Source organism: Arachis hypogaea, chromosome 15, assembly GCF_003086295.3.
Source record: "Arachis hypogaea cultivar Tifrunner chromosome 15, arahy.Tifrunner.gnm2.J5K5, whole genome shotgun sequence".
Taxonomy (NCBI): domain Eukaryota; kingdom Viridiplantae; phylum Streptophyta; class Magnoliopsida; order Fabales; family Fabaceae; genus Arachis; species Arachis hypogaea.
In genome coordinates, this window is record NC_092050.1 from 582,225 (window position 1) to 726,403 (window position 144,179).

General features: G+C 31.0%; 14 protein-coding genes, 3 long non-coding RNA genes and 1 other non-coding gene across 22 annotated transcripts; 10 read left to right on the top strand and 8 right to left on the bottom strand.

The window, feature by feature from the left end:
• Window positions 1–4,240: 4,240 nt before the first annotated feature.
• LOC112746837 (lectin 9-like) lies at window positions 4,241–5,396 on the bottom strand. Its single transcript, XM_025794972.3, has one exon. The coding sequence runs from the start codon at window positions 5,273–5,275 to the stop codon at window positions 4,412–4,414; it is 864 nt and encodes a 287-aa protein (XP_025650757.1). The 5' UTR covers window positions 5,276–5,396; the 3' UTR covers window positions 4,241–4,411.
• Window positions 5,397–6,246: 850 nt separating this feature from the next.
• LOC112747362 (lectin 5-like) lies at window positions 6,247–7,738 on the top strand. Its single transcript, XM_072218450.1, has 2 exons — window positions 6,247–6,447; window positions 6,958–7,738. Exons 1-2 carry the CDS (start codon window positions 6,294–6,296, stop codon window positions 7,608–7,610), a joined length of 807 nt encoding a protein of 268 aa, XP_072074551.1. The 5' UTR covers window positions 6,247–6,293; the 3' UTR covers window positions 7,611–7,738.
• A 1,002-nt stretch (window positions 7,739–8,740) lies between these two features.
• Window positions 8,741–10,841, bottom strand: LOC112746863 (L-type lectin-domain containing receptor kinase IX.1-like). Its single transcript, XM_025794989.3, has one exon. The coding sequence runs from the start codon at window positions 10,802–10,804 to the stop codon at window positions 8,840–8,842; it is 1,965 nt and encodes a 654-aa protein (XP_025650774.1). The 5' UTR covers window positions 10,805–10,841; the 3' UTR covers window positions 8,741–8,839.
• Window positions 10,842–16,907: 6,066 nt separating this feature from the next.
• LOC112747361 (L-type lectin-domain containing receptor kinase IX.1-like) lies at window positions 16,908–19,293 on the top strand. The gene has a single exon (XM_072218449.1). The coding sequence runs from the start codon at window positions 17,284–17,286 to the stop codon at window positions 19,237–19,239; it is 1,956 nt and encodes a 651-aa protein (XP_072074550.1). The 5' UTR covers window positions 16,908–17,283; the 3' UTR covers window positions 19,240–19,293.
• A 7,164-nt stretch (window positions 19,294–26,457) lies between these two features.
• On the top strand, window positions 26,458–35,166 carry LOC112747364 (MADS-box transcription factor 23-like). 4 transcript variants are annotated; one of them, XM_025795342.3, is made up of 8 exons: window positions 26,458–26,613; window positions 26,731–26,929; window positions 32,786–32,864; window positions 33,986–34,047; window positions 34,206–34,305; window positions 34,385–34,426; window positions 34,519–34,602; window positions 34,789–35,166. In XM_025795342.3, exons 2-8 carry the CDS (start codon window positions 26,748–26,750, stop codon window positions 34,951–34,953), a joined length of 714 nt encoding a protein of 237 aa, XP_025651127.1. In that variant the 5' UTR covers window positions 26,458–26,613; window positions 26,731–26,747; the 3' UTR covers window positions 34,954–35,166. The 4 variants fall into 4 exon arrangements, with proteins under 4 accessions (XP_025651127.1, XP_025651128.1, XP_025651129.1 ...); XM_025795343.3 differs by having other exon boundaries at window positions 34,792–35,166; XM_025795344.3 differs by having other exon boundaries at window positions 32,786–32,858.
• An 11,093-nt stretch (window positions 35,167–46,259) lies between these two features.
• TRNAN-GUU (transfer RNA asparagine (anticodon GUU)) lies at window positions 46,260–46,333 on the top strand. Its single transcript has one exon. It is a non-coding gene; the product is annotated as a tRNA-Asn (tRNA).
• Window positions 46,334–47,957: 1,624 nt separating this feature from the next.
• On the bottom strand, window positions 47,958–51,794 carry LOC112747367 (uncharacterized). Its single transcript, XR_011872643.1, has 2 exons — window positions 51,623–51,794; window positions 47,958–49,645 (listed from the first exon to the last, which is right to left on the bottom strand). It is a non-coding gene; the product is annotated as an uncharacterized lncRNA (long non-coding RNA).
• Window positions 48,092–52,543, top strand: LOC112747366 (serine hydroxymethyltransferase, mitochondrial-like). Its single transcript, XM_025795347.2, has 15 exons — window positions 48,092–48,297; window positions 48,447–48,497; window positions 48,621–48,707; window positions 48,975–49,096; window positions 49,183–49,259; window positions 49,493–49,617; window positions 49,885–49,977; window positions 50,166–50,258; window positions 50,375–50,572; window positions 50,736–50,840; window positions 51,250–51,315; window positions 51,416–51,493; window positions 51,669–51,780; window positions 52,018–52,128; window positions 52,227–52,543. Exons 1-15 carry the CDS (start codon window positions 48,202–48,204, stop codon window positions 52,373–52,375), a joined length of 1,563 nt encoding a protein of 520 aa, XP_025651132.1. The 5' UTR covers window positions 48,092–48,201; the 3' UTR covers window positions 52,376–52,543.
• A 518-nt stretch (window positions 52,544–53,061) lies between these two features.
• On the top strand, window positions 53,062–60,339 carry LOC112747370 (probable cytosolic oligopeptidase A). The gene is made up of 17 exons (XM_025795350.3): window positions 53,062–53,640; window positions 53,747–53,914; window positions 54,583–54,706; window positions 55,124–55,200; window positions 55,511–55,654; window positions 55,743–55,973; window positions 56,043–56,133; window positions 56,404–56,525; window positions 57,110–57,217; window positions 57,304–57,549; window positions 58,024–58,169; window positions 58,550–58,667; window positions 58,921–59,080; window positions 59,265–59,296; window positions 59,486–59,551; window positions 59,808–59,879; window positions 60,128–60,339. The coding sequence occupies exons 1-17, from the start codon at window positions 53,227–53,229 to the stop codon at window positions 60,209–60,211; spliced, it is 2,403 nt and encodes an 800-aa protein (XP_025651135.1). The 5' UTR covers window positions 53,062–53,226; the 3' UTR covers window positions 60,212–60,339.
• Window positions 60,340–61,721: 1,382 nt separating this feature from the next.
• Window positions 61,722–62,568, top strand: LOC112747371 (protein BRICK 1). Its single transcript, XM_025795351.3, has 2 exons — window positions 61,722–62,007; window positions 62,207–62,568. The coding sequence occupies exons 1-2, from the start codon at window positions 61,875–61,877 to the stop codon at window positions 62,329–62,331; spliced, it is 258 nt and encodes an 85-aa protein (XP_025651136.1). The 5' UTR covers window positions 61,722–61,874; the 3' UTR covers window positions 62,332–62,568.
• A 669-nt stretch (window positions 62,569–63,237) lies between these two features.
• LOC112747368 (nodulation receptor kinase-like) lies at window positions 63,238–69,960 on the bottom strand. The gene is made up of 15 exons (XM_072217404.1): window positions 69,452–69,960; window positions 68,506–69,010; window positions 67,834–68,312; window positions 67,320–67,470; window positions 67,090–67,161; window positions 66,918–66,989; window positions 66,627–66,698; window positions 66,443–66,514; window positions 66,174–66,349; window positions 65,387–65,613; window positions 65,130–65,256; window positions 64,990–65,058; window positions 64,556–64,745; window positions 64,063–64,195; window positions 63,238–63,777 (listed from the first exon to the last, which is right to left on the bottom strand). The coding sequence occupies exons 1-15, from the start codon at window positions 69,546–69,548 to the stop codon at window positions 63,439–63,441; spliced, it is 2,781 nt and encodes a 926-aa protein (XP_072073505.1). The 5' UTR covers window positions 69,549–69,960; the 3' UTR covers window positions 63,238–63,438.
• A 7,036-nt stretch (window positions 69,961–76,996) lies between these two features.
• Window positions 76,997–80,489, bottom strand: LOC112747372 (ABC transporter G family member STR2-like). Its single transcript, XM_025795353.3, has 3 exons — window positions 79,670–80,489; window positions 78,739–79,457; window positions 76,997–78,149 (listed from the first exon to the last, which is right to left on the bottom strand). Exons 1-3 carry the CDS (start codon window positions 80,162–80,164, stop codon window positions 77,168–77,170), a joined length of 2,196 nt encoding a protein of 731 aa, XP_025651138.1. The 5' UTR covers window positions 80,165–80,489; the 3' UTR covers window positions 76,997–77,167.
• Window positions 78,016–79,675, top strand: LOC140179570 (uncharacterized). Its single transcript, XR_011873091.1, has 2 exons — window positions 78,016–78,135; window positions 78,746–79,675. It is a non-coding gene; the product is annotated as an uncharacterized lncRNA (long non-coding RNA).
• A 5,547-nt stretch (window positions 80,490–86,036) lies between the features above and the next one.
• LOC112747374 (polyadenylation and cleavage factor homolog 4-like) lies at window positions 86,037–92,850 on the bottom strand. 2 transcript variants are annotated; one of them, XM_025795354.3, is made up of 8 exons: window positions 92,693–92,850; window positions 92,335–92,592; window positions 90,118–90,395; window positions 88,605–88,706; window positions 88,248–88,511; window positions 87,053–87,997; window positions 86,435–86,973; window positions 86,037–86,341 (listed from the first exon to the last, which is right to left on the bottom strand). In XM_025795354.3, exons 2-8 carry the CDS (start codon window positions 92,363–92,365, stop codon window positions 86,257–86,259), a joined length of 2,244 nt encoding a protein of 747 aa, XP_025651139.1. In that variant the 5' UTR covers window positions 92,366–92,592; window positions 92,693–92,850; the 3' UTR covers window positions 86,037–86,256. The 2 variants fall into 2 exon arrangements, with proteins under 2 accessions (XP_025651139.1, XP_072073506.1); XM_072217405.1 differs by lacking the exons at window positions 90,118–90,395; window positions 92,693–92,850.
• LOC112747375 (uncharacterized protein At4g37920-like) lies at window positions 92,836–97,078 on the top strand. Its single transcript, XM_025795356.2, has 6 exons — window positions 92,836–93,814; window positions 94,794–95,071; window positions 95,381–95,546; window positions 95,668–95,912; window positions 96,339–96,526; window positions 96,665–97,078. Exons 1-6 carry the CDS (start codon window positions 93,601–93,603, stop codon window positions 96,879–96,881), a joined length of 1,308 nt encoding a protein of 435 aa, XP_025651141.1. The 5' UTR covers window positions 92,836–93,600; the 3' UTR covers window positions 96,882–97,078.
• Window positions 97,079–97,995: 917 nt separating this feature from the next.
• On the top strand, window positions 97,996–104,587 carry LOC112747376 (glycine-rich domain-containing protein 1-like). Its single transcript, XM_025795357.3, has 9 exons — window positions 97,996–98,213; window positions 98,651–98,822; window positions 98,977–99,094; window positions 99,185–99,439; window positions 99,790–100,245; window positions 100,385–100,923; window positions 101,086–101,269; window positions 101,549–101,704; window positions 102,038–104,587. Exons 2-9 carry the CDS (start codon window positions 98,665–98,667, stop codon window positions 102,695–102,697), a joined length of 2,526 nt encoding a protein of 841 aa, XP_025651142.1. The 5' UTR covers window positions 97,996–98,213; window positions 98,651–98,664; the 3' UTR covers window positions 102,698–104,587.
• A 4,081-nt stretch (window positions 104,588–108,668) lies between these two features.
• On the bottom strand, window positions 108,669–110,815 carry LOC112747377 (uncharacterized). The gene is made up of 3 exons (XR_003174879.3): window positions 109,646–110,815; window positions 109,415–109,502; window positions 108,669–109,036 (listed from the first exon to the last, which is right to left on the bottom strand). It is a non-coding gene; the product is annotated as an uncharacterized lncRNA (long non-coding RNA).
• Window positions 110,816–113,783: 2,968 nt separating this feature from the next.
• On the bottom strand, window positions 113,784–119,870 carry LOC112747378 (probable beta-D-xylosidase 6). The gene is made up of 6 exons (XM_025795360.3): window positions 119,000–119,870; window positions 118,361–118,527; window positions 118,145–118,242; window positions 117,721–118,068; window positions 117,003–117,419; window positions 113,784–114,657 (listed from the first exon to the last, which is right to left on the bottom strand). Exons 1-6 carry the CDS (start codon window positions 119,816–119,818, stop codon window positions 114,050–114,052), a joined length of 2,457 nt encoding a protein of 818 aa, XP_025651145.2. The 5' UTR covers window positions 119,819–119,870; the 3' UTR covers window positions 113,784–114,049.
• Window positions 119,871–144,179: the final 24,309 nt, after the last annotated feature.

Here is a 144,179-nt window from a genome sequence, read left to right on the forward strand (position 1 = left end):
AATTAACGCAGTTAAGTGTCTTGCTATTTAATTGCGACAGTTTTTAGAATACTACTTAATTGTTTAGGAAAGTTTTACGGATAAACATATTGTTATAAGTCTTATGAGACTATAATTTCAAATTTATTTTTATAAAATCTTATCTCTTTTATCATATGAGTTAGTTTTTATGACAATGATTCGTTTAAAATTTTATAATTCATTACCTAAAAGGATTGTTTATAGAAAATTTTGACTAATAAAAAATCGAATAAAATATTAATAAAGTCGTTGAGATGCCAACTTTTAAAAAAGAAGCTATATAATAAGTCTCGTGGGATCAATACTTAAAAAAGGTTTTTTATAAAATTTTAAATTCTTTCAACATATATGAACTAATTTTTATGATGATGATTTTTCTTAAATTTTATAGTCTTCTATTGTATATACCATCTTCACAAAGATATACACTTATCTTTAAAGACTAAAGACAACCGAAAAAAAGAAATGAGAATTTATTTATATAAAAAAATTACATATCTAAAAATTATTTAATGATTATTTTAATAAAAATATCTTCATATGAAAATAATATTATGAATTGTTAAATTTTTTAACATATTTAACTAATTATATTTGATTGAATTATCTAATGGTGTATAATTTTGGAATAATGTATAATAAACGAGTATTATATTATTATTATTATTAATAAAATTTTTTGTATATGTTTAATATCATTAAAAAATTGTTTATAAAATTCTTCTACTTTAATTTCATTTAAAAAAAATATTCTTATTTACTTCATGAATTTTTTTCTCCACATCATTTATCTACTTTTTATTATTGTTTCTCTCGTTTTTTTTTTATTTTTTTTAAATTCAATTAATAAATTTATTTGATGAAATAAGAATTTCTTACTTCACACGGTATACGAAAGTATCTCCTTTTATATTAATGAATATTATTAAAATATTTATTAGTAAAATCCAAATGTAATTAATAATGAGAGAAAAACGTAACATTGAACATGTGGGGCAGAGTAATGCAAGAAAGAGGAAAATAAGAAGGGAAAGGGGAGGAAAATAATGGAGGAAAGAGAAATAGAATGATTGGAAGGGAAAATTAATAATGAGAGAGAAGATGTGATATCACCTAAGAATCTAAGATGTACACATACCAACACGAATACGAAATATGATATAATATAGCAGATATACAAATTTTAAAATTTTATAAAATACGATGACATAGTATATATATAAAATATAAAATATTTTTTGGATAAATTATAATAAAATTTTGATATTTTATTAGTATTAAAATATAAAATAATTTTTTAATTATTTTTAATGTCTTTTTTTAATTATATAAAAATATTTAAAATATTTTTGTTTTAATAAATAATAATATATATTATTTTTAAACTCATTTTAAAAATACATGTTAAGAATAAGGTTGGACATATGGACACTTAATGGTATTTAGGTGTGTTCAAGTGTATTTTTTATTTTTTATTAAGATATAATTGGACACAACAGACATGCGTGTTGGACGAGTTTCGATGAGTATCGTGTTCAAAATGTGTTTGACACGTAGACACGACAACTCAACGAAGTGTCTATGTTTCATAGGATATTACATTAATTACGTTTTAGTTGTCTATAGTATTTTCTAACTCGATAGATTAAAAATTAATTCGTCGTAAATTTAAGTTCCATTTAAAATTTTATTGTTGATCAATAAATTACTATATATATAAAATGAGATTTAAATCTTTGACACTTACTTAAACAAATAAGTGAACTGAGTACTTAACCAACGTAAGTTGGCTCATGTGATACACATTATTACCACTACGGCAGGATGGAATGAGAAGATGTATTTAGATCAGGAGAAAGATGTGCAAGCAAGCTTCCTCTGTGTTGATGCGTGCGCCTAAAAAATTAGTGTCTATGAAAATTTTTTCAGATGATGGCAATAAAATTAGATTAACATACATTGCATTGTTAAGTTAGGTTTAAAATTCCACTAATTATTCTCGAAAAAATTACTTTAATAATATATTGCCTTTTTCGTCTAATTCATTTTTGGTGGATCAATCTTTTGGTGTGGCCTATTAGTCTAGACTAGCTGTTCTTAATCACAGATAGAAGTTAGAACTTATTACATCTCCAAAATGCGAAAAAAAAAAATATTTAAAAATTAATAAAATTGCGAAATATTGTCTACGCACATCACTTTCGTTTACCATAATTTCGAAAACTAATATTTTTGTTAATAAAACAGAATAAAAATCTAAATCCTACATTTACTACTATCTTTACAACATTATTGATAAATTAATATTTTTAACCCTTCAAAAAGATGTTTTCAAGAACACTTAATTAAGAAGATTTGGTTTTATATTTAAAAATTATAGTTTTAATTTATATAACAACTTACAATAGATTCATTAAATATATTAAGATGATAATATTTGTAATTTTTTTTTTGACGTAAAAACAAAGAAAATCACTAAACAAAATCTGAAGATGACACACACATAATTGAATGGAAGCCACTCAAATAAAGACACCAAAAGCATTTTTTTATAAAGATATTTTTTAATAATTAAAATTTAATACATATAATCAATTAAATTATATTATTTTTGTCAAAATTAGGTTAGATAAATTGATTTGATTGAAAAAATGGTGAATTAAATCTTGAACTGGTCTAAATTAATATTATTTTTTATAGAAAATGAATACAATATCCTATTATATATATTAATTTCGAAAATCCTAAATTTTAGTCCTTTATTTTTCTATCGTAGGGTTAGGATTTAGAATTTTTAATATATAATTAGAGTATTTTAATCATTCTCTATAATAAGAGTATTGTAGTAATTTTTTATAAAAAAATAATATTAGTTTAAGACCAATTTAAGATTTGATTCACCATTTTTTTTGGTTAAATCAATTTGTCTGGCCTAATTTTGACAAAAATAACATAATTTAATCGATTATATATATTAAATTTTAATTACTGAAAAATATCTTTAAAAAAAATATTTTAGGCGTCATTATTTGAATAGCTCTCTAATTGAATAGCTCAAGAAATCAAACTAGATGACGATGAATACATATGAACACAGAAAATGAAAAAAAAAACAAAATTTAGGAAAAAAAATAGAGAATACAAAAGTAAACTCAAAAAATTAAATGGTGAAGAAATGAAATAAAAATACACCGAAGTTGAAAAAATAAAATAGATATTTATAGTCAAAATAATAAATTATAATTCTTTTTTTTCATACAGTATATCAATTAAATTTAATATTGTATAAAAATTCATATATCATCTTTTTCTATAATGATAGACAATACAATACAATGACAAGTCTATTTAGTACGGCGCCGGCTAGGTTGTATTTTTAATTATTATGTTATTGATCAATAGAACATTGCCCTAGAGTGTAGTGTTCTTTGAAAAAATTTACTCATAATTCATAAGACCCAACACACTTCATGTTGTGCTTAGTGTATCAACACTACAACGTCTACAAGACGTATGGTATAGACAGCGAGGTGGTTACAAAAACAGAGTACTGTTGGTGCTACTAATTGTCAAATACCAATAATAATGGAGGAAAAAAAAATATTCATCTTAATTCCTTATTATGATGTATTCTCATAAGTAGAGAGCTACAAAGAAAAGTGCAGAAAGCTCTATCAATTAAAGAGTGGGAGGAGATGATGCGAAATTTAAACGAGAGAAATTAAATATATATGAGACTTTAAAGAAGTAAAGTTAGAGTTGATGATTTTGAGTCATTAACGCTAATGATATGATTAAAGTACCTAGAAATATTAAAAAAATAATAATTTAAAATTATTTTATTTAATCTAATATTTATAATTATATGTATATATATAATATATAAATTATATATTTATTATATCTAATATTATATATTTATTATTTTTTCAAATATTTCTAAAAATACTACGTCCTTTTATGTTGCGTTCTTGTTTACGAACGTTAAGTAATTCTTTTTCAAATCCTTCATTCTTGTAATTAAGTTTTTTTCTTTATTTATGAAAATCAGCCGAAAATATATGCATTGTACATTACAATTATTTTTTGTGGTTATTTTATTATAAAAAAATAAATTTCATTTTTTATTAAAATGCCTTGTACACCATATGATTATGCTTTAATATGCATTCCAACCAAGTAAACACAAAAGCGATGATGAATATTATTATGAAAGGAAGAACACAATAAATAAATCTTTTTATTAATTATCATTTTGTCAACTTGACGAGTTCCCCAAGTACAGGACACAATAAATAAAAAGAAATCAAAGCACACAACTAGGAAATTAAAACATTACGTTCTTATTGAAATAATAATGGCAAAAACCACTCCAATTCTGGTACTGAATCTATAGGGCATTTTCGAAATAGAAGCTAAAAATGTCATGCGTTTCAACCACATCACCGGTGGCGGCAGAGAAACCAATCCTCACATATTCCGGCAAAACACTCCTCAAATCAACATTGGCGGAGAGTGAGACGGTGGCATTGCTTATCCCAGGGTAACTCACAAACACACTCAACCTTTTCGATTCAGAGTTATAGTTTATGCTCGCTGACCCAACCGCGAATGACGGAATGGAATAAGCCGGCCAGTTCGCCGTCGCCACCGACTTAACAGACCCAACGTCGATTCCAACGTGAGGGGCTTGAGTTATCGTTGCTGCAGGAGGGTCCCATTCGTTAGGAAAAGTATCGAACTCAATAGCTAAGATTTGGTTCTTGCTTGGATCTAACGCTGTTTTAGGGTCGAAAAGACCAAGATACCCTCCAGTGGAATTCTGGGGTATATCCTGTCTTAGTGGTCCAAGGAAGAAAGCGAATCCATCCCCGCGGACTTCTGAATCGTCAGGGTTTACTGCGAAAGCAAACCCTGCGGTGAAGTCCGCGAGGTTTCCGGTATTTCTATCCCAGATATGCACCGGTGTTCCATGCACCAGCCGACCGACACTGTTTTGAAGTGCTTTTCCTTGGTAATCAGTTTCAGTTAAGTGTAGAATTCCGGCATTGGATATTGAGGCACCGGAAAAAAGGCCTAGGTTTGGGTCGTTGGGGTCGAAAGAGGAGACGCCGAAGTCAACGGATTCATAGTCCGGCGGTGTTGGGAATTGTGAGTTAACACTATTGTTAAATAATTGAAGCAAGAGCAATGAGATGAAGATTTTGAGTGGAGAAGAAAGTGGCAGATATGATTTTGAGCTGAAGAAAGCCATGTTGTGATGAATGATGTCTGGATCGGAGCGAAAATGATTAATTATATATATAGAGTTGGGAAATTAAATTGCCGGAATAAGGCGACTAGAGAGTTCATGCAACTCAGTTAGTGTACGTACAGCTTGATTAACGTTTCGTTGCTGCCATATTTGACAGCTAACAATTATTTTTCTGGTGGCAAAACCAATGGCAAGTTTTTCCATGAAATGTCCGAAATGTTAGGTCAAAAAGGATATTAGATTTCTTTTCAAAATGATGTGACAATTGGCAATAAGCAAGGGGATAAACTTTGTATATTCTATATTGTGGAGAGAAAGTATAGGGAGCCAATGGTTTAAGCGTATAATGTGTATAATGGAGGTTTAGAAAGTATTAGAGATATGACTATTAGTGTTATATTATTTCTGTCAAATTACGTTTTTAGGATGACTGGGTTCATGACATAGTATTAGAGTTCTAGATCCGAAAGGTCAAGGATTGGATCCTTGATGAACTTCAAAATCAATTTAAGTTTTTGGGATGAGTGATTTTATGATATTGATAGAAAAAAAATTTAGTTTATTGTACACATTGTACGCTTATATACCATTGCCTCCTTAGCACTATCCGTTTGTGAAAGGTTTTTTTAACTACATAATAATTGTTAAAAAGAAAAACAAATTACCTTGCTCATATATATCATAGTTTATTAATCTAATAACCTCTTAAAAATATGCACTAAACACACAAGTTGAAACAAATTCGTCAGTTTCTCCCCGGGACAGAGGTTACGTCCACAAACATGTAGACAAATATTTCATATATAGTTAAACTTCCTTGCTCTTTTCACCAACGCTTTGATGGTTTGACCAACATTGCTGGCTACCTAGTTCAATTCGGCCTGCTTATTTATTTTATTTTTATAACGTCAATTCAGAAGATCTCGCCTCCTATATATATGCATTCTCTACTTGCTCCATTCATCATTCAACACAAGAACACAACCACTATTGGTTATCACTCAAAATATCACAAAAGATGGCCAACTCCGACCAAAAACTCCTAATGATCTTCATGTTTTCACTCATGTTCATAACCATTGCCAAATCAGACTCATTGTCCTTCAACTACCCACGTTTCACGCCGGGTCTTAGAAATCTTCTGTTGGACGGTGAAGATTCTAGCATTTCAGGTAGTCAATCAAATAAAATAATGTAGCTATATTGTATAGTTGTACTGTACTACATAATATAATGAGAATAAAATATCAATAATTTATGTATATTTATATGTATTTTTTTTCATAGCATAATAATTTACTAAAATAATCAACTTTCTCATGAAGATCAAATAAAACTAAATCGTCATTCTATTTTTATATTATGATAATGAATATAATTCTAATTTAGTTATTCATATAAATAAAAATTAATTTAATTATATTATATTTATAAAAATTGAATATAAATATATACATTTGTGTATTTCTATAAGATATTATTATTAGTAAATTAGTATTACTAAAAAATTTTTACTTTAAGTAATTTGAACTTTTATATTGATTTTTAAGCGAGACTGACACGTAATTGTTTTTATTTAATTGATAATCGAATTGTAATTTAATCATATTAAATTATCAAAGTTTTCTATTTGACTTAATGATCTTAGTTCTCTAATCACTATAATTCTCCACCAACAACAGATGGAGCGCTACACCTGACCAAAACCGATCCCAATACAGGCAAAGCACTTCCAGACCGTTCTGGTTTGGCCGCATTTTTTGGAGCAGTTCGGCTCTTCAACAACCGAACCGGCAAAGTTGCAGACTTCACTACAGAGTTCACCTTCACCGTGAAAACAAACGGTGTGCAACCTCACGGCGACGGGTTCACCTTTTTCCTCGCATCACTCGATTATGAGTTCCCAGACAACTCGAGTGGCGGATTCCTTGGACTCTTCAACTCTCAAACTGCATTCAATGCCTCTGCAAACCAGGTTGTGGTGGTTGAGTTTGATACCTTTGGGAACACTTGGGATCCTCCCTACTCACCATACCCTCACATAGGAATCGATGTTAACAGCGTCAGATCGGTGGCCACTGCAAAATGGCCAATGGATTCTGAACCAGATGGTGCAATAGGGAAAGCATCTATAAGATATGGGTCATCTTCAAAACTGTTGAGTGTGATTGTTTCTTATCCAAACAGTACCGTACCTGTAACTACTTTATCGTATCCGGTTGATTTTGCGAATGCTCTGCAATCGGAATGGGCGCTTGTTGGATTTTCTGCTTCTACTGGTGATTTGGTTGAGACACATGACATTCTTTCATGGTATTTCCGTACTTCCCTGTAAAGCAAGAAATATATAGTACTGCTTGGAACCGACGAGAAGAGAAAAAATGGAATGCATGTTGAGAGAATATTTGAGGAGTTAGCTATGTTATGGTTTAGTTGGTGTGTTTTGCATTTTTTTTTTCTTTTTTCTACTTATTAGCTTCTTTCTTTCATTTGTTCAGAGACTCATCTGACCAGTTTCCTTTATAATAAATGCAAGTTTAAAGTCATGAATTAATACATATAAGTTATTAATAATAATTCGATAAATGATAAAGAAATATGAGAATTTATTATTTTTAGTCTTTAGATAATAATTAATAAATATTTAAAATATAAGGTAAAATATGTTGTTAAATTATTATATTAAAAGAATTTTAAGTTAATGCTTAAGTGATGATTAAAAATACTAAATTTTGATGATCGTCTAATATATTTCTAATAAAATTTTAAAAAAATTTATGAAAACAACTTAGAAAAGAAGGCTGATTAATTTAGATATGTCATGTGCGTGTTATGCATTGATATGGATGATGGGGTGCTATACATGAATGTGGGACAACAAAAAATTAGACCATCTAAATTCAGTGAAAAAAAATTTGGATACCAAATCAGATGATCCGAGTTGTGAGGAAGAGAAAATTTGAAATTCAAAATTAAATAATCAGACCGTCCAATTAGTTTATTTATTTTCTTTGTAAAAGAAAACGGATCCTTTAATTAAGTTTTTCTCTTTTTTAAAAAAAAAAAACGGAATCTCGTATTTTTGTCTTTAACTCTCTCTGTTCGAGTTGTGTTTTTCTGACACCACATGCAGATAAAATTATTGTACTCTCCACAATGCTACAACATACCAATCTCTCCTCCATATTAAAAATAAAAAGCGACAAAAAAATATTAAATGAATAAGTTATTTTTATAATTAAATTTAATAAAAAAAAATTTCTTTCTCTTATGTATTTTTTTTTCTTTTGACGGATATTTATTGTGTTAATAAACTATTAAACCAAGTTAACTAAACTTATTACCAAAATAACTTGGTCATACAGCATGATTATCTAATTAATTTAACGTTCTATATATAATTCACATATCATAAGCATGATAAATATAGTCGGGGTCAACAATATATATTACACAAAAAGCGAATATGCTAAGGTTTATGCATTGATACCAAAACACTTAGTTCTCCCATTAAAGGAGATATAAAATCTTATTCATGCACCATCTTAAATATACATCTCTATCTCACCGACCTGATTGGAGGCTAACACTAACGGAAGCACCATCAGAGCTGACAGAAGGTGTGGGAATATGGTATATAGCAACAGGCATCTTTGTTGGAAGTTGTGGCAGTGCACCTTCTGAATTCAGCACTTGAATTGCTTGTCTTATTGATGGTCTCCCATTCTTATCAGGATGACAACACCATAAACCAACAATCATCAAATACATGGCTTCTTTCTCATCAAAATCCTTTTCTAGTCTCCCATCCACAACCATATGAAGCTCTTCTCTTCCATAATGATCCCAAACCCACTCCGCTAACCCCTTTTGACTATCTTCATCCTCTATAAGGTCAAACACCCTTTTCCCGGTGGCAATCTCTAAAGCTACCAATCCAAAACTATACACATCTGACTCCTTACTTGCTCTGCGACTGCTTATATATTCTGGAGCCATATAGCCAATAGTTCCGGCTAAAACCGATGTCTGAGACCCTAATTCATGATCTATGAGCTTAGCCAAACCGAAATCACCAAGCTTGACATTGAAACTAGAATCCAACATCACATTGCTTGGTTTGATATCTCTATGCAATACACATTGTTCCCACTCTTCATGAAGATAGAGAATAGCAGAGGCCAATCCAAGAGCTATCTTGTGCCTCAAGCTCCACGATAATGGAGTCCTATTCCCAAACAAATGGGAATCAAGGCTACCATTTGGCATATACTCATAAACAAGAAGGAACTCACCTCGATCATGGCACCAACCTATGAGTTGCACAAGATTCCTATGCCTTAACCTGCTAATGACTTTGACTTCAGTTACATACTCTCTTTTCCCTTGTCTTGATCCACTTGATATCTTCTTAACAGCAACAACCAAATCTAGATCAGCAAAGTAGCCTCTATATACCGCGCCAAATCCACCTTGACCTAACTTCCTGTTTGGGGAGAAGTTATTGGTGGCGACAACAACCTCCTCATAAGAGAATCTTCTTGGTCCAGCTCCTTTTTCCAAGTCATCAATAGAGCTCATCCTCTCTCTTAGAGCATCATTTTTCTTTTTCTTCTTCCATCTTCTAAATATTACATATGTTGAAATAACTGCCACAATCAAAACAGCTCCTGCAACAACTGATCCAACCACCACCTTCCATGTCTTGTTCGAATTCTTTCCTTTACCAGGCTCTGCGGCGTCCAAACTTGAACTGAACTCCCAAGACTGAATAACATGTCGTTCTGTGTACTCACTAGTAGCCGCGGAAAATCCAATTGTAACCGATTGAGGCAAGACCTTCATCAAATCAATTTGATGAGAAAGAGTAGTATTCTCTTGAGAGGTAGAGGTTGTTTGGTATTTCCATGACACACTTAGAATCTTGCTTGTTGAATTGTATGTGATCCATGCATCAGCAATGTCATTACTATGCTTGCTAGCATTCCAAGCAGTGTAGTTTGCCGAAGAAATTGAATTAACATTGATTCCCACATGCTCCAATTTGGGATCCCACTCCGGATTAGGGAAGGAGTCAAACTCAACATGAACAATCTGATTGCGCAGCGAGTCGGCAGTGGATGTGTTGTATAGGCCTAGGAAGCCGCCGGCAGAGTTTGGTGGTATTTGGAATCCAGAAGGTGCAAGGAAGAATGCAAGGCCAGCAGCATATTGAGAATTGCCTTGAGTGTCAATAACAAAGGTGAAGTGTGTTTTCAAATCAGCTTGTTTTCCTGATCTTGATTCCCAAAGTAGAACATCTTTGAAGTATATGGCTGATCCAACTTGGAATAAGTAATCAATGTTATTGTTCAATTCTATCGTTCCAACACGAGGTATGGCTTGTCCTCTATAAAGTATGCTTGGATCGCCAGTGGTAAACGTAGATATTTGGAATTCAATCGAATAAGTTGAGAGGTTTAATGCAAGGAAGGTTGAGAGCAAAAGGTAAAGAAAGGTTGGTGATGGATAAAAGAAAATTGTAGCCATGGTTTGTGGAATCTTGAAGGTGAGCTATTACAACTGAAGTTGGTTGATAACTAATTAAATAGCTTAAGATAATGTTGGCGACTTTATTATATGCGCCTGTGGCTTCATTAAGATCAAGTCAATCGTACGCGTCAATAATTTTCTTATTATTATTGTTTAGGTTTTTCTTGTCTTCAAATAAACTTTCTTAAGGTACAAGGATTTATTTGTATTATACGTTGATTACGTTTCACTGAAAGGAACCACATTTATTTAAATCTATATAGGTTATTCGTAAGCTCTAGATAGGGTCTTTGTTTTTATTAGTTTAAATATTTTAGAGTGATGATTTCGATCGTGACATGATATCTTAGTTTCTCTTAGACAATAATTAGAATTAATTTAGATGAATTATTATAATTTATATTTATATAAAATATATGCATATTAATTATAGGATGTATGTTTTTATTATTTTAATTTTTCTAATATCTATATATATTCTTATGTATTATATTTTTATGACACATTTAATAATATACTATTATTTCTTTAGTTTAATCTTTTATTTTTAATATGGTATTAGAATATAGGTTTCTTTTTTTCTTCCATGAAAATTTGTTCATAGTTCATTTATTTTTTTTTCTAACAGTGCTCTTTGTTTTCGTTTTTCAATTTTTTCCGACATTTTAGGTCGTCACTGCCATCACTATCGTATTTGTCTCATCGTTAAGATTCTAACACCTCCATACTTGTCGCCTTCTACCGCTGGATGCGCCCTCATGCGCCGCCTGAAGACCGGTATTCGATCAGGTTCCCTTATCTTCAGATACTTCAACATCCGTTGAATCTTTGGTGACAATCGCATGGTCCAAGAGCTTTCACGTATCGCGCCACAAAGCCCCTAGAAACCCGCACGTAACCCGATCCGACCCGCAGGTTGATTCCCGTTCCAGCTCACTCGCAAGTGTGCCTTTTCCCTCCACTCAGACGTCGCCATGTGTCATCCATCTGCTGACGTGGCTGTTGATGTGGCGTTGACATGATGCTGATGTGGCAGACAGTGAAACCTTCCCTAAGATTTTTTGGTGAGCTCTTTCCGATTTTGTCATCTGTTTTCTCGTTTTCGGCTTCAAATTTGCAGTTTTTCCCTCTTCACTTTGATCTTTGTCTCTACTATATATTATGGAAAAGTCAGATGTTTTTGCTACCATAGACAAAAAGGGTAAATTCGATTGAAACTGTAACTGTTTTGGGTACCTCTTTTTAGACTGTCCTTCTATTGAATGTCACAAATGTTAACAGAAAGATCACATTAACTACCATTGTCCACAAGTGTTCTGTCATTACTGCAAACTCTCGGGACATTTTACTACTGCCTGTCCTACTCGCCCACCACGTCCTGGTCACCTCGAGTATCATCCTCATTCCAGTTTCTCTTCAAGAATGTGTCTACTTCTGCTATTGCTATTACTACTAAATCTACCACCTCTGTTCCTCTCAACCGGTCTTCTGTATCTCTCTCTCTGATATTGCGTCTCTTCATAAGCATCTTCTCTCTCTTTTTGGTAATACTCCTGCTGCTTTTTCGACTTTTTCAGATAATTCTAAATGGTATTTTGACTCCAGTTGTTTTAATCACATGTCTCTTTTGTATAATTTTTTCTCTTCTTTGCGTATCACAACAAATACACCTTCTGTCAATACTACTAATGATTTCTTTTTACATGCAACACACAAGGGTTCTATCTCTCAATCAACTTTTAATCTTTCTGATGCTTATTATATTCCGAAATTGAACTTCAATTTTATTTATGTTGGTCAACTTGTTGATCTCGATTTTGATGTCACTTTTTTCCTTTCTAGTTATCGTGTACATGATCGTAGAACGGAACAAATTATCAAAATTAGATGTAAGGTCAAAAGGTTGTTTGAATTCGAGTTTAATACCTTTGGGAACACTTGGGATCCTCCCTACTCACCATACCCTCACATAGGAATCGATGTTAACAGCGTCATGGGTTCTCAACTAGATGGTGCAAATAGGGAAAGCATTTATAAGATATGGATCATCCTCAAAACTATTGAGTGTGATTGTTTCTTATCCAAACAGTACCGTACCTATAACTACTTTATCATATATATCCGGTTGATTTTGCGAATGCTCTGTAATCGGAATGGGCGCTTGTTGAATTCTCTGCTTCTAGTGGTGATTTGGTTGAGACACATGACATTCTTTCATGGTATTTCCGTACTTTCCTGTAGAGCAAGAAATATATAGTACTGCTGGGAACCGACGAGTAAGAGAAAAAATGGAGTGCATGTTGAGAGAATATTTGAGGAGTTAGCTATGTTATGGTTTAGTTGGTGTGTTTTGCATTTTTTTCTTTTTTTTTTACTTATTAGCTTCTTTCTTTCATTTGTTCAGGGACTTATCTGATCAGTTTCCTTTATTATAAGTGCAAGCTTAAAGTAATGAATAATTACATATTATATGTTTAATTTAATAATAATAATATTTAATAAGTTTTTCTCATGCAACCGCTCTTAGACTAATGGAGATGAGTCAGATCATGCATCTCTCATTCTTGAGACAGACCCCAAAGTAACACCTCAAAGTGAAGTTTTAAGTTTTAAGAATGATGGCGTGACAATGAAAAAGTGAGAAAGATAGTTTATGAATCTTCAAAAATAAGTTATATCTCAAAGTGATTTTTGAAGTCCCATTTAAGATTTAAAATGGTCTCTAAAATTAATAGTTACACAACTTTAGCTTTGAAGTTATACTTTGAGATTTATAGTAGTCCCTCACATAATTTCTGTCCATCACTAGTCGTCGAAAAGTTGAGGTAAACTGATTCCTACTACGTGACAAACTAAACTTTTTTGTTTGTATTTTGATTCCTTTCCCCTATTAAAATTCTAATCCCCAATTTTTATTTCTTGAATTCTCTTTCTCATTTTCTTCTTCATCAACCTTATTCATTCTCTTTTCTCATTCTTCCAAATTCAATCATCAATGACCTCTATTATATAAACTTAATTCCAAGTCATCACTATTACCATTCTCATCATCCTCATCCTGATCAAATTTCTCATCATCATTCAAAATGTACTTTGATCTTCAAGTCCCATCTCTCAATCAATCTCCTCCAACAAGTGCATCAGTGACATCATCACTAGTTGTGCTGTCTCGTCTTCCGCTCCCTCTCCAACAACCTTTCCTGCAGCCACCGCCTCTGCCGCCTCTTGTGCCGCAACTGCCTCTCTTGCTGATAGTGTCCTATTGCTATATGCATGTGACCCATCCTCGTCGTCGAAGTTGTCGCAGAATGTCACCATGCGTCCCTTTCGAAACAGTTCCAACCTCATACTGGAGGAGTTCCATTGCAAAAACTGAGGTTGGAGTAGCACACTGCTGACAGGGGTTGGCTCCATGGGATTGCCGACGGTGAATGTGATCTCGAACGGAGAGCTGTAGCGGGTGAAACTTGAGCGGGAGAAGGTAGCCTTGGCTACGAGTGAAGGAAAAGGGAAGATTGAGACTTCATTAATGTTATCGTTGTTGTCAGCCATGTGATGGTGGTGATGAGTTGAATTGTCGTTGTTGAAAATGGATTGAAAGTGTTTGAGAGAGTTAGAACATTGTGTGTGATAAACTAATTAGTAATCTGCAGAATTATATAAAATTTATTGGATTCATTTTGTCTTAGTTATGAAATAATATATTTTTTTCTTATTTTTGGTATTAGTACAAGTTGAAGGTACCAATTGAAAGATTTATACTGTGATTTATTACGTTTTTGTTGATTAATAACTATTTGTATTTTATATTGTTGTTGCATAGATGATTAGATTTGAATGAGTGAGAGTAGATAATTAAATTAAAGAAGAAGAGAACGAGGAAGAGAATTTCGGAAACAAAAATTGAGGAATTGGGATTTAAAAGAGAATGAGACCACATTGTAAATTAAACAAAAAAATTTTGTTTGCTACGTCACTATGTCGTTGGCGTGCCAGTATGGCAGGAACTAGTCGATGGATGAAAACTATATGAGAGATTACTATAAATCTCAGAGTATAAATTTAAGGATAAAATTGAGTAATTATTAATTTTAAAGACCACTTTAAATTTTGAATGTAATTTCAAAGATTATTTTAAGATTTAATTTTTTGAAAAACTAATATTAAAGAATCAATAATAATGTAAAAAAAAAATAAAAAACCACAGGCACAAGCTCTTATATTGGTGGCAAACAAGCAAACCCAATTCTAATTAGAACAGGATGGAGGTAATTGAGAGCAAGCTAGAAAAAGTTATGATTCCAAAATTAGTGCTCTTTTTAAATATAATTCCATGAGAAAACGGAAAAATTAATTTGAGATGTTCTATTTTTATCTCAAATATTTTATTTTATTTTTTTAAATTAGTTTTTTAAAATATTTCTTAATTTATTTTATTATAATTTTCTTTTAAATAACACCAAAAATTATTATTATTATAATGATCATATTATAATGATCATATTATTGGTTTTAATAATTTAAGAGTAAAAATAACAAAAAAAAATAAAAAATAAAAAAAGAAACATTACAAAGAAAAATAATATTTAAAAAAATATTAAATTTAATTTTTAATTAAAGAATAAAAATAAAAAATAAAATTTTCTTAAAATAAAAATAGAGCGTTTTAAATATTAGAAAAAAATTAAAATTTAATCAAAATGTTAGAAATACAAAAAAAAAATACTTTATCTAAGATATTATTTAGTAATAGCATAAAAATAATTTTTTATACTTTTATAGAATTAAATTTAAACATTTTCAGAGTCAATTGTTAGTATATAGTAATTATGGTCAACTTAGGAACGAAGAGGACAAAAGTCACAAAACATAGTGCCTTGCACCTGGAACTTGCTTAATGCATCGCCCCAAAAATTAAACAAACCCCTCTCTCAGTCTCAGTCTCTACCTTGTCCTTTTTTTTTTTACAATGAAGATAGGTGTAGTGTTGTATTTCCTTTCAATAAATCGTCATTAACGCGTACAACAAACTATGTCAAAACATTTGTTTCTGAATTAAAGAAGATTAACCTAAACAATAAAAAAAATGTTTACATGATAGACTCCATCCTGATGAAGGCAGGTGCATGTAGTATATATATATAGTTATTAACTTATTATATACAAAAATGTTATCTATGATCATGTTTTATATAATTATCTGTAATAATATAATTTCTTGAGATTTATGTTACAATTTTAAATACACTCCAATACTATTATGCCGGTATTTAAATTTATTCAATCTCTTGAACTAAGACTAAATCAATCTAATTCTCAATATTTAACAAAAAAAAATATCAAACTAAAAAATAAGAGAAAAAAAACTTTGATAAAAAAAAAACATTTTATTATTCAAATATTTATGTTAACTTCAAAACTAGTTTACACAAAAACCATGGCTGAAAGTATGGTACTGGTCTTGCCTTCTTCCTTGCACCTTCTGGATTCCAAATCCCACTAAACTCTGCCGGTGGCTTCCTAGGGCCTATATAACACATCCACCAGAGCCTCCTCCGGCAACCAGATTGTTCACGTTGAATTTGATTCTTTCTCCAAACCAGAATGGGATCCCAAAACGGAGCATGTTGGAATCAACATCAATTCAATTTCTTCAGCAAATTACACTGCTTGGAATGCTAGCAGGCATAGTAATGACATTGCTGATGCTTGGATTTCATACAATTCAAGAAAGAAGATTCTAAGCGTGTCATGGAAATATCACACAACTTCTACCTCCCAAGAGAACACTAGTCTTTCTCAAGAAATTAAAAAATTATATAAATAGTAATATTTAATAATAATACACATATACATCACAATAAAATATTTCTGAATGTAGTTTCAGCTGCTTTGATGGTTCAAAAAATTTTACAAGCTTAATTCTTTTGCAGATATAATCTATTTTAGTGAGTAAATTATAAATATGTTTATAAATATATAAAGGATTCTAAAAATATTTTTATATTTTAGTAAGACTACTAAGAGAAAAAAAAAAAAAAAACACAAGAAGAACAACTAACAAATAATAACTATCTGAGACTCCTTGAACTTCCTAACAATTTCCTTTTCATTTCATTTCAAACAATGATGAAGAATATATTACAGGTGCACCTGGAACCAACGTAAATGTGCCAGCTAATTAAATTGAGCCCTCTCTTTTTCGATGCCAAAAGTTGACTTATTTTTGGAGGTTGACTTACGAAGAACATATATAGATTTACATACTACACCTGTCTTTATATTTCCTTTCAATGAATCGTCATCAACGTAAAATACAAATAACTCCTTGTATCTTAATTAGAAGATAAACATAAACAATAATAAGAAAATTATTGACATGATATACTACTTTAACTTATCATCTTAATGAAGCTAAGGTAGGTGCATATATTTAAAAAGATGTTGGGCTATTGAATTCCCAACACTCACATACCATGGCCGCAAACTGGCATTCTTTTCTTCACCTTTTATTCTCATCCTTCCATGTTTTTATTCTGAAAACTTATTCAATCGAATTCCAAATATCTAGGTTTACTACTGGCGATCCAAACATAGTTTACAGAGGACAAGCTATCCCTCGTGTTGGAACAATAGAATTGAACAATAACATTGATTACTTATTCCAAGTTGGATCAGCCATATACTCCAAAGATGTTCTACTTTGGGAATCAAGATCAGGAAAACAAGCTGATTTGAAAACACACTTCACCTTTGTTATTGACACTCAAGGCAATTCTCAATATGCTGCTGGCCTTGCATTCTTCCTTGCACCTTCTGGATTCCAAATACCACCAAACTCTGCCGGCGGCTTTCTAGGCCTATACAACACATCCACTGCCGACTCGCTGCGCAATCAGATTGTTCATGTTGAGTTTGACTCCTTCCCTAATCCGGAGTGGGATCCCAAATTGGAGCATGTGGGAATCAATGTTAATTCAATTTCTTCAGCAAACTACACTGCTTGGAATGCTAGCAAGCATAGTAATGACATTGCTGATGCATGGATCGCGTACAATTCAACAAACAAGATTCTAAGTGTGTCATGGAAATACCAAACGACCTCTACCTCTCAAGAGAATACTACCCTTTCTCATCAAATTGATTTGATGAAGGTCTTGCCTCAATCGGTTACAATTGGATTTTCCGCGGCTACTAGTGAGTACACAGAACGACATGTTATTCAGTCTTGGGAGTTCAGTTCTAGTTTGGACGCCGCAGAGCCTGGTAAAGGAAAGAATTCGAAGAAGACATGGAAGGTGGTGGTTGGATCAGTTGTTGCAGGAGCTGTTTTTATTGTGGTAGTTATTTCAACATATGTAATATTTAGAAGATGGAAGAGCAAGAAAAAGGATGCAAAAATAGAGAGGGTGAGCTCTATTAATGATGATTTTGAAAGAGGAGCTGGACCAAGAAGGTTCTCTTATGAAGAGATTGTCTTTGCTACCAATAATTTTTCCCCAAACAGGAAGTTAGGCCAAGGTGGATTTGGAGCAGTGTATAGAGGCTACTTTGCTGATCTAGATTTGGTTGTTGCTGTTAAGAAGATATCAAGTGGATCAAGACAAGGGAAAAGAGAGTATGTAACTGAAGTCAAAGTCATTAGCAGGTTAAGGCATCGGAATCTTGTGCAACTCATAGGTTGGTGCCATGATCAAGGTGAGTTCCTTCTTGTTTATGAGTACATGCCAAATGGTAGTCTTGATTCCCATTTGTTTGGGAATAGGACTCCATTATCTTGGAACTTGAGGCACAAGATAGCTCTTGGATTGGCCTCTGCTATTCTCTATCTTCATGAAGAATGGGAACAATGTGTTATTCACAGAGATATCAAACCAAGCAATGTGATGTTGGATTCTAGTTTCAATGTCAAGCTTGGTGATTTCGGCTTGGCTAAGCTCATAGATCATGAGTTAGGGTCTCAGACATCGGCTTTAGCCGGAACTATTGGCTATATGGCTCCAGAATATATAAGCAGTCGTAGGGCAAGTAAGGAGTCAGATGTGTATGGCTTTGGATTGGTTGCTTTAGAGATTGCCACAGGAAAAAGGGTGTTTGACCTTGTAGATAATGAAGAGAGTCAAAAGGGGTTGGTTGAGTGGGTTTGGGATCATTATGGAAGAGAAGAATTGCATAAGGTTGTGGATGAGAGAGTAGGAAAGGATTTTGATGAGAAAGAAGTGAAGTATATGATGATTGTTGGAATGTGGTGTTGTCATCCTGATAAGAATATGAGGCCATCAATAAGAGAAGCAATTCAAGTGCTGAATTTAGAAGGTCCAGTGCCACAGCTTCCAACAAAGATGCCTGTTGCCATTTATTATATCCCTACATCTTCTGTTAGCTCTGATAATGCATCCATTAGTGTTAGCTTCCAATCATCAGGTCGTTGACATGGACCGAGTTATACGCTGTGAATGGGAAAAAAAAGTTCTATTTAGATTATTTAGTGTGTATGCGTGTTTGTATAAATGAAAAATGATTATTTAGATTATTTTAAATATATTTTATTTTTTTATGGTCAAAATTAATTAAAAATATATTTTTTTCCATAATTATTGGTTAATTTTTTTTATATGAAAAAAATATGTGTTTTTGTTAAAAATGGCATTATTTTGTGTAATTACAGCTGGGTAGATTTTGCAGATAAAAAGTCAACACGCAGGGTGTGTGTTAGACACATGTCAACATCCTGACAACATGTAATGTATGTATTGGACACGTGTCATCATCCTGACAACACACAGGCGTGTTGAACACCTTTTTTTATATATCTACAATACTGTAATATACTTTAAATATCCATCTTCAACCAAAACACCAACTTCATTTTCACATTAAAAATAATTTTTAACAATTACCTCTTTCTATATATCACATGTAGAAAGGAATAAATTAAAAAATAATATTTTGACTGATTTCGATTCAACGAACAAAAATGAAAATTTATTTTAAATATGAAGAATAAAATTTAATTAAAGATAAAAAATTATTAAAATTTCTTAAAAAATTTCAAAATAAAAGTATAATTTATTAAAAGTTATATATATAATCTGTTAAATTTAGTTAATATGTACTGTAAAAATGTGTTAAAATTATCAATGAAAAAGTCCTCGTAAAAAATTATAAATTTTAAATTTTATTAAGTTTAGTTAATATATATTCTAAAAATACATGTTAAAATTATTAATTGAAAATAAAAATTATAAAAAAATTTATAAAATTTAAGTTTTTAATATATTTATTATATATTTTTTAAATTAATCATCAATGGATTGCTGTATGCATAAGACATGATTCGTCTAATATTTATTTAAGCCGATGAGTGAATTGACCACTCTACTAACTCAAGTTGATTTTTATTTTGTTTATTCAAACGTGAAATGAAAAGAAAATAATACGGCCCAACAGCTTGAGAATCCGGAACATTGCCTTTCTTAAGTGTCTTGAATCTCCCGACCAAAAATCTATGTCGTGAATCTTGATCCATCAAGCTCACTAAGTCATTACTTTGACCCGGAAAATCAATAACTTTTGGGGCTTAGAGCAGCTTTAAAGACCCATCTTTTAGCGAATTTAGCCCAAATTGGTATATCTAATGGGGTAGAATGAAAGAAAGGGTTCTGTTAATTCGGATTATTGAGAGTTTATATTGGGCTTAGGTACCTGAACAAAAAAAATAGGGCCTAGGTATAGCCTTGTATTTATTTAGAGAAATGATATTTTATTATTTTTTGTATCTAACTTTTTTATATATATTTTTTCATAATTAGGTTCCAAAGCGGCAAAGCCTCGACCAACAGGAGAGGTAAACATGTCACTAGTGAATGCAACACAGAAAACTTAGTACCAAGTATTCCACCCCCTACTAAGAAAACAAAAACTCCTGAACCTCAAATCCAACCCCACACAAGAATAGAGCATCACCACCAAAAATTAAAACATAAATTTTTATCTTTTTTCACTTTCTATCAATTACTTTTAATAAAAAATTATTCATATAATATTTCTTCCTATAAGGGTCACTTCACAATGTATGACACCAAATTAAAGAAATTTATGTTGCAACTTGCAAGCCTATGAAAGTGGATTAAAGTGTTAAAATTGAAGTTGTTTTAAATGGGTTAGATGGGTAGATGAAATATACGCGGAGTGCTTTGCTCCCCTATAAATAGAGTCAACCGTTGCTCTTTGTACACAATCAAAAGAATATTATTGTATTTCTTGTAGTGAATTTAATGTTGAAAAGGGTGTGTGGTATAACATAAGAATATTATTGTAAGTAATACACTAGATTATTTTAGATAAATTTTTTAGTATTTATTAGTTATTATATAATAAAAGTATATCTCATTATAATTACACTGTATTGTAATTATCGTTAAATATAGTGAATATTTTAGAGTTTTGGCTTGTAATTTTTCTCCCATAATTTTGAGATTTTTCATATTAAACTAAGGATATTATTTTGGTTTTAGTATAGCTAGAAAGTATATGTTATTATTTATGTGAAAATATTTAGAAATAAAAAATTAATCAAAATAGACTAAACTTATTTTATTTAATATTCATTAATTATTGCTAGAATCAATAAATACTAAATAAAATAAATTTAAATTGTCTAAATTGATTTTTTATTTTCTCTCAAACATCATCATTATAAGTGTTATATTGTTCATCACTCGTGTGATATTACTTTCGTTTGCTATGCTGATTCCACTAGTGGTGATTCTCCACATTAAATTTGCATTGGCATGCTAGTTCACATACATATTTTTAAATATATCCAACTCTAATTAATAACAAGATACGTGTTTTCACATCTGATACGGAACAAGTTAGAATCACATTTGTCTTCTAATTAAAAAAACTAAGGCAATGTAGACAAAAAAAAAGTTGAGATATCAAATTCACGATCAAGATAGAACTTGATCAATGTCATTGCAACGCCCTCCACAATGATTTATCAAACTAGTATTTAGAACACCAAAAATAAATGTATGTTAACCAACAAACGCATGCCCACGGTGGAGAATTCTCGATAATAAAAGAGGAATCAAATGAGATTACATCCAACTTAAAATTTTAAAGTGTTAATTTAATGGGTCTTTTATTTTATAAACTCTTTACTTTTTTTTGTTTTTTTGATGTGGAACTAACAGTTCGTTTGATTGATGTATATAATAAGGCATAGACATAAAGACACAAATGTTAAAGACATAGACATAAAATATTTGTGTATATGTATTATATTTGGCAAAAATAAAGAACCAGACACAAATATTTGGAAAAGACTAAATTACCTTTCATTAAAAAAAAGTTTGGAGAAATAAGAGGAAAAATTTTGAAAATTTAAAAATTGAATAAGGGTAAAAGAATAAAAATTAGTGTCTTACAAGTTGTATCTCGGCGTCTCACCAAATTAGAGGTACACAAATTTAATGTTTTTGTGTCTATCTGTGTCCTCCCGTATCCTTCTAAAATTTGTATCTTATCAAACTAAACAGCAGACATGTGTCACCGTGTTCATATCTCATTAAGACATGAACACCAATCAAACGTTACCTAACTTCATACACTCCTCACACTTATAAATTATCAGAAACGAGGGCAAAGACTAGCTAGCAACTAATAAGAACAAAAAGTAAACATGCTAGCTAGGGTTTGGTGTAGAAGGCCTACAAGGAAGCAAAGATGCCTTCATCTATCTTTTGTGAACCATTTCTATAAACACAACACGTACGCTTATGATGATCAACTAGTTCATGAGAATATCATAATTCAAAAGGGACATACACATCCTACTCCCAAGAAAAAGCCATGCCATCTTTCCCCAAGTGCTAAGGGAGCTTATATTAATGATTAAGTTTCATGTGCCTTCACTGATTACTGTACACACACTTGCTACTAGCTACTATTCTCCATCACAATACTTGAAAGAAGTAAAAGCTGGATTAACAAATATAATTAATAATTATGAAATTTAAGGCAAACTCTATCTTGCTCGGATTCTGTACATAGAATGATTTACTGATCATTGACACCTGGCTAAACTCCTTCATTGGAGCACTAAATTAGGACTTATTAATGTGCCATTAAGCATTAAGCATTAATTTATAATTTGATGAAGTGACATCTTAACATGCCTGTGGTAATAAGAACGAATCTTATTGGTGAAAGAAATCTTGTGTACTGTTCATCACATGGGTTCAACCAATTGAAATGCAGAATTAGAGACAATAGACCATGCTTTATGACTATGTGCACGGTGCACCTGACCTGGCCCCCTGTTGGCTACTACATATAATAACCTTTCTTTCTTCTAACTTCTAACTACAATGTCTTAAAAGGCCATTATACATTTAGGCTGCTTTTATTTCTAAGAATAAAATAGGATAAGACACTAAAAACAGAATAAGATAAGATATTAATAGATAAAGACATAAAATTTTATATTTTTGTATTTTATTTGGTGATAAATTAGAACAAATTATAAAAATTTAATTTTTTTTTATTTTTTTATTTAAAAAATTTGAGATGAAAAATATGACAACAAAAAATATAATTATAAAAAATTAACAACAAATAAGTTGTATCCCTTATTAGTGTCTTTGTGTCTTTCGTGTCAGGATGGATACAAAATACACTAATTCAGTGTCTCTAGACACATTATCTCTGTTAATATTTCCTCTGCCAAACACGATTTTGTATCTCAATGTCATGTCTTTATAAACAAACACAGCCTAAAAGTTTGTTAAGGAACTACTCTCATTCCTTTTAAAATATGAATTTATCTCTTTTCTATCTTAAAAATATATTTTAATACTACAATAATAAACTTTTTTATTTTTTATATCTTTAATACATTAAAAATATAAAAAATATCTTTTAACTTTTTAATAAATTATTTTTTACAGTATTTTTAAAATATATTCTTAGAATACATATTAGCAAAATTCTTAAAATATTTATTACTTTCAAAATATGGTGCTTAATTTATCTATATATATAAAAATGTAGAATATACATGTATAATTTTAAAAAATGTGAAAAAAAGATTCATTATATTTTACTGGTAAAATTAAACATCACTTATTCATATTAAAAGATATTACAAAACAAAAATATTTAATAAAAAACATAAACTTTTAAGTCCTCGAGACATTAACATTATATCTATATATATATTGTATTTCAATTACTCTCTTAACTAATAATTTCTTAATACCGGTGCTTTGGAAATTGGGATTTCACAGAAAAAGCAAGGAAAATAAAAGAATTCTTGATTAATGTAAAATTTAGTTTATATAAACTAAACTAAACTTGATTTGAAAAGAATAATTGTTTTAATTAAATTTTGTTCTAATGTTGATATTCAAATTTGAAAATGCTTATTACTACATTTACCCGTCTTTTATTACTTGAACCCTCTTGTTAAAAAAAATGAAGGTATTTACCACATTTACCCTTTTTTTTTTATTTGAAACTCTGAATTAGAAAAAGCTTTTACTCTTACCGAAACTCATATAACCAAATTGAGTATTTTATATGGTACAAAGTTATGTGTGACTCCAAAATCAAGATGCATTGTTTCTAAGAATAGCATAGGGCATGGGGGTGTCTCTTTCAATTCCTATGAATCAAAACCTTTGCGGTTTGCGCAAACAAATGTATGGTTTGCTTACCATTGGTCTCAGGCGTGCCATGCCTTTGACTTTTCCTCCTTTCAGAATCAGAATCTGTCATCTCATCAACACTTCTCTCTGTCACTACTCACTACACTGCACTTCTAACACCAATTTACTGCTTCCACAAATATATATACTTATTAAAATAAGTTATCTTTAAAATAAATTATATATATTCTTATTGTTATATTTATATGAAGTTGATAGTTAAAAATCATTAGATTATAATTTAGTTAAATTTACCAAATCATTTAATAATTTTTAACTATCAATTTTACATGAAGAAGATAACTCTACGTAAGTTTTTACTTAAATTATTTTTTATATATTTATTATATTTATATCATATATACATTTGGATTGATATTCTTTTTGTGTTTCCAACAATATTTTTTCAATAGCTAAAATTTGTTATTGGACGACAACATAATTTTATTGAGATTGAAGTTGTGTATTTAATTGATCGATTTCTCAATTCGTTGAAATTTCTAGCAAATTACTCTAATACATAGTTACATAATAGTTGTTATTTGCATAAATTTCAATTCAACTTTTAATCGTTACAGTGTATGTTTCTAATTGATTATTACTGTGTTTTAATTTTTTTTAGCTTTTATTCTTTTGACCAATGTCTTTAATTAAAGTATTTTTGAGATAAATTCTTATTATGTAATGAATAAATTTTAATTGTTATTAATATTTTTATGGAGTTTAATTAGGTTAGGCAGTACATTTCTTCAATTAATTATTTTTTATTTTAAAATAATTGTCCCTTTAACCATTTGTAAAGTGTTAAGCAATTCAGAATTAAAAATTTCTTATAAAAATATTCATCAAAATATTACTAATTAATTTATATAACTAATTCAAGATATTAACAAACGTTTGATTATTGTTTATGCTATAATATATATATCCACGAAAAAGCCACAATTTTAATATTGATTTTATATTGAAATAATTAAACGAAGAATCTATCAAACACAATATTAACATTAAAAAGAAAAAAAAATCCCAAAGGCAGGATTTGCATTGCTGAAAAAAATACTTGCAATTTGAGTTATTATTATAGAATACTCAGCAGCGCAATAAAACGATGCTGGTGCAACATAGCATCTTCCATTATCATTAATTAATTTTAGAACTATTGGTCATTTAAAGTTGATTAGTATTTGGGGAAAAAAAGACATGATGTTGAGATTAATTTTAAGAATAAACATAGAAAACCAATTTGAATTGGTCAATATTAATTTGGTTGCACACGGTATTTTTTAACTAGCTATGATTTTTCAGCTATAATAATAATGAGTAATAGTATTAAGGTGAAAATTCAGATATAGTCGACTTTGCATGAAGTTAATAGTTAAAAGCTGTTAGATGAAAATTTAGTCAAATCAGTCAAATAATCTAATGACTTTTAACTATCAATTTCACGCGAAGTCGACTGCACCTGAGTTTTCACCTAGTATTAATAATAATGATAATGCAACTAAAACTACATGGCCACTATATAGACTTAAGCATCTCTCAAAAATTAAATAATGCAATTAGCCTAAAAACTATTATTGTCCATTATTTCTAAAGTTTTAATATAAATAAAAAATGGAAAGCAAAGGAAAAATAAATTGAAAGAGAAAAACAAATATCTGTACGTGTAACGTGTCAGAGATTAATACGGCTGACGGCGCCACAAAAATTCTAAAACTGATGAAAATAAAAATATTGTAATATATAGCATAGTCCTTACTCCTTAGTCCAAATATTACTAATATAATAATATAATATTCTCTTCCTCGATCGAATACTTGAACTGTAGAAAGTACACTATTACTAAAGCTATAGTCACAACTCACAATGCAACTCTAATTAAGTTAATTATGATCTCTAATTATTCTATAAAATTAATCTTAATTAACCCACTTTTGTGCTTATTATAAAGCCTCTTTGGACTTGCCATTGCCACACACAAAATGGAAAGGCACCACCATAAGCATAATATTCTTGCACCCTCTCACTACTCATCTCCATTAACCTCCAATTAAGATTCCTCTCTCTTTGCTTTAATTTGCCCTCTACCAAGTAAGCTCAAATCTTTAATTAAGCATTTGATTAGCTTAATTAATTTACTTACATATATATAGTTTAATTTGTGTATCATTAAGCAATAATGAAGAAGTATTATTTTGCTATCTTTAGGAAACCCTAGGTTGAAAATGGGAAGAGGGAAGATTGTGATTCGGAGGATCGATAATTCGACGAGCAGGCAAGTTACTTTCTCGAAGAGGAGAAAGGGTTTGATCAAGAAAGCTAAGGAGCTTGCTATCCTCTGTGATGCAGAAGTTGGTCTTGTTATATTCTCCAGCACTGCAAAACTTTATGAATATGCAAACACAAGGTTTCAACCTTCAACCTTACTTCATTTAATTCATTTCCATCTTAATTAATAACCTTAGCTTATATATATCTATGTAGGTTTCATTTCTGCTTATTCTTATATACGTGGACTGATTAAATTAAGCTGATAATTATTATAGTCCGAGGGAGTATTTTACATGATTTATCATAATAATATTGTTGATGACTATGCATGACCAAAATCTTATATATCGATAGCCTTGTTACATTTCTAATTAATTAACAAGTTCTAATAAGCTTTGTAAGCTTAATAAAGCTAAGCCCTATGTTGTGTTCATCCGAAGACAGAGCTGCAGAGAGAAGAGATCTAGTATCTTAATCTTAATTAATTAGTATTCAGTAGCTTAGTTTGTTTCTGTGGTCGAATAGTTCAAGTGACAGATACTCATTCTCTCTTTAATGATCAATGTAGATACTTAGGTGCAATTATTTTCTTATGAAGTTATTAATTGAGAATCAGTTCGATAATTTGACATATTTGATTAAATTATTATTTAACGATTCTCAACTAATAACTTCATATGAAGACAATTGCAAGTGAGTTTCTATTGAATAGTATCTTAAATATGAGTTTTAAAAATAAAAAAATCAAGGTTAAAAGAACTAGTTATATCCCTTATAGGATCTTAAATACTCTAATAAAATTGTCTTTCATTTATAAATATCTTCTAAAACAGAAAGCTTCTTTCGTTTTACTTGTCATTATTATCACCCTTCCATCTTAAGTAAGTATAAATTGCAGAACATTGAGAAAACTTTTCCTAATCATGAAAATCAGTTATATGGTTTATTCTATAGTTTGTTCAAAGAAGAAATATATTCTCAATATTCATATATAGTATTTGGGGTATAGACCTTTTTTATCCTGCTCATCTATAAGCTAAGGAGCAAGGATATATATCTCAACATATTAGCTATCAATTATTATAGTAAGATTATGTATATACTTCGATTTAATAATTTCAGCTTCCTAGCTATTAGGCTACTATCTTTCATGAGTTAAATGTTTATTAATTATTTAAAAATATTATTTATATACTAAAATTAATTACTAAGATTAGTAGATAAATATATATGTAATTTAATTTATTTTTAATGTATATTCTGTATTTCGATGTATATTCTATCTTAGTGGCTAATTTTAATGTACACCTAACATAAATACTCGTAGTACAAACAAATTTTACTTTATCATCTAATCAAATATTTATGTTTATAAAACTTATAAAATTAAACAATTTAATAAGATATTTTAGTAATGTGATATATGTGTATATATTCTTACATTAATCACACATACAAATTATTAAATCCACTTATCCATATCTTTCTAATACCATGCATCTCAATTTGTTGGTTTTGCCAATTTCAGAAGGTTAGCACATAGAAGCATATATATAAATGATTCCAATCTTTGCAAAACTTTAGCCACTAACCAATAATCCAAATGATTTAGTTAGTTGATAGCATGCCTTTTTAGCCGATCGATGATGTCAATAAGTATCATTTAGGATGTGAAAGTGGGTATAGCATTACATAGACAAGAACATGTCCCATCTCAAAACAAATATTCAATTCAAGTTCCCATTTAGGATCAATTCATGTCACGGGCAATACATGCATCAAATAAAGCGTTTTAGCCACTAGTTTTTTGACATGGACAACCTTATAATATAATTATCTTAAGAATCTCTAACTAATTTAAGCAGCTATATGATTTGTTAGGTTTGAAATCACATCATTCTCTAGTTTCCTTGTAATTTTACAACCCTTTTTCCTTTCTTGTATACTTTCTGCCTAGTCCTTATCCAAAGTAATCAATAAAATTTTAAGCACAAACCCACCACTTTCTTAGGATCCTTGAGCTAGCTTAACTTTTTTTCTAAAGTTTATTTTATATCTCCTTGCTAGCTAAACTAAATCCATGGTACATTCAATTAATTAAGTGGAATAATCCATCTCCTTATTTAGTTTTTTATTAGTACTTTTTTTCTTTGACATATTTAAAAAGTAAAATTATTGAGCTTCTTTAATTATATGATAAACAATATATAAAAATTATAAATTCATATAATGTTAGACATATATATGTTGGTGTGTATGGAGGAAGCATCTTAACAAAATAGAATCAATAATTTTCTGCTTCTAGAATGGGTGCCAAGAGTTAAATCAAAAAAAAGCAAACATGATACACCAAAGAAAAAAGTATATACATCCATAGAAAAAAAATCTTGCATATTTCTAATTAAAAATCTAATTATATGAACAAGTGCTGGTCTCAAAAGAGTGATGATAATAACTCAGCCCTTGTGGAAATCAATTAGAGATATTATATATGTGAAAATATCTTCAAATACATATTATATATGCTGAATCATGCCATAGTAGGAACTATTGTGTAATCTGAAGTCTGAAATATTTAATTTGGTTTGATTTTCGTTATTATTTGTTGAATATCTTTATTATTAATTAATTAATACTAATTGTATCATTTTACTTCTATGTTGTATTGTCTAAATTTATTAAGTAAATTATTAAAATAATAAAATATAATTATCCAAAATTATAAACATAATTAACCATATAATATCTATTTAATTATCCAAAATTAAAAATAAAATAACACATGCACTCACAAAATTTAACTCTATTGAACAAAGTTCAGTAAAATATAAATATTATATTGAATTCTAATTAGATCAATGTAGTTTTTATGAGACACATCTCATTTATTAAGAATTCTGATAATACTAGGAAGATAAAAAAAATCTAAAATTTATTTTATTTAACATTCATTAATTATTATAATAATTAATGAATATTAAATAAGATAAATTTTAATTTTTTTTATTAATTTTTTTAATTACCAAATATTTTCATAAAAATCCTTATACGTACATTATATTGGCACAAAGAGAGACATAATACACAACAGAGAGATCAACCACAAAAAACACATAACACATATGAAATACAAATATTTGAAGTTATAAAAAGAGACCCAAAAATCTACCCACAGTAGTTAGTATATTTTCTCCTTTCAATAAAATAAAGTCTACATGCATATAATAGTCATATAATAAAAGATATTATAAGCTTTGGATCATATTATATATATGTAGAAAACAAGTCCATTAATAAATGGTTAGCAAAAACAGTGTTATTGTGTCCATCCAAAGACTTAGCTTCAGTTCCATTTATTTAAGTAACATGCCATAATAACTCTTTAAGTAAATCACTCTTGTTAATTAAGAATAAAATCAATAATTTAGGAGTGTGATACCGAGAGACCCAAAGACTATGGCAGAGGCTACTTTAGGTTGAGGCCATGAGAGAGTGTACAAAGATTTTGGAAATGAGAACCAAATTCTCTCTTTTTATTCTCTAGATGTAGACATGTGATTATCAAAGCACATAAAATTTTGTGCCTTCACATTTATATCATCTTACCATTGTATTTATATTTGATTTATTGATTCGTATCATAAGTGTTTATCTAATCTCATTTTACCACTACTGTGCTATGTTCTCCAACAAAAATTTAATTTGAATTTAATTTTCATAGCCTTGTACTGATAATATAAATTACCTTTTATACACTACTATCAACCAATCATATGTTACAAAAATATTTGATTCTAAAATACCTAAAGTTAACAAGTTACTAAAATTTTCAAAAGTAAATGTCAATATAGAAGTTTGTATTTGCACTATTATATAAGCATGATTAAATTGCAAAAGAAAAAAAAAAACTATCATTTTACATTAGATATATTTAATTTGAAGTAGGACTCTTGACTCTTGAGGGTAAAATATTTAAAATTTTGAGTGAAAGGATTATTGAAGGAACATTAGTTATATAAAAAAGACCTATAATTTTTTTATTAGCATATTATGGTTAATTGTAAAAAATGTGTACATTTTTATTTTATTCATATCCTTAGGGAGAATACTAATGCCTTTCAGAGGAAGTAACAAATATAATATTCTTTAAAAATTAATTTATTATTAAAAATCAAAAAATAAAAAATAAAATACTATAAATCTTAAATTTTAAATTATAATTTTAAATTTAAACTATTGATATAAATATAATAACTGAAGAACTAAAATTTGTCTAATTAACAAAGAAAGGAACGGTCTTTACTTAATAGGTAAGGAGGAGCACATTTCCTTAGTAATGAATACTTCATAATATAACTAAACAAAAATATTTGGTAATAAAAAATAATTAACTAAAAATAGTGATAATTTATCTTTTTTTTTTGTTTTTTATGGTATCTTCTTATTTAAAGGTTTGTCGTTGGCCAATAAATTATTGTATGCACAAGATGGGATTCGAATTTTCGACACTTACTTAAGTGGACTAGTGAGCTAACCACTAGACCAACCCAACTTAATTATAACTTATTTTATTTAACATTTATTAATTATTACGATAATTAATAAATATTAAATTTGACTGCATTTACGACTAACTAAAATCATAAACATTGGAAGATATCAGAATTCAGTCAAGAATTACTAGAACTCTACTCTCTTAGCGTAATCCATGAATTGAATGTATGTATATGCTCATGAGTCATGAGAGGTGCAACTGTTTAAATATGCATCAACATATAAGAGTTGGGAACTGGAATGTATGACAAGAGTCATGTATATATCTTAAACTCCCAATGACACAGTACCCTATGTATATACAGAAAGTTCTTCAATAATAAACAGTTATGTCATGAATGATATATACTTTCTGTATCCTATATATACAGAAAGTTTTTGAATAATATATACAAGAATTCAATCATTTAACACAACTAGAATTCCATATATAGTCATTAAACTGGAGTCAGCAACACAAGAGACTATATATAGAAAAAAATTATAAATATTATATATATGTACAAAATTAAGATATATAATTTTGTAATGTAATAAAACTATTTGTTCAAGAACTTAAATTGATAAAAAAAATTATATATAAATAGATATATTTCTAATATACTTCTTTCATGTAAGAATATTTTTAAGTTAATATAAATTTTATATAATTTTTTTTGGATAAAATACTATTTTAGTTTCTAACGTTTTAATCATCTTATTTTTATCTCAAAACATTTAAAATAACATCAATGTTATCCATGGTCAAATTTCTCACTAACAATTAATAAAATTGATGCACTGTTAATAATACTTTTGTTAAAGTTAGGTTTGTTCAACCTCCCTCTTTCACCTTCACTCTCTCAACAAGTTAAAACTCTATTCTCCTCCTCTCTTTTTCTTTCTCCTCAAATCTCTCTTGGAGAATTAATAGTGTAAAAAAAAAAAAGAAAGAAGATGGATAGAAGAATAAGATTTAGAGTTGTTGAGAGGGTGAAAGTGAGAGATAGAGATTGAACAAATATAATTTTAACAAAAGTATTATTAATAGTACATCAATTTCATTAATTATTAAGGAGAGATTTGACGCATAATATTGATGTTATTTTAAATGTTTTGTAATAAAAATAGAACAATTAAAATATTAGAGATCAAATAGAATTCATCTTAAATATTGGAGACCAAAACAATATTATACTCATTTTTTTTATTTGTCTTGTATTAATTTTTTTAAGGTCAATATTAATTGAACTTTATATTTTTGAGAAAAGTAATTTCAAAACATGTAAAAATCACTAGAATAAGTTACTAATCTTTTTGTTCATATTAAGTTTGTTTCATCCTTTGAGTGGCATCTACAAACATATATTGTTGAGTTGATATATTGCTTTCCTATGTCTTGTATTAACACAGCTTTCATAAAACAAGTAAAAATATGACAATTCATTTATGTGATCAGCATGAAATCAGTGATCGAGAGATATAACTCATGCAAGGAGGAAGAACAACAACTCATAAATCCAGAATCTGAGGTTAAGGTCTGCTCTAATCACAGCTGTATATTCCCACTACTGTAGTTATTTTATAAGTGCATCATCATTAGGTTATTTATTAATCAATTTGTTGAATTGCAACACTAAATCTGTGATATATAAGCTAAACTAATTGGATTATGTTTGTCCTTCTGTAAACTCTCAGCAATTCTGAGAATAGTGACTAAGATTTTATACACAGGTATCAGTAATGTTAGGAAAACAAAATAATACTGTCATAACTTGTTTTATTTAGCTTTCACTAATTGTTGCACTAATTAGCGAACGGTTAAATAAGACAAATATAAAATAGATTCCAAGATAAGAACTTAGGCTCTGCAATCACAATATCTAATTTTTGTGGTGTGGTTATCCTAAGATTCTTGATCAGCATAGATAATACAAATGCATAAATAGAATATGCAGTAAAAGCTAAAAATATTATGAAATAACATCAACAATCTTCAGAAGATAACAGTGAACCACCACATAAATTGCTCATGCTGACAAATGAAAATCAGGATGAAGCATTATTCCTAAAATCCAACTTCAATCAGAACTAAAACTCAGATGTATTTTTGTTAAAAATATTCTAGAATCCTGATCAGCTAAGTCAAACGAACTATTTTTTAATGGAGTTATAGCTTGTGACTTGCCATATAAATATAACTCCATTAGAAAATAGTTTGTTTGTCTTGACTGTTCCAGTATTACTAGAATATCTTCAAAATTCGGTCAAAGTCACAAATACCCCAGTAACTAATCAATAAATATTCAACATAATAATTATATAAATTTCAAACAATGACATGCAAGTGAAGCAAAAGTCGTCCAAAATTAACTCAGAATTAAAATGGATAACTAGGCCATAAACTTGCTTGAGATGAAAGGAAAAAGAGAAGGTGAGGAAGAATTTGAGTTGGCAATCTGAAATAGAGTAAGGTTATGGAATCAATTCCATACTTCGATTTCAAATGCCAACAAATTCTTCTCCTCCAAGCTGGAAGGAAAAAATGAAAATCACCAGAACAACCTATATAAGCTATATTCAAAATGAAGAAAATGATCCCTTTTGCATTTTATGCATTTGCATTACTCATTGCATCACTTCACTTGATCATTGATAGTTTTGGCAAAGGGAGGCAGAAATTTTAAGGCAGCAACTACAGAACCTCCAAGAAAATCATAGGTACAGCCTTTCTACTAATGTACTTAGCCATTTATTTTTTCATAGTCCAACAATCAATGTTTCTTTTCCTTTTTCTAAATTTCCCCCTGTTTTGAATGATTGAAGTTAGTGAATTTTTTACATCTGATCTAATTAAGCTACTAAATATGATGACACAGGCAATTGATGGGGCAACATCTTTATGGTTTGAGTGTGAGAAACCTACAAGATCTAGAGAACCAACTAGAAATGAGTCTCCAAGGTGTCCGAATGAAAAAGGTCAACAACTGCTTCTTGATTATTCCCATTAAGAAAAACTTAAGCACCAGAAAGCAACTAACTAAATCAAATTCTGCAGGAACAAATTCTAACAGAAGAAATCAAGGAGCTGAACCGAAAGGTTGTGTGGCGCAGCAAGGGTCAATAATCTTTCTCTAAAAAATTTAAAAGTTATAACCCTGACTTACCTTTTTAAGTATTTTGCAAATGCAGGGCAACCTCATCCATCAGGAAAATTTGGAACTTTTTAAGAAAGTAAACCTGATGCAGGAGGAAAACACACAATTATGCAGAAAGGTAGTCCAGCTTGGTTACTCTATATAGGGTATCCCCATTCACCAAAAATCAATTTCAATTTTTGGCTATTTTTGTGTATGCTTAGAAACTATTCAGAATGATTTTGAGAGGAAGTAGCAAACAAAGATTTTAGAAAATCAGAACCAAACACAGAGAAATAGACTTAAGAATGAAAGTGTGATGTAGCAGGTGTATGGCACAAGCGAAATAGAAGCAACAAGCAGAAATGGATTCATTCCAATTCCATATGGTATTCAAGTAGGAGGAGGAGGCTCACAGACATTAGTCCAACTTCAGTTATGCCAGCCAGATCAAGAAGCCTATGAGACTTCAACAAGTGCAACAAGATGAATCACACATGAAGAAGTGAAGACTTTCTCTAAACAAGAATCCAAATTACAAAATGAGATGTGGATGTAAAATTGCTTATGGAAAATCTTAATATAGCATAGGAAAAATTAGTGCAACAAGACAAATTAAAGATGCAATGCAACCGTATATGTGAAGAATTAATAAAGATGCATGCATGCATATAAAAATATGATTTGCATGCAACTAAAATAATCAACAGGTTCTTACTTACTTTAACTTGCTTCACTTGCTAACACACAACGCGATTCAGGTTCGTTTATATAGGGGAGAGAGAGAGAGAGAACAGAGAAGGAAGGAAATATCTGAGGGAGTCACAAAATATCTCATTCTTTTTTCTATTAATTAATCGGTCATTAATAAAGTAAGCAAAAAGCTTGGTTGCTAATTGCTATGCACGTCCATGGCTGGCTAACGCTTTTTATTTTTTATTTTTTAAATTCGTTTTTCTTGTTTTTTGTTATCCGAAAGTTACAAACGCTAGCAAAACATGACACACTGTTTCAATCTTGGGTTGTTTAGGTGATCAATAATTTTTTTGAACAACATGAATAATTATCAATCAAATTAAAATACACAACATTTTTAAATTATACATTTAAGTCTCAATATTAGAATAATCATTCGCACACCTAGTGAAATAAACATTCGAGATATTCATTGTTCACATTGTTTAGTATTTTCATCATCTATCTATACTTTTCCTTCGATTTTTTATCCGGAATGTTTGAGTGCATTATTAAATCATTTAACAAATTTAAATAAAGTTAATTATACTTAAACTTTTACTAATTTATTATTTTTTGTTAATAATTAATTAATATTAAAAATAACTTTATTAATATAAAAAAAATATTAACTAAAATATTAGTTAAGATTAATAAAAAATTTTAATCGTGTAACATTTCTCAATTGAAATTATTTTTATGAAAATGCTTATTGTATGATGATTTGTCTGTAAGATCTACTTATTTTAAATAACACATATATTTATATAAATATATAATAATTAACTTAATAATTAATTTTGGTGATCTTTTATTTTATCTTTAAATAAAAAATATGGAGCCGCAAGAGATAGTATTTTGGATAGAAAAAGTTAGAAGACTAACACTTTTATTAAAATTTAGTCCTTATTTAACTAGTAAAAGAAAAGTGAATAATCTCACATCATTGAATAAAATCTCACACCATTCAAAACATTAATGATAACTAATTGATAATTATAAATCATAAAATTTGCTGACTCCTATAGTCCTATCACTTTTCTTTTCGATATCTTGGTTTTATTTTCTTTTACTATACATAATGAGTTATTTAATTTGAAGTGTTTTTGATTTTTCTAGATATTATACTTTTTAGTATTATATTAAAGTAAATGTTTAGAGTGGTCTTTAAAATTTATGATTTTTATTATTTTAGTTTTTTAGATTTAAAATTTATTATACTGTCTATGAGATTCAGCTTTAAGTATTATATTAGTCTCTGAACTCTTTTTAACATTGAGTTAATGAACGGAATGTTGAGTTAGTTTTAATTTGCAATACTGGACACATAGCTAAATAATATTTTTTCGTTTTAGCTCTTAAATAAGACAAAATTGAGGTTGTTTTCGAGAATAAAGAGATATAATAATTTGCATATTATATAAACTCTTTTTTCTTTTCTCGTTTTTGCCTTATTTAAGTAGCAAACGAAATAACGTTGTTTAGTTATGTTTTCAGCATGGCAAGCTAACTTTGAGGCAATTCAGCACTTAATTTGCTAATTCAGTATAAGAAAGGGTTCAGAGATCAATATGGTGCCAGAATTGAATTTCGGAGACCAGTATAAGTAATTTTAAATTTAAAGGACTAAAATGGTGAAAGTTGTGAATACGAAAGACCACTTGTATTATTATTGAAAAAATTCATACTATTTATTATTATTTGTCGAATAAAGACCCAATTCAGTGTCTGTTTATTTTCACAAAGGACAAAGCGATCTTTGTAAAAAAAGAATACTGACTCTCAACTTTTTTATTTTAGGATTATACAATCTCTTTGTTAAAAAATTTGTTAAATAATAATAAAAATTAGTTTTTGTAGGATTTTATTTATATTTTGTGAGGGTTTTAAAACCCACAAAATTTTTTTCAACAATATAACTAACAATGATCACTACTACTACCACATTCTTCATCCTCATCATTATCACTTTTACCTCCATTATTTGTATCGTGTAACCATACTTTATCATTATTGTTATTTCCTTTACCGTCATCACCGCCAATACTAATATCATCAACGTTAATGTTCTCTTCTTTCATTTTTTATTCAATGTTATTTTTCCTTTAAAAAATATTCGTACTACAAGTATTTTTTTTCTTACGATATTATTTTTATTAATGGTCTTTTTTCACTTAACCACCATTGATAAAAAAAAAATTTAAAAATAAATTTATTAATAGTTTGTGAGGGTTTAAAATCCCCACAAAATACAAATAAAACTCCCTCTATAAAATTAATTTTTATTATTATTTAATAATTTTTTTAACAGATAGATAATATTATTCCAAAAATAATAAAATTGATGATCAGAGTATTCTTTTTTTATTAGACAAAAATAATTTTATTCTTCTTAAAAATAAACAAGGATCAAATTAAATGTTTACTCTTATATGGTCCTATCTAAACGTTTTACGCATGTCAATAAATACCCATCTCTTGCGTGATTATAACTCTACTTTGAAGAATTATTTTTTGGTAAAAATTAATTTTATTATAATTAATTATGTTAAAATTAATAATGATATAAAGTGGTTTATATATTGTTCTCTATAAAAGTAATTGTAACAAATTATGACTTCTCTAAGAATTAATTAACTCTAGGAGCCATAATTGATTTATTTTTTTTATTACAATTGAAAACACAAAATCAATTTCTGCCGCATAGAATTGATTCATTAAAGCTGAGCTTTATATATATTCAAACCTGTATGTGTTTATCTTATGATATATATTTTTTTGTTTTCTTTTATTTGTCATAATTATTACTTTTACATATAAATACATTGATTTAAGAATATATTAAAATATGACAATAATAATAAATATATAGTAATTCTTTAATATTTGAGTTTGAGAGAAAATGAAGATGATCATAGAATATAATATATGGTAAAAATAAAGAAAACATTGAAAAAGAAAGTTCCACAGGTGCTTACTTTTAATTATTCTTTCTACCGTTTCTTCATTATCCCCCCCCCCCCCCCCACCATATAATGCAAGCATGATGATTCTTGTCATTAAACTTTCAAATCTGCTTTCAATTCAAGATTACAGCATATGATTCAAGAATAATTCTTGTTGCTTTAATCCAAACGAATAACAAGTATCAAGGAATCCAAATAATATATATATATATATATATATATATATATATATATATATATATATATTAAAAAGTCAGGTACAATTCATTTAACCGTGAATGAAATTAATAATTTAATAAATTTAATTAAATTATTATTTAACAGCTTTTAGTATCAATTTTATATATGTTAAACTGCATCTTAAGTTTTATATATATATATACATACATATATATATATATATATATATATATATATATATATATATATATATATATATAATGATGGTAGAGACCACTAACATGTTCTATTATATTTGTCCATTGAAATTAATAAGGTATATACCCCACATCCAAAAAAATCTACCGAACATGATGATAATTAAACAAAGCAAAAATTAAAGTTAATATGTAATAATGTCTCATAATTTTGCAAATGCTGTACAATACAATCTTTACAATTTCACTTTTATCTTAGTCAAAAAATTAAATCCATCAAATATATAGCACCATATACAAGGCGATTTAATTTCTGAGATCTTCACTGTAAAAAAATTGCATAAACTTGTACCTCACAAAAATCTGCATTCTATTCTATTATTTTTGTTCAGATCAGAATTCTTTTGCAGTGATGAATCTCTCTCCTAATCTTTACCCAAGATATTTTGAAGTGGGGATTTCTTATTTTCAAAGAGTTAGGCACACTGTGGACTCCACTTTACTCAATGATTCAATTCATATTTTGCAATGAGAATCATCCAACCTATGAAAAACAGCACCACTGCAAATTAAATAACAAAAAAAAAGGAACTGCATCAGCATATGTAAAGATTAGATTACACAATAATAAAATCAACATATCACAAGATAAAAATACAGAGACATAACTAGAAGATTCAAATATATTAAAAGAATGAGATAAATATAATAAAGGAAAACTCTAGGGGCAGCAGTTTTATTGAATTTTGGCCAGCATGTAACCAGCAGAGAAATGTGAACCGTTGGATGAAATCTCACACCAATCTCATACCATCAAATTATCATTGATGGCTAGTTGATGGCTAACAATCACAAAAATTGCTGGCCCCCTAGCATTGCTCTATAATAAAAGAACGAAATATTTCTATTCAAAATTAAAATTAGAGACGAAAGATGGTACAAAAATAAAAAGGTAAAAACTCATGTGCAATCGACTTTACATGAAGTTGATAACTGAGATTCGTTAGATGATTTGACTAAATTTTTATCTAACGGCTCTCAATTATCAACTTCACGGAATCGACTGACTTTTCACCAAATAAAAATACAAATTTTTTTTGTATTTCTGTGTCGAGACAGTTAACAAACGCAGTAGATCCATTTTGATTAAAGGCAAACATATATAATTAAATAATCTTGAAAATAGATTTACATTGAAATCTTAATTATTATTATTACCTATGATCTTGAAACACTAGTTGTGAAGGTTCCTGGTGGCGGTGAAGATGGAAACTACCTTCATCAAAGTTGTGAGAGTAACTAACAGGATCATACTGAAACGAAACAGGTTTATTGGATCTACACATCAAGGAGGTCTTGCTCTCCCTCATGAGCCTTCTGAGGATGCTTCTCCATCTCCATCCTCTCCTCCTCTTCATAGTGCTGCTGCTGCTGCAGCAACAACAACAACTACAAGTGTTACTGAAATGGTGGATTCTTGAGTACTGGAACTCGTTCTGGATTGGGAAGCAGCAAGAAGGAGAAGACATCATCATGTATGAAGAAGAAGAAGAAGAAGAAGAGTGCATCACTGTTGTTGTTACTGTGCTGCTGAGATCCTTGTCCATTATTTCAATGGAGTAGTAAGGTGGTGTGTGTTTGAATGAAACTTGATTAGCTTCGAGTTCTATGTAAGAGGAGTTCAGTTTATTAAGTACCTGCTACCGTTTTGGCACTTGTAATTCGTTCAATTAAGTGGTAATTGTAATTGTAATTCTTTCAACTAACTTGGACTGTTCAAGTGAACAATTCAGGTATTCGTTTAAGTAAGTATTGCGATTTCGAATTTTGCCTCATATATGTAGTAATTCATTGACCAGTGACAGATATTTAATAAATAAAACTTAGATCTACATCGCAACGAATTAGTCCTTAATCTATCATATTAGAAGATCCCGTAAAAAAATTGTAATTCTTTAATTTCCTTTTTTTTAAGTTTATCTACTTTTTGCAGTGTTCAAAACCAAATCTTATTATGAAGAATTTTACTAATTTTGTTACAAGAATTATGATGGCCTCTTTTAACACTGTTTTATTTTTTCTGTTTCTAAACTTAAATTTGAGACCATTTAAAAGGAGACGAATTAACTAACGCAAAATTAGTTTTGTGAGAATTATTATAAAACATATATTTTGTTAGTTATATTAGCTGGAATTTATAGAGAAGAGAAAGATTATTTACAATGTAATATTGTTTAGGGAAAACTGAAAACCAGCTAACTGAATTATTTTGTTAATATGGCAAATAATCACATTATTATTAATTATTTGGCTAATGAAAAGACAAATAGTTAATACCTTTTACATATTTTTTTATTTCTAAGTGACCTGTCTTTCTTTCTTTCTGGTAATAACAGATACATAAATTAGTTCTTGCAAAGCAAAAACAGCCAAAGAAAGTAATAAACAATGACCATACACCTAAATATGCACTATAAATAAATTAAATAATGATTTGAGTCAAATGAAGAAGTCCTAAGTTCTAACTCCTTTGGAGTATTATTTTATTCATGAAAGCTACAAAATTTTTACTTTTGGTACTCGTTAACCATATATATTACTATAAGAAAAGTTTCAAGTATACTGAAAATACTGGTGTTCTGATTATTTTAACTGTTGGTAATCTAAATTATAAAAAATATATAATATATATTAATTAAAATCAACGATTAAAATAATTGAAATATCGATATTTTTATTACACTTAAAATTTTTCCATTACTATATTAGTATATTACAACACTGAAAAATGGCAGGGATCTTTATTTATTATTCCTAGTAAAATTCATTAGATACAATAATTTTAACCACATGCTAGCTAATTTATTGCTATAAACTTACTTAACTTTGGGAGGGGTAGTAATTAATTGATAATAATGGACTATTATTATTTACAGATGAGAAACAAAAGTTACCGACAAAGGGTACATCAAAGTTTTCATTATTGAAAACTAGACTATAGTAGGATTGATGATAAGGACATGCATTTAGCCATTTCCGAATGTCCTAACGAATGAAATGAATAAAAGAAAGGGAAAGGACACAGTCCTTTGTAATTATTTCACTACAAACCAAGCAACTCAACTCAGAAAATGTTCGCAACAAAAAAAAAATATATGAAAATTACTAATTCAAGAAAAAGATAGATGAAGAATAATAAATGAAATTACGAACTACCCATTGATTGTTAGTAAAATTTGAAATAGAGGGTAATAATAATAATAATAATAATAATAATAATAATAATAATAATAATAATAATAATAATAATAATAATAATAATAAGAAAAAAATATGAATGATATAGCTAGCTATATAGCTAGGTAGCTCAAAAAAAGTGCAACAAATAATAATAATAGTAGTATATGAATAATGTGGCATGTGATGATTTTGGTACATAACAGAGAGCTACATCCTATGACTAAGAGAGTGTTGTGGGGACTGAAGAATATGTCGTCATTTTCTAATTTCATAAAGAGATGAATGAATGAGAGGGCAGTGTCCGTTTGCTTAAACATTTCAGCCACTTTCCCTTGGTTTTGATGCTCATCTATCTCTTGCATGCATTGTTTCAACTTAGTTGGATATATGCGTTTCACCTCTTAATTCCCACATTCAAACTATAGTTTATATCATCTTCTATCGGTTATATATAAAAATATGGCAACGGTCTATTTTAATCAACTAAGGTCACTTGGAACACGAAATGAGAACTTTTATGTATATAGGTTCAAGATATGGTTTGACTTGAACTAATTAAACTAGTGTCATACATATATATTAAGGTGAATTCTACCATACTCTTTATAAAATAATATATATTTTATTTTGTATGATATATTATTTTTTAATTCGTTATTAGGTTAATTATAATTAGATTATTTTATAATTAAATTAATTTTTAAAATAAAAAATTATACAATTTTTTAAAGTATTAAAAATTAAAACATAATTTTTTTTAAAATTATTTTCAAAAAATGTATCCTAATCTTATGTAATAGCTTTCCGCCTTTTATTTCTCCCCCATTCTTTCATCCTCGTCGCGCCTTCCAAACAGCACTGCCTCGTTGATTATAATCAAATTATAAATCAACTAAATAACTAAAAAAAATTGATAGAGAGTTTTAAGAACGTAGAGAAAAGAGAAAACCAACTTGTCCAAACACGGTGAAGCAAACTCTGACTACGGGTGACAGCAACGACGGACGCAACGGCAAGAGATGCACTGAAAAAAGGAGACACGACGACACAGAGCAGAGAAGCCACAGACACGACGGCGCAATATTGGAGACGCAACAGAGCTGGCAAGACGAATCAGAAAAGCCGACAATCGTGATTTATGGAATCTGGAGTTCGATCGTTCAAAATTTCAGAAGACTAACTAATGAAGAAGAGTTACTAAGTAATATTGAGATAAGTAGCTAGATATCTCGATAAAAATAAAAATTAAAAAGTATTTTGAAAATAGTGAATCTTGATTAGCAAAACCCTAATTAAAATAAGTGATTTTGAATTAGTGGAAGAATATTTTGTCATGAGGAACGTAGACAAGAAGAAGACCAAGAGTGGGGCCTAGAATCTAAGGCACATGTTGAGCAGAAGCCAGAAGGGATGGGCACAGAAAGAGAGTAGAATGGCCACATGCATCATGCTTAATGCACCTTCACCACCCTTCCATTCATCAATCCTTTTCCCTCTCTCTTCTGAGGTGAAAATTTTCACTTCTATCTTCCTTAATATTGAAATCCAATGCGAATTAATACTATACTTTCAGGTTTTTTTTATTAACCAAAGTCCAATAATAAAATTGATATAACATAATAAAAATTAGTTATGATTAATATTATTCTAAATTTTATTGTTAAATTTAGTTAAATTTAATTCGTAAAAAACTTAAATATATAATATTATTTTTAAATGACTCACTCATCACTTCACACGGTAAAAAATAAATATTCACATTATTAATCCAATCAATTGTACTTTTATATATATATGGTCAAAAACCATATATTTCTCACTATTTTGCTTTTGAAAATTTTATTACGTGCTTATATATCTATGAAATACAAATACGAGATAAGATACAATATATGATATATAGATACACTCATTTTAAAATGAGTTAGATTAGATGAGAATTTAGATTAGATGAGAATTTTTTTGATAAAGCATAAAATTAAATGAAAAATGAAGATTGTAATTAAATATTTGAGAGGAGTGTGTGCATTATTGCACGTAATATTTTTTATATTATAAAAATAACAATTTTGATTTTTTATTGTGTTCGGTTGCTCGTGTTTTGGATGGGCCAGAGATGCTCTCCGGGTGAAGTGGTGGAAATCAGCCTAAATCTGAGTCTGGTGAGAGAGACGTGCGAACAGACGACCTCCTGAGTTTCTTGTGATGTAGGGGGAGCCACCTGCAATGACACTCTGACACTCAAGTCAGGAGGGATACAGATGGCAGCGAGAATAAAGGGGTAGTGACGTATTTTGGGGAAGGGGTATATATACCCTGTCAGTAGGACGGGCCCCACAGGAGAGGTCTCCTTCTAGAAAGTTTCCTCTCCCAGCTGTCATGTGGTTGGCAGCAGGGGTGCAGGTGTCCGGGTTGTGGCCTGGATGCGGGGCGCCCTATCGGGTCGGGTCGTCCCGTGCACAGAACCAGATCGAGCCGTGCAGGCTGAGCCGGGCCGTAACAGTGCCCCCAACGCGCCAGCTATGGCCGTGAACACCGTGGTTGGCGCGTTCTGCTCCTCTTCGCGTGTGTTGTCAATTTGCCGGTCACTCGTGATCGGGACGCGTCTTCTATGCGGGTGTGAGCTTCCTCGCTGCAAAGGAACGCCGTTTTTCGTCTCGTTTTTCGCGTTGAACATTTAATACTTATAATAGGTGATTCAAAACTCTGTGTGAAATGACTGCTCTACCCCTGTCTTTCGCGCTTCTTGGAGTCAGTTTTCTTTCAATTTTCCATTCAGTTTCAGCTTTCACTTCGTCACTGTCATCACACTTCTTTCGCTTTCTCTATCTCATTCCAAATTCCTTACTGCAACGCCCTGCTTCGTTCAAGTCTCCCCCAATTTTTTAGCTTCCACTACAAGAAAAACATCCATTCGGGAGGGGTGGCGCAGCGACGAGAAAGAGGGCGAAGAGGAGCGACGGTGAATGGTGAGTGGTGAGTGAGAGGGTTTCTGTAGCCAGAGGGTTTCTTTGCGATGGTGAGCTTTGGAGGGTTTCTTCGATGGTGACAGGGTTTCTAAAAGGGGGTCGAGATGAAGGCTAAGTGTGAGTTTTGGAGGGACAAAAATTTCACTAAGTGTGTGAGTTTTGCTTTCGGAAAATTGAGGAATAAAATTTATCAAAGTGTCAAGCTTTTTGCTCTAGATACATTAAACATCATTTTTGAAGTGCACCCAAAATTTAACAAATAGGCTACACTTTAAAAGCGCCCCCTTAGATATAAAAAAGTGGACTCATAAATATCAACATTTGGTTAAATTTCTATAATACCTAAGGCTACATTTTTTAAATAATGCCAAAATTGTGTTTTCTTTTTTTCTATAAAAAAGCATTACTGAAAAAAGCGTAGCCTATTCATAAAATAGACTACGCTTTTTAAATGTAACTTAAAAAAAATATGGGTGAATGAATATTTTTTTTGTAGTGTTCCTTTGATCATTACCATCATTCTGGTAAGTTCCTTTTTCTCTCTATTAATCTGGATAGTCCTTCTTTGCTGTTATACTTCTTGTTTTTTTTAACCATATCATTATCCTAATTAGATATGAGCACAGTACTATATACAAATATAAATAATTTTTTTATAAATATCTTTATATTTTTATTAATATTAAAGCATTGATTGACTTTTTAAAATATTTTTAACATATTTTTTAATTATATAAAATATTTTAAATATTATTATGTTAATAATTAATAATATATTATTTTTAAATTTATTTTAATTATACGTACGGGTTGCACATCATTTTATTTGGCTGTATTCAAATATGTTTGAAACAATATTTTTAACTTTTTTTTTTATTAACACACAGTTTAAAGTGAAAGATATACATATCAAAAGTCTCATATACGAAATGTAATGGACATGTGAATACAACATTTTTACGATACATGTATTATATTAAAAAAGATAATTTGCATAACTCTTTGTATATACCTCTCTTGTACACACTTCTTTTATGATATAGTCATTTTTTTATCAATTAATTTTAATACTAAAAATGTTAACAGAGAAAAAAGCGTGGTTGTTGCAGACGCGCTGCAATATGAGAATTATATTGCGGAGAAAAAATGTGCATATATATCCTAATTTTTGTTGCATATACATAGTGCATATGTACAGTAATAAGAGAGATGACTATACAGAACATCTTGCATGTGATGTGGAACTGAAGCAGAACAACGTATCACGCCAAGATATATATGCATAGCCATTTTGTATACCTTTTAAGCTACAAATGTATGAATTTGGTTGAATATTATTCATAGTATATATATATACTTCGAAGAAAATTAAACTTCCAAGTGAAAAATTACTTTACTCAAAATTTGATCTCATAATTTATGTGTTTATAGAAAACATAATTAGGAGGGTTCTTTATTATTAAACTCCATCTAAATATTTATGTTAAAATATATTTATTTCACCAACAAGCTGGAATAGCTCAGTTGGTTAGAGCGTGTGGCTGTTAACCACAAGGTCGGAGGTTCAAGCCCTCCTTCTAGCGTTTATTAATATCTCTCTTGTTTCTCTTGTTATTTTGAGAAAAAAACAATTTTAATAAAAGTCCATATACAAGTTCTTGGGGTAGTATATATTGGGTTAGCCCTTTAAATAACTACCAATTGGGCTTCAAGGTTCTTAATCAACCAGCTCTAAGTTTATAATTGGATCAAAAAAAGAAAATACAAAACCTTCATTTGAGAAGAGTTACTGGATTGGAGGAGAAAGTATATGTGGGCACCAATCTTTTTGTTTATCTTTGGAGGGAAAATTTTGTATTTTTCTTTTTCATTTTCCTGGCTATAGTTTATTAGATTAGACCATTTAAATTAAAAATATTATTTGTACATTAAAATTAGTTATTAAAATTAGTCATAATATAATTATATATGAATATATATATTTATTTAATTTATTTTTAATATATATTTTATATTTTAATATATATTTTATATAACTATTATCATATACATAACATAAATTAAAATAAAAAATTTTATAATAATACAATATTATTAATCATTTTACTAATCATTATATATATACTATAATAGATATGAGCAAATATTATTTAAATTCAATTCTGTCTAATTCGTTCAAAATTTTATCTGCCAAAATTTATTTTCTACTATATCGAAATGGATAATTACCGGCCCCAATTAAATAAAAATGGGTAAATATTAACGAATTCAAGTAGAGTTGTCATCACTAACTCCCACTAAACAACACAAGAAGTTGGCTAACGAAGAGTCCTCATTTGTTAGAGAAAAAGGTTACAAGGCTTTGGTGGCAAAATGTGTTTCAATCATTTTTCACTTAACCCTATCAGAACCAAACATATGCCAAAGGTCTACCCTGTGGCCAAGAAATGGTTGTTGTGGATAGGCCTTTCATGGCCACCTTCATTTGTAACCAATAACCAATACATATCTTAAATTTCGGTCACAAAAATCATTATTGACTATAAGACAAAGTCACAAAGTATACATATCAACTTTCCTTAACTTGTCTCTATATACACAAATGCCTATTTTTTTATGTATATATAATTAATTTATTTGTGATACACTGTTAATAAAAATTATTTAACACAATTATTTTTAATTATAATTAATTTGTTCTTTTGGTTTCACACATTAGTTGTGAAAAAGGCTACTTTTATTAATATGAGCATGACTATATAATTAGATATATGTGTAAATTTTTTTTATATTATTAACACATTACAATTAAATTTATAATAAGCCAAAAATTAGTTCTTTTCCATATACAATTTAATTATATTAATTATTTATTATTATTATTATTATTATTATTATTATTATTATTATTATTATTATTATTATTATTTACATATTGTTAAGCATAACATCAGATACATAGAGAAATAATCATATGATAAATTCGCATTAAAAATATATTATAATCACAACCTTATTTTAAAAGGTAACCATTTAAACTTTAAATTTAATTTATATTATATCATGATAAAAAGTATTTTACATGAATATCTAATCACGTTAACAAAAATACTCAACTCAACAACTTATATTGTTTTAGAACTATGCAAATGCAAATGCAAAGATCTTATTGAATAATGAATACATGACAATCAAACTCCTCAAATATCTAAGGAAAAAATAAAATAAAATAAAATAAAAATATTTGATAGTTATTTATACATAACTAACTTAGAAGTGGGACTAAGGAATAAGGAGTGGATCATCAAGAGCCACCAACCACCAAAATCAAAACTCAACAGAAACAAACAAAACAACCAAAACCTGTAAACTACGTTACAAGAGAAAAAAACATACACAATAACACACACAGACACACACACACACACACCCTGTGTTTTGTGTCTTGGAGATGGCAATGGCAATGGCGCTTCTTCGCAGGCTTTCTTCTTCCATGGACAAGCCTTTACGTCCTCTCTTCAGTGCAGGCACCACTGTTTACTACAAGGTCTTCATTAATCAAATTTCCAACCATATATGCTTTATATTATATTATTATCTTTATAATAACAAATATTCATATTCATAATCTTCTATTGCTCCCCTACCTTAACCAATTAACTACTTGCCATTCCTTTCCCTTGCTTTTGAATGTAGTCCTCTTTACCTGATGAAGCTGTTTACGACAAAGAAAAATCCCGAGTTTCGGTAAGCTTATTATATAATTACAGTTAATGTATTGCATATCTAGATATACATATTGTTTCAACTTTCAAGCAGAAAGGAAGAAAAATCAGACTTCTATCGTAATATATTGATTTGCCTTTGCAGTGGCCAAAGCAATTGAATGCTTCACTTGAGGAAGTTGATCCTGAGATTGCTGATATAATTGAGCTAGAGAAAGCTAGACAATGGAAGGTAATATATTAGTTGATTATTACTTGCATCTTTGCCAGGGATATAGAAAATCTTGAAAAAAATTATCCAACTATCTGAGTTTATGCAAAACATTTGATATTGCTGAGTTTATGCTACATGATATTATGATTCTTCCTAGCGGGGGGAATATTGGATTGAATGTTTGATTGCCTATCATATATGATGATTGATGAGATGATGGTAGAGTTTTGCTTTTCAGTTTTCACCACACATATGGATTGACTTCTTGTTTTTGTTTTTGTGAAGGGGCTGGAACTCATACCCTCAGAAAATTTCACCTCTGTCTCTGTGATGGAAGCTGTAGGGTCTATAATGACAAACAAATACAGTGAGGGATATCCTGGTGCCAGATACTATGGTGGAAATGAGTATGTCACTCTTTCGCTTTCTTCTATAGGAGTGTCACATTGAAACATTGAATCAATTCAATGATTTCTGATCTTACTTATTTCAGGTATATTGACATGGCCGAAACACTATGCCAGAAGCGTGCCTTGGAAGCGTTCCGGTTGGATCCGGCAAAATGGGGAGGTAATCACACAACACTAACATAGTACCTGATTTGTTTTTCATTGTATATGGACAAATTTCCCTGTTTTGGCTTCATAGGACTTTGCTTTCACATCTCACACTTTCTCCAATGAATATTTCTGTGTTCAATATGTTGTTTTAATTCCCAAAGGAAGGGGGGGAAAGAATCAAAAAAAAGAAAAAACAAGAGAGAAGGAAATGTAGCTTATGTGTCTCTTACCCCTATTTTGCAGTAAATGTGCAACCTCTGTCTGGTTCACCTGCAAATTTTCATGTGTATACCGCATTGCTGAAACCTCATGAGCGAATCATGGCGCTTGACCTTCCTCATGGAGGGCATCTTTCTCATGGATACCAGGTATTATCAACTTCCCTCACTCATTTACCTGTTTCAATAAAATCTAGTTAGATATATGGAAATAGATCAATGATCACTGTTGTCATTTCCCCCCCTAATAAAGTTCTGAGATTCACTAGAATAACTTAGCAGTCCTTTATGAAACATAAGATTATTTTGATTAATGGATTTTCATTTCAGCAATGGGGGCATTTCTTGTCTATTATTTGTATAGAGTTACAATCAATTAAGGATAAGAAAGTAATAGTCACTATTGTCATGATGCAGACTGATACCAAAAAGATTTCTGCAGTCTCTATATTTTTTGAGACAATGCCATACAGACTGAATGAAAGCACAGGATATATCGATTATGACCAGGTATTTTTGCACATTGCAGTCTTGTATCATGGTCTCTGTATAACCTTCAATTGTACTTTTCACTTGCTGAGTGATTGAAAATTTTCCAATCCCCATTTGCCTCAAATTAGTCTACTCTCAATTTGAATATTTGTATACCACTTGTGTTAATAAGAGTTTTTTAAGATTTGAGCAACATTCAAATGCAGTTGGAGGCAACGGCTACACTTTTCAGGCCAAAACTAATAGTTGCTGGAGCAAGTGCTTATGCACGTCTGTATGATTATGCACGCATCCGCAAGGTATATCGTACAGAATGATTTTATGAACATTATATAGATTGTCTTGTGTTCTTCTTCGTTCTTTTTTACTCAATGGTTTTTGAGGAACAAAGTTGAACTAATGAAACATGTTTCAGGTGTGTGATAAACACAAGGCTGTGATGCTGGCAGATATGGCACACATCAGTGGATTGGTTGCAGCTGGTGTTATCCCATCCCCTTTTGATTATGCAGATATAGTGACCACCACAACTCACAAGTCGCTTCGTGGCCCACGTGGAGCTATGATCTTCTTCAGGAAGGGGGTGAAGGAAATTAACAAACAAGGAAAGGAGGTGCATTCTTTAACAAAATTCATTTGTCAATTTTTCCAGTTAACTTTATTATACTCACCCAATATTTTTCTCATTTGTTTGCCAGTATGTGTTTGGTTCTTGGAAAAAAAAAATGTAAATTCATGGCTTGAGCTGAATGTTAATGCTCCTTACTTATTTGAAGGTGTTGTATGATTATGAGGACAAAATCAACCAGGCAGTGTTCCCTGGACTGCAAGGTGGCCCCCACAACCACACTATTACTGGTTTAGCTGTTGCACTGAAGCAGGTACACAAATAGAGATTGATCCGTTAATTTTACTGTCACTATTTTTGCTTGATATTGAGGTATATATATTGAAGGTTTTCTGGAGTTGATTAAGAGTGTGACATTGTATTTAGTGATATCAGCTGGATTTACTTCAAAAGGTAACTTCAAAAAATCCCGAAAGATTGAGGTGAGAAAATAATGAGTGTGGGTGTGGCAACCTTAGAAGCAAATTTATAAAAAGAAACAAGAATTGTTATCCTGATGAACCTTTCAAATGATCATCCTGGAACCAATTTATATGGATGCATCGCTTTCTTTCTAGCTCTGTCTTTAGCAAATAGTTGCAATTTTGCGAACGCATACTAAGCGCTGCATATATTTATTAATTGATGGTAACCATTTTTTTCTTTTCCTTGTGTGGATTTAGGCTACAACACCAGAGTACAAAGCATATCAAGAACAGGTTCTCAGTAATTGCTCAAAATTTGCACAGGTACATTAGAAGGGGGAAATAAACTGCCTCTTCTCTTAGACACAGATCTTTAGTGTTTACATGTTAGACCACATGAATGAACTCCTTGTTAATTTTTTAGGCTCTGAGTGTGAGGGGCTATGAGCTTGTTTCTGGTGGAACTGAGAATCATCTAGTTTTGGTGAATCTGAAGAACAAGGTAACAATCAACTATCTTCATATTGCATGCAAGGTTCATTGAGTAACCATTGAGTCTATAACATTCATTTCTAATGATTTCTATGTAATAACCAAAGGGCTGAGATGAAGTTAGGGAAAATTTTCATACCTTCATAAAGTGAGTCTAATGTTCTTTCTCAAAAATCTTGAATCAGGGTATTGATGGCTCCAGAGTTGAGAAGGTGTTGGAAGCAGTGCACATTGCAGCCAACAAAAACACAGTTCCTGGAGATGTGTCTGCCATGGTTCCAGGTGGCATCAGGATGGGTACTACAACCTCCACCATTGCTTTACATATTTATTGTTTGAACTTGGGGAGTGAACTGCCATGTTTTTCTGCATAAGATCATGTGGCTGATAAAGATTACTGATGAAATAACCAAAATTTAAAAGATTATAGCTAACAAAATTTGTCAAAAGGATCAAACATTTTGGGGCATATTGGCCGAATTCGTAAGCAAAACGATCCTTTGTGAGTAATCTTGATTACCTTGGGGATTTCAGGAACTCCTGCTCTCACTTCTAGGGGATTTGTTGAGGAGGATTTTGTTAAGGTAGCAGAATTTTTCGATGCAGCAGTGAATTTGGCTGTGAAGATAAAGGCAGAGAGCAAAGGTTAGAATCCAATAAAATCTTGAATTATGATTCTGGAACTTGTGTTTATTTCATCAAATATTGATTTTTGTTTTATAATTTATTATTTTTCAAATCAGGAACAAAGCTGAAGGATTTCTTAGCCACAATTCAGTCGTCTACTTACTTCCAAACAGAGATTGCGAAGCTCCGTCACGACGTGGAGGAATACGCGAAACAATTCCCAACCATTGGTTTCGATAAAGCAACCATGAAGTACAAGAACTGAGAGAAAGAGAAAGAGAACAAATTTTTCATCATGCAAAAAAAAAACATATATGTTGATGATGCTATGAATATGAACGTAGAAAAAAACTTGATCGATATTGATACTTTCTCGGAAAAAAATGTATAGATTATTGTTATTATTATGCAATAAAAGGCTTAAACAATCAAATTTTACGGCGCCGGTGCGGCATGGCACCGCGCCGGTACGGCTGGGTACGCGGCTGATTAAAACGACGCTGTTTTGCGTTTCTGTTAACTTTTTTTTTTAAGATGAAAAAGTATAGGTACCAATGAATTTATTACTAATAATAATTAATTATTATATTTTAAACGAGATATATCTAAACAAATATATATAAAGACATTTTTATTAAATATAATTATAAAAAAAATATTTATATTAAATACATTTACAAAAATATTTTTATTAAATATAGTTATAAATAAAAATTGATAAAAATTGACAAAAATATTATTAGTAACGTATGGGGATTGTTCTCAAATTCGTACAGAAGAGGGCGTAAAACACGAACCCTAGCAAACTCAGTTGCGATTCGGAATTCCTTTGCTAGGTTGATTTATTCAGGTGGTTATTTTGTTCGTGCATTCTTATTTCTAACTATGATAAAATTATTTAGATCTATTTATGTTAACCATTTAAGTAAGAAAAGTAGAAAACAGAAATGCACAAAAGTTCTCTACTCACTAATCACAGGACAAAATAAAATGAAAAAAAAATATTTGACATTATTCATAAGACCATATATCAGTATGTACCAGATATATTTTTGTTTTCCATAACGTAACTCCCCAAAAATATCGAAGATTATAACAGCAGAAAGCGTTTAAAAAATGAGACAAAGAGAGAGAATTGTGCTGGGAGCAGTTGTTATAGCAAACATGCTAATGGCAACTCGCCTCACTCTCACACTCTCCACCATTCACCGCCACAACCCACTTCTAAGGCGTTACTCTTCTTCCATTTTTCGCCCCAAACAATTCTCAAAATCCCGTCCCTGTCCCCTCTGGTCTTCTTCTCTCTCCTTCTGCCTCGACGCAATTCATAAGCCAACTTCGCCAACACCATTCGCTCCTTCTCACTCTCATTCTTCTTCTTCTTCTTCTTCTTCGTTCTCAGCTGCAGCTTCTTCACGCGACGACGTCGTTGAAGGGAACCCTTTGCTTCAAGACTTTGAGTTCCCGCCGTTCGACGCCGTAGAGGCCAAGCACGTGCGACCCGCAATCCGAACTCTCCTCAGGCAATTGGTATGCAAGTTCGAGTCTTTCTTCTCGTTTGGTCTCTTTTCCTCGCGTTTTGGGAAATAGATGTTCATCGTTTTTGGTTTTTAAATTCATTTTTTTTTTAATGTAGGAAGGAGAATTGGAGGAACTAGAGCGTAACGTGGAACCTTCGTGGCCGAAGCTGGTGGAACCGTTGGAGAAGATTGTGGATAGTTTGGTTGTTGTTTGGGGCATTGTCAATCACCTCAAGTCTGTGAAGGATACTTCTGAGCTCCGTTCTGCCATTGAAGATGTTCAGGTATTGTTTTCTGCGTATTTTTGTTTTGGTTATGTGAATTTGTAAATATTCTGGTGAGTGTTTAAATTCTATTATGTATTCTGTTTGTTTCTGTGAATTTGTTAATTTGGGATATTGTGCAAGAGTTTCTTAACTTTTAACATATGATCATTTTCTTGTTGCAAGTACTACTATATCATTGCAGCATGTTTGTCTTGTCCTCCCCCCTCAAATATTGCGTAGAAGATTTTTGTCTTAGACTCTTAAAGAGTAATCTGGAACTTGCAGTTTAGCTTTTAGTCAACTCTTGTGTAGTGTGTATTTCGCTTATGAACTATAAGAGCTTGTTTCGAATGCTAGGAATTAGAATTCACTCAAGAGTTGAATTCTTTTTCTTGCTTTGGAACAACTAAAAATGAATGATTTGAATTCCTTTGAGAATTCCAATTCTCATGTTTCCTTCATTTGTAAATCAGACCAAAAGGGGTCTGATTTCCAAATCCACTCACACTCTTCAAATTTGAATTCTATTCTATTAATATATTATAGTCATTCCAAATCATGGAATTGAGTTCAAATAGAAATGAATTCTTTTCAAAGGAAATAAAATTCTTTTCTCATGTTAAATGGTTTCCAAGTGTCTGTTGCTGTTGTACTAACGACTAGATGGGCTTGGGTTTTGTCTGCAGGCAGAGAAGGTTAAGTTTCAGCTTAAGCTCGGGCAGAGTAAGCCTATTTATAATGCATTTAAAGCCATTCGAGAGTCACCCGATTGGCAGACCCTGAGTGAGGCTCGCAAACGTATTGTTGAAAGTAAGTTTTTTAGATGTCTTCTGATGCTATAATGACATTCTTTTCTGGATATTTTACTGGTGTTAGCTTGTTACTGTTGAGTTGCTTGAAATGCTCTGTGTTATATCCCCAAAGCTTCTTCTTAGCTTGTAGATTTCATCTATTAAGTTGGAGGGTTTTCCTTATTTATAGATATTCTCTTTTGCTAGTTTGATGCTGGGATGGGATACTATGCCCAAGATGGACAATTATGTGTTGTGCCTTTTGTTTTTGGTGTTTGGCACATAATATGGAATCCATGTAACTATGTTTTTCAACTTATACAGAATAAGTTCTTCACTGTTCTGAATATGGAAGTGTGGTTATGTTTTACTATTCACATGATCGGATTTGTCATTTTATAATTGCCAAATAACAGTTTCACTTGTGCTTTTGCAGGCCAAATAAAGGAGGCGGTTCTTAACGGTGTGTCCCTTGAAGATGATAAAAGAGAACAATTTAACAAAATTGAACAGGTTTGTTTTTATGACTATTATAAAACAAATGCTAATATGTTTCCCAAGTTGTTCTTTTTACACTGGTTTGAAATTCCAAGTGCATTGGCAATATATGTCTCCCCCACCCATAATATCCTGATTCTCAAGTACTTAAAACATGCTAATAAGATTGTGTTTGGAAGATTCTATATTTCTACGCATGTGCTATAATTCCTGATCCAAAGTAATTGAGCTTTAATTCTTTAGGACCAAAACAAAATTTCATGAGGTACATTTCAATTAAATTTTTTGTTTTAAAATTTTCTTTTAATTATAATTTTATCCATAGGAGCTGGAAAAGTTGTCACAAAAGTTTGAGGAGAATGTTCTGGATGCAACAAAGAAGTTTGAAAAGCTAATCAAAGATAAGAAAGACATTGAAGGGTTACCTGCCACTGCTCTTGGGTTAGCTGCACAAATCGCGGTGTCCAAGGTTTGCCATGTTGGCATATTATGTTATTTTTCAAGTTATGACAATCAGCTATCTTTTTGAATTCTAACTACTTAGTGGGAGCATGCAGGGACATGAAAATGCCACTGCCGATAATGGGCCATGGATAATTACATTGGATGCTCCAAGTTTTATTGCTGTTATGCAACATGCGCGCAATCGTTCTTTGCGTGAGGAAGTCTATCGTGCATATATAACCCGTGCATCTACTGGAGATTTGGACAACACTCAAATAATTGAGCAAATTTTAAAGCTTAGGATGGAAAAGGCCAAGCTTCTCAACTACAATAACTATGCTGAGGTATATTTTATATCTTCTCTTTATTAAGAGTAGAATCCTGTTGTAGGATGCTGACGTAGAATCCATCAGATTAGCATGGCAACCAAAATGGCAACTGTTAATAAAGCAGAAGAACTTCTAGAAAAGCTTAGGAAAGTTTCCTGGGATGCTGCAGTGCAAGGTAGTGCAAAGGACACCTCTTTATATTGTTTCTATTTCTTTACTGGCTGCTTTATTAGTTATTTATGGTAAAGATGCATCATGTATCTTGATGGAGTTAGCATGTCACTGTAACTGAATTCTTCATAATAGTAATAATTCATGGCTTTTCTGTTTCGAATCATTGACACAAGTTCTGACACGTGATTTTCTTATATCATTTTTTTTTGTAAATATCCATTTTCCTTTAATCAAGTAACATCTTTAAGCGTTTCATTTTCTTACCAAGCAGATATGGAAGATCTAAAGAAATTCTCCAAAAATAAGGGTGCATTGGAAGCTGATGATTTGAAACATTGGGACATTACCTTTTGGAGTGAGAGGCTTCGGGAGTCAAAATATGACATTAACGAGGTTTCTCCCCTCCCCCAAAAAGCTTTTACTTGGAAAAAATCACTAGGTTTTAATATTGATTTTTAACTGTTAAAACAAGACGATTACCAGAATTGAAGTGATTAAAACAAAGATTAATTTCCACTCCACATCATGGAGTATTTGATTCACTGTTCATGCAGCCATTTATAGGAAGAATATTAGAACTGAATCAGAATACTAGAGTTTATTGATGTATTACATGCAATGACAGGGTAGAGAGGATATTAAGAGGCCTCTCAACACTCCTAACAACCAAAAGTTACTCAAATGACAAGTCACTCTTACCTCTATCCTATCACATATATTTATACTAATCAAGTTACCTGCCTAACTACTCTTAACTAATACATACTAGTGACTAGTGATAACTAGTGCATATATTATTCGAATCCTAACAGAATTCTTCCTCCCTTGGTGTTTTCTTCTTATTATATTTTAATGGTTAGTTATCCCTGTTCACTCTTGAATAATGAGTCAACTGTGTCAAGATTCCATTTCCTGTAATAATTTTTTTGTCTTTAATCTGCCTTCAAAAGCTGAAGACTTCTGCTTTTGTCTTGTAGGAAGAACTGCGTCCTTACTTTTCTCTGCCAAAGGTTATGGAGGGACTCTTTAACCTGGCAAAAACACTCTTTGGCATTGAAATTGAGCCAGCTGATGGTCTAGCTCCGGTAACTGAATTCATGTTTGTTCAGCTTTGGTTTTTATAATGAGAAAAACTATTTAAATTTACTGATGCATGATTATTGGTTTTAAGGTTTGGAACACTGATGTCAGGTTCTTTCGCGTGAAAGATTCTTCTGGTAATCCGATTGCGTATTTCTATTTTGATCCTTATAGTCGTCCTTCTGAGAAAAAGGGAGGTGCATGGATGGGTGAAGTTGTCGCTCGTAGTCGTGTATTGTCACAAAATGGTACCTCAGCAAGGTTGCCTATTGCTCACATGGTATGCAATCAAACACCTCCGGTGGACAACAAGCCAAGTTTGATGACATTCCGTGAGGTAACATTAGTTGTTCTTTTTTATTTTATTTTATTTTTTCCTGCCTATTTTGGATTCCTTCTTGGATGTGACTTTAGCTATGCACTCTATCATTTCAAAATCCCAAGTAAATTAAGAAGTTATGGAAAAAGCAGTGTGCTTTTTCAGTTCAAGATCCCAAATAACTGCATATTTTAAAATTTGAACTCAGGTTTTAAGTGGGTATCTACCTTGATGTGTTCTATGCAAAGTCGATGTGTACTAAAAGCAGTCATGGTTCTTTTGTGGTTCTGCCAAAGGTCAAACCACCATTGCTTACACAAGGTGGCAAATTGTAATGAGTTTGCTTGATATTGCATGATATATAGGCTAGGATAATGTAGATTTTGGATAATTCTCAACTTGTAGAACAAGATGTAATTATTGGTTTGTATACATGTTATGAATTCATAACTGTTTCATAAACTAGCGTTTTTTCCCTATCTTTTTTATCAGGTTGAGACTGTCTTCCATGAATTTGGCCATGCACTTCAGCATATGCTTACTAAGCAAGATGAGGGTTTGGTTGCTGGTATTAGAGGGATTGAGTGGGATGCTGTTGAATTGCCTTCTCAGTTTATGGAAAACTGGTGTTACCATAGGTAAGGAGCAATATATGTCTAATTGTCTAACCCCATTGTATTTGATCATATCTTTCGTCATCTTTTAGAGTGATCCCTCTCAAGTAACTTATGATTTTGCCATATAAACAATTTAGAAAATCAATTCTTTTGTCTTAATACTTTGGGCATCAATAGAATGTGTTCTTGGTTTAATATTCTACACTTCAATTTCTTCTCCTTTTCTTCTTTCTAGGGCACTGTGAAAATTGAAATTCCTGGACTTGTTGACAGTTTGATTGAGCAACCTAATCCCTTGTAACCTTATTTATAAGCCAGTTATGATATTTCAACTACGGTATTAGTATTATGCATTTTCTTTTATAGCTCCTTTTTCTTTCTCTCTCTTTTTTGGGCTCTAGGGAGACACTAATGGGCATTGCAAAGCATTTTGAGACTGGGGAGAGTCTTCCCGAAGATGTATATTTGAAGCTTGTTGCTGCTAGGACTTTTCGTGCTGGGTCTATGAGTCTTCGACAGGTGAGAGTTCTTTCTCTCGTTGCTTGTTCTGAAGGATGAAATCAATAAACCTGATTCTTGTAATATTTGTTCATCTATAAATCTATCTTATTGGGTTTTAATTAAATCTTGAATGAATGATTTAACTTTTTAAGGCTTTAGTAATCTATGCATTTTGAACTTCAAAATTTTATGCTGATTGTTGAGTTTGGATTATTTATATTATTAAGTGACTTACCTTCTAATATTTATTCCCCTTTAATATAACGTGCAGATAAAATTTGCTAGCCTAGATCTTGAACTTCATACAAAATATGTTCCAGGTGGACCAGAATCCATCTATGACGTTGATCGCAGAGTTTCCGAGAGAACTCAAGTGATTCCTCCATTACCAGAAGACAGATTCCTTTGCAGCTTCATGCATATATTTGCAGGTTTGCTGTGCATATTATACTTTTGTAGTCATGTGTTAGGAACTTGGGTATTATGGTGTTCCCGAAGTCCCGCATCGAGTAGTACGAGATGCTTGATGTTCTTCAAGTACTAGTATCATGCAAATATCTCTACAAAATGTAACTCCAATTTATTTAATTTTCTGCATATTTTATTTTCTTTTAGGTGGATATGCTGCTGGATACTATAGTTACAAGGTATAATCTTTATTACTTCATCATTGATTGAAATTCTCATATTGAGGGTATATATATATATATATATATATATATATATATATATATATATATATATATATCTCCCTCGTTTCCTTATAGAACCCACTTTGCATCTCTAACAAAGCAAGAAAGAAAAGTGTACCTACAATGATTTTATCTATCGTGCAGTGGGCTGAGGTGTTGTCTGCAGATGCATTCTCAGCATTCGAAGATGCTGGATTGGAAAATAACGAGGTACATTTAAAAAAACGCATCCGTTTTATGCCATTCTGTTTTAGGCTTAAAAATCCCCCACTTTTTAAAAGAAATATACAGTGTAACAATCTATCACTTCTTTTTTTTTGTAATTTATTAAACAAATGGTGCACTCTTGTTGGGTTATGTTAGCAGTTGTTGCTTGACCTAGACCCTTGTTTGGTTCGGCTACTGTTCCCTTACCAGTTACCACTTTGTCACATGCTTAATTGCGATCATTTATGCATTTATGCAGGCTGTTAAGGAAACAGGCCACAGGTTCCGTGAGACTGTTCTTGCTCTTGGAGGCGGCAAAGCACCACTTGAGGTCAGATAATGCACCCTGACCCTACTAATGGAAAATAAATTCTAGAAGATATCATGATGGATATGTTTATGGTTTAGGATAAATTACATATACTACCATCATATAATTAAAAATTTCAAGAGAAATCGCTTTATACTTTATATCGCATAATCCCTTTTGGTCGCGTAACCATGTTTGACGAAGCATCTAGATGCGTATCTAATGTCTCGAATTCGCGACTGATCATGATATGTTGTGGCTAAATGCAGGTATTTGTGCAATTCCGTGGAAGAGAACCAACACCAGATGCTTTGCTTAGGCACAGTGGCCTACTATCTGTTGCAGCTTCATGATAATGGAGTTGTTCAATACTGTGAAGTGGGACTGAATTCTTTTTGAACATTCATGTAGTTACAGTTACATTTTTTAAAATATTATCCTCAGTTTACAACATTGAATAGAAATATACATTTTTGCTTTATCTGCCTTTTTTTCCAATCATCAATTATCAAACACACACATGACTAATAAAAATGTAGCTAATTCCTAATTGTGAAGGCTACGTTCTAACAACTTGGATTCGGTGCCTTCACGTCTTTGCTGAGGTAGTGGTGGATGGGGACGAACTAGTTGAAGTTATGGTTAAAGTGGGTGTGTCATCTACTTTGAAAGACCTTTGTCACTATTTTATAAAGTTAGCAAACAAATGATGAACATTTCTTCACAAAATATATTTGTACATTTGCAAAATGATGAATCAAGAGCACTCTAAGTTACTAAGACCCATTCGAATTATTCATAATATGGTATTAGAATTTTATATCTGAAATTCTTGGTGAACCCCAAAAGTGAAAAAATAGCATAAGGCAAAGGCAAATAATTGAAAAAAGAAGGCCTATGTAATATCAAACAAACTCAAAAAGGGATTTGGATCCGAGAGAAATCATTCAAGGATGAGAGATCAAATTTTACTTTCTAAAGTAAAATTTAAAATTTAGAAGATCCAAATCTAAAATGTAAATATTTTAATACAACAATTGATTAAATTAATCTTCTATCAATTCGACGGTGATATATGTCATAATAAGTTTGTAACACACGCAATTATCTAATAAAAAATCAGTTTAATTTACTGCTGTATTATTCAAAGACTAATTTAAGACATCTAATCCAGGAGCGAAGCTACATATAACAAAAGGGGGGTAATGACCCTTCCCAAACTTTAAATTTTTTTTATAAATTGTGTACAAATTTTATTTTAGCCCCTTAAAAAATTTATTTTACTCTTTTTTTATTACAAGATTAATTTTTGGGAATTTGGATCCTCTAAAGTTTGAATTTCATTTTAAAAAGTAAAGTGTGATTTCTTACAATTGATTTTATAGGTGGGACCAAAAATAAATATGAAAGAGAAACTATTCAAAGATAGAAAATCACATTTTACTCTCTAAAGTGAAATTCAAACTTTAGAGGATTCAAATCCTTATATTTTCTAACAAGGTTTTTCTACTACCTAATTGCTAATCAAAACATTAATCAATTGTTAGATCAACCCCAACCCCACATACTCAAATAAAATTCCTTTCTGGTTTCATGGTGGGTAAGCAAGTTGCTAAATGGCAATAACCTGTCACCTTCTTCCACCACAACAGGAAAATCTTTTATTTTTTCACATTTTATAATAAATATAATTTTAATACACTAACAACTAAAAAAAATTTACAAATATCACCACAGCAAAAATAATTACTTTTAGTAATCCACGGGTGAATAATTAACTATAATGTAAAATAGTTTACCTCAATCAAAATTAAACCTTTTTTTTTAATAATTTCAAAAAGTTAAACTTGACTATTTTTTGCAGGTTGGTTAGTCAAAAATCAGTGTTCGGTACTTGAAGTCTGAAGAAGAAACGTAGAAAATCCTGTTTCGAAGTCGAATCTGCAGAGTGTGAGGGTATTTACTACATCTGCTGGATCTGCAATATTCAGAGAAGAAGAAGAAAAAGAAGTATTGATGGCTCGCGCGGGAGGGATAACGAACGCTGTGAACGTGGGAATAGCAGTTCAAGCCGATTGGGAGAACCGCGAATTTATCTCTCACATTTCCCTCAACGTTCGTCGCCTCTTCGACTTCCTCGTCCAATTCGGTATATCTAACTCTTCCATTTCTGATTTCTGCACTTCAAATTATGCTCTTTTTGGGTACTGAATCACACCGGCAACATCTCAAGTTTGAATATTTTGTTTGTTTGCCGGGATCCCTTTTCCTTTTTGAGCCTAGTTAATTGAATTTGAGTCCTTTAATTCATATTGCGTACCAATTGTTTGTGTTTTTGCTTCATTCAGAGGCTACAACCAAGAGCAAGCTTGCATCGTTGAATGAGAAGCTTGATGTATTGGAGCGTAGGCTGGAACTCCTTGAAGTTCAAGTGGCCAATGCATCAGCCAACCCATCTCTTTTTGCTACATGATGCCATTTACTTACAGCTTTTTCCAGTAAGCACCTCCCCTCCTACCTATAATGTAAAATCTAGAGAGAATATTTGGTTAGTGTCTTGCCTTGTGTTGTGTAAATCTTGTTCTTCAATTTCAATTTTTGTCCAGCTTATTTGTGATGGTTAGTTACTACTGCACTCCTTTTGTTTGTAACTTTGGACAAGCTAAACCCTATGGTTCATATGTATCATATTTTTGGTTCGTTGTACCTCTATCAAAGCCTTTAAAATCCTACCTTCTAAATCGTTCATGTGTTCATGATGCATTCCTTACGTTGTAATCCTATAATTGCATTCATATTTTCTGTTCTGAAACCTGCTTTCAAATGTAACATGCTTTCTAAAGCAGTAATCTTAGTTGTCGTTCAAGGATCACATCAATTAAGAGTACTGGTGGTATCTTATATTATAAGGAGAAAGGAAGTTGCTTTGGCAGAAAAATTCTGGATTTCTTCCACTAGATAGAAATGGATGATAAGCTGATAACATACTGTACTATAGTCATAATCCTGTCCTCAATAGCATTTAAGTAATGGCCATATTGAGGACCAGCTCAAAGAAAAGAGAATAGATGGTTTCTAGTGAATTGATTCCCAATTATTTTTGCCATTAGTATTTCATAATTTCTGCAACCCTCATACTTCAATTTGCTGAGATATATAGTTTAATGAGTTATACGTAACAACCTCAACTAAATGTGCTTGACCTTTCTGCCAATATATTAAATCCTCTTCCAGAACCACATGTCTATATTTTATTAAATCACAATCGAGTTGGTTTATGTGGCCTTTACTAGTGAAGTTTGGACTTAGCAATAGATACTGTCACCGAATATCAATTACGTTTTACCCAAATTATATTTCTACCAGAAGTAATGGGGGATGAGCAAGAGAGTAGTCGTTTCAAGATGCATAGAATGGATGAAAGTACATTCACAAGTATATTCTCTGGTTTGCCATTTCAGAATAATAAGATAATGGCTAAACCAATAATCAATGAATCATAAAAAATTTCATTGACCCATTCTACTATCTTGGTTGTGGGAGGGACAAGGTTTGTGATGTGATGGTAGATTCTGCAGTACTATCTTGGTTGTGGGAGGGACAAGGTTTGTGATGTGATGGTAGATTCTGCAGTAGATGAAGTAGAGGGCGGAACCCTCTTATCCATGACGAAAGAGTAGCGGTTCGATCCTCCGAGGCTGTCTATGGACTTCATGTATTCCGATGCATTGTTTTCTATGATCAGAGCATCCTCCAACTCACGGACAATGTCATCCATGCATGGCCTGTACGCGGAGAATGGTTCAATACATTGCAGTGCCACTTCCACCACTCTCCACATTGCTTCTGCATGGTATCCTCCCTTGATTCCAGGATCCACAATTTCCTCTATCTTTGATGCTCTTATGTATGGCTTAGCCTGCATGAAAAGTTAAGTTACTTCTTAGTGCCTGCTAATCATATAGGATTGAAAATGGATAAGCGAAAATGTAATCTTCGTAGAGATTTAATATGTATGCACTGTGAGTGTAAAAATAATATTTAGACAAGCATGCAATCATGTATTGTTTTGTCATTAGTGTTTTCCTTAACAACTTATTATTTCAAAAATCATACAAATACAAACATTTGATTGATTGATAGTATAAAACTCTTCTCGTATTGGTGCAGTCCAATGATAACATATTTTGGAAATGGACCATACCCATTCAACCAAGCTCCACTCATTTCGTGGCCTCTTTATGTCGAGAGGTTCTCGACCACTCACAATTTCAAGTAGGACCACACCAAAGCTGAAGACATCACTCTTTTCCGATAGCTGTTGGGTTGTATAGTACCTGCATAGGGATACTTGTCAGCTTCTGTGTTGCATTCTGTAACACATGAACATATAGGACTAGGAATATTAAGATCCTTCATCATCTCATTTGAATTCAAACAGATGAGTCATCCCTGATAATCTGTAGTTACTTACACAACGGTCTGAGTTATGTGGTTTCATATAAAAGTACATTAAGGAAATATAATAAAAAAGCGTTGTTTTATCTCTAATTGTAGTCGCCCTAAAGCAAATTCTGAATGCTGTAAATAACGGTTTCAAGTCGCACTTTTTATTGGTCATTTTTATTCAGACGATTCTAAAGTGCTAAAACAGTGCAGTATGAAATAAGGTCAACACATAATCCGTTTTCACTTACTCTGGATCCAAATAGCCCGCAGTTCCTCTTACTTCAAGTGAAACATTACTGTCTCCTTCCTGTGGAGCATATTTTGAGAACCCAAAATCTGCAACCTTTGCACACATGCTATGATCCAGGAGTATATTGCTAGATTTTATGTCCCTGTGTATTACAGGACGTCCCGGAAATGTGTGAAGATATGCCAACCCTGCTCAATTAAAACGGTTGTAAGGATTCTAGTGTCTCCAAAATGTTATAGATGAAAATTGTAGTTACTAGTGGCTTGATAAGAAATTGAATATTGTTTTATGCTGTTTGCTAAAATCTCAGTAGATCCATGATGGATCAAATACAAGCAAATGATCAGATTTAGCTAATTCAATATTTCCCATCTTTCTTCTTGGTCAAGCCTTTCTCTGGATTAGGAAAAAGCAAAGCATCATATTACTTACCTCGAGCTGCACCAAGTGCGATTGAGAGTCTAGTTGGCCAGTCTAATATTTTTCTCTTTGCTGGTTCCCCTGTTGCCAAGTGATACTTAGAATCACTATACATTTAGACATATCAGCTGAAGGAATTGTGGGATATTTACCATATAGTCTATTCTGCAAAGAGCCATTGGACATAAAAGGGTACACGAGAATCTGTTGATCCTTTTCATTGCAGTAACCAATAAGAGGCACAAGGTTCTCATGCTGTATTGCAGAGAGTAAGTTTAGCTGCAATATGTATCACGGACCAGTCAAATACTCAGATGACATACTGTAGAAAGTAACTAATACGCATTGAAATTAGGGAATTTTCATGGGAATATAGAATGGATGATACATTGAAAGGCACATACTGTACCTCATTATCAAATTCTCGAGTTCCCTGAGTCGACGTGGCTGACCGGACTTTCACTGCCACTTCTTGACCATCGTCTAGCATGCCCCGGTAAACTGGACCAAACCCTCCCTCACCTATCAACGTCTTGTACTTCTCTGTTGCCTCCTCTATATATTCCAAAGTGAATGCTTGAATTGACACAGACTTTATGAAGAAGTCATCTTTGCTTGGCAAAGAGAAAATTAAGTCTGCATTTTTTATTTTTTCACGCAAGAACATGTCAGAAATTCCCTTATACAGAATGAACAAATAGTGAGAGCCAATTGTACACAACCTCCTCATTTATCATAAGTTGATAACAATTTGTCCTTGTTAGCAGGCATGCAAAATGTAAAACCATGTGTTCTGTATTAAAGGTGGCATTTTTAAAGACTAGTGAAATTGTGATCTGAAATCTGATATTGTCTTTAGGTAGTATTTGTTTACTGTCTAGAGACAATGGAAGGAATCAATGGGATGATAGAAACACATCTATGTCACTTCTTTTTGGTTGTACAGAAGTTGTCTTAAAAAATAAAAATAGTCCGCAAAATAGATTGCTTGGTTCCCTCTATTTTAAAAATACATAATTATCTTGACAGACCCTTATCCAAACATGGTTTTTGTCATAGAACTATAACTATACATCCCTTAGATAATGATATATGATATGACTATACTTTCAGTTTAGGCTGAAAGGCAATGTTTTGCTGTAGAATTGCAGAGAGACATAGGATACAAAGGATTAGAGAACCAATAAAATACTTACTTGTTGTCACTGGGTATCTCTTTCCAACAAATCCTTCCCATGGAATTAGTTTATGTCTATAACAGCAAACAAAAATAACTCCAATAACCAAAGTAATCAATAGTGATCCACATGTAACCACACTAATAACCACTACTTGATCAAGTCTGGAGTCTTCTTCCTTGCATCTTCCGCCACTGAAATATTCATAATAATAATGAAAAGGCGGTCAATTTTACATTATTATTATTATTTTTATAGAACTTTTTGTTTCTTTGGCTGCTCCTTACTCTGTCTGGATTAGTGAACTGCTCAATTTTGGTGGAATGTCTTCCTTCAAATGTTCATTGCAACCAAAATATCTGGAAGTAATGAATAGCACACAACCTAAATTTATGGAAGACATATGCTGCTAAAAAAGATAACAATTATTAATAGTGGTGAGGAAGCAAAATGCCAACATATAAAACTTACAGTGTTTTTAAATTTGGCAGTGAGGAAATGGATTCTGGAAGGGATCCCTCTAAGTCATTGTAACTCACATCTCTGCTCCAAAATCAATCAACATTTGAAAGAAAAATCCAGTGGTAGTATTAATTCACCTTTTACAGTAATCTAACATTTTGTATAGAGAATTATATGAAGTTATGTTGTGATTGTTATATTGATGTTAACTATAACATTGACAAGGATAATATAAGTGCATTATAGCTATACAAATCAGACTAGTTCATAGTTGAACTTTGAAAAAGAAGGAATAGTTACATTGATGTCAACAAGGAAGAAAGTGGAAATGAGGAGGGGATTTCACCAGTGAAGCTATTGTGGCTCAGGTTCCTGCACATCACAAAATTATAGCAATGCATAAAAATCAGTACCATATTACTCACCAAAAATAAATGCAGAAGCAATTGAATAGGAGTTTTTGAAGCAATACAGTGTTCTCAAGTTGGTCATCTCAGTGACACTGGAAGGAATTGGTCCTTTGAGATCACTGGAGGAAAGATCCCTGCATAAATAACATTGTACATAATAATAAACATCTCATGTCAGTGACATATAAATAAGAGTATAAGACTTGAATCATCCAAAAACAGAAACTGCTTAGCTTGAGACCTTGAATTAACGCCATCAATTTGAGTTTGATACATTTGTGGAAAGACTTACAAATCAGTGATAACAGATGGACCACTTGAATGATCACATGTTATTCCATGCCATGGGGAAAGAATACAAGGGTCTCCACTCCAACTCTTCAGCACTTTATTGTCTTGGTTTTGCACCAATAACTGTTCTCTTACCTTTTTAATCACTTCCACTGAAGAAGAAATAACAAGGTTTTGTGTAAGAGTGAGAGGGTCGTATTATAGAATAATATATCATAAACATGGGAAACAAAATGGTGCAGTTCTCAAAATTAAAAATGGAATGCGAAATAGATAATTATGGCAACTAGCAACATAGGTCATCGAACTCTCAAGTTCCTTGTAAGTTTTGCAGGTTTAGGTCCCTGGATTGAGCTTTCAATTTTCCAGGTTGAGTCTTACAATTCAGGTTCACCTAAGCTCCATAGAGTTTAGGTGAACTCTCAAGTCTAGTTACCTTGCTAGCTACCCCCACAAGGAAGGGATAAGAACAATGGCAACAATTTCACACATAATTGGACCATTACTACACTTACCATCTGTTTGGTTGGTCCCTTCAATCCATGGGTGTACCTGCATGATCTCATAAGCATTCAGAAGTGGTCCATTCTCGGAACCAGATGCCTTGGCCAAGGTTAGGTTCAATGATCCTTTTGCTGATACATTTAAGAGAGTGTATCTGTAGTTGGACCCTCCATTCAATATGTCAAATCTTCCCTCTTTGATCTCACTGTTAACAAAGATGTCAAACACTCTTTGTCCTGCTTTGAGAGTACTATTTGATTCAAGGAAATAGAGAAACATGCGATATTCATAATCCGTGGTGTTGAGGACATTGTGGATGAACTCCAACCTCTCAGAGTGGGTAAGAGCAGTTTGTAGGACTTGCAGGGGAGGGAAGATACTAGTTTTGGGATCAAAATTGGTGATGTTTAAAGATAATGCAAGAGCTGATGATGATGAACTTGAAGTTTCTTTCCATATTCTATCACTCTTGTCAACAGGGTACCTGAAACTGGTAAATTGTCGAATTATGAGACCGTTTATTCATGCATCATGCAAGAGTAGAACACATACATATGGTCTTGTATCTAACACATTTTCCCATGCAAGAGCCATTTTTGGAGTGCCAATTTTCTTACTCCGCTAGTAGTATACTTTATCAAATGAAGTTGGAGTAAGTCTCAAAGTAAAATTAGATCACATACCTGATGTTGCCTCCAAGGTTATTTCTGGTTATCAGTTTCAGAAGACTAGCAGGTAAACCTTGCAGGTACTCTTCATGAAGTGGCCTTAATTCGAGCTGCGAAATATAGGGACTACCCACCCTTTTCACTAAGCAGAAGTCTGTGAAGTTTTGTGTGGCCCTGAAAGCTCCCTCTATTTCTAAGTCCTGAGACCTGAATGATCTCACTCTGCTTAATTGAGTTACCCCTACTGAAACATCAAAGAAAGAATTTGATGAATTCTTAAAGGGAAATATGCCCCTTATCAGATACACTTTGTTAGGAGTTGTTGGCAAATTGTAACATCTCTTTCCCTCATTTATATCAAACAATCGAAAATTTTCGTCTCTAATTTGGTGTAACACGGTTTCAGATAGGTGCCTGCAACTTTTCTTATCAGGGAAAGAACTGTAATCTGTTGTGTAATTTAAGGTGGTCACTGGATCTGTATAATTTGAATCAGCACAGCATGCTATGCTCTCAAACCCTGCATAAGGGGAGAAAAATGTTATAGATTATAAACATTCTGTGCTACCAAAATAGATTTCCTCATAGTGTGAATTGTTTTCCAGATTTTCTAGGTGTTGGAGTATATGAAACTACCTTGTTTTGTTTCTGCATTTTCAAGGCATATTCTTTATGAACTATGATAATTTTATAGACCTTGAATTCATGATAACATATGTTGCACTCTAGATGAAAAGAAATCGGTCCTCTTTCCATTCCATGTTGAAAAGTTGTTTTGCCCGTCAAAAGGAAAAAGTTGTTTTGACTTTTCTAATACATTCATAAATTGATATATCTAGCTAGAAATAAATTGCATCCAGACACATTGACTTATGAATATATCAGAAAAATGACTAATCAATTTGGAATGGATTGAGTAATTATAATAATTATTTTAGAGTTACAATCTTAAGTTGCTAACCTTCACTTGCAGAAGCTGATCTGATAAATATGTAGACACAAAGAACATATACAACAAAAACCAATCTTAATATCCAATAATCTTGTAAATCCATCATCTATGTAAATGATGATCATCCCATGGTGTTCTCAGCCTTGAATCCTTGCCAAATAACTTGGTATCTACCACCAAGAACCATAAAATTCCTTCTCAATTGCATTTCTTTATCTGTCTTGAAAACCAACATCTTTGTAGGACTTAATTATGGTAAAGTTAGAACAAAGAACCTTATTGCTTAATCATATACATCAAAACTATACCAAATAACTTCATTATCTCCTCATTAAAAATTTGGAGCCACCTTGAAAAATTGCTCAATTGGATTTGGATATAGAGTTTAAGAAGAAAGAAGATTCTCTCAAATGTGTAGGTTTGACTTCAAGGCCGAAATGTGCAGGAGCTAGGAAAGAGATGGAAGATGAGTTAGAGAGATTGAATTAGTATACATTCATTGTTAATTATTAATCATTAATTATTGTTGATGTTAAACCAATATAATTAATTTCTTTTTGTTTAGGTGGTGGTTACATAATTACTTGTATATAATATTACTATGACCAATGATCCTTCGTCTTCTTCCACCTTCTTCCCTCTTATTGATGCAATATACATGATTTAAATAGTAGTAGTAAATTGCAACAAATTTGAACTTTTCTGGTATACGTATATGCAAATTGTTAGTTCTGTATTGTATATGTACTTAATATATTAAAGTATTGTATAAGCTCCTAATAAAATAATGCTCATGTCTCTATTATTGTGGTGTAAATATTGACCAATGTTTTAAACTAGCAGTTCTATATATGATTATTAATGTCAAGTTTCTATGTCTCTTTATATCATGCAATTACAAGCTAATAAAGTCTTAGGTGGCTAAAAAAAAAAGAAAAATATAGTTCGAAAAAAAAACAGAAAAAAAAGCAATTATTTGTGAAGGGTCTGGATTGAAATTTAGAAAAATTTGACATTATAGTCATGTAAAAATATATTGATATATATGCCTCAAATCATTTAAACACTAGAAACCATGATCACCTAATAAAGAAAATTTTTATACAATACAAGTTTGTTCCTTATTTATTATATCATTATCATGTTTAACTTAGAAATTAACACTATGTTTTATCTTATTATACAATTAATTATTATCCAATATTTATAGCCCATAATATTCTTATTTCAAAAAAAAAAAAACCATAGAAATTTGAAAAATGGGGGGAATTTAGAAAGTAGGAAGAAGTGGCTGGAGAAAACCCCAAAAGGGCAGGTAAACCCTTGGTAACTTTGGAGCATTAGTCTAACTGCTCAGCATGAACTGCTTGAAAATTACATTTGAAATTAAAATAGCATCCATTTACATATATTTAGCACAAATTGTGGGCGATAATCCATTAAAAAAATGACATAGTTATATATATTAATCCAATATATAGCTTGGTCCAGACCTAGGAACTACTATATGAAATATAAATTATATGCACTATAAAAGGAAAAAGGATTATAACCACCCCCATATATTCAATTCAGCCTCAGCATCCTTCAATTTTATATATATATATATATATATATATATATACTATTTGAAGATATTATTGATAGATATATATCCTTCAGTAACAAATCCATTGCATATTTGTGTTTTAAGTTGTCGGATATACTGATGCCTAGTGGCTAGTGTGTAGACAAATTAAAGAAAATCAATAATAAAATGTAATGTGAACATAAAACTTAGCCTGTGATAATATCTTTCACGTAGTACTATTACTCATCGTTCTTCATTCTTTAACGTTAAAATTGTTGTTACTCTTTCTTGTTTTCCGAATGTTTTATGTTTTATACTCCACATAAAGGGAAGTGTATGTTGATGGCAATGTATATAATAATAATAATAATGAAGTTTAATTTTAATACAACCTTAGTGTGAAAAATGTTATTATACTGTGTAAACTGATTAAATGTATTTATCTGAATGACCATTCAAAATTGTCAGTATATAAAAGTGATTATTTTTGCTTGATTAGATGTGATAATATATAAAATTCAATGTCTTTGTTAATTTATTTTAAACTAATAGTGTATGTATAGAAATTAAATCTATAATATTATGCCGAAGTCATCTAAACTTTCAACAAGCCAAGTTGTAATACTAACTAATAATCCTCTTTTTCCCCTTCAAATTTATGAGAAACTCTAATGGAAATTTTTATTTCCAGATTCCGTCCCCACTAGTATCTTTTACTCATTATTTTAATTTTTATGCATTGAGATTAATTTCCAAATTAACTATTATGGGAGAAGTAGTCACATCGTAACACCAACTGGGAAAAAGGTTAGGATGAGTTGTTTCAGATTAAATTTATTGGAAGGCATTGTAAATACAGAAAGGATAGATGTTGATATATAACGTTTTACTTTGTCAATCCAATAGTATATATATACTTCAAGTAGCTGAGTTGCTATTATATATTTTAATAAAATAACCTGTTCTTATAGTATGAGTCAAGTTACGTCCTTATATATTAACAAAGTTGCAAAGAAAAACTAGTGCCGGTAATTTTAAAGTTGAGTGTTAAAACGGTTCAAATAATTGTAAAAGATTTAATATACCCATGGGCCATGGATCGGACCATGTCCTCAAAAATTGGGTCCAGGCACAGCTGGTTCTCCTCAGTTTCCTCCCTCTCATTTGGATTATATATATATTATGAAATGATGAAGAAGAAGCATTTTTTGAAGAAGTATACATTACCAGCAATATATTCTATAATCTATACCTGTTTTTTAAATTTGAAACTAGCTAATCATTAATCAGTTATTCAAAGTGCACAGGTTTTCTCTCTTCCTGAATTGACTTGGAAAATTACTTCTATTGGGAGTAATTGTTATGAAAGATTCATAGTACAATCAATCTATATATAATGAATATTTAAAAGCTTTGGAGTGCACAAATTTTCATCTTCAAATGTTTTTTATTATGAAAAGAATTATTATTATTATTATTATTATTATTATATATGAAGGTTGTGGTAGAGAAGGGGGTTGAATCTATGCCTTCTTTTTAAGTTACTGAAAAGATCCTTTAAAACAAACTTTCAATTCTGATTTTGTTTGTACTCAGCAGCGAAAATTTATGAGACAATTTATTTTTGTCTCATGAATATCAGAAAACAGAACACAGCAGAGAAGATAAAAGCTAACACCAGCATGTATCCTGGTTCGGTTGCCTTGTGCTATGCAATTTACGTCCAGTCTACTCCACAATAATGGAGGAATTTTTACTATAGTTAAAAGTATTACATACATCAATTTCACAGGATTGACCCAATCCTTTCACACTCAAACTCTAACCTAACTTGACATTGGCTATGCTAATACCTAATTATTCACTCTTAGTGCTAACCCAACTAAGAAATGGATACCTAACAGGTACAAGATACAAGACATTTAATCAACCTAAAGAAATCTGAAATAACTCTAGGCTTTTTTCTCAAGTATGTCACTCAGCCTTTTTTCACTTATGGCTTTTACTTGAGCTCTCTCACTATGCCTTTTTACTCAAGAAATTATAGAAAGATAAACATTGAAAAGTACATTACAATCTGTAAAACATGAAGGAGATTGACTTCATCAACAGCCTCTTTGCTATGTGATAAACCAGATTTGCAAGCCTCTGATTTAGTTCTTCAATATTGGCCGAATGCTTCTTTGAAAGAAAGCATTATCCAAGTAGAGAAACTTCTTCAGGAAACTCTTCACAGAACAAAACATCAATAACACTGGTTTACTCTCCTTGCTTCTGAATGAACAGAAAATCTTCTTTTATCTCCTTGCATGTTGTTGGTTCTTCTTCTTAGGTCAACTTCTTGAGCTTTGTGCTTCACCAACCCAACTATTCACTTTTTTCCATTTATCCTCAAAATAGGAACTTTGCTTCTGACCTTTTCTTGTTGACCGAAAGCCATAAATCAACAGAAATAGACATCCTCAATGGTAAACCCAGATCTTGGCCATTGAAAAACAACTTGATACCCAAGATTTGTCTGAGACCGTGGATACACAGTAGTGAAGAACAGAAATCAACTTTTCTTTGTATCCCATTTCGGACTGAGCAGAGAGTTGGAAAGAGGAGAAGAAGATATGATGCATGTATAAGGAAACGAGTTACTTTTTACCTTTACCTAAGCTTGATTTAGCTTGAAATGGTTGATTAGACTTCTACATTTCAAGCTTAGTCTTTCTCTTTATTACTTCTTTGGTGATCAGCTTAGGGAAGAAACTTTCTCTCACTTTCTTTGAGTTTTGACCACAGCAAGTTAAAGTGTACGTTGAGTAGGTGTGAGAACAAATTGGAGGTATTGCCTTACTGAGGTCAAGTCGGGCTTAGGTTGGTTCATTTCGTTCATGCAACCCGTTTGATTTCTATTCATCACCTTTGGGCTTCTAATATTTTTGTGACCCATCAGAATAGATTCAGCTTGCTTTGAGTTGGGTTGTTGTTGATTAATACCCTTCCAGCTTTGTTTTTATTTTCATCCAATTGGGCTGTTCTTTTATTTTGTTTTGGGCTTGCAACAGTTTATAAATAATTATCAACATATAATTATTAACAATTAATACTAATTATTTATTTTGTCCAATAAAATAATGTTTGTCATCATCAATTATATTAGTTAATTTTTTAACTCAACAATATATATATACACATGTATGTGTGAAAAATTGCATATAGAATTGTCTTTATATAAAGTTAGTATTTAAAAATTGTTAGATAGTTTAACAAATTTAACTAAATTACCATCTAACAGTCTTAACTATCAACTTCATATAAAAAAATTATGAGTTTTTATCATATATATACTAATAAAATTATATTAACTAGAGTTTAATATATACATATAAATTATAAGTGTCATAAAACTATTTCTCTTCAAAATTATAAGACAGATAATAAATAATTATATTTTTAACAATAAAATGACTTCATTATCACTCCATTTACTAAGAGAGATTTTCTCCTTCATTTTGTAAGGATCAAACTAAATAATCTCTATCTTTGTTCTCATTGTAAGTCACTTAATTTCGATTAAAAAAATTAAATATATAAATAAGAAAAAGAGAGAATTAACATTTTTTCGATCAATATTTAATCAATTTTTTTCCTCTATCTTTTCTCTCTTTTCTTGGCTAAAAGAGAATAACAATGTTTAAACATTTTTATTAAGAAAAAGTAAAAAAAAAATTAACTTTTAGTTAGCTAACCTTAGCTAGTTTATTTTAAAATTTACCTTTATAATTTAAAATTTAAAGTTAAGAATTTTTTATTTAGACATAAACTAAATAATTCTAAAAAATTAATTAATATTAACTGAAAAAAATTAATTACTTAACATTACTCTTTTATTAATTAACTGTTGATTGGTAGTTAAAAAAGCACCAAAATTTGCAAAATAAGGCCAACTACACAACTAAGGTCCCTGAGAACGAAAGCATGAGTTTTATAAATCACACAAGATCGAGCCCAGCCAAGTCATGGTACTAATAAAATTAAAATAACATATAGACAACATTTTGCGTAGTCTCATCGCTGCTTCATTATTGCTCCTGAAAGAAAATGTATTTTGAAAATGATCTTTAGTCAATTGAAAAAAGTGATATCGTAATTCACAAATAATGATAGATAGAAGAAATTAAAAAGGACCCATGTTTAATCAATAATTTCAAGGATAATATACTTCGATTTTATCCTCAAAAACCTCATCAATCCATGGCAACATGTATATATATGTATCATAATATAAATTAATGTTGGGATCTCTTGTTAAATTAGCCTTTTAGGTATAACATAACGAAGTTTTTTCCATTGTGTATTATATTGAAGCCAAAGTTTTTATACTATTCATCCACCAAGTATTTTTAACTTTCGTATAAAAATATAATTATTATTAATTAATTAATTAGGTTAGAAAAATACTATTACTAAAATAATGTCTATAGTAAACTATGTAAATAAATTTAGCGAGATTAAAGCTTTTATTAGTAGTTATTGTTTCATAATCATAAACTTGGGATCTAGTTGGCAGGCCTGTACCCAACAAATCGAATTTGATGTTTCCAATGGATTTATTGACATATATTCCAATATTAATGAATCTCTGTCATCTGATAATATATATTGTATGACAAAAACAATAATTAATAATTTAATATTGCAAAAGTTGACCTTTCTCCATATATTAATTGTATTGATAAACCAAAAATATTATCGAAGAGGCACTTGGTATGGTGACTTATTAGATAGAATTGAAGGAATATATTATTATTATTATTATTATTATTATTATTATTATTATTATTATTATTATTATTATTATTATTATATAACCACCTAATAATCAATAGCGTTCTATTTTAATACATGTCAATAAAATTGGAATTTTTCTACTCAAAATCATTCTATAACACAATATAAATGTCAATTATAAAACATAAGGTTATGAAATTTGGAACAATAATTCTAACTCATGTTTTGGGATGTAATATTGTGCTAAATTCATGTTTATAATTATTGATGATATAATTTCAAAATTTTACTGTATTCATAGCACACAAATTTCGAATCAAATTTGAGGTGCTTTATACATATTGTCATAAATAATAAATAAATAAACTTACTAGAAATATTTTTTTATATATTGAAATATTATTGTATTTCATAAGAATATGTATATAATTATTTTGTTATTATTTTAAAATTTTGATGTAAATTCTATTTTAAAATCTAATTAATTTCCTACATTTCACCGTTAAAATTTGTTAATTATATATCATCAAATAAACAATTAGTACTTAGCTTATATATATAAAGAAAAAGTGAAAAGCGTATAGGTTTTACACATGTATAAATATCTTTGTGAAAAAAATGCCGAATGCTTAAGGATGTCAATTGCTTTTTTATTTTCTGTTTTCAAATTTTGATCTGCTCTATGTTTTTTACAGTTTTCGTGGATCCCAGTTTTTATCTCTTAAGTTGGCTTTAATAAATAACTACATTAAGAATACAGAACAAAAAAAAAATTAATCTAGTAAATAATTACATAAAAAATAACAAAAACAAAGCTAAAAAAAAAAGCAAGAACACAGGTTAAACAAACATATTCAATTAGGTAGATAATGATTTTTTGTAAACAATATGAATAATAAATTTTAAAATTGACCCAATAAAATAAAAAGTAAAACATACTACACTCTCAAATTACCTACATAAATCTTAATATTAGGATAATCATCCACACATTTAATAAATTGAATATCCAATATATCCATTATTTATATTGTTTAATATTTTTATTATCTACCTAGACTTTTCCATAAATATATCAATATTAAAAATTTAAATAGAGGTAGAGACGTTATGTACATATAGAGAGCCCTAAAAACAACATTCACTCAATATGGCAAATGGAAGAGAGTCATATAAGAAAAGGAACAGAAGCTTAAACAGAGATCTTCGCGTCTCAATAATATGTTGTGTAGTATTAATTATATGTATAATTGCAAATACAATACAACAATTTAACTAATAATTAAGAAACACATTCCACATATGTATCATATAACTCAACGCTAAAGAAACTAATAACTTGGTCACGCACAAATTAAAGCATATATAGTAGCTAGCTAGGACCTCTGGTTCTTAGATCCAAATCGAAGCACCATGTAAAACAAAAGCCTATATAACACAGCCCAACCTAACATGATTCCCACATTCTCCCACTTCTTATACTTCTCAGTCCCAATGTGAAGATTATTCAAGATTCCAAAACCAGTTATGTTGATGCCATTGTTGTGCCCAAAAGTAATGTTTGTCTGATACTGGTTCATTAGTAGTCCTTCATAAGGGTAAGTCATGGTGGAAATCTTGTTCATCCACCGCCAGTAAACCGGTATATCATGGCTGCTCAAGAAGTATCCACAAAATAAGAAGAACAAGGCAGTGAAAGCAATGACTGCAGCGTAACCTAGTATATAGTTGGGAACAACGGAGCTGATGAAGACGACGAAGGAGTTGGTGGAGAGAAGCGAGACAAAGAGGACGATGAGGAAGTAGTAGAAAGGACCTCTTAGGGTTAGGGCAAACCAAACAATGGCGGCGTAAACGGAAGCTTGGAGGAGAAGAAAAGGCATGTGAGTGATTAAGCCGGCGATGGTGTAGGAAGAGGCTCTGTAGGCGTTGTGGGAGGTTTCTCTGATGAAGATGAAGCGTTCTTGGATGAAGGCGGGGACGGCGTCGTTTGAGGAGAAGAAGAAGAGGCAGACGGTGAAGATGAAGAAGCTAAGGCGGTTGGTGATTCCCTGGAGATTCTGTTTGGGGTTGTGAAACATTGTGGCCATCATGAAGCCCATGATGGTGAGTACCATGAGGCGCGACAGGAACAGTTCAGGGGTTCTTCGGATGTTGATGAAGTTGCGCCGCATCAGGATCCAGGTTTCCGAGAGGAAGGAGTTGGCGAATTTCGGACCCAACTGCTCCGGCGAGGCAGCGCCGTTTGCTGGGGTGAGGTAGTCGTTTTCATTCACAGTGTAGTCGCTGCTGTGAGGGGTTGGTGTCGCTGCCAGAATCTCGCTTGAGTATGTGTAGTACCCTGGTGAGGAACCATGCCTGTCATAACAAATGTACACTTAAATTTTATTTTGAGGAGTGTTAAGTTCACTAATTTTGTTAAATTTTGGCGTATTTAATCATTAAAAAAAATTGAATAATTTTATATTATTAGATGTAATTTTATACCATCAAAAATTTTATTGATAACTAATTAATGGCTAAAAATTTCAAAATCTATTGGTACTTAAATTTTTTCTTTTATTTGTATGTAAAATTAATAATTAAAAATTATTTGATAATAATTTAATTAAATTTATTGAATTATTTAAGGAAAAGTATAAGATATCAACAAATTATCTGCCAACTTCTATCAACTCTTATTTACATTTGTATTTCATGAAAATGTATTTGTAGATGTATCTAATAATTAATATATTTTAAATACATATATAAAGAGACAAATTCAGAAAATATATCTATAAAGACACTTCTTTTAAACACATTTATAAAAAAGACATTTTTATTAGACACATCCACAAATACACTTCCATGAAACACAATTATAAATAAGTAAGAATTGGCAGAAATTGGCAGATATACTGCCGATTATTTAATAATTTTCCGCTAATGTTGGGGAATGGTTTACCTTGCAGGATTATTTTGTGGCTTGGACTCTTTATTATTCCTGAGTCGTGAAGGAGTGAACTTGAGAAACATAGCGCTGTGGCTGGTGCTCCACGACTGCGAATTCTTGTTGTATGGACTCCTCAAACTGTGATCATACTCATCCGCAACTCTCCTACTCACTTGAGACGTCACGGACACCTCCAACGACTTCTCCTCATACCCACGCCCATGCCATGCCCTCACGGGCGATGGCGACGGCTCCACAGACACACCCTCCTTCAACGGAGGGGGCTTCATTCCGGTACGTGCAAACTCAGCAAGCGCCTCCACTCCAACCTCACATTGATCGTATTCTTGGATGACGTCAATGAGATGTTCGATAGGGTTCTCACCCTTTGGGACCCTGCGGGACATGCGAGTCAAATGTTGTGTGACGTCATTAGGTGAGCCTTGAAACATGAGCTGGCCCCTGGCGAGGATGATGAGATGGTCGAGGAGCATTTGGATTCTTGAAGAGGGTTGGTGGATGGTGAGAATGACGGTGCTGCCGCTGCGTGCGATGTCGTGAACCTTTTCGATCACACTGTGTGCGCTTGTGGAGTCCAGCCCCGAGGTTGGCTCGTCTAGGAAAAGAAGAGATGGACCGTGGATGATGTCCACTCCTATTGACACCCTCCGCCGCTCTCCGCCCGAAACTCCTCTTGTTCCTTCGTCTCCTATGTACGTGTTCCTGGATGTCTGCACACAAAAAGTTAGTCACATGTAATCATGGTGTAAAACTGAGCTGCAGTTGAATTCACGATAAGTTTGATAACTAAGAGTTGTTAGACAATTTGACTGATTTGAGTAAATTTTAATTTTTTTAAATTCAGTCAAATCAACTGTATCTAAGTTTTCACTATTAAATCATGTATTCCTTTTTAACAATTAATTAAGTTGAGTGTAATTACCGATAAGCCAAGTTGATCTATCAAGTTATCGACTCGGTGCCTTTTATCAGCAAGAGAGAGAGGCCCCAATCGAAAATCAGCAGCAAACATCAAAGTCTCATAAACAGTGAGCATAGGAAAAAGCCTATCGTCCTGCATGATATATGCAGAAGTTCTCTTGATCAAGCTTGCACTCACACTTGCACCATCCAATGAAACCCTTCCTTTCAAGCTCCCACTCTTGATCCTCCCAGCAAGTCCGTCCAAGAACGTCGACTTCCCCGCACCGCTGGGCCCCATCACCGCCGTGATGCACCCCTTCGGTGCATAGCCAGTGATGTCGTGGAGTAAGTCCACGTCTTCACTGGACCACTTCCCCTCCACCTTCAACTTCTTGCTCACAGTGTAGGTAAGGTTCCAGAACTCCAGACCGCCGCTGAAACCCACTGTTTGTTGAGCGGTCTTGTTGCTGTTCTTTATGTCAATCACCGTTTCGGGTGGCGGAGGAGGCATCATTCAAGATTTAGGATTTAAGAAATGGCTCGGAAAACTGAGGGAGTGGTGTGGTGAGGAAGAATTATAAGGTGGGAAGCCGGTGGTTCCAAAGCTATGGAAATGATGTCTTCATTGATGAATCCAATTTGGGGTCGTTTTCATCGAAAGTGGAAGAAAATGGCCTCTTTGTTTTCTTCATCGATGGTTTTGGTTTGTTATATTTGAGACATTATATTATTAGACATAAGTACACCTTATGAATTGTTCATATGAATCATACAAAGATGCTTCAATCAATTCCTTATTTTGTATGGACTTGTAGCTCTCACGTAATTACCAATTTTTTGTTGGATTACTCATTCTACTATGCATAGAAATCATAGAATACCATTAATTTATCATTCATTTCTCACCATGTATTTTAATAGACTCCATATTTTTTAATGTATACATAGTGATCAATTATTTATTCTCATATTATGTAAATTAGATATTAATTTTTATTTTTTTTAATAAATTTGACATCAAAATTTAAGTACGATAGCAATCATCGTAAATAATATTCACTAGAATAAAATTAAGTGTCCATCAAATATACTTTTGAATCTTTTTATAACAATATTAAATATTTTTTATAATAATTTTTAGTAAAAAATATTCTATTAAAATAACTATTCTTAGAGATTGTTAAAAATTGCTTACTTTTTTATAGTGAATAAATAAAGTTATACTATCTATGTCCTATGTAAAATAACCATGATAATTGTTTCCGTGTAGATATAATAATAACAATTATTTGCACTTAACCATCAATTACTTATTATTAGTATTTTTAATGATGTAAAATTTTATTCAATAATATAAAATTATTTATTTTTTTATTGGTTAAATATTGACCAAAATTTAATAAAAATATCGAGCTCCTAAATTTTTTCTATTTTGTTTTAAGGTAAAAATTCAAGTGAAGTTAACTTTACGTAAAGTTGATATCTGAAAACCGTTAAATAATTTGACTGATTTGACTAAATTTTCATCCAACAGCTATTAAATATTAACTTCATGTGAAATCGACTTCACCTAAGTTTTCACCTTATTTTAAAGGAGATTAAGTTTGTCTGATCTTTTCTTCTCTAAAAGGTATATTTTGGTAAAGAAAAATAAGGAGGGTAGGTTGTATTTGCAAAAGATAGATATTTTCATGTTCAAATGAGTAAGTGTTTTAAAAGATATAAAAATTTTATGAGAATAGAATGTTAGTGAATATTTTATAGATATTAAAAATTATAAAACTAATTACACATATATGAATATATTTTTTGTTAAAATATAAAATGCATCTTTTATAAGAATGAAATTGATGAATGCATGATATTAAAGTCAAGACTATTTAATCATTAAGTTGCTAATAATAATCATTAAATTTGTCTATTATAAAATTGGAATTAAAACAAATAAATTGAATTATAACTAATCATGATATACAGTAAAGATCCAGTTATAACATAACAGATCAGTAACTTTTTTTATTTTGTGTATAAAATTGATAACACTAGCTATATTATATTGATAAGTTATTTTATACTAGAGTGTGTGGTGACTGGTGAGATGAGTAATTTATTTGGATAATAATTAGGTTTTAGATATTTTTTTTTTAACAATTAGTTTTGTAAAGAAAAATCTCACTATAAAACCAACCATCACACTATAACAAGCCAGATATGTCTAACGCTGCATTTTATTAAAGAGATATTCATTAATGTGAAACTATTTGAAAACTAGTTAATCATATATTACTAAGACATATAATTTCTCAATGGAAAAGTCTAGGGGTCAGCAGTTTTATTGAATTTTGGCCAGCACGTAACTAGCAGAAAAATGTGAGCCATTGAATAAAATCTCACACCAATCTCACACCATCAAATCATCATTAATGACTAGTTGATGGCTAACAATCACAAAAATTGCTGACCCCTAGCATTACTCTTTATCAATATCATCTACGTAGTTACGTACATTCCACGACTTATTAATAGTCTTTATATGCTTCTTCAATATTCGATCGGCACAAGAAGTTGAATATATATTTTTTGGCTTCGCTAGATTGATAACAAAAAATTTGAATAACCTAAATAATAGACTAAAAAATTGGTCTAATAAAATTAAACAAATATTTCGCTCAAATTATTTAATTAAAAAGTTTTATTTAATAATTTAAAAATTTAGTTATATACATATCTAATAAATTAAACATCTAACATATTTTAATTGTATCTAATTAAATTTATTTTAATTAAATAATTGTTCATATAAAAATTAAAATAAATATCTGCATATCTGGCTAAAGATTAAAATAATTATTTGCATACCTACTAAAATAACAAAAGAAAGCCGCATACCAAATAATAAACGACGAGTTCATATTAGACGGAAATTTCAGATAAAATCTAGCATCGTTCGTGACGACGTAGATAGAATTCGAGTGCGACAAACTCATAATGACCGTCACTAACAAAAATCACATTGACATAAACAAGGAAGTGAGGGGGTGCAAAAACATCACTAAGTTGGAAGAGAACCTGATGTGACACTAAGGAGGCAATGGCGTCAAGAGTTTTGCAACGATGACCGTTGCGGGAGAGATATCGACGCCGGTAAGAAGTGCAAAATGGCGTCACTAATAGAGTTGGAGGAGAACTTGGTGCGGCGGTGTCAAGAGCTTTGCGACGACGACGATGATGGTAGGAGAAATTGACATCGTTGAGAGAATAGTAGGATACAAAACATATAATATATGAATGTGTAATCATACGTAGTGGTTTAGATATTAATCTTAATTTTTAAATTTTAAAATATGATAATAATTATTTAATTAATTAAAAATATATATTTTAATTCAAATTTATTTTCCCTTTTAAACGGTTATTATGTTGTTCATTATATACATTACTAGTATTTTTATTCGTAATAATATTAAGAAAATATAAATTTTTTAAAATTATGATCCACTTTATTCTGATAATATAGATTATACATAACACAAAAAATTTATAAAATTAAACTATTTTTATAAAAAAAAGTCGTAGGCTGACAAAAATCTCTGGCTAAAAAGATCAAAGTATCTGTAGATAAAAAATTAAATAATAAAATTTTTAGTTATTATTTTTATTAATAATTAATTTTAATATTCGTTATCTAAAATTTAAAATAATTTAACGTGTATATTTTTACATTTAATTAGGTGTTAACTGTTAAGTCTATTACACAAATATAAATAATTAATTTTTATACTTGCTATTTAAAAATAATATTTTTTCTTTCTATGTATATAAAAATATAATTAGATATTAGCATAAAAAAATTATACTGATAATTATAAAATTAACTCAAAATTATTTTTTTTAAAACAATTAAATCTTTATTCTAACTTTTAATTATAACATTAGTATTCTCTCCAAATTATATGTAATAAATATTCAAAAAAGAAAAATAAAAATATAGATTAGAAAGATAAGCGGTGAAAATTTAAAACTAAATAAAAAACTAAAAACCTATGTATATAATAAAATATAATAATAATATATTTTATTTAAATTATATTATTTTGTTAATTTTGTTTTCTGTAAAAGAGAAAGATAGAAAAAATAGAGAATGAAAGAAAAGAAATAGAAAGATAAAGATGAAGAATGAGAGTGAAAGTGAGGATTTGTTAATTTTGGAAGAAAAAAATTTTATTTTAACTGTAAAAAAATATCAGATGACATATTTTGATTTGTCAAGTTACTAATATAAAATATAAACTATATATAGAGTAAAAATAGTAGAGAGAAATAGAAAAATGGAGAGAGGTAGATGAGAGAATTTAGGAAGGGAGTTTATCAATTTTGAAAAAAAATATTTTTTCTCAATTTTAATAAAAGAGTGTCATGTGACACATTTGATTATTAATAGAGGTATATTTCAATTTCAATTTTAATATTTTAATTTTAATTTTAATGCAATTAAAGAATGTCATGTTGCACATTTTGATTGTCAAATTAGTAATTAGTCATTGATATTGATAATTGATAATGATATATAAAATAGATAGAGTGATTCAAAGAATGAGAAAAATAGAGAAAGGAAGAGGGAGGAGGAGATAATTCTTAAATTTTTGAGGAAAAAATTTTATTTCAATTACAATTAGGAAGTGACATATGACACATTTTTGTTGTAAAATTAGTAAGGAGGAGGGAAGAATTCTTTAATTTTAAAAGAAAAAATTTAATTTTAATTATAATAAGAGAGTGACATGTGACATATTTTAGTTGTAAAATTAATAAAAGAAAAATAAAAATTTCTTAATTTTAGAGGAAAAAATTTAATCCTAATTACAACAAAAAAAAAGTAATACGTAACACATTTTGATGGTAAAATTAGAAATATATAATAATTTTTCCTGTATTTTTCCTATATTTCCTTTTCTTCCATGCATGGACCATCCAAGCATAAGCTAGTAGCAAAAGGTGTACGGTATAAATAATTAAGTTGAGGGAGAATTATTAAGGGAATACGATGAATCTCCTTAGCTGGAATACTTTAATTTATTTAATTTCTTTTTTTTTTTTATTTCTGAAACAATGAATGGTATATCTATTTAGGATTGCAACTTTGCTTTCTACTTTCTAGAGCTAGCTAGTAATTTTATTGTTTTGATCATGAATCAATTTTGACATTTCCTTGTTGTTCCAAGACATGGAGGCAAAACTAATTTATTATTGTTTAAACTAACTAAAACAACCGTTTCTTTTTAAAAAATAAAATAAAATACTTAACCACAAAACACAACCTTAATTGATATTTACTATCTTATTTTGTTTTTATTTTGTTTTTAAAAACCTACCTAGTTGGTCGTTTAGCCATTTAAAAAAACAAACAAACACGCAGTACTACATGTCATGTTTTTATTCTGAGAAAGTATAAAAAACTAACGTTTAGTTAATTAATATGAGCTAATTTTAGAGTTTAAGTTTATAAATTTAGAATTTAAAGATTAAAAATTTATAATTTATAATTTATAATTAAAAATAAATAAAAAAATTTAAAATTAGTTGATATTGACCGAAAAATATTAGCTTCTTAGCATTATTATTTTATTATTTTATTGAAAAGTATTTTTTTCACTTTATTATTGTGTCCACTCACGCATATATTAAAGAATAATGCTATAAAATTAATACAATTTATTATTTTTTGACAATAATTAGACAATAATATTTAAAAATATTGATTAAAAATATAGTATTAGTCTCCCAAACTAAAAATATTAAATTACTAAATAAGTAAATATAAATACTAGCACATGTAAATTAAAATTGTTGGTCTTTAAACTTTTTCCTATATCAAAATCACCATTCTCAATCCAACTAACAATTTTACAAAGAAAACTTTGCATTGGAGTAATGAACTATATTCTCAACGAATTATACGCCAAATTGCTATTTTCCCTTTAGGGACAAACTACATATGTATACGACAGCTTGATTTTCCAATTTTATATTTTATTAAGGTGACAAAGTAAAAGTTAAAAATGAAATTAGTAACACAATTCAAAAGAAGGAAACTAATAAACCGCTAAAAAACACGGAGATACCTTCAACCTTAAAGAGAATGGAGGTACATACTATGTACTCATCAGTGCCATCACAAGGAATATGTCTTGTGGTTCTTGGCTTTTGAGAGAGAGAGAGAGAGGATAAATTAGTAGCAATCTATAATGTGTGCAAATTAAATATTCTGTCATATTAAAAACGATGAAAGAGGAATAACCGTGACATTCATCTTGTATATGGAACTAGAAAAATACAAATTGAGAAGTAGCAATTGAAAACAAAATGAGTAGCGAAACTAATAAAAATTGTCAGAATGCAGAATTTTATTAAATGAATTGAACGTGCTTATTGATACAGTAATATAATGTGATTTTGCTGATAAATGAAATCTAATGCGGAAGCTCCCCCCGGATCAATAATAGAGCACTAGCAACAACAACAACTAATAGTATTTAATGGCAAGAAATTGGAAACACTACTAGTGCAACTATAGCTATACATGATTCAACTCTACCCTAAAAAGTATTAGTAAGTCCTAATCAAGGGTGCACAAAACTGATGTTTGGTCGACCCGCATTCTTTTTCTCTTACTACTCTCTTGGTAGGTTCCCTGCATACACAAGAAAAACAAGGAAGAAGAGTAAATAAAAGTAGTAGAAAAGCTAATATAATGTAACTAAGATCCTATATAAAAAGCAAATACCTGTTGGTTGAGGGCATAGTAGAGTCAGAGTCAGATCTGCATTTGGAATGAACAATGGGTCCTAGTTGATGTCTGTCCAAGGTGGCCAATGTTGTTCCCATGGGTGCCTTAAGGTATGTGGCTCCTCTATACATCCACTCCTCCATTTCGTGGCTGTAAAACTCATCAAAGCCCTCTCCACACAGTGCACATCTACTCTGATCCTCTTCAGCAGGAACGCCTAACTCTTCCTCATCTTTCATTTCCTCTGTCTCCTCGGCAGCCAACAACCTTGGAATCGATTCCTTTCCCGAAGCCTCTGCACCACTCAGCCACATGCTCCCACTTGCAAACCACTTTTGAGACCCCTTCTGCTTCCGGCTTTTTGACATTCGGTTCCTAGTCACGTGCCAATCCATATGTCTACTGTGCTCATCTTGCCTTTTGAATCGGAGACCGCAGCTCCTGCATTGTCTAGGAAGATCACCGTATAAGGCACTGATTACACCTTCATGACGAACCTTCAAGATATCTGGATCGAACTCCGTCCCAATGAAATCCTAAAACACGAGTTCATTTAAATTACTATCTCAAATCAACAAACTAAAAAGGGAGGGAAATTAATAAAAGTATAGTTACCAGTCCGGCGGGTGGATTGGTGGGTGGATTAGTTACCGAGATCACACCGTGGTTCACTAGTGAACTAAGCAAATCAAGATATGCAGGTGGTGGTTGACTTGTCACTGAAGCATCAGCATGGGGATGAGACATCGTTTGTGATGGAGCAGTTGGGAGGCTTGAACATAAAGGTGGCAAGATTCCCCCATGTAAATATAAACTTTGGCCCAGCATATCAGGTAATGGATTTGAGATGGGCGTACTTATTGAGGCACCATGTCCTTGCAAAGAGCTCCCATGACTAATTTGTGTTGAAGATGGAATTTGAGGTGGAAGAAACTGTAGTTGAGGTGTTTGTCCATGATTTTGCAGGTTAGAGGAAACTGGTCCAGGTTGATTAGGCAATTGGTCATGTATAAACTGAGTTTTATTTGGGCCATGACCTACATTAGGACGTTTTTGCAATGGAAATGCTGTATTCAAGCCGGAAGGACGAGTGCCATGAGCATTGACAGCAGGGGGAGCAGCCCCCATAGTAAAGGGGTACTGTGAAGGATTAGATAGATCATTAGATAACTTCCTTTTCTTGGAGAATCTAACACTTGATTGCATAGAACTGCTGTTTCTACTACAGTCTACTAATCCTGGATTCACATCTTTCCAATCAAACTCCTCTTCTTCAGTGTCCTGCCATGATGCCAATGGAAACTTGCTCCCAAAACCATTTCTGCCAGGCTGCTCCACCAATAAAAGCTTAGTACTAGGAATTTCACGGCTTTTGTGACAACCATATGCCTCAATAAGAGCTCTTGGACTTTGACGTTGTTCATCATTGAGATTATAAGTCTTGGAAGTTTGAAATATGTTCCAATTATCACTAGAAAATCTCTTTTGTTGCCATTCATTCAATCCTCCTCCTCTTGTATTACCTACAGTTCCCGTTGAATCCAACCGATCACCACCAAGCTGTGAGGATGAAAACCAACACACGGTCAGAATGCAGCTTATCTATCTGCAGGATCTCTCTTTCTATTAACAGGTATAAACAGACACCTTTCTATTAAAACAAAAATTTGGCGGAAACATCTGATTGAGAAACACAAAATATATATATATATATAAAATTTATTTTCATCAATCATGACAAACAGCCTTAACGTATCAACAAAATCACTGATATTTTTGCATACAACACATATTTCACACAAAAGCTTACATTATCCATGATTGAACTAGAGTGTTCCATCTGCTGCAAGGATTGTGGTTTAGTGACATGTGCCCCAAGAATCGGTCCACGAAAATCATATGCCCCAAGGTGATTAGCAAAGGATTGTTGATTATTAACTGCTGGTGAAGATTGCAATTGAGCTTCAATATTGCTTAGGACAGAGGGAGGGAATATCTTTGACCAGGTACCAAAGAGACCTTGCAGAACAGAATGCAGATTGGGCTGAACCTGCCTGTATGCCTCACAGTAAACCTTGGCACACAATAGAATTGTTTCAATCTTTCAATAACAGAATAAAATAAAAATTAAATATAAGTAGAAATAACCATGCTCTAATTAACCTACTTGAGGTAGACGTAAAGAGAAGTGTTTAACATATTCCTGGCCAAAATTCTTCACAATACTGTCCAGAAGATAGAGAGAAGGAAGTTTTTTATCGGCAGGCACCTGGTAGAGGATAAATTTAAACAATTGAGGAACCATATAAACAACCGAGATTTAAATAATATTATAGCTTAGTTTTACTAATTTTCTACTGCACAAATATCAGCAAAAATGCATGACAGAATATCATTGTTATTTGCTAAAATAGAACTCAGGAAGTAACATTTAAAAAGCCATTCTTTACAATTTCTTTACAGACAATTCTCATCATGCCCTTTTTTTTATGTGGCGATAGGGAAAGTGATCTCTGAGACTCAATCTTAACAAAGGGTTGAAACTTTATTGACAAGATAAACCTTAAACCTTAACACATGTTCTTAATTACTCTGCCCCTGAGATCACCAATATATGAGATACAGCTAGGACGTGCCCCAACTTCACATTGTATGCTACTAATTTCGTTCCAGTTCAGTCAAGACCTGAAATGCGTTGTTTTATTCTTGGGCCTTAAGCTCAGTTTCGTCCTACGGGATTCATAGTGCCAATTGCTAGTTATCCGGGAAGTTATGTTATCCTAAAATTCTCTGTTCTTAGTTGAATAATAATAATAATAATAATTAGGTTAATGTTATCCTACCCTCTCTAAAATAACATGTAAGTTATCCTTTCTGATGTGGCATATTTTAATTGGATATTTATTTTAATCTGAGTTACTTTAATCTCATGAGGATTAATAATAGCTTTGGAAGACGGTGATGGCCTGACAGAAGAAGAAAATGGAACACCCAATAAGAGGGTGATACTTAGGAGACACAACGACACGACAAAAAAAAATGGGGAAAAATATTAGAAAGAGGTGGAGTATATTTTCTAAAAGAATGATTTGGGAAGAGAAAACAAGACACCCAATGAGACGGTGATGCTTGGAAGGCGTAACGACGACGACGAAAGAGTACAATGGAGAGGAGTAAACGCAATTAGAGAAAGTTTGAAGTACCTTTTTTAGAAAAATGACTGGGAAGAGAAAATAAGACACCCAATGAGACGATGATACTTAGGAGGCGCAATGAAGAAGATAACTCAAGTTAAAATAAACGCTAACTTACATGTTACTTTAGAGAGGGTAGGATAGCATTCACCTAATAATTAATGATTTAGAATCCATTCTCTCTCGCGGTAAACTCTCACGCAAATAAATCAAAGGCAAGAACAGATGGAACGATGAAGCCCGTTGGAATGAGAAGTAATGACTTTTCGTCGTGTTCGCAATCAAACAAGACCGTAAAGCAAATAAAAAATAAAATATAAAATAGGATTGGGAAAGAAAAATAAAACTTAAATGCTGATTTATGAGTAACTGCCAAAATTGAAACAACGCCCATAGAGGGACAACTTTCGACCCCAATAAAAGTAGGGTTTTCTTGTTACAAAAGGTGCGAAAAGGTGATAACTTTCCGCAGCAATGGAGACAGACCTCAAGAATCCGGTTGCAAATGACATCGGCGATGCCCTTGGCGTGTTTCCTCTGCTCGCCGGCAATGATAGTGAGATCGGTAATGATGGGGTTCACATTGGAGGTGAGTTCTGACAACAATAGCCCATAAGCTCGAACAATTTCTTCGGCAGTGAAAGCCTTGAGGTAGCCTTGGCGCTGTGGAAGTAAGGCGTAAAACCGACCCACGAGCATGGAATGAGAAGGCTTGTGCGTGATACCATTCGCCATTTGTGCGCAATAGAATTGACCAAGAAGAACTGGAGTTATATGGAATTGAGAGAAGATGAGATTGGATGAGATGTAAACCAGATTGTAGCCTCTCAATAACTATTTATAGAATCCTAAATCCCTGCCACCCAATACCCTATGTTGTTGCCGTGCGCGTCAAGTCAGCTTAATGCTATTGGGCTGGGCCTTTCTTTTTGCAATATCAGTGATGTATTCTTTTTAAAGGGAGTGGAACTGGTTCCAACTAGATTAGGCCAGAATGTCTTGCTTGGGGGAAGAGATGGTTGAAGGAAAATGGAATCAGGCATCTAACTATAACCCAAGCAGAAAAGGTTGTGAAGAATAGGATGTTCTCAAATTGAAACTTTTTTGCTTTGCTTTATGATGTTTTAAAACTTTTGAAAAAAATTCTCATTTTTTCTATGTTAAGATAATATTTTTTCTATTGATTACTTGAACTACTATTTCATACAAATTATATATCTTGTCAAAATATAGTACTTTTAAATAAAAATATACAAAAATTATATCATATATTAATATGTGTATAACTAAATTCTTTAAACAATATAAAAAAATAAAAAAGAAAGTAGTTTTATATCTCTCACTCAATTAAAAAGTTTATTTTTGTTATAATATTTATGGCATAAGTTTATTTTTCTGTCTTTCTTCCTCTAAAAAATTAACTTTTATTTTTGTTATAATATTAATCTTCTTCTTTCTTGGTTAAATGCTCACATATATATATCACATCACATAACTATATTAATTAAGAAACAAGATTCTTATCAAAATTCAAAACTTTTAAAGAAAATTAATCGAGATAATTCAAGTCAGTTTAAATAATAACTATTTCAATCATATTATTGATATGTTTAAAATTTATATATTAAAATTAATTTATTCATGTAAATAGTATCTAGAATATTTTCATATAAAAAAAATAAAATTTATTAAATACTTTAATATATTAAATTATTTAATATGATTAATACCTTTAAATATTTAAAGGACTGATTCAAATTTCTATAATTGATGAAATGGTTAAGTCTTAGAGCTTGTTTGGGTGAGCTTCTAATAAAAGATCTTATTTCGAGTTATCTTTTTTAAAAAATCTTATGGAGAAGTAAAAGTAATTTTATGTTTGGATATCTCATGCAAGAAGATCTTTTTATCTATCAATTATGTTTGGGTATAATAACATAAAAGTACTTTTTTGTTTATTTATTACATAAAAAACATCTTTTTTTAAGGAAAAAAGATCTTTTAAAAAAAATGTAAATTACAACTTCTCAAAAAAATCTTTTTTTGATTTTTTTAGTGTTTTTACTTTTATTATTAGAAATTTGCCAAACACGTTAAAAAAAAAAAAGATAATGAAAAAGATCTTTTTTTTTAACAAAATAACTGTGCCCAAACAAGCACTTACTCTTCTCTTAGATGCTCTCAATTCGAATCTTAAATAGACAACCTAAGACTAAATCGAATTAGGATGCTAATAATGTAAACTAAAAGGTTGTAAGTACCTAGTGAATTCTTTCTATAAAGATACTTAGTCAGACCATCAAAGGAAAGGAAGAGACAAATAAAACTGTGCTGAACTGTTTCATTTCCACTAAAAACCAATCTTTCTACCATAAAAGACCCTTCAACATCATAAAATATTATGTTTGCTAGCAAAAATCAGAGACATTGATTCACACATCTTAAAGAGTTTATCTTCATCTTAGGGAAAGAAACATATGCTGAAAATGAAAAATAGTAAAAAAAAAAAGGGTGAAAAATCAACATTTCTGATACATATACTTTTCCTTATGCATATCCAGAATGACAATATGCGTGCCAATTTTTCTAACCAAAAAAAAGTTTTATCTTTTAACATGAAAACATGATTACTGGTTTTCAGATAACAAATTCCCATAAATATAATAAAAACGACCAAAAATTTCAGAAAATAAAAGTTCGTACCCCAAACGAAGGTAGATCTAGCTTCGTCCATGTCGAAGCCACCTTAAATTTCATCGATGGAGGTTCCGGATGAAGCCACCGGCTCACTGCCGAGAACGAGACGGAGTGGCATCGGTGACTGCGGCAAATCGGTAGCAACGCACTGGTGAGGGATCGAAGACGCACGACGTGGAAGAGCGGTCGCGGTGAGCAGCATCGCCGGAGGAGAATAAGGTGTTGCGGATTGGCCTTGAAAGGGAATCATCGAAGATGAATGACCTAAAACCAAAAAGGTTTAAATAAAAATTTGAAATTATTAAGAAAAAAAAAACTATGAATCGAAAGAAGAAGAAGAAACAAAAAGAAGAGGCATGCATACCATTGTTGAAGGGAAGAAGAATCAGTGACCATATGCCTTCTCTGAGTTCTCTCTCTTTTTCTCACTTCTTTTCCCATTTTCTCCTTATTTCTTCCTTAGGCTTTTAACCCTCCTCTATTTTGTGAAACAAAGGAAAGGAAGAAAGTAAAGTGGACTCCGAGTAATAACAAGACACACCTAATTCCTTTGACCAAATAAGACAATTCATGCAGAATTTTTTTGTTTTATTTTTTAAAATTATTTTTATCATTAATTATATTTTTTAAGTATCATCATTAATATATTTTCATTATTAAAATTTGGTATCTAGTCATCAAGTGCCTTTTTTGCATGTTTGTTATTATGATGCCAAAAACATTTTAATCAAATGTGCAACTATTTACCAAACAGAAAAATATATATATATATATAGTTTATCACTTATTAAAATTGACGTTTTATAGCTAACTTTGTCTTTTATAAATCTTTTATGATATTTTTATCGTTTGATTTTTTAGAAATATTTTTGTTCGTACCTAAATTTTTGAGAGATATTTTTTTAGATTTACCTGTAAAAAAAATTTTTAATCTAATTTAATAGTAACTAAACAAAGTATTTTTTTCGTTAAAAAATATTTTTAAAAAATCTAAAAAATATGTTATTTTATTTTTATTAATTTTTAAATATAGTTTTATACACTCCTTTCTATTTTATGAAAATCTGTTATTAATAAAATAAAAAAATATAAAAACTCAATTACAATATAAGTTAATGTTCTAATTTAAAAATTTAAAATATCTATTTCCATTTTCATTTGAAAGTTGAAAGTGTTTCTTGCTGGAAGAACTGGATACGCTATAGATTCAGCTAAGCTACCTTGGTTCTCCTTTGCTATGCCAAACTGAACAGCAAAATTGTCTCTAGTACGATGATGGGGTACGAGGTTTGCACCTCAATCTTCAACACCACCAGCACCACTCCCACCCTTATCCCTTTCAATGATAATCTCTCCCCAGCTTGCCACGTCACCCCTTCTCCCTCTTCTGCTTCCAAGTCTTCACTTTTCTTCACAAAACACCAAAGAACAAAACTTTTCCCTCAGAATTTCAAACCCCATATCCTCCTATGCGCCTCTCTACCCAGTAAGTGTCCATTTTCCCACTTAGCATGTTCTTTTGGTTTCTTTGTAGCATTTTTTTTTTTGTTTCAATTATCTGTGCTTGAATGGGTTTTTGAAAAAGTTTAGTTTTTTGTTGTCTATTTGAAGTGATAAAGCTGTTACTTGAATTGGGTAGTAATATACTATGAAGTGATTGCCACTTTGTTGTTGTTGTGGAGGAACATGAATGTTCTAGTATACTTAATCGTTGAGGGTGTAAGAAATTAGCTTGTTAATAATTTGCTTTCTGTAGAGCACTAGTGCTAACTATATGGCAGAATAATAGTGTGTATAGTCGACTAAATCCCCATTTTGGTTCCTGAAATTTACGCAATTACTCATTTTGGTCCTCGAAATTCAAAATTACCAAAATTGGTCCTCCAGATTCAAGTTCGGGCACCAATGTGGTCCCTTGACTCTTTCTGGCGATGACTAAACAAATGGAATGCTGAGATGGCACCCAACCTACCACGTTGGATGATGAATAAACGACTTCGTTTACCCTTGGCACCTAAACAAGTCAGAAATGTCGTCGCTTTGTATATGAAGGGAGAAGAAATGATAGAGACCCAAAATAAAATATTCTTTTTCTTCTCTACCTCCACTATTCTTCATTTTTGACTTGTTTGGGCGCCAAGAGTAAACGACGTCGTTTACTCATCATCCAGCGTGGTAGGGAGGGTACTATCTTAGCACTCCATTTGCCTAATCATCGCCAAAAAGAGTCGAGGAATCATATTGGTGCCCGAACTTGAATCTGGAGGACTAGTATAGGTAATTTTAAATTTTGGGGACCAAATTGAGTAATCGCGTGAATTTCAGGGACCAAAATGGGGATTTAGTCGTGTATAGTCCATTTTCTTGTATCTTTCTTGTGTCCTGTTTGTGAAGGGTTTTCAAACTATTTTATTTCTAGGAGTGATTTTTTCGGGTTCGTGCATAAAATCGAAATTCCATTTCAGGTCCACAAGCTAGTAGCGCGTCGACAGCTCGAGTGGAGGAGCAAGAGGAGGTTGAAATTGCAAAGGGATACACTATGACTCAGTTTTGTGACAAAATCATAGATTTATTCTTGAATGAGAAGACCAAATCAAAGGAATGGAGGAAGTATTTGGTGTTCAGGGAGGAATGGAACAAATACAGGGACAACTTCTACAACAGGTGCCAAAAAAGGGCAGACATGGAGAAAGACCCAACCATGAAAGAAAAACTCGTTTCATTGGGGAGAAGGGTGAAGAAGGTAAATGATGCCTCTTTAGAATGTTGAATTTATGAATAGGGCCTTTTGTTGCTGAATGGAAGTTGGAAACAGCAAAGATTTCTTTTTGTTATTTTTTTTGAAACTATTGGCCTTTTGTCATGAAAACAAAAACTCAATCCATATTTGCAGATCATTTCATTGCGTTGCATGTTTCTTCTTAACTATTGTATTTTGTCAGAAACTGAAAAGTATAGATTAATCCATAGAAAAATTGTGTTCATATCCAGACACATTCTTGGTTTAGAGCTTCTTTCGTCGATTCTGTTTGATCAGGAGTAAGCATTGCAGATTGATGATGAAATGGAAGGACACTGTGACCTTCTCAAGGAGATACAAGATAGCCCTACTGACATTAATGCCATAGTCGCTCGAAGGAGGAAAGACTTTACAGGAGAATTCTTCCGCTACCTTAATCTCATTGCAGACACATTCAATGGCTTGGAGGATCGTGATGGTAAGTTGGAGACTATATAAGAGTGCAAGAAATCGTATTATTTTTTGGCCAAAATAAAAACTCATACTTTTTATTATATCTCAACTTGCCTGTTTCTTATGTTGGACTTCTTGTTTAATAGCTATTGCGAGACTCGGGACAAGATGCTTGTCGGCTGTCCGTGTGTATGATAATACTCTGGAGAATGTCGAGACGTTAGATGATGCGCAGGCTAAGTTTGATGATATCCTTGATTCTCCTTCTATTGATGTAGCTTGTGAGAAGATCAAAAGCCTTGCGAAGGCAAAGGACCTTGATTCTTCATTGATATTGTTGATCAATGGTGCTTGGGCTAAAGCAAAAGAATCTACCACAATGAAGGAAGAGGTATGATTGTGAAGTTTGATGTTGAATGGTTTTGTTGGTGTTCTCCCACCATCTTCCAAGAAAGACAAACGTATGCTTAAAATTATGCAAACCAATAATGTTGATGCTTTAAAAACATCAAACAAAGTAGATTGTGTTCGCATCGTGAGCTGATATAATTTCCATCTAATTGTATCTGCCGCTTCTGCGTTTTTAAAAACATTAAAGTGTTGTTACCATGAATGTTTCATACAGGGTCTTAAGATCTAACTGGAAATGTACTGAATTGATTGTTCTGATTCTTAAATTGATCTGTACAAGATGGAACTCCTCCTACTTTGTTCTTCTAGCATAGAATCCATGGTGCCTTAAACTTCTTTTTTGCTTACAAGTTATCCTTAAACTGCTTGCTGCATGTCCCACAACCTTGCTCTCTATATTATGCAGGTGAAAGATATAATGTACCAATTGTACAAGGCTACAAAGAGCAGCTTAAGGAGTATTACTCCAAAAGAAATCAAGCTACTTAAGCATCTGTTGAACATCACAGACCCCGAGGAGCGATTTTCTGCATTGGCAACGGCCTTCTCTCCCGGCGATGAACATGAAGTCAAGATCCCCGATGCTCTATACACGTGAGTGGGTTTCCGACTTATTCAATCAAATAGATAAAAGCGTTTTACATTGACAATGCATAGAAATCAAAACTCTTTGAAATGCATCTTCTTTTTGTAAATATTGTGATCTCTAATCTTTATTATGTGATTGTGAAGTACCCCAAAGGAGCTGCACAAGTGGATAAAGATCATGCTTGATGCATATAATCTGAACAAGGAAGAAGCAGATTTTAGGGAAGCAAGGCAATTGGATCAACCAATAGTTATGCGGAGATTGCTTATTCTGAAGGAGACTATTGAAGAGGAATATCTGGCAAAACCCCCCATTGAGAAGGCTGAGCCAATAGAGGAGTCTAAATTAGATGAGTTTTAAGGCACTAGCAAGTTGAAGCAGAGAAAATGATTAAATGTGAGGGAAAAAGGACTTGTAGACTTTAGGATAGTGTATGTTTTAAAATTTAGGAGAATTGTATTATTAATCCATGTTTTCATGGCATAATTTTGGATAGTATTTCTTTTAGGTACAAATTAATAAAGCATCTCTCTAGCTACCTATTTATATATATAAAATATCAACAAATGGAAACCTCAACCTTCTGCCACCAATAAGGTTGTTGATAACCCAAGCAAGAAAACTATGTTATATATGCAAATATTTTTTCATTTAGCCTTAAGAACCTTTTTAATTGATAAAAAGGGTTTCTTGTGACTGCATATAAATTATATTTTTAACAAGTGCTTTATGGCATGATTAAGATGCTAAGAAAAGGAAATATAATACATATATACTTATAGCATTTCGTACGACACAAGGGAAGTTCACTTTGAATTTCTGAATCATTACTCTTCAGATACTGATTAAAAGTTTTAGAAAATAACAAAAATAAAATTGTATACACCACAACCATTGCAATTTTTAATTCTCAAAAATGAAGGTTCTTGTTGTCATTATTACAATATCAAAGTTTATTCTACTCGAATTCATTTATTATTTATTTATCTATATATTACTATAATAATTAAATTCGATTGGATTGAACTTGAATCCAGACAGACTTGTTCAATTTAATTGGTTAAATTACATTTGTATAAACTTTTATATCAGAGATATAACCAATTATGTAACTTTTATAACATTTCAGAAGTAATTCTATAAAATTGGCTACAATGAAAAATCAAACTTGTTAGATTATAAATAATTCTATTATCTCATATTAAAATTATATATACATATAAATGAGAGAGCCTTAATTTTGGATAGAGTAGCTACTTGACTACTTCAACTTGTACTGCCTTTAACTGTCTTAGATTTGTCAAGTGATCAGTTTAATTAAGTATCGAGAATTTAAATCTCTCTTATACATGCAATAACTCATTGGCCATCCTTCAATAGAAGTTAGATCTACGACAAATTAATCCGAGATGCCATGTGCAACAAAAAAAAAAACTTGTACTACCTTTGATTGTTGACGTGCAATTTTGGTACTAGTTTGAGCTGCAGTACAAGTACAACTCTATCCCAATGATATCTCAATTATTAATGTTGCATGCACAATAAGTATGTAATCCAATTATATCTTATCAATCAATATATATTATATGTATTTAATGATATATAAAAGCTGTTTCATAAACACATTCTCCTTCAGCAAATTTCTGTACAAGAACCAACACCTTTTTTGCCTTTGTTGTTTCCACTTTCCAGGTATGTAACCGTTAACGGAAAGAAATATGAGTCAATTGTTTTTATTTGTATTTATTTATTTCTTGAAGTAGTGAATAGTGATTCAAAAACCAATTGACTTTATACATAGTGGATGATCATAGTGTTTTATCTGATCAGGAACACACTCTTAAGTTTTGGTTTCAAAGATTTTGGAAATTAGGTCCCTTTCTTTTTCACTCTAATCTTTCTCGTTGACCAACTTCTGAATTGTGATACAAGGTCTCTTTTTTATCTGAATTTGCCACATTCATTGTCTGGTACCATTCCTTCTGATAACACAAGAATCTGATCAATTTTGTTTCTCCTTGGATAAATTTTCAGTTTTGATGACATATATGGTTGACTAATATGTCTTAAAGTATATTAACGGTTGAAGTTTATACCAGATTGTTTCTGAAAGAGAGTGTGTTTTGCAGGTTGAATTGAGAGAATGGAACCACAGCAAGAATTAGAGTGGATGGAAGCTCAGAACATTGCAGTAAGTGTGGACCTTGAAGCCGCCGCGAAAAAACAGCTTCAGTTCCTTGCAGCTGTAGATAGGAATCGTCACCTCTATGATGGTTCTGCTCTTGACAGGGCAATCTATAGGTGAACATTCTCTGAATTATATTTATTTGTTTCCCTTGCTGTTTATGGAGTTTCACATCTACCAGCTGTTTGATATTTTTCCTGTGAGAAAGGATTTAACCTTCAAACTCTTGGTTTGCTTGTCTAGTTTAACTCAATGAAAATGCATAACTAGGTACAATGCTTGTTGGCTTCCCTTGCTCGCGAAACATTCTGAGTCTTGGATCTTTGAAGGGCCTTTGGTAGTTCCTCTTGACTGTGAATGGGTTTGGCACTGTCACAAGCTCAACCCGGTAGCGTTTCAGACCAGAAAAATATTTACATGTTCCTGATTGTTTGGTGGAATTGAGATGCTAATGTAATGTTTTGGTTCTGTTCCACAGGTAAGATACAAGTCTGACTGCGAGGAACTTTACGGTCGGATGCTCGACAACTTTGGTGTTGTCTCCACTGTTGAAGGAGTTTGTAGCAGGCAAACTGAAGAAATATGGAATAAAATGTATCCTAATGAGCCCTACAATGTTGATTTGACTAACCTTCTTCCAGAGGATATCTCTGAAAGGATTTCAAGTCTTGCAAAATACACCAAATATGATCTGGTTTCAGCTGCCAAGAGGCAGAGTCCATTCTTTTACCAGGTAATGGAGAATTCGTGTTTTTGTCTATTTCTATTGTCTCAGGTTTTTGAGTAACCACAAATTTAGGAAAATTTTGTCCCAAGATAGAGATGTTTCCCTTGCTTTTTTATATATGTATTCTGTTCGGAACAGATTTATGTCTTCTATTATCTCTATATTTCTGTCATGAGATAGTTACCAAATGAGATTAGTCCACAGGTCACTGGTTGGTCTATTTGTGGTTGAATAACAAGTGGTTTTGGGAATTTTTTTATTTTGTAGTTTCTTTTATTAATGGTCAATTATTGTTCATGGAAAGTTCATAAAATGTTTATCTTCTGAATGGATCCTATATTTCTCCTTTGTGAAAGGTATCAAGACCCCACATGAAAAATGATCTGTTTATCAGGGAAGCCGTGGCCAGGTACAAAGGCTTCCTGTATCTTATCAAGAGCAACAAGGAGAAGGGTATCAAGCGCTTCTGTGTTCCGACTTATGACATCGACCTAATCTGGCACTCTCACCAGTTGCATCCAGCTTCTTATTGTAAAGACCTCAACGAAGCACTTGGAAAAGTACTGGAACATGATGATACAGACTCAGACAGAACTAAAGGAAAGAAACTGGATACTGGTTTTTCTGGAACAACAAAACAGTGGGAAAACACATTTGGTACAAGATATTGGAAGTCTGGAGCAATGTATAGGGGTAATGCTCCATCTCCTATCACAAGTAGCCCTTATTCATCTACCATGATTCGCAAGAAGGTTGTTCCTTCAGATGAAAATCCACATGAAAATTTGCTACAAGATCGGAAAATCGTGGAGGTACTTTATACATGGATATTTCACCTAACTACTTTGTTTAAATAATTAAATTGGCAGAGATTTTGAAACGGGGAAAGCATAAACTCGACCTTAGAATTACGTTCTTGTAGATGTAATTTACGCCTGAATTATTTTTCAGGTTCTGTTAGAGTTTGTTGGGGTTAAAAACTTACCCGAGGGACAAGAAAGAGGTCTTCATGTCATATTTTCCAAATCACAGCCTGATGCATTTCTTAATGCTAAAAGGAGACTAAGTATTTTGTCAGAATCTAAAGAAAAACAAGTTGCATCATTCCAGTGTGAGCCTACAGGGGAGCTACATTTTGAGCTCATGTCACATTCTTCTTCTAGCTTAGCAATTAGAAGATCAGCAAAGACATTGGGATCTTCTTCATTCCCCATGAAAGACTATCTAGACCCAGTTTCACAACTCTCTGTTGAGAAATGGTTGGAGTTGGTGCCAAGTTCTGGTACAATTAGCTCAAAGCCAATCATGTTAAGAGTAGCCATCTCCTTTACTGTCCCAGTTTCTGCTCCATATGTGCTTGAAATGACTCGGTCATCCCCATTTTCGAAAAATGCATGTTTCTTCAATCTTCCTGTTAGGGCTCGCCATGCCAGGAGCTGGACTCATGCCACAGATGAAACTGGCATCACATTCATAAGCCTTCTAATGAGGTACAGTTTAGGAATTACTTGAAAAATAAATGCATGCATTGATTCCTTATGGTTATGCCGCCAATTCGAACAATGCAATCGTTTTTCCATATGATTTCCAATAAAATTTGGTTAGGCAACAAACAATCTTAGTGGTCCCTCTCACTTATTATTATATTGTAGGGATTTGAAGGACTCAGAAAACACAGGAAGTATAGGAAAGGAGGTTGTTGGCCTCATGAATTCTGGTGAAACTCGAGTTCTGGCTAACACAACGGAAGATGGATGGTCTGTTATGAACAACCTCTGGTTGTTTAAGAAAATAAAAAATGATGGTCATCTCTTTGAGCTTATTGGCTCCACGATGGTATGCATTTATTCAAAATCATTTGTTTGTAAAATATATTGGCATGCAGGGAAACTTTAGCGAGGTTTGATCCACGTAATTGACCCTATTTAGTGAAACAAGTCTGCCATACTTTCTTGAGGGCAAACAAAAATTTCATGCTTAAGCGTATCCATTGATTGGGTTACCTCACTCTGATTTACATTATTTCAAGATAGCCTTGTTCAGTGAAGTTGAACGTGGTGATGGATTTGAAATCTATGAGAAACTGATCACTAACTCTTGTGATTTCTGGTACAGGTGAAGCTCTTCCCAGGAAGAAAGCTAGACTATGAAGCTAGGCACCATGGGAAACAAGCAAATGAAACGGGCTTGTTAACCGCAGTCGAATTCTCCACAGAAGATCCTTATGGCAAAGCAGTAGCATTGCTTGACTTGAGATCAAGAATTGTCATGGTACCATATCCTCGTGCTAAGAAGGCACATAATTCAATTTGATTAAATATTCTTCAAGCTACAAGTGCTGAGTGCTCCAAACAATATAAGAAATGTATTATTTATACTTATCCGATTTGGTTCCCACCAGGCACCAACTTGACATACGTCAAACCTATCTTATATGGGTCAGAAACATTATCCCATAAAAGAGTATGCTTTAACTTGACATACGAGAATAAAAAAGTACATATTTTTTATTGCATATAGATGAAATATACTACTATATACACAAGAATGCACATAAAAATGTCCCATTATTTTATATTAACCTCTGTGTGTAAAATTGAACAGGCTAAGGAAAAGTGGATGGTGTTGCCTGGGATCATATTGGCTTTCATTGCTTCTAACATGATGAAGAAAGAAGGGTTTGAAGGCATCATTGCTAAGAGTAAAGATCTGAAGGTGAATGGTTCAGATGAGGCAAAAGATAAGATAGAACTGAAGGGAGTGGACTCAAACATCAATAATGTGTCAAGTGGAAATGCTGCAGGGTTGACAAAAAAGCTTGGAGGCTCAGCTGGAGGCTTTGGGAACAATGAAGTAAAGAGTGGTGGCTGTGGAGGCTGCGGTGATGGTGCTTGTGGTGGAGGGTGTGGAAATATGGTTAGAAGTGGTGGTGGATGTGGTTCTGGTTGTGGCGGAGGCTGTGGAGGAGGGTGTGGAAACATGGTAAAGAGTGGCGGCTGCGGAAGTGGTTGTGGTGCTGGTTGCGGGGGAGGGTGTGGAAGCATTGTAGAGAGTGGTGGCTGCGGAGGTTGTGGTGGCGGTTGTGGTGGTTGCGGTGGAGGGTGTGGTAGCATGGTAAAGAGTGGTGGTTGTGGTGCAGGGGGATGTGGTGGAGGATGTGGAGGTGAGAACATGAATAAGAGTGGTGGGTGTGGCGGTTGTGGTGGTGGTTGCGGTGGTTGTGGTGGTGGTTTTATGGACAGTAATAAGGCAGTGGCTGCATGAACATGAAGCCTGCTTTGGTGATTTGTGAATATCAGCTTTTAATTTCTGTAATTAGCACTATTAATCTCTCGTTAAATAAACATGAGAGAGTTGATGACTAAGAATTTGAAACAAAATTGAACAAGGAATTTGACTAGTAAAATTTCTACTTGTTTCTTGAATCATTACAACTAGTGCTTAGTTGTTATAAAAATTACTATTTTATTATGAAGGCTTGCCTATATAAAGGCTTAATATGTATGTTGTTAATGATCTCTCCATGAATCAAAATACTTAGTGTTTGTTTCAAAAAAATTCTCTCCTTATTATTATGAGTGTTAGTGAGTTTGAGAGATGAAAAATATGATAGCGTCGTTTATATGAGTGAGTGATCCTAGGGCCAATTAAGTGTGGGTATTTTACTTACAATTGGTATCAGAGCTGGTTAATCCAGCGCCTGGTGTTTGAGAGTTTGTGAGGTGTGAGAGAGTTCTCACATAGTTGTTTATTCATAGAGTCAGTATGGCAAACACTTTCAATATTGTGTGGTCCAGTCCCAAGTTAGATGGGAAACTTGATTATAGTTATTGGGAGACTTTGATGTCCACCCATTTGAAGGCCCAGAACCTGTGGAATTTCATTGAACCAAGTTCGCAAGAAGGAGCAGATGCTGCCCAACAAAGGAGAGATCAATTGGCGTTATCTCAAATTCATCAAGGAGCATATTATACGGTATTTGGCAAAATAGCAAATGCCAAAAGTGCAAAGGAAGCATGGAACACGTTGAAGCTGTCATACAAAGACGTAGATAAAGCTCAGAAAGCAAAGCTACAGTCTTTAAGAAGAGAATATGAAAGGTACGAGATGTCTAGCTCATAAACCGTTGAGCAATATTTTACTCATGTTACAGATCTTGTCAATAAGATGAGAGTCTATGGAGAAGATATGCCCGATAGCAAAGTGGTGGAGAAAATTCTTCGCACCATGCCGATGAAGTATGACCATGTGGTGACTACGATACTAGAGTCTCACGATATGGATACTATGACGATTGCAGAGTTGCAAGGAACCATGGAAAGCCACATCAGTAGAATACTGGAGAAGTCAGAAAAATCAACCGAGGAAGCCCTGAAAAGTCGAGTGAATTTCAACAACGTTGCAGAATCAAGCCGTACACAAGAAGGACGAGGTCGAGGTTTTAATTTTCACAGTAGAGGCTGAGGAAGTTTTAGAGGTAGAGGTCGTGGCAATTACAACCAAGGAAGTTACAACAATTTTACACCACCTAATCAAGAAAGAGGTGGAACGAATTTCAGCCCTGTCAACCGAGGAAGAGGTCGAGGCAATTTTTATCAAGAAAGAACCAATTTCAACTGTTTTCATTGTGGAATGTATGGACACAAAGTAGCAGATTGCAGATTCAAAATGGTGAATAACAATCAAGCACACGTTGCAGAAAATCAGCATCAAAACACAAATGATAATCCTGGTACTCAGACTTTATTTTTTACAAGTAATTCATGTGCTGAAGATGAAAATATATGGTACTTGGATAATGCTTGCAGACTTGCAGTAATCATATGTCTAGTAGAAAGGAGTTATTTTCTTTAATAGATGATTCAGTTAAACTATTATTGAAGTTTGGTAATAGTACAAAGATCCCTATTGAAGGAAAAGGGCACATACCAATTAGATTGAAATATGGTTCTCTGAGTTATATTTCTGATGTTTTCTATGCTCCTGAACTTGATTACAATTTACTGAGTATGGGGCAATTATCTGAGAAGGGATATAAGATGATAACTTATCGTGGATATTGCACTATATTTGACAACAATGGAAGGTTCATTGATAAAGCAAAGATGACTTCAAACAGAATATTTCCGTTAAAAATTCAACATGTTAATCCCTCTTGCATGAGTTCTGTGATACTTGATGATAACTGGTTGTGGCATATGCGGTTTGGGCACTTTCATTTTTCTGGCCTAAACTACCTGTCAAGAAAAGGACTTGTTTCTGGTCTACCACGGATTCATATTCCCAATTGTGTTTGTGAGATTTGTCAACTGGGAAAGAAGCACAGAGATCCATTCCCTACAAGAAAGTCTTGGAGAGCTAGAAGATTACTTGAAATTGTGCATTCAGATCTTTGTTCTGTAGAAGTTCCAAGTAATGGTGGTAGCAGGTACTTTATCACTTTTATTGATGATTTTAGTAGATATACATGGGTATACTTTCTGAAGCAAAAATCAGAAGCATGTGATGTCTTTAAGACATTCAAGGCATTTGTCGAAAAACAAAGTGGCTGTAAAATCAAAATTCTCAAAACAGACAGAGGAACAGAATATCTTACATGTTCATAATACTTTAAGCAACACGGAATTCAACACCAACTAACAACTAGATACACTCCTCAACAAAATGGAGTTGCTGAAAGAAAGAATAGAACCATCATGGATATGGTCAGATGCATGCTCAAGTCAAAACAAATGCCTAAAGAGTTTTGGGCAGAAGCAGTCGCAACAGCAGTTCATATTTTAAACAGGTGTCCAACAAAAAGTGTTCGTGATAAAACTCCAGAGGAAGCTTGGAGTGGAAAGCGGCCTTCCATTCATCATTTCAGAGTCTTTGGGTGTATCGCTTATGCCCACGTACCAGATCAATTAAGGAAGAAGTTAGATGACAAAGGCGAGAAGTGTATCTTTATTGGCTATAGCACAGACTCAAAAGCATACAAGTTGTACAATCCAAAAACAAAGAAAGTGATCATCAGCAGAGACGTGACGTTTGACGAGAAAGCCATGTGGGACTGGAACACAAAGACAGAAAAGCAGTCGATTGTAATTTCAAATACATGTGATGATAATGAAGAAAGACAACCAGACACAACTGAACAACCAGAATCATCTAGAAGACCTCAAAGAGAGAGGAGACTACCTGCTAGATTAGCAGATTATGAAGTTGGCAATGACAACAATCCGTCCGATGAAGAAATCATAAACTTTGCTCTATTTTCAGATTGTGAGCCGTTGAACTTTGAAGAAGCCTTTAAAGACAACAATTGGAAGAAAGCAATGGATGAGGAGATTCATGCCATTGAGAAGAATGACACATGGGAGCTGACAGATTTACCAGCAGATAAGAAGCCGATTGGAGTAAAGTGGGTTTACAAGACTAAGTACAAACCTAGTGGTGAAGTTGATCGTTTCAAAGCAAGATTAGTTGCAAAAGGATACAAACAAAAACCAGGTATCGACTACTTTGAAGTATTTGCTCCTGTTGCTAGATTAGATACTATTCGTATGATTATTTCACTCTCGGCTCAAAATAAGTGGAAGATACATCAAATGGATGTTAAGTCTGCATTTCTAAATGGCACTTTAGAAGAAGAAGTGTATGTTGAGCAACCTGTAGGATATGAAGTTCTTGGAAAAGAAGATAAAGTTTATAAATTGAAGAAAGCTTTGTACGGATTAAAGCAAGCACCAAGAGCATGGTACAAGAAGATTGACTCTTATTTCATTGAGAATGGTTTCAGAAGATGTCCGTTTGAGCATACTCTTTATATCAAGTTCGTTGAAAATGGAGATATCTTGATCGTGTGTCTTTATGTTGATGATTTGATCTTTACTGGGAACAATTTGAAGATAATTGCAGAATTCAAGAAGGCTATGATAAAGCACTTTGAAATGACAGATATGGGCTTGATGTCTTACTTTCTTGGCATTGAAGTAGTTCAAAAAGATGGTGGAATTTTCATTTCTCAAAAGAAATATGCAAATGATATTTTGAAGAAATTTCAGATGGAGCACTCAAAACCATTTTCTACTCCAGTCGAAGAGAAGTTCAAATTGTTGAGAGAAGATAAAGGAAGAGCAGTAAATCCCACATACTACAAAAGCTTGATTGGAAGTCTGAGATACTTGACTGCGACTAGACCAGATATTGTGTTTGGAGTTGGTTTGCTTAGCAGATTTATGGAGGAGCCTTGTATCAACCATTTGCAAGCGGTAAAGAGAATTCTTCGATATATCAAAGGTACTTTAAATGATGAAATTTATTATGAGAATACTAATGAAGTAAATCTTGTTGGCTACACTGATAGTGATTAGGCCGAAGATATAGAAACAAGAAAAAGTACTTCATGGTTTGTATTTCATCTTGGTTCTGGTGCAATTTCATGGTCGTCAAAGAAACAACCAGTAGTAGCACTATCTACAGCAGAAGCAGAATATATAGCAGCAGCAAGTTGTGCAACACAAGCAGTTTGGCTAAGAAGAATTCTTGAGGAGTTAAACGAGAAACAAAGTACTCCAACAACAATATTTTGTGATAACAAGTCAGCTATTGCACTTTGCAAAAATCCAGTATTCCATGGAAGATCGAAGCATATTGATATTCGATTTCACAAAATTAGAGAATTGGTGAATGAGAAAGAAGTTTTGATTGAGTACTGTCCCACTGAAGACCAAGTTGCAGATATCTTTACAAAACCGTTGAAAACAGAAGTATTTAACAAGTTGAAGAAGATGCTTGGAATGATAAACTCTACAAGCTTGATTTAAGGGAGGCAATGTTAGATAATTAAATCAAGAATATCTAAGAGAGTAGTACAACTATACCATACTAGAACTATCATGAAATTAGAAGTTACAAGAATTATAAGTGATGAAACTAGAAGCTAGAAAAATCACAAGTCAAACTTTATCTCCTAGTCAAAATTGAAGGCTACAAATCAAGTTGGAAGAATCATGAACAAATTGTACTCATCACCTCCATACTAGAAGAATGATGAATCATGAATTGGAAGCTTTGAGATTGATGACTAAGAATTTGAAACAAAATTGAACAAGGAATTTGACTAGTAAAATTTTTACTTATTTCTTGAATCATTACAACTAGTGCTTAGTTGTTATAAAAATTACTATTTTATTATGAAGGCTTGCCTATATAAAGGCTTCATATTTATGTTGTTAATGATCTCTCCATAAATCAAAATACTTAGTGTTTGTTTCAAAAAAAATTCTCTCCTTATTATTATGAGTGTTAGTGAGTTTGAGAGATGAAAAATATGATAGCGTCGCTTATATGAGTGAGTAATCCTAGGGCCAATTAAGTGTGGGTATTTTACTTACATAAAATTTAAAGATATTCGATTTAGATAGTATAATTTAATCGGATCAAATCGAATCTAATCATTACAAGACAGACAATTGAATTTATTATTATTGCTATAATAAACTAATTTTATTCTAATTTATAATAAAAAATAAATTATTAAACGATTTAATAAAAATGTCCAATAATAACAGCACATGAACTCCTTAAAAAAAAGGGAAAGACATTTTAACACTTTTAGTATAGAATTGGTGTAATATAATATAATATTCTTGTTGTGGAGGTCCTTGTGATGGCTTCCATTTGATCACCATTTGTGATGTGCTTTGCTTCACAACCGAAAGTAATGGATGTCCTGATTTTTCAGGCTACTCTTGATTAAATATGATAATAATACAAATCCTTAATCTCAACTACATATATTGTCATTAAAAATAATAAGTTTAATTATAGAGTCCTAATATATATTAAAATTACTATTAACGAAAATTTATCCCTTTTTTTAATAAATATATTAAAAATGTACATTTTTATATTTTTAATAAAACAAATTTAATTTATAATATTAAGATGTGTCCTTGTAGCACATGTAACATATAAGAGCATATTTAATTAACTCTATAATTTACTATCCCATGCAATAATATATTATTATTATTATTATTATATTAGTGTGACTCAACAATTTCTCCCAATACTAAGATTTAAGAAAGATTATTATTATTATTATTAGAAAAAGGAATCACCTCCCCCATAAAGTTGTCCCCATCATTCACGTTCACGGTATGTTACAAAGTTATTTTCCACATTCCAAATCCAATTCGAATTTCAAAACAATGTAACATAATAGACAATAAAACAAAATAAAATCAGATTAATTAAATGGGACCCACCGACCCAATAATCGATTCATAAGAATTAACTGTTCAATTTTCCACATTACAAATCAAATGACTAGAGAACTTCTGGCATAGGCAGAACCACACCGTGAAGATCACCCAAGTTGGAAAATGGAAACCACTATGTTACAAACACAAACCAACCAAACTAATATAACTACTCAAGTTACCATATTCTAACTGGAAATATATATATCAAACTGCATACTATAGCTTGAACCTTTTTTATTTTATTTTTTTTCTTCTTTTAGTCGGAATAATATCACATGATCAACTGATGAATATGATGGAGGGGTCACAGCAGCACTCATCTAGGAGGCAGCAACAACACAAAGCTGCAAGACTGAGCAGGGAACAAAGAAGGAAAAAACATAAGTTACACAAAAAAAAAAAGATATATAACACTTATTTGTTAGGATTTAATTTCATTTATTTAATGCATTTAATTGAAATACACACTAATTGCTATCCAATTAAAACATTCTCTGATCTTAATCTTCTTGTTCACAGTTTTAGGTTCATCTTATCCTTTGAATAACAAAAATATTATTTGTATGCCAAAAACTGATACTAAAATATTATAAATACATATATAATTATTTATTTTTAATATATATTTATATTTTAATATGTATTTTATAATTTTAGTGTATAAATAACATAATTGTATATTTAATTATTAATAATAAAAGATGGCAGAATATGAAATTGGGAAGCTTACCATCCCTCAAGGAAGCCAGTATTTCTTCTTGGTGGTGGTGCAGCAGCATATTGTGGGGGTGCCATCACTGGAGGACCTTGATAATAACCTACCAACACAACAATTTCCGCCACAAAAGAAATTAAAATCATGCATATATATGGAGAGAAACTAGTGTATATAAAAAATTACTATAGTAAACAAAAAATTAATTACTATAGTAATATAAGAACTAAGAAATGAAAAGGGTACCTCCTTGAGCAGGGTAGGGATATGCATACTTGGGATCACTCATTTCCACCAAAATAATCACAAAGCAAAGAGATTTATTCTGTTACTATGAAACCCAGGTTGCACAATATTTATTTATTTAGCAGAAAGGGACTTGGTTTTTGACTATTAGAACAACATCACATTCTGTCTTCAAATTTGTACTAAATACCTGGGGTAGTCCTTATTTGCAACCTAGCACTTTCTAGAAATACTGTTTTCTTAATTAACAAACAACGTGAAAACTCAGGTGCAGTCGACTTCTCGTGAAGTTGATACCAAAAGTTATTAGATGATTTGACTGATTTGACTAAATTTTTATTTAACGGTTTTTAAATATCAACTTTACATAAAGTTGACTTCATCTGAATTTTTACCAACAAACAATTATATAAAACGTCCCATCTTGACAGGGACACTTCCACGTCAACTATACCTACGTCGCAGCATGTGGTGCCTTGGTGAAATTCATAACGTTCCACATGGCCAATTAATAGCCATAGGATGATAATGTTGTGTGGGAATATTGGAGAGGAACCAAAATTGAATTGAGGATGATTTCTGAAAAAGTGGGACATGTGACCCACATTAGGTGTGACTGTATGAGGATTAAGCAACTAATAAATTAATACCCATGCCGTGCTTATCTTTATTATGACTTTAAGCTGGAAATTAAATCTCATTTACTTAATATTTTTAATAATAAATTATAAATGCATTTGTATATTTGCATATTCTCGAGAATATTTTTATAATTTTTAAAATATCTCCAATATTAATAAAAGATTTATTTGACAAGAAATAGGATATTAGAGTAAACTTACATAGTAATTTTTATTCTTTTGACATAAGAAATATTAAATACCAACTTTTTGAGATTAAAGGAAATAAATTACTTATTAAGAAATTAAAATTTAAAACTTTAAACAAATATAAATATAAAAGTAATATGTTTTTATAGACAATTTTTAAAAATATAGTAAAATTCCTAGAAAAGCTTAAATCGCAGCCTAAGACTTAGAGTTACTTTTGTGATAAAAAGAAAAGGAAGCAATCTAGCAAAGGCCTTATCTTGTGATCTTGTAACACAAATTGGACTACGAATTTCAGATTGAAATTGTGCCCACGTAATCATATCACAATTTTCATCTTATAGGACGATGTATTGCATTTGCTGCCTTTTAATATAATAAACATTTTAGGACAAATCATATTATTTCTTCCTTAATTAATAGATTGTGTTCGTTGAAAATAATATATCAGATAATAACTACATAACGCCAACAATTAAATTAAATTAAATGACAAGCCCATAATATAAAAGGAAATTTGACTTTTTCAACTATGAAGTAGATTGATGATTATATTTGCCGACCAACAATCGCAAACAAGTTTCAGCGTAACTATCAAGTATGAACACACAATTTGGATGACCAATGAAGTATCCGAATTGAGTACAATTTGGTCCTTCAAATTTGATATCCAACTGAAATTGATTCTTAAAATTATAATTGATTTAATTCATATTCTAAAATTTATAATAATAATTTGTATTAGTTTTTAAACTAATTTTTGTAAATGATATATTATTTTTTTATGTTAACTTATCAAGATTTAGATTTTTCGTTTAAATTTTATATAACTGATCTTTATTTATAAGTTTCACTGATTTTCTAAGATTCTTATAAAAATGACCATAATAAGTTTAATTTGAAAATTTTATAAGTTAGTCAAATTTTAAAAATTCTAATAGATCTCGATCATATAGAATATAAGCGAAGAATTCAAAACGCAACAAGTTAATATATTAAATCAACATATCGTCACATCGTTAACGAGAATCAGCTCAAAAATTTATGCTAATTACTATTACAAATTTTGGAATCTAATGTGAGTCTATTAAGATTTTAAAGATTATAGGGTAAAAAACGTATATGAGCCAAGGAGAGTTTAAAATTACCTAAATCAATCAAACAAAATTCTGATACATCATTCTACCAAAGAACAAATTAATGTAATTCGAATTAATACAATTCTAATTAGATTTGTATGTAATTCGAATTGATATAATTCGAATTACTTGAAAGCATTGGGTAATTCGAATCAATATGTCACGAATTATAAACTTAGAGTTCGAATTGTATCAATTCGAATTAGTAGGGAGACGTGCTTTGAAGGGAGTTCGAATCAAGTTGATTCGAATTACTCCCTTTTCGTAACAACTTCTAATAAATTTTTTTAATAAATTTATTTAAATTATACTACAAAAAATATTTTATTCTATGTAAAATAATTTTAAAAAATGGCTTAAAAATGTTAGGAGTACTATAAAAATTTGTAATGTTCTAATGACTTAGGTACTCAAATTTTAAATAAAGTACTCTACATAGTCAATAATAATTTAGAAATTAAAAAAAAATATTTTATTTCATACAAAACAATTAAAAATATATTTTATTTATTTTTCCACACATATTTCCTGTCATTATATTGCCATTGGAATTCTCATATATTTCTAATTTCTCAACCTAACCTTCACAAATTCTAACACAATCTTCATATAATTTTACTTGAGATATGTGTCTCATATTTTGTGATTTGTATAAGTGAGTCAATATATATAAATGGGTAATAGACGTATCAGTACAAGTTTTATTATTGACTAATGATAACTCTATTTATATTAATATAGAGTAAATCAAATAAATATTTAAATTATTGGTCTCTAAAATTTGAAAAAAAAATATTATTCTTTGTTATAAATATGTTTATTATATTTTTTTTAATTTTTAAAAGCTGTTTTACCAAACATAATTATAGTACTTGTGCTTATTAAAAACTATTTTTAATGAGATTTTTACCAAACGCAAGTGTTGTAGCTTTTAAAAAGTCGTCTTTTAAAAGACAACTTTCATAAGCTACTCTTAAAAAGTAAAAGCTTTACCAAACCAAGCCTTATTCAAATTATACGGTGAGCAATTCGAATTTTATACAATACTCTTCTGCCCATTCTTGATAGCTCATGAATATTTTTTAATAAATTTATTTAAATTATACCACAAAAAAATATTTTATTGTATGCAAAATAATTTAAAAAATATTTTTTAAGCTATTTTTTTAAAATTATTTTGCATTGGATAAAATATTTTTTTAGTATAATTTAAATAAATTAATTAAAAAATTTTATTAGAATTTGTTACGAAAAGGGAGTAATTCGAATTATATCGTTTCGAATTACTACTAGTTTCGAAAATAGAGTAATTCGAATCAACTTGATTCGAACTCCCTTTAAAGCACGTCTCCCTACTAATTCGAATTGATACAATTCGAACTCTAAGTTTATAATTCGTGACATATTAATTCGAATTACGTGTTGTCAATGCTTTCAAGTAATTCAAATTATATCAATTCGAATTACATACAAATTTAATTCAAATTGTATTAATTCGAATTACATTAATTTGTTCTTTGGTAGAATGATGTATCGAAATTTTGTTTGGCTGATTTAAGTAATTTTAAACTCCCCTTGGCTTATATACATTTTTTACCCATTAAATTAAATCTAATCTTAAAATTTAAAAACCAAATTGAATATTAATTCGAAGTAATTCCCACGATATACTTCTGCAATTCGCATTCTTCAACATATTCTCGCTGCTGCGCTGCCATGTTGGATGGATCAAAATCATTTGTCTCATTTTTCTTGTCCTTTTATAGTCTCAATTATAAATTCATGCGGTAATTGAGCCTTTTTTTTTTTAAGTATTAAACACATTGTCTTATCCTTAGGGTTAGGGGTTAAGTACATGGATATTTATTGATAGGATGTGTTGGACTCACCAACTCCACAAAATCAAATTGCATAAATCAATTGCTTGCTTATGTATTCGGGTTTGTGCAATCTCCATATAGTAGTATTTGTAGTCTCTATTAAGGGAAGGTCCAATTCCAATTTCCAACTACTCCAAACAGTGCCTTAAAGAATTTATATACATTGACAGGAGAAAAATCAAATCCTTGAAATGAGGACCATGAATCCAAGACCTGAATTCTAACTACTTATACCAACTCCAACTTGGCTTAGTTGTTACAGTTCCTATCCATTAAAAAGTAACCAATCTTTAATGTTCATCAAAAGTTATTCATGTCCAAATTTATTAGAGGACTGTTACATGTACTGGGAACACATCCTCTATATTTTTTTTGTCTCAACTGATTACAAAGTGATATTTCACCTTACAACTTCTCTAACAATTTTTTTTTGTTCCACTTAAAAAAAATAGTACAAATATCAGTTTTCAAGAAATTTATTATAGCATTGATAGACATTTATATTTGTGTGACATGTCATCAATAAATTTACACAATTGACATGTCATCAATAATTCAATACATTTCAATTGAAAAAGTGTGCTCAACATCCCCCAGGCTCAAAATGTGATTTCCCAGGGGCAATATCTTTTTTCCTTGTTCATCTGCAAAGCTCAAGTGTTCACAAGGATCCACCAAAACGCTTGTTTCAGTAGATTCGTAAGTAGTAGTGTGCACTCGACTGAATCCGACCAGCTGTGCTTCCGGCGAGCCTTCGAACACTTTTGGCCCTCTAGAGAACAACAGCACAACATGGCTTCCATCCAACTCACCAAGGTTCGTCACAGAAATGTGCACCGAGAAACTCAATGAGCTGCAACTTTGCAACTCATCGACTCGAACATAATCAACTTTGTAATCTGCTTTCATTAACTGACTTAATAAACTCTTTCTGGAGTTATGTTTGATAGTTTTAGACAAACTTAGTTTACTTGGAGCTGATAAGAACTTGTACGAGTAATCACTGTAACTTAGGCCATGCCCAAATCCGTATACTCTACTTCCAGTATAAAATCGGTAGGTCCTTCCCGGATATCCACGAGAAGGATCAGCTCGCATGCTCATGTCAGTCATGGGAACGTTGGTAAACGACTCTGGGTACCAAGTCACCGGCAACCTTCCAGCTGCATCAAAACAAATTTCATACTCAAAGACATCGCCTTTGAGAATTAACCAACAGCAATTGTAGATTTATAGTCATCCATACTTAAAAATGAATATAATAAATTTTTTTATTGAATTTAGAAATTTATTAGATTATAGTATTGAAATATAAATTTTTTATAATTTAATTTAATTTATTTTTTGTTGTATAATTGTTAAAAAAGATATTAATAATTTGAATAACTATTTAAAAAATTTAAATTAAAAATAAGATAAGATAAATTTTTGATAAGATAAGATTTAATAAGATAAACTTTTGATAAGATAAACTCATACTATATATATGTATGTATAACAATAGTAAAAAATCACAATTTGTTCCCTTATCTCTAAATACAATTTTTTGTGAGCAAGGATTAATTTTTGCTGAATGCGCATAGCACCTTGGTACTATTAGAAGAAGAAAAGTTTTTATCGATAATTAAAGGTCTTCAGGTATTTTGTATCTAATTTATATTGTTTGGCTAGAATTTTAGAATTTACTTTATTACTTGTGCTCTATTATGAATACATTGTATTCCTTTTCCCTAGTCAGTGATCAGTGTTCAAAGTGTGAAAAACGAAAACAGTGAGAATGAAGTATGAGGGAAAGAACCCCAAGGCGATGATCTCGGGAAAGGTCCGCAAGTTATATAAGAGAATGCTTTTAGAGACGAAGAAAAGCCGGGAATCGGCCAGCGGATTCAGCGGAACGTCTAAGAAGGGAGGCCACGGCGGAAAGTACACGTGGATCGGCGGCCAAGACTACTGGCAGATGGAGATTGGCCCGGTGGCTCTGGATGCCAAAGATCCAAACTTCGACGATCCAGAGGACGTATGATCGGGAACGTCGGATGCATTTTGTAATCATCTTTCAGTGTCACTGTTTATGCTTTCTATTAAACTTAATTTAGTTTAACCTATCATTTGATATTATTTTTATTATTGATTTAATTTAACACTAAGGTGTCTTTGGTTTAACGGTTCGAGCATCAAACACTAAATACGCGGTTTAGTTTTTTTTTTTTTTTTTCAAAATTTCAATTATTTTTCTAAAAACAAAGATGATTCTGCTTCTACCTTTCAATTTATGTTTACATAAAGTTAAAAATCCTAATTTTTAGATTCCTTTTACATTAACATTAACTCATTTTTTATTAAAATTAATTTTACAAAATTAATTTTATATAATTTTTTGTTTACAAATTTTAATCTAGATTGTTTAGCTTTTCAGTAGGTTTAAGCTAAGTTCGTGTGTGTTTGGATTACAGTTTGTAAACGGATTTTGATAAGAAGTAAGTTTGTGTTAAAATGATCTATGTTTGGTAATTTTTGTATCAAAATTGATTATAGTAAAATAAATGTTGTTTGACTTATACCATTTAAAATCACTTTTAGATAAAAAATTACTAAAATAGACCTTAACTTAAATAATTTTTTTATATTATCCTATCATTTTAATTTAGATATTTAAATTAATGTTATTAGTTAATTTTATAATAAAATTAATATTTACTTACTAAAATAAAAATAACATATAAAAATAGACAAAATATATTTTTAAATAAAAATAAAAAAATATAAATTTTAGATATATATATATATATATATATATAAGAATATTTAATTAAATATGTTACATTTTTTAAGTATTAACGTAAGAATGTTATTCTCAATAATCTTATTCTTAATATTAATTTGGAATCAAACGTTTATGATTTTATTATTATTTATGATTAATTTTTTATTTAATTTATTTTTTTAATAGAATCATAATCTATATTATAAAAAATTACACTAAAACATAGTATACGAGAATTATAATTATAAAAAAGAATACTAAAAATAATTAAAAAAATTAAATATTTATTTTATAGTAATTGAAACAAATCTGAAAGTTCTTAGATGATCTTTTTATATAGTATATTTTTAGTATTTTTAATACTTTTTTTTAGTATGTTATAATCTTTTACTATTATTATTTACAGTTATTTTTTTATTTAATTTACTTTACCTAATAGAATTAATAAATCATATTATAAAAAGATAATAACAAACATAATACGGCACAGTCATTTCAAATTCTTGTGACTCATAGCATTCACAAATGAAAATAAGCAGGTAACACTGTTGACATCCTTATTGTCTATTCACACTCTCAATGGAATGATCGATTCCTGAATTTCCCTCAATTACATATTTCTTTCATTCAAGTCAAAATTTAGTCAAGCTCTTCCAAATCAGTTAACATTGAATCAAGAATAATTTAGAAACTTGCAACTAAACACGGTATTCATTTATATTTTATAGATATAACAGTACATACCTGGATTGACCACTCCAAATATAATTTCGGCTAGTGCTTTTCCACCAGCTTCCCCAGGGTATCCAACCCAAAGAATACTTCCAATTTGCTGATTTCTTTCCGCGAAAGAGACATCAAGTGGTCCTCCACCTGTAAGAACAAGAATCACTGGGCTTTTACTAACAGCGGCAATGGTTGATACAAGGTCCATCTGTCTACCAGGCAAGATTAGACTAACACGGTCATGATCCTCTGTCTCTTGAGCCATGTCAAGGCCAGCAAATATAACAACAAAATCAGCCTTTTTGGCAGTCTCAAGAGCCTCAGCAAAACCATCATCAGAATTGCATGATACATTATGGCAACCAGGAGCATATGAAATCCTCTTAGAAAACTCTCCAAGTCCATCATATAGGCTTTTTGAGGAGCAAGGAATTCCTACGATTTAAACACAAGAAAATATGGTTCAGCAACAGCAGGATCCTCCAAACGATAGAGAAGCACGCATAGCATCAATCATGTTCAAAGGTTCTGTTTGGATTGTATTGCAAGACACAAATACGGAGACAAATAGAAAGAAAATGTTTGGAAGGAGAGACAAAGACAAATATAAAAAGATTTTGTCTCAATTAGGATTAATAGACTCTATATAGCATATAATCCCATCACTTGAACAAATATAAAACAAATGAAACAATCAAAATTGAGAATTTATAATGCTCGGGTACAAAAATCATACCTGAGTAGCCACCTCCTAATTTGTCTGAAACTGCCATAGGGCCAATGACAGCCAAGGAGGCATCATTATTCTGATCCAAGGGAAGGAACTTCTTATCATTCTTCAGCAGTACAATACCCTGCCTTGCCGCTTCAAGTGCCAGTGTTAAGTGCTGTGGGGTGCAAACATCCTGTGGCCCTAGTTTGCCGAATGGTCCTCTACTTGGGTCTCCATCAAATAACCCAAGACGCATTTGAACAGAAAAAAGATTAAAAAGTGCTCTGTCTATATCTTCCTCTTTCACCTTTCCTTGCTCAACGGCAGATTCAGTATGCCGAAGCATATATGTTCCACAATTAATATCCACACCTAAAATTTAACCGATGAAATAAATATTTAGGAAAACTATCTATTAACCAATACACATGAAATGACAAACAAATACCAGCTTTGAGAACATCAGCAACAGCATCCTCCTCGGATTTCACATATTTCTGATACTCAAAAACAGTGGCCACAGCATCACAATCTGAGGTAATATACCTACACTAAATAGTCAAAACTCAAAACCACCATCCATAATAACCAAGAAAACTGCTCTTAATTCATTACTATAATTTTTCAATCAAATTAGTTCATAAGTTGCTCAAAGGAGCCTTACCCTTTAAATCCCCACTTGTATCTAGCCAGTCCCAAGAGATCTGCATCAGCACAAGCAGGAACTCCATTAACTGCATTGTAGGAACACATCAAGCAGCTCGCTTTCCCTTTCTGAATGCATCCACGAAACGGGGGCTGATAGGTGTCCTCCAAATCCTGCTTTGAAACCTACAAACACAACCAAGCAGAACCATTTTCACCCAAAAGCATGCCAATCCTGCAATCCGATTCCACCCACAACAACAAATCATTTTCCCTACTATTCACAAATACTTTATTTATATTCATGTATGCATATTTGCATCAAACACTATATTACCTTCAACTTCCTATTGTGACAAATCTTTTCATAAAATTGCCGTATTTAGGCATCATACTGTGTTATATTAAATACTCGCATTCGTATTTGTGCAACATAGCCATTTCCCCCTTAGGAAAAACTCAGCTATACAACTCAAATAATGGCATTATATGCTATCATAAACCATGTATGTTGGTTTAAATCTAACTCATTCTTAAGTTAAGTGTTTTACCTATAATTTAGCATTATCTCTCTTTTCCTCCTCCTATTGGATCAATCCACCCTAACACAATACAGATTGCAGAACTAACCAATTAACCAAAAGAAGAAAAGGGTTACCACAGCATTGAAGTTATATCTGGAGAACTGGTGCCACATATCCAAATCGTAAGCAGTGAAATGCTTGCAACAAGCAGACACCATAAGCCTAGCATCATCATCATCACCACCATCACCTAACAAACTCTTCTCCCCCAAGACCACCTCATTCCCAATCATTCCAGCGCCACCTTGCAACCCTTTCACAAACTCAACTCCATAAGCAGAAGCCACCATGGGATCCTCCCCTGGAGTCTCCTGCCCCCTCCCCCACCTTGGATCCCTAAAAATGTTAATGTTTGGTGCCCAGAAAGTCAACCCAGCCTGCCCAACATTATACATGGCCCTGGCCTCCACAGCCACGGCGGCGGCGATGAGGGACCAGAGCGTCCGGTTGAAGGACGCGGCGGAGACGATGACCTGGGGAAACGACGTGGCGGAGTTAACAACACCGTTGAAAGTGACGCCGGGGCCGTTGGTGGCGAGGCCGTGGAGGGACTCTGACCACCACTCATAGCGGGGGATGCCGAGTGTGGGGACGGAGGAGGCGTTGTCGGAGAGAAGTGAGATTTTCTCGGAAAGTGTGAGTAGGGAAGTGAGGATGGTGGCTCTGGCGGGGATGGAGAGGGAGGTGTTGCAGAATGGGTAGTGAGAGTGGTATGGTGGCTTGCACGGGTAATCTAGTGCAAGTGGGTTCGGCGTGGTTGATTGAAGAAGCAGGAGGAGGATGAAGTAGAAAAGATAAAACCTCCATTCATGGCGATGCTCATCTTGGGAGAACCACACAATCACTGTCATTTGCTTTTGACTTGTTTCTGTTTCTCCAATGTCAGTCAACATTTTTTGGTTTTTTTAAAGGAAAAGTATTATCTACTAACTTATCTTTAATAATAATTAATTATTATATTTTAAATATATATAAAGAGATATATTTAAAAAATATTTTTATTATATATAATTATAAATAAAAATTGATAATAATTCTTTTGCATCCTAATCTGGGCTCCAAGCCGACCAAGCGCAACCAAATTCCTATCAAGATTATTGGGCCTGCTGTTGTACAAGAGAGTGCAGACCCAAAACAAATAAACATGAAAATACCCAAAGATAGTAAAAATGAAAAAAAATAATATATAGACATACACTGCACTCAACTATATGGATGTGATCTAGTAGTAGTAAGCTCATAAACGTCTTACCTCCAGTCCAAAAACTCAAAAACATGTTAGACTAAATTTGGAACCCAAAAAAAAACTGTTAAAAAAGAGGACTTACGTCATCAGTGGGAGATTGATATAACTTGACAGCTCAAAAAAAAAAAAATCGGCATCTTATCTTTGTCTTCGATCTTGTGTTTCGGTTTCTTCAAATAATGTTAAAATGTTGTGATACCTAAAATTGGAGTTATCCCATCCATCTGATAAAAAAAAATTAAGTATGAATGAGGGAATATATTCTCTTCACATTTTTCTATTGAAAAATACAAATCCCTCTAATAGATTCTCCATAATTGGAAACCACATTTATTCCTTCTCACAGGTCCAGATACCTCAATTTTTTTCTTTATCCAAATTCCATGTCCATTTTTTGCATGCTTCATTGCTTCCACCAAGGTTCTGCATATTCCTCTTGGAATCTTTCATAATTTATATTCTTATATATTGTACGTTGTAAGGAATCCTGACCCAAGACTCAAGAAGAAACATATTTATGTGCCTATTTTTCTACTTAGATGGATAATGGCATAAGTTATAGTGTTATACTAACACATTATTCCGATCCATATAGAACAAACAATATTATCAAATTAATTATGGTAAATTTGAGTCCAAGATGCTACATTTAATTAAGAGGACCTACATCACATCTCATTTTACCACTATTATTGATTTTTTAATTTCTTATTATTAGTTTAACTTTAGACTTTTCCACAATTACCTTGATCTATTTTAACGAAAGAGAACTTATATACATGGCCGTACATAATTCATGTTGGATGCAAATGCAAGTAATTAAGCTGTCAAAGTCAATTGATCATGATCTCTCATCTTGAAATTAATATTGTGTAATGTAACATCACGTTCTCAAGATTTGCTTAAGAAATTAATTTGGCATGTGAATTTTTTTTATATATTACTTGTTTTGGACTGGAAAATAAAGGAGGAAGAAATTAGTATTTTTGGTAACTATATAAAATTAAGTAGATTATGGCGTATTAGTGTACTAATAATCAATGGAAGGAAAGGTGAGTGAGTGTGATTACACTGAACCATAAGAGATTGATTAAATTTCAAAACCCATAAATACCACTATTTCCATGGTGTGAATTGTGAAATGAATAAGTGATCATGATTTCTTTGAATTGCGATATATCACATCAGCCTTCAACAAATAAAACAAATTAAAATGATAGCTAAATACAAAATCACACACACTTGCATTGGCTTTTGCTTTTAGCAAAATAATGTGTGTCTAGTTGCATTGTGTGAACATTGGTAAACATTGTTGAAAATCAACACTAAAGTTCTAACTAATTCCAAGCAAGTTGGATGAAATCATAAGCTACGACAAGATAATTAATTGATTATTATTATTGTTATTATTTCGCTTTGTAGGAGCATTTTCAAGTGTTTCTTGTGGCCACTTGTTGTATCACCTCTTTGGTTCATTCTCCACAGTAGTTCACACAAAAGAGAATCATCCCCAAGTAGTGAAAAATATAATAACTAAGCATTGACTTCTTAAAAGTTTAATAATGAAGACTAAATCCCCATTTTAGTTATTGAGATTCACGCAATTACTTATTTTGGTGCTTGAAATTTAAAATTATGTATATTGATCCTACAGATTTAAGTTCAGGCACCAATGTGGTTCATCGACTCTTTCTGGCAATGACTAGACAAACAGAATGCTAAGATGGCATCCTCCTTGCCACGTTAGATGATGATTAACCGACTTTGTTTATCCTTGACACCTAAAGAAGTTGGAAATGTCGTTGCTTTGTATATGAAGGGAGAAGAAATGATGGAGACCCAAAATAAAACATTTTTTTTCTTCTCTACCTCCATTATTCTTCATTTTTGACTTGTTTGGGCGCCAAGAGTAAACGACGTCGTTTACTCATCATCCAGCGTGGCAGGGAGAGTGCCATCTTAGTACTCTGTTTGCCTAATCATCGCCGGAAAGAGTCGAAGGACCATATTGGTACCCGAACTTGAATCTGGAGGACTAGTATAGGTAATTTTGAATTTTGAGAACCAAATTGAGTAATCGCGTGAATCTGAGGGGTCAAAATGGGAATTTAGCCAGGGTTAACTTCTTTGAATTATTTATCCATCTGTGTAGAAATTTAATATATTGATCCTTAAAAATAATATGTATACACTAAAGTCAGACACTAAAATAAATAATTATGTATTTATATAATATATGTGTTATTTAACTCATTTTTATTATATATATTATATTTTAACATATTATTTCATACTAATAACTAATTTTAATGATAAATTAATTTTAACATATATATATATATATATAGAATGACTTATTCAATTATGAGAGTTGTTAGAGAGTTTGTTATTCTCTCTCTCATATGTACTGAAGGCTTAAAGCTAACATATATGTGATGGTATAAGTACTCAGTGTATGATTGAATAATATGCAATATACAGGTTGTTTAGTTTTCTTCAATTACAAGTTATCTTTTTTGTTTCTATGTCACATGCTCTTTACTGCATAAATTTATTTTTCGTTTCAATTTCTATTACTTTTGAAACTCTTATATGATATCAAGAGCCATTGATCATCCTTGGCCTTCAATATGGAGATCTCATTATCTAATTCCACTATTATGAAGATTTTTTCTTTCATCAAGTCCAATAAAACAAATGCTCAAATTACATCTTAAACAATTGTATCTCTTCCTTTTAATTTTCTTCAACAAAAATTCTTCAATTCAAATGAGTGACTCAGATAAAAACGCCTAACACACTTTTTTTAAATATTTTTCAATAATTAAAATTTATATATATAATCGATTAAATCATGTTATTTTTGTCAAAATTAAGCTAAACAAAATAATTTAACCGAAAAAAATAGTGAATCAAATCTTGAACTGATTTAAATTAATGTTATTTTTTATAAAAAATGACTACAATACCCTTATTATAGAAAATGATTAAAATACTCTTATTATATATATATATATATATATATATATATATATATATATTAATTTTAAAAATTCTAAATTCTAATCCTACGATAGAAAAATAAAGGACTGAAATTTAGGATTCTCAAAATTAACATATATAATAGAAGTATTTTAGTCATTTTTTATAAAAAAAATAATATTAATTTAGACTAGTTCCCGATTTGATTTACCATTTTTCGGTCAAATCAATTTATCTAGCCTAATTTTGACAAAAATAACACGATTTAATCGTTTATATGTATTAAATTTTAATTATTAAAAAACATCTTTATAAAAAGACGTTTTCAGCGTATTTGTCTAAGTGACTCCCTCGACCCAATTGTAAATAAATTGACAGAGACAAATTATAAGACTTGGCAACAACAAGTACTATTTGCAATTTGTGACCAAGATATGCAAGATCATCTTCATCAAAATTGAATTCCTCTTCGATTTGATTCACCAGAAAACTAACTAGCAGGTATTAAAACCTTAAAGTATAAGCAATGACACCTAGATGGATGTAACATTCAAGAATAAGATGGTTGGGTGTACATTTGCATATGAAATTTGGGTAAGAATTGAAGATTATTTTACAAAGTCCACTAGATACAAGATCAAACAAATGAAAACACAATTGAAGACTATCAAAAAGTAAGGTTTGAGTGTCTCTTACTATATCTCTCAAATCAAGAACATTGAACAAGTCATGTATTTAAACAAAGCAACTTATACTATATAAGCATACCAACAAAAATTATACTATATAAAAATATCTTCGTTTTTTTCAAGTTTAATAACATAAATGAAAAGACAACACATCCAACTCAAAATCTTAGAGTGGTTAGTTAATAAATGTCTGATCTTATAAATTTCTCACTCTTTCTTGATTTATTTGATGTGGGACTAATTTCATACACTCTTCAAACTTGCAACACTAACAGTTAATTCACTCTCCTTGGCACTTGCCGACGGCCCAGACAAGATGGAGCTCTAACTTTGGTGAGTCCGCAAATTGTGGTAAGCAAATAAAATTGAAGAGACATATATTCTTGTCTCCTTCTCTTTGTTCTTACCATACAATACACAACAGCTATTATTGACCCAAACCCATTATGTGTTTATATTCTATTTCATGCATGCATAATTGCATCTTCACTCTTTCTTTTTAACATATATATAACCTTAAATTTTTTATTTGAAAAACAAAAACAATTTTTTAGCCTTTAGATTAATTTCTTTTTTTATAATTTTGTAATTGCATCTACTACCCAACTATAACCACATCAATTAGCACCTTATTTTACAATAATTACAAGATAGGTATTCATATAAAAAGTAATAATTAAAATATAAAAAATATTTTAAATAATATATATTAAATCATCTAACAATTATAACTCAGATAACAAACGAGCTAAAAACTAACCTATTTAACTTGTATTAGCTTGAAATTTAAATCCCAAAAAAAATGCTCACCAAATTACCCCGCTTAACCGCAGGCTTTGGTGGGACCAACCAGCAAACACCTACGAATGTCTTTTATATAAAAGCCAAAAAATTAAATATTTTTTGTATTTTTAAATAAATTATTTCTATAAGCTCATGAATTTTATGAAGTATTTCTTTTAGTTAATTGAATATCAAGTTAGTTACAAAAATGACAATCCATATACTTGCCAAAACCAAATCATATGCCTATATATATAGTTATCAAAAGGGGTTAAATGGGAGGTGGAGAGAAGCCAAGAAAGCAATACAATTAATTAATGGTGCATCTCAAGAAATGCTGAAACTGCAAAGCTGCTCAATTCAATGCTAGGAAAAATGCCAAACGCAAACCATATCATAAACTCATAATGGAAAAATACAGGGAAATAACTTCTCTACAAGTTAATATTAGCCAACTATATTATCATTTAAATTTTATAAATAAATAAAATTTAAAAATTAAAAATTTTTATATTTATCCTAATCACGTTTATAATACATATTAAAAATAATCCATAAAAAACCTAATTCCTTTCCATTCATTTGGTCAAATTTTTCCCTCCACAAATTCACCGCCTCCTAGCAGTTTTCGACGCCGCCATCCACTGGCTACCGCTGCATCTTTCGTCGCGTTGCGTGGCATCTTCCTCGCGTCCTGTCCCGACCTTCTTTCCCACAACGCGCCACCGTGAGTCTCCCACCATATACGCAACACCGTCCAAGATGTCGTCACCGATCATCCAACGGTTCTTCTTCTTCTCCTCCTCTTATTTGATTTTGAATAATTCTTTTAACTAATTTTTTATGTTTCTTTTTTCTAAACTTTGGATATTCTTTTTATTAGTTTTGAATGATTTTTTTTATATTTTGTATGTTTTTTTCTTAGGATTTAAATTATTTTTTTCTATGTTTGATATGTTTTTTTTCTTAGGATTTGGATGATCTTTTATCTTATGTTTTGGTTTTTTTTTTTTTTTGAATTTGGACTTTTTTTAAGAGAAATTAGGATTTGCATAATAAATGGTAAAAGATAAATTAGAGTAAAAATAGATAATTAATAATAGTTAATTTTGTATTTATTAAAAAATAAAATTTAAATAATCAATAATTAATGACAATTAATTAATATAAAATACAATTTAAACATATTTATTGATTTGTTATTGGTTATATCCCTGTTGATTTTCTAGCGGGATTGATTCATAATTCAGCAAAAAGACAAACATTCCAAATGACTCCACTAAATTAAACCAAAATTGGTTATGCTACGTATATACTAAAATTAAACACTAAAATTAGTCACTAGTATAAAATATATGCTGAAATATGAATACACATTAAAAATAAATTAAACCACACATATATTTATACATAAATACATTAATAAATAATTTTAATAATTGATTTTAGTGTACAAATAGTATTTTCCAACCAAAACTATATACACTAATAGAAACATGTAGTAGTTTTGGAAGAGCCAAATTAAACTACTAATTAATCCAAATGTTGAAGGTAGTGAACTAAGTTCATGAATCTATCTAGCTAGGGCGTATTTATATACATGTTACATGTATTATAGTGTATGTGTTGTGAATAATGCAATGTATATTAGTTAGTTAAAACTCTCGTCTTTCTATGGCACTTTTATATGGGAATATAGGACCCATGGATCCCCTCACCAACAACCATCATCATCTTACTTACCCCACTAAATGTGCATGCTTACTTCATCTAATTAATATTATTAGAAAAATGTACGTACAAGCTCTCAAACCTTAGTCACTATAACTTTCCCAAACCGGTAACACATACACGTCCTTGAAAAAAAGTTAACAATAATGAGTATTAATTATTTTATAGCCAGCTATCTAGCTAGTAGAGCTAGCACGTTGATTTTGTTTTATTTGGCCATAAAACCTAATTATTTTTAAAAAATATAGAAAAACAATGATAATGGTAAATAATATGAACTATGAATTTAAAAAAATTAAAATAAAAAATTAGATTATTAATTAATTATCTAATATTTTTTACAAATTGTAGCTACATATATATATAGTGTCTCTTAATTATATGTGGTGTTATCAATCAATATTCTTAATTTCACTATGACTCGTCTCTCTTCTCTCCTCTTTTTATATTTGTTTTATGTTTTTTGCAACTACTACCATATTGTCGTCTAATACAGTTGTTAATTATTTCGAAACTTGTATAAATAAAGTATAATATAATATTGTTGAAGTAGGAGTGTACATTGTCGGGTGGGTCAATTTAATTAGATTCAGGATAGATTTTAATATTTTATTGGATATATTTTAAATATTTGAATCCCATTCTAAATTAACCCAAAGTAAAATGGGTTAAATCATTTTGATCCGGTATGTAATTATTATATATCATTTATAAATTTTATATAATAAATTAATAAAATTTTATTTTTAAAAATTAATTTTAATAATATTATATAATATTTATATTAAAATAAATTATTTTAAAAAGTATCATATAATAATATAAAAATATTAATTGAAATATAAAAATATGATGAATATATATATATATATATATATATATATATATATATATATTCAAATAGGTCTCAAAAAATTTTTTGTAGGACATTTTCGTTCTCAAAATTTTTTTATTACATTGATATCTTAGCTTTATAAAAGTAATAAAATATATAAATCATTATCTTAATCAAGTTCGTTGTTTTCAGTTGAATAAATAAGTTTTTAAAAATATGACGAAATGACTTATATGTCTTATTTTTATAAAGTTTAAAAATTTTAACGTAATAAATTTTTTTGTAAAATAAAAATGTTCGACATAAAATTTCTTAAGAACTTGTTTAGATATATACTCGATATTACTAATTTCATTGTAAAATTAGAGAGGGAGAGGTAAAAAGAGGTAAATAATTTATGGGAACTGTTATTTTGTGATGGGAAAGGAGAAGATTATGAAGAGAGATTGATGATCTGGAAAAGGAGTGAATTGAAGGCTCTACAAGTTTGGAAGAGAATGAGTGATCAATAAGTGAGGACAAACTTCAATTTTGCCTTTTTAAAAAATTGTTGGCTCGCTGAATCGGCCCGTTAAACACTATTAAAAAAATCGCACTACAAAAAATTTCTTGTAGTGTTTATCCATGTGCTAATATATGAGGGTTTTTGCTTTTCAAATTCAGATTAGGAAACTAATTTTGATGATAAAAGATCTAGTTGTGGTTTATGATGCACGGATGCTAACACGGAACACGATATGACACGGGATATGCAAATTTTAAAATCTTACATGATACGAAAATACGCATACATATAAAATATAAAATATTTTTTAGATAAATGTATCGTAATGATATTAATATTAAAATATAAATTAATTTTTTAATTATTTTTAATGTCTTATTCTAATTTTATGCAGTATTTAAAATATTTTTTGTTTTAATAAATAATAATATATACTATATCTAAATTTATTTTAAAAATATATGTTAAGAATTAGACTGGACACGCTAACACGTGATGGTATATAGGTGTGTCTAGACGTGTCTGGAGAATAATTTTTTAATTTTTATTAAGACACGATTGAATACAGCAGACACACGCGTGTCGGACGAGTATCAGTGAGTATCGTATCCGTCAAATTTGGTATCATAATTGAATAGAAAGAGACCTTTTGCTTCATGTGAACTTCAAGTTACATCACTCATCATTCTAATCTTATATTTTTTTGTTGTTTACGATATCTTTTAATTCGATAGGTCAATAATTAATTTGTTATAATAAATCTATTTGAACTTCATTTAAAAATTTGTCACTATCTAATGAATTGCTACATATACAAGACGCATAAAATTTAAACCCTAAAACTTACTTAAACAAACGAGCAAATAAACTAGCCACTCTACCGATCAAAGTTAATTTTCATTTCGACCTTGTATTGGAACAAGATAAGTGTTGTTTTATTGGCACCCAATCCAATCCAACCCTATACGTAGCTGGACAAAATATTTTGAACTACTAGAGCTTTATTTTTTGAGAAAAAGGGTAAACCAACAAAAGTTTTATGTAATCCATATATATATATTGGGTCCATCTACTGTACAGATGTACTTTTGTACAGATTTACAGATTTTTGTCTTTTATTGATTTAAAAGCGTGTCACTGAAAGTGTTACTTAAAGAGAAAGTGTTACCCTTAATCGTTAACTTGGCTCTGATACCAATTTTTAAAATCTAATTTCTTTTTCAAGATTATTAACTCTAATTTTTAAAATGTAATTTCTTTTTCAAGATTATTAACTCTTCATATTTTGCTTCGAATGAGTTTATAATTTGTATAGATTTAGTTGATGGTACTTTATGATTTGTAATTTCATAAAAAGTATTGAGCATTTCTACTATTACTAATTTTTATAGTTTTTTAATCTTATTTTAATTTATAATATTCTTTTTTGCTTTGATTATTGTATATAAAATCTTTTGTCTGTTTGTCTTTTTCTTTAATATAATTTTTCAAATTCTCCAAAACTTCTTTTATTTCTACACTTTCTGTTGTTTCTAAATATCTTTTTAATTTTTCAACTTCATTTTCCATTTTTTCTTTCAACAGCGTTAATTCTTTTAAGTCATAATATGGTGTTCCAGGCATTTATAAATTTTTTAAGTTTAGTTCCAACTTGTTTATATTTGTTCTTATTTCTATCCTTTTTATTATAAGGTCACTAATTTCGAACTGAAGATTATTTAATTCCCTTTTATACTCCTTTATTTTACTTTTTAATTTTTTCGTCCTTTTTCTTTTTATTTTGTTTTCTGGTCTTTCAATCTTTGTATACTTCATTATTTATTTTAGAATTTCTGCAAATTCTATCATCGATTCATCACTATTTTCTAGAGATTCTATTAATTTTTCTAACTCTTCAACTTCTCCTTTCAATTTGTCATAGATTATTTTTAGAGCTTTAAATGCTCTTTGATTTATTTCAGAAAACTGTAAATAATTCAACCGATTTTCTCTTTCAAAGAGCTCTTGTTTCTTATCTTGATAGGTTACATATATTTTCTCTTTATTTATTGTCATAACTTAGTGTTTAGGGTTTCATTTAATTTTTCGACCTTTTTTATTAATTCTTTTATTTCAGAATTTTCTTCTTTAATCTTTAACTTAGATAAACTTAAAGGGCTATTAATTTTGGATTCTCTTATTTGGAAATTCGATGAAACTAATTTTCCTGATGGTTCTTTTAGTAAAAGAACTGGGTTTTCAATAGCTTTATATTTTGGTATTTCTGTTTTTACAATTTTCTGAAATAATTCATCGACATAAATTCTTTCTCTATTTTTAAATATTATACTATGATGGCTATTTGTTAAAGCATAATTTATTGCATATGTAATTGAAAATGGTTCATCGTCTTGTTCCATTAGATTCTTTCTGTGAAATTTATAAGCCAAACTTATAGATCTTCCAAGATTTTCAGTTGATAAAGGTATAGCATATCCAAGATGGGCATTGAATTTAACATTTACGTTTGCCAAGTTTCCATGAACAATTCCAATTATTTGATCTATTAGGTCATCAGTAATTCTTTTGTCACAGATTGCTAAGCTTATTGGTGAATTAATTCCTTTCATATATGTAGATTTGATTAAGACTTGTATAGTACTAATATGAATCCATCCAATTTTAGATCTTTTTTGTTGATCCTTAATTTTCTCAATCTGTTTACTCAATTCTTCATCATTTATCAAAGCTATTTCAAGTTCTCCATTAGCAGATTTTATCTTTATAGGGGCTTCAAGTTGAATTTTTCCATAGTATATTATATTTTTTCTATTAAAGACTTCTTTTAAAAGATTTTGTTTATTAAAATTTTCATTTGATTTGAGATTTAATTCCGTTTTTAGAACAACATGTTTTTCATTATCTAATAAGGCAGATAATCTATAATAATCAGATTCTTCCGTTAATTCTAAGCTTTCTAAATAATTCATAACTATGAGATTAAGATAAAGGCGTACCTTTTTGGAGAAAAACTTCCTTTATTTAGAATATTTTACATAAGATGTTTTTATCTCCAGAGGGGAGATTGTAGATACTAACTCCAGAGGGGAGTTTAGAATTGGTTTTCCCTAAGGGAATTCTTCTTCAAACTATAGAATCGCCTCGGCCGCTTCCTCCTTGCTCTCCTAGCATATGAGTACTCTTAGCCTTCTGCTTTCTATTGTTTGATGCTTCTACAATTGCCTAAGCAACCTATTTATAATGGTTGGGTCTGATGGACAATTCCCATCCTTACCCTTCTTATGACGTCATTGCTTACGTCATTGTTTATTATCTTGCACCAGCTACATTGTTGGTGCTCTATGACCTAAGCGCTTACGTCACTATGCAATAATGTTGAGAGATGCTTCAGATGTGCTGTCCTCCTCTTTCATCATGTGACCTTCAGATGCGTTGTCTTCTTCCTTTATCATGTGGGTTGATTCCGTTTTATTATTGCTTTCTTCAGATAACTCTGAGACACATAGCTGGCACTTGTGGTCTTCTCTGTCTTTTATCAAATAGCAGAGATTCCTCTTTATCCCTTCGGGGAGCTTTTCTAAGAGTCCAAATAAGTTGTAGAATGCTGATTCAAATTCCACTAAGAGTCCCATCTCTCTTTCTTCAATTTCATTCCTTTTACTGGACACAAGCAAAATATTTCTGCTTTTATAGTTGATTCTTGTGTGAGATTCCCTTGTTATCTTTTGAGTTCTTTCGAAGACCCTTGCTAGTGTACTGGCTAGTCTTCTTTCATGACTGTAGATTGTTAAATCTTGAACTTGATCAATTGGTTGAAAATTTCCTGGGAAGACGGACATGAAGATTACTTGATGTGCTGGAACCAAGCATTCTTCTTCTTCATTAAAAATAGGTTGACTATTTATAAATTTTAGGGATATATCCCTTGGATTTACGTTGTCAATCATATTTTTAAATCTCTTTACTGCATCAATAAATCCTGCAGGAAACTCACTAATAATTTTCAAATCATTAAAAATTAAAATTGTATCAATTAATCCATACTGGAAAAATTGATAGGTGTCAGATGGGGAAGCCTCTGGAAATATAACCAGCTTTGTTAGCTGTTCTTTGGCAATAGGATAATATCCCAAGATTGCCCTTTTTTCTTCAGTCCAATTTAGGACTATGTTAAGGGTTTCTCTGAGATTTGATCTACAGACCCTTTTCTTTTCCTTGATTTCGGCCCTTGTAGGAATGTTTCTTATTATTCCTGTTCTCTGGGTTTGAATTGGAGATTTATCTACTCTTTTTATGGTTTGCTCTGGATGAAGAGCTTCATATTCCCTGAAAGATTCCTTTGCTTCTTCCAGTGTTAAAAACCCTCCTTTATGAATTATCCTTAATTGATGTGTAAATGGTGCTACTTTTTCCCAGGCATCATATACTCCTTTCATGGGGCCATTATAAATTACATAATATTTTTTATCTTGGGTGGATTTTTTGATAATTTCAGCAATTGTTTTATTTTCTGGAATTTTTTCTTCACCTGATTTGTCCACCACGCTTAGCTGGCTGAACTCTGATGGTTTTGGTTGTTGTGTTGATTTCATTGCTTCGATGGCCTTTTTGAGGGATTGGATCTGTATCCTTATTTGCTGACAATGCTTGCATTTTTCAAGTTCTTCTTCGTATTTCTGAATTTCTTGATCTAATGCGTTGTAGACGAACTCCATTCTCTTGTTAATGTATCTGCAATAACATTTTTGTCACCTTTAATATATTCAATTTTTATTGGATATTGTAACAAAAATAATTGCCATCTTACCAATCGTCCATGATTATAATCAACTTTTAAATTATATCGTATGAAACCTGTCAGATAACTTGAATCTGTCCTTAATGTAAATTCTCTGGGTAGTAAATCAATTTTCCATTTCTTAAGAGATTTAATTGCTGCTAGAGTTTCCTTTTCATGAGTGGTATATCTCCGTTCTGTTGGAGTAAAAGTCCCTGAAATATACCTGCAAAGTAATTCCTTTGGGGAATATTTAGAATCTAGTGATTCTTTTTCTTGTTCCAAACTTTTTATAGCTTTCTTAGCTTTTAGACATCCTGACCAGGTTATGTCTGAAGCATCTGTTTCTACTATTAAGTAGTCATTTTCTTCTGGAATATAAAGTTCTAGAAGTTTTTCACATAATTGTTTAATCCTTTGAATTTGCATACTGTCTTTTTCATCCCATTTCCATTCTTTTTTAGTACTTATTTTTGGAAATAAGCTTTTAGTGTATTCTGTTATATTCTTTAAAAAACCTTGATTAGAAATATAATTTATACATCCTAAAAATCTTTGTAATTGTTTTCTATCTTCTATTTTATTAGGGAATAAATTTACCTTTTCTAGGACATTTGGCTGAAGTTTTAGCTTTTCTTGAGTGGATAGAATTAATCCAAGAAACTCTATTTCTTGTTTTGCTATTCTTGCTTTCTTTTTGCTAAGAACTAGTCCTTTTTCCTTACATCTTTCTAAAACTATTAATAATTTTTGAAGATGATCTTCTTTATCCTGTTTTGTAAAAATTAATATATCATCAATGTACACTAAAACAAATTCATTTAACTCTTTTAGATTTTTTTCCATAAATCTTTGATAAATACCTGGAGCTTGTTTTAATCCGAATGGTAATACATTCCATTCATAGAGTAACACACTTGTTGATTCTTTTGTTGGGCAAGTAAAAGCAGTTAATTTCTTTGTTTCTTCGTCTAAACGAAGTTGCCAATATCCTGATTTTGCATCAAGAGATGAAAACCAAGTTGCTCCTTTTATTTTTTTTAAAATAGAATCTTTTCTTGGAAGTTTATGAGCATCACCAATAGTTGCTTCATTCATCTTCTTATAGTTAATAACCATTCTTCGTTTTCCCCTTTTAATTTCATTATTGTTTTCGACATAAAAGGCTGGAGCTGCGTGAGGACTTTTACTTAATCTTATAATTCCTTTTTCCAAAAGATCTCTACATTCTAAAGAGAACTCTTCTCTATCTCTTGCAGAATAAGGAATTTTATTTGGAACATTTATCTCTTTTATAGGATCTTTTAATTTAATGCTTACTAATTCGTTATTTGTATTTTTAATATCTAACGGATTTTCAGCACAAATTTCATCCAAAAGTTCCTCTATCTTTATTTCAAGATTATTTTTTGGAATGTTTATCTGAAAGTATAAATTTAAATAACATGTTTCTAATATAGAAAATATTTTAAATTTTAAGATCTTATCTATAGTAGTAGTTGGTATTTTTATACGTTTTGATTTTTGATTTATTGAAGAATCATGTGGAGTTTTTAAAACTATATATGTTAATTCTTGAATGAATGGATGATATAGTTTTAAAAAGTTATTTCCTATGATAAAATCCATTCCAGAATCTAACATATATATAGATGGAACAATGAACCTATAATTTTGAATAAAAATTTCAGTCATCTCTGTTTTTTGGTCGATTTTATGTATTGATTTGTCAGCTATTCTAACTCTTAATGGTTTCTTTAATTTTTTCCAATCAAGTTTTATGTTTGAACTAGCAAAGCATTGTGTTGCTCCAGAATCTATAAAAGCATTTATAAATTTTTCTGTTATTTTTATAGTAATAAATGTGGCATTATTACTCAGCCTCTGAGTCTGTTTCTGAGACATATTCAAAAATATAGTCTAGGTTATCATCAGATTCCTCTAAAGGTTCCATAAAACAAGACTTAGCAATTTCTATTTGTTTAGTAAGATCTTTTTTATCCTTCTTTTTCGGACATTCATTTGCATAATGTCCTTCTTCTTGGCAATACCAGCACTTACAGTTTTCTTTTTTATTTGGGCAATAGTCACTTTTTTGCCTTTTGTTTTTATTGTTATTTCTTGTTCTAAAATACCTCTTTTTTCTCCAGTTTGGATAGTATTTTCTTTTTCTAAATTGATAATTTCTCTTTCTCTGAAAATTTTTATTAAGCCCATATTTTTGGGGTATCTCTTCATTATCCTGACAGCAGATTCTAATTATATTTGCAAATCTTTTTTGAGTTGCTTCTTGCATACAACACTCTTTTATTTCCTCTCTTATTGCAGCGGTTGCTCCACCAAAATTATTTTCAATTGTCCCTCTATTTATTTCTCTTATAAATCTTCCCATTATAAATTCATTAGCAGGATATGGAAGTTTTGTTATATACATACTAAGATAATGATTTTTATCTTCTTCTTTTAATTTGTAATAATGTATTCTATATTCACATATATAAGATTCCACATTACATAGATCATATATCTGGATATTAGCTAAATGGTTTTTTGCTTCTTGATATTCTTTATTATAGACTTCTTGTTTATGATCTATAATATTTTTTCCAAAAAATTCTTTATATAGAATCATCATTATATATAATATCTTATCATAAGCTGTTATTTTTGTTGCTAAATCTTCTATTATTTGGTTTTCTATTGATGTCATATAATCTCTTATAGTTCCTTTAGTATGAAATCCTATGTAATTCCAAATATCTCTTCCAGACAATTCACTAAACTTTGGATTAGTAAAAGCTTCTAATAAAAAGGAATTCAACCAATTTTCGAAAATTTCTTTTTCATTCTTTTTACAGTCTAAATCAAGCATTCTTTCTCCTTCCATTTCTTGGATTTTAGGAACGTACTTTGATGGTATTTTTGTATATTTTGAATCTTTATTTATAAACCCTTTTTTAAAAGCATAATTATCAAAACATGTTTCCCATTTATATTGAGATTGGTTATCTTTAGATGTTCCAGCTTCATTTTTTACTTGTATTGGAATTGCTGGTTCTTCGTCACTTGAATAATCTAGGATGTGTTCTTCATTTTCTATATTTTCAGAATTTACTAATTCTTCTTCTATTTGAAATCCTTGTTCCATAATATTATTTTCTTGAGCCATTTTTAATTGTTTAAAAAGCATTGTAACTTCTTCTAACTTTTCTTCAATATTCATAATTTTAGTGGTGGTTTTACTTTTAGATCTGTTATGTTGATTATATTTTGAAATTTTTCTTCTTTGGGATTCTCTTTTTCTTTATTTCTTTGAAATTTTATGGATACTAATATTTCTTCAAGCATATCTACTATAGAATTTAATTGTGGGTTAAAAGTATGATAAAGATGTGGGGAATCATTTCCATGATAACATTTCTTAGAAATTCCGTGTGAAAAATAAGTTTTTTCAGGTTTTTGAAGTCCTTCAATAAAACTTATAGTAAAATAAAGATTTTGAGAAAAATCATTTTGTATTGATTTTAAGAATTCGGTGTTATTACAGTTAACATTAGTTAAAATCATTAATTTTTGGTCTATTAATTTTGATAACTTAATTATTTCTTCTCTTAAATCTTCTAATTTACCTTTTTCCATTAGGTGACGCTTTTCTTTATGAAGAGTTACGGTTTAAAGTGTGGCTTTAGAAAGTGTGGTGTAGACAAATCTTTAAATCTGTACCAACTTTGATCTGTATACTAAAATTCTCCATATATATTAGCTCTATTATTATTTATTAATCATGTAGCTGATATATTTACCAAAACTTTGTCTTCGGGCACCTAGAGTGACCATAAATTTAAAGAGGAGTGATAGAGAAAAAGCTAAGTAATGTCACAATCAAACTATATATGCACAATAAGTTAATCACTTAACGTTTAAATAATATTATATTATATAGATAAATTTATTATGTATATATTGTATTATATAATTGCATGCAAATTACAAAGACATTATAATATTTTTATTTAGTTTAACCTTTTAGAATAAGTAACTCTGTTTATTATAATATAGGATCAAAATTTTTATGATAAAAAAAATTAGAGTTTGATCATTATAACTAACAGAAAAAAGAATGAAACAAATAAAAAAAATTCACCCAAACTAAAAGTTAAAAGACTTTGTATAAACAAACAAATATATTAGAGATTTTAGAATTAATAATTTTATAACAAACATAACTAGTTACTGCATGCATGTCCAAGGGAATGACAGAGCTGGGGCCCTAAAATCATGTAGGAAAGAAGACAAAAAGTTGGCGGTTTTGAAGCTGATATTCGACAATATTGTGGGCGTTGATCCACTGATTTTGTGTGTGTCTGCTTGTAGAATGTGATTACAAATTTAGAACAGAACGAGTTATATTCACCTTGGGTTGGCTAGGGAATTAAATTTGATTTATACATGCAGTATTTTAGTGGTGAATCATAAATTTTTATTTGAAATTTGATTTATAATAGATTAATTTTTAATTTATTAGACTAAAAAACATCATAAAAAAATAGAATTAGTTATTTGTATGTATATTTATTAATAAATTATTATTATACCTTTGTTGTCAATATAAAATAAAAGTTAAGCTTTAGTTAAAATAAAAATTTATTAAATTTATTTTGTAGTAATAAAATAATGAGTTTTTATTTAAATAAATACATTAATTAAACAACATAAATGCTAGATTTCTCAATATTCTCAAGTAGGATGTTCATTCATTGTATCTGATCCACATATCTGTGGTGTTTATCCGAATCTTATTTGAAAATTGTGAATATCAATTCGATTCACAAGATTACCGGATCGGATCGGATCTGCACATTAATAGAATCGAATAGCAAATTTTATGTAGGTATCTATGTATCTAATCTGCATATCTGCAGATCTACAAAATTAACTAAATAGATCATTAAATATTCTTTTTTTGTTTTATTTCAACTAATAATTATCATATATGTTATATTATTTTATTTGTATTATTTAGGACAATTCACTTATTTAAATTTTTCCACTCTCAATATTACGCAAATACATTGTTTCAAAAATAGATACGTAAATACATTGATTCACATATCTATATAAACCGCTACTGGCAGTAGCGGTTTACAAGAGAACAAAAAACCGCTAATACCAGCCGCGGTTTACATGTATGCTGGGTTGGTCATAAACTGCTGCTGCTAGCAGCGGTTTATGTAGGTTGGTGTGCGTGCGTACACCGCTGGTGCCTATAGCGGTTTACGTTTAGTATGTGTTAATGGGTTCCCTATATAAACCGTGGAGGGGCCGGAGGGGCCAAATGTGGAGAGGTAGAGTGTTATTCACAAATGGATGGGAAAGATAGTATTAAAAAAATACAATACTCAAAGTATTAAATTATATAAATCAAGACTATTTTTTTATTCTCATCTCTTTTAAAATTTATAAATAATAAAATAATTTATTTTTAGCCAAAAGTCCACTAAATCATATATTTTTCTCTTTAAAAATCACTTCATTCTCTTTTATTTATATCAACTATAAAAAAAGACTAGGAGAGTTTGGAACATGAGTTGTGTTCTTTGCTGCTGATTTGCATTTGAGATTCTAGCTAAATAAATTTTTTATTTGTGCAACTTTGTTGTTTTATGCCAAAAAATAAAAACTATTTGTATTTTATAGTTGATTGATTGGATCAATAATAGTGATACATCATAATTTTGATGAATAAAATAAAAAATATAAATATGCATGTAATAATTTTTTATTTGTATTTATTATTAAAATGAGACTAAATAGCAAATCAAAGAGGGAGTATTCACAGAGTACTAAAATATATAAACTAAGACTATTTTTTTTATCTTCATCCCTTTTAAAATTCATGAATGATAAATTTGCACAAATAAATTTTTTTATTTGATTTGCTATTTTTAGTGTAAAAAATAGTAAATGATTTGCTAGTTGATAAAGTTGCACAAATAAAAAAAATTCGTTTAGCTAGAACCTCAAAGGCGCGGCTGGCAGCAGCGGATTCTGTGTTTGTGTAAATCACTACTGCCAGTAGCGATTTCCATAGATATGTGAAACAATGTATTTGCGTTTTCGTTTTAGAAATAATGCATTTACGTAATTTTGAAGGTGAAACCATTTATTTAGGTAAATTGCCCTATTATTTAAGAAAACTATGATTAACAATATTTTAGAAATAAACATATTTAAAAGAGTGAAAACAAGGAATTTTATTGATATTTTTTAATAAAAATAAGCTTCTTAAAATATTTATATATTTTGCAGATATATCTGATATTCGATCCAATCCAATTTGCAAATGTGCAGAGAGAATTGGATCCAAGCTAAAAAATTGCGGATATTATATCCAATTCGATAATTTTAGTGCAGATCGGATCGAGATATTGGTCATATCCGATCCGATCCAATCTCCGTTCACCCTTATTCTCAAGTCATCACAAGTCACAACTAATGGTGTTCGTGGTGCAGTTTGGTTCGATTTTTTAAAGAAAAACAATCCGATTTAATTTTATATTAATAGTACGGTTTGGTTCTTTTATTAAGACGATCTGAATCAATCCAAACCAAACTAATTAAATTTAGTTTGGTTCGCTCCAGTTTGTTTGGTTTAGAGATTTGAGGGATTTTTGTGCAACAAATGCAGCCTGTTGCGACATTTATGACTATTAGAGATACCATGAAAGTCAGAGCTATAATTAAACTAAGAGATAGAACTGGAGTTCGAGAATATATGCATTAAAAATCAAAATTGTAAATATAGAATCATATAAAAAATTAACAGAAGGAGCAACACAACAAAATAAAATAGGTTGAACAAATAATCAATAATAATTTCAAAAAATCGACAACAAATACTCAATAGTGAGAAAAATAATCAATAACAACAAATCAACAATAAAATAGGTTTAATACCAGGTCCCATAACTGTATGATTATAACAAATTTTGAAAATAGAATAAAAATTCAAAACCTTAAACACATAATTTGAATGATAGAATCATCAAAATAGAAATAAAAATTCAGAATCATAAACACAAGTTGAAATCCAAAATCATCATAATTAAAAAAAATCCTACGAAAAAGGATGACGAAAACGTTGGACGGTGAGACACGGCGGGTCGACGGTTGCTAGGAAAGCAACGAGACTAGACTGAGACGGACGATGACGCTCTTGGACTATAACCTGCAACCTGTGATGTCGAAGACAGCGCTACAATATCAGAGACAGCGCTGTGCAGGGGAAGGGGAGGAGAGCGCTGGGGTATGGGCTCACTCTCTGACTGAGGGTTAGTGTGCGATGAGGAAAAGGAAGCACGGGAGGAAGGGAGGGAGAGAAAGGAATGTGCCGAGAACGAAGAGGGGCACACGATGAGAAATGGCCGTCGCGGGGTGATATCTTGTGACGTCAGACGCAGAGAAGGTGACGGTGCTGTAGAGAGTGGGAGGAGGAATTTTTGGTGCTGTGGGATGGTCGAGTGGAGAAATTAGGGCTTGCTTCCTTACGCGAGTGAATAGTCAGAATGGCAGCTAGCTAGGTTATCTGTTTGAGAGAGGAGGGCTTGATTTATTAGGGTTTTTAAGTGAATCAATTCCGTTTAGTTAAGGTTTTCACTGGAAGAATCGAAAATTAAACCACAGAAAAAACTGCAAAATGTTATTTTTTTCAGTTTTTATGATTTTTTGGCTTTTGATTTATTCGATTTTTAATTTGTTCGATTCGATTAGTCGGTTTTAATTGGTTTAGATCGATTTTAAACGCTTCTAATCACAACTTCCAATCGTTTTCTCCTTATTGTTACAATCAACATGTGTCCTTTTCAATACATGTTGGCGTGTTGCTTCCTTCAATTACTTCTTTTTTCATCTTCTTTTTACACAATTGACAAAAAAATACTAAATATTTTACTAAAAAAAAATATAATATAATTATAAAATTAGATAACTAAAATGTATAATTACTCTATCTAACCAATTTTTTAACAAAAAATTCAAAATGTTAATTTGTGATATCACTCAACATTAAGTTTTAATTACATCTATAATATTAATAAGAATTAAATTACACTCAACTTAAATACAAATAGAAGATGTTAAAAATACAAAACAAATATTCTCTAATAAAAAAGTGACTAATAATTTAATAAATAAAACAAAATGTAGAATCACACCCTTCAAATTAAAATAAAACCATGCAAATTTTACTCTCAAACAACTGCACGCCTCACAAAAAAATATCATACCATAACTTAAACCTAATTATCTATTTATATTACTCCTATGATTTTATTTAAAAAATATATCTCTTGTTAAACTTATCAACTTACATGATCTAGTTGATACATATTTATTGGCAACATCTCATCTTTAATTTGTCTTTTTCATACTTTGCAACTTGGTTTCATATATATGCTTCTTTATGTTCACACGTATGAAAATATAACTTTGCTTTTGTTTGAAAAGTCCCAAATCCAAAATCTTTGATCATTTGACCAATTTTTATTTTCAACTCATAAATAAATAAAAATTTATTTTGATTTCCTCAGTCAGGGTCCCCAGACCAAAAGGCATTGTTTTTGGCATGCATAACATCAAGATCCAGTGAAATATAGTGACTAAAAACTTATGAACGAGAAGGTGGCAAGATTTAATACGAGAAGGAGAGTTGAATCGTGCTAAGATAATTTTTTTAAAGCAATATTATTATATAGTTTAATTAATTCCTTTTGTTGTTTAACTTAAAATAACATATGAAGTTAAGAGAAAAGCATTAATTCGTGATTTTATTTGAAAAAAAATCGTATAATTGTAAATGTAATAATCAAGAGTATAAAAAGAATTTTTTTTAGAATTTAATTTACATAAAATTTAGAATTATTTTTAGTGTACATAAATAAAAAGAGATAATAAGATAACAAAAAAATAAAATGAGATAATTATAGAAAAATTAATTATATTAATTAAGACGGAAAATTATTATCCACACTTTTATAGATGAGAATATTATTAAATATGTTTTTTTTATTACTGTGCATTTGGATGCACAATTAATTAAATAGTGCTCATGCTATAATTTATCACATGTATGTGCAAATCCATTAAAAGATTCATAAAACTCAACTGAACAGAAGGACTATATCAGATAAATTATTTTTGTTTTTATTTGCATTTTTTTTTGTCCTGTCATATTCTTTTCATGGACCATCTTTAAAAAGTTTATTCTTTCTTACTTTCTTTATTTCATTTGTATTATTGCTTTCAAAATATAAACATTTGTTTAATTGTCAAAACTACAGTGTCTTTGGGCTGTTCATCAAGCAAACACAAATTGAAAGAGGGTAAAAATTCAGGCATGAAGTTGATATCTGAGAGTTATTAGATAAAAATGTAGTCAAATAAATCAAATTATCTAACGGCTCTTAAGTATCGACTTCACATGAAATCAATTGCATCTGAGTTTTCACCTTAAAATAGAGTAAAACTCTTTTTTTTTTATATAGCCGATCCACAGCTTGAAGGATAATTTCTTTTTATAATCAAGTTCTTTGATAACAATTGTTCGAATAGTAATCATAAAAAGGTAATAATTATATTTGAAAAAATTAATATATATATATATATATATATATAAAGATTAATAATTAAGAGAAAAATATTTATTATGATGACAAATGAAAAGATCTAATAATAATAATAACTATTAGATTTATAAAAGAGTGGTTAAGAATGAAAATAACTTTAAGTGATTCACATAACGTAAAAAGAAAAAATCAATTAAATAAATAAAAACATTAAATTCATATTGGGCTAATAGAGTAAAAAATGAGAATATTATTTATTATTTAGTTTTTGGGATATTAGGTATTTGAGAGAGCCAGAGAGGATAGAGAAAGCGAGGAGCTGGCAGAGAAGAGAGAAAGAGAGATGATAGAGACATGGAATTAGGAATCTAAGAATTATATTAAGAAAAATGTGAATTACTTAAAAAATATGTAGTCATTATTAGATATATTCTCATTATTCATCATAATAAACTTTTTCCCATAAGAGTCTTTTCATATATTAGAAAGCATTTTAAATATTTTAAAAATATTGATGTTGCAATAATTTTAGTAATTAATATGAATCATAAATAATTTTTTAATATTTGAAAAATATTAGTATTTTAATAATTTTAATGAATAATGTTAATCATGTGCTAGTTTATGAGATACGTAGATGCATGCACAACTTTTACATCTGTCATTGATGCAATAAAATGAAAGCATTTCAGATCAGAGGGGTCTCAAAAAGCATATGTGATGAGTCCACAATAATGTATGTGTATGTGATCGATCAGAAAAAAGAGATCCAGTTCCCAATTCTTACTATTAATGCAATTCAGTGATCCATGCCTTTCACTCATAACAAATTCGGACTTGTATATATGTATAGACCCTGCATATATATTATCACTCTCTGCACATTAAATGCACAACCATAATTACATAATAACACATTTTTTTGTTATTTATTTTGTTTATTGTATAAACAACGATACAAAAAATATAAATAATTTTAAAAATACATATATAAGTAACAATGAATTTAATTTATGGTAAAGTATTAAATTAGTTTTCTACGTTTAGATGTAATTCTGTTTTGATCCTTAAAGTTTAAAGTATTCTATTTGAATTCAGAAAAATTTTATTTAACTTCAATTTAGTTCCACCATGAGGTCAAAATTAAATAATTAACAAAATGTCTTACATAACAGTTGTATAAGAACAAGATTGATAATCTGAAAAATAAGTACAAGCTCCAAAAGTTTAACCGTGAATGCATCAATACATTTATTTATCATTTTTTTTACAATTTAAATGAAATATTTTCTATAAAACTAAGGAGAATGATAAATAAATGTATTAATACATCTACGATTGATTTTATGTTTTGCAATTTGTATTTGTTCTCCATATTACTGATCTTGTTTTTGTACTGCTGAAATGTAGGAGATTTCGTTAATTATTTAATTTTGACCTCACGGTGGGACTAAATTAAAACTAAATAAAATTTTTTAGATTTAAAAAGAATATTTTAAACCTTAAAAACTAAAATAAAATTACCTCCAAATGATGTAAGACCAATTTATTACTTTACCTTTAGTTTATTTATTTTAAAAAAATCCCCACAAATTCCCCTTGTTATTCCACCATTATTGTTTTCTAACACTTCTTGCATGTACAAAACAAAAAGTATTATATATCTATATATTGCCATTGCATATACGCTATGTAAAATCAGTTGTGGGCCTAATGCCAATTCTGGTGCATCCTAGTTGATATTGACATATGAGTAATTTTAATTAATTTTATATATGATGACACACCACCATATGTATATATAGATCAGGATCAATGTATAATTTGTCAATAAAGACTCTAAGCTAATTGACTTTCGGCTCTTAATAAATGTTTTAGATTTTAAATTTTGAAAATGAAAAACTTGGAGAACCGGTATATATTATATTCCAGTTAAAAAATTTGTTCTTATATATATAGAGTGTGGACCCAAAAATATAAAAGATTAAGCAGTGGAATATGAAATTGTATTAGTTTGGTCACACTTACCAGTGGCCAAATTGGATTGAGATATCATTTAATTAAGAATGCAACTGGGCCACTT

Bases quoted from the DNA above. Each gene is read 5' to 3' on its own strand.
- LOC112747376 (XM_025795357.3), top strand. From the start codon at position 98,665: ATGGAACCACAGCAAGAATTAGAGTGGATGGAAGCTCAGAACATTGCA. The intron at 99,440-99,789 runs GTAATGGAGAAT...CCTTTGTGAAAG, and splicing joins AGAGTCCATTCTTTTACCAG to GTATCAAGACCCCACATGAA. The intron at 101,705-102,037 runs GTACCATATCCT...AAAATTGAACAG, and splicing joins TGAGATCAAGAATTGTCATG to GCTAAGGAAAAGTGGATGGT.
- LOC112747370 (XM_025795350.3), top strand. From the start codon at position 53,227: ATGAGACAAAGAGAGAGAATTGTGCTGGGAGCAGTTGTTATAGCAAAC. The intron at 56,134-56,403 runs GTAGTGCAAAGG...CTTACCAAGCAG, and splicing joins CTGGGATGCTGCAGTGCAAG to ATATGGAAGATCTAAAGAAA. The intron at 59,880-60,127 runs GTCAGATAATGC...GGCTAAATGCAG, and splicing joins GCGGCAAAGCACCACTTGAG to GTATTTGTGCAATTCCGTGG.
- LOC112747366 (XM_025795347.2), top strand. From the start codon at position 48,202: ATGGCAATGGCAATGGCGCTTCTTCGCAGGCTTTCTTCTTCCATGGAC. The intron at 50,841-51,249 runs GTACACAAATAG...GTGTGGATTTAG, and splicing joins TAGCTGTTGCACTGAAGCAG to GCTACAACACCAGAGTACAA. The intron at 51,494-51,668 runs GTAACAATCAAC...ATCTTGAATCAG, and splicing joins TGGTGAATCTGAAGAACAAG to GGTATTGATGGCTCCAGAGT.
- LOC112747361 (XM_072218449.1), top strand. From the start codon at position 17,284: ATGGCCGCAAACTGGCATTCTTTTCTTCACCTTTTATTCTCATCCTTC.
- LOC112747372 (XM_025795353.3), bottom strand. From the start codon at position 80,164: ATGATGCCTCCTCCGCCACCCGAAACGGTGATTGACATAAAGAACAGC. The intron at 79,458-79,669 runs GTAATTACACTC...TTTTGTGTGCAG, and splicing joins TAGATCAACTTGGCTTATCG to ACATCCAGGAACACGTACAT. The intron at 78,150-78,738 runs GTAAACCATTCC...TTGTTATGACAG, and splicing joins CCACAAAATAATCCTGCAAG to GCATGGTTCCTCACCAGGGT.
- LOC112746863 (XM_025794989.3), bottom strand. From the start codon at position 10,804: ATGGCTACAATTTTCTTTTATCCATCACCAACCTTTCTTTACCTTTTG.
- LOC112747368 (XM_072217404.1), bottom strand. From the start codon at position 69,548: ATGATGGATTTACAAGATTATTGGATATTAAGATTGGTTTTTGTTGTA. The intron at 68,313-68,505 runs GTATGTGATCTA...ACAATTTACCAG, and splicing joins AACCTTGGAGGCAACATCAG to TTTCAGGTACCCTGTTGACA. The intron at 67,162-67,319 runs GTAAGTCTTTCC...TTATTTATGCAG, and splicing joins CCATCTGTTATCACTGATTT to GGATCTTTCCTCCAGTGATC.
- LOC112747375 (XM_025795356.2), top strand. From the start codon at position 93,601: ATGATGGGGTACGAGGTTTGCACCTCAATCTTCAACACCACCAGCACC. The intron at 93,815-94,793 runs GTAAGTGTCCAT...ATTCCATTTCAG, and splicing joins CCTATGCGCCTCTCTACCCA to GTCCACAAGCTAGTAGCGCG. The intron at 95,072-95,380 runs GTAAATGATGCC...TAAGCATTGCAG, and splicing joins TGGGGAGAAGGGTGAAGAAG to ATTGATGATGAAATGGAAGG.
- LOC112747371 (XM_025795351.3), top strand. From the start codon at position 61,875: ATGGCTCGCGCGGGAGGGATAACGAACGCTGTGAACGTGGGAATAGCA. The intron at 62,008-62,206 runs GTATATCTAACT...TGCTTCATTCAG, and splicing joins CGACTTCCTCGTCCAATTCG to AGGCTACAACCAAGAGCAAG.
- LOC112746837 (XM_025794972.3), bottom strand. From the start codon at position 5,275: ATGGCTTTCTTCAGCTCAAAATCATATCTGCCACTTTCTTCTCCACTC.
- LOC112747364 (XM_025795342.3), top strand. From the start codon at position 26,748: ATGGGAAGAGGGAAGATTGTGATTCGGAGGATCGATAATTCGACGAGC. The intron at 34,306-34,384 runs GTCAACAACTGC...CAAATTCTGCAG, and splicing joins AAGGTGTCCGAATGAAAAAG to GAACAAATTCTAACAGAAGA. The intron at 34,427-34,518 runs GTTGTGTGGCGC...TTGCAAATGCAG, and splicing joins TCAAGGAGCTGAACCGAAAG to GGCAACCTCATCCATCAGGA.
- LOC112747362 (XM_072218450.1), top strand. From the start codon at position 6,294: ATGGCCAACTCCGACCAAAAACTCCTAATGATCTTCATGTTTTCACTC. The intron at 6,448-6,957 runs GTAGTCAATCAA...CACCAACAACAG, and splicing joins TGAAGATTCTAGCATTTCAG to ATGGAGCGCTACACCTGACC.
- LOC112747378 (XM_025795360.3), bottom strand. From the start codon at position 119,818: ATGTTGACTGACATTGGAGAAACAGAAACAAGTCAAAAGCAAATGACA. The intron at 118,528-118,999 runs GTAACCCTTTTC...TTGTGTTTGTAG, and splicing joins GATATAACTTCAATGCTGTG to GTTTCAAAGCAGGATTTGGA. The intron at 118,069-118,144 runs GTATTTGTTTGT...GTTAAATTTTAG, and splicing joins TGCTGATGTTCTCAAAGCTG to GTGTGGATATTAATTGTGGA.
- LOC112747374 (XM_025795354.3), bottom strand. From the start codon at position 92,365: ATGGACGAAGCTAGATCTACCTTCGTTTGGG. The intron at 88,707-90,117 runs GTCTGTCTCCAT...ATCCTCTACCAG, and splicing joins TTTGCAACCGGATTCTTGAG to GTGCCTGCCGATAAAAAACT. The intron at 87,998-88,247 runs GTAAGCTTTTGT...TCATCCTCACAG, and splicing joins CTAGTTCAATCATGGATAAT to CTTGGTGGTGATCGGTTGGA.